Source organism: Opisthocomus hoazin, chromosome 4 (assembly GCF_030867145.1).
Source record: "Opisthocomus hoazin isolate bOpiHoa1 chromosome 4, bOpiHoa1.hap1, whole genome shotgun sequence".
NCBI lineage: Eukaryota > Metazoa > Chordata > Aves > Opisthocomiformes > Opisthocomidae > Opisthocomus > Opisthocomus hoazin.
This window is the reverse complement of record NC_134417.1, coordinates 6,486,506-6,594,603: the sequence shown is the minus strand read 5'-3', so window position 1 is coordinate 6,594,603 and position 108,098 is coordinate 6,486,506. Positions and strand designations below refer to the sequence as shown.

The 108,098-nt window shown below is 55.5% G+C and overlaps 6 protein-coding genes across 16 annotated transcripts; 4 read left to right on the top strand and 2 right to left on the bottom strand.

Moving 5' to 3' along the window:
• Positions 1-12,087: 12,087 nt before the first annotated feature.
• On the top strand, positions 12,088-24,449 carry PTTG1IP (PTTG1 interacting protein). Of its 3 annotated transcripts, none has more exons than XM_075417767.1 (7): positions 12,088-12,186; positions 14,491-14,543; positions 15,437-15,545; positions 18,378-18,480; positions 18,588-18,653; positions 19,074-19,120; positions 21,973-24,449. In XM_075417767.1, exons 1-7 carry the CDS (start codon positions 12,105-12,107, stop codon positions 21,978-21,980), a joined length of 468 nt encoding a protein of 155 aa, XP_075273882.1. In that variant the 5' UTR covers positions 12,088-12,104; the 3' UTR covers positions 21,981-24,449. The 3 variants fall into 3 exon arrangements, with proteins under 3 accessions (XP_075273882.1, XP_075273881.1, XP_075273880.1); XM_075417766.1 differs by lacking the exon at positions 21,973-24,449 and adding an exon at positions 20,609-21,374; XM_075417765.1 differs by lacking the exon at positions 21,973-24,449 and adding an exon at positions 20,440-20,602.
• Positions 24,450-25,004: 555 nt separating this feature from the next.
• On the top strand, positions 25,005-28,581 carry SUMO3 (small ubiquitin like modifier 3). The gene is made up of 4 exons (XM_075417763.1): positions 25,005-25,110; positions 25,395-25,523; positions 27,115-27,186; positions 27,855-28,581. Exons 1-4 carry the CDS (start codon positions 25,090-25,092, stop codon positions 27,915-27,917), a joined length of 285 nt encoding a protein of 94 aa, XP_075273878.1. The 5' UTR covers positions 25,005-25,089; the 3' UTR covers positions 27,918-28,581.
• A 1,244-nt stretch (positions 28,582-29,825) lies between these two features.
• On the top strand, positions 29,826-50,343 carry UBE2G2 (ubiquitin conjugating enzyme E2 G2). 3 transcript variants are annotated; one of them, XM_075417760.1, is made up of 6 exons: positions 29,826-29,957; positions 37,341-37,376; positions 37,464-37,509; positions 43,046-43,164; positions 46,266-46,406; positions 48,321-50,343. In XM_075417760.1, the coding sequence occupies exons 1-6, from the start codon at positions 29,915-29,917 to the stop codon at positions 48,431-48,433; spliced, it is 498 nt and encodes a 165-aa protein (XP_075273875.1). In that variant the 5' UTR covers positions 29,826-29,914; the 3' UTR covers positions 48,434-50,343. The 3 variants fall into 3 exon arrangements, with proteins under 3 accessions (XP_075273875.1, XP_075273876.1, XP_075273877.1); XM_075417761.1 differs by lacking the exon at positions 29,826-29,957 and adding an exon at positions 29,966-30,090; XM_075417762.1 differs by lacking the exon at positions 29,826-29,957 and adding an exon at positions 30,579-30,597.
• Positions 50,344-61,052: 10,709 nt separating this feature from the next.
• TSPEAR (thrombospondin type laminin G domain and EAR repeats) lies at positions 61,053-74,775 on the top strand. Its single transcript, XM_075417759.1, has 12 exons — positions 61,053-61,347; positions 63,512-63,732; positions 63,819-64,057; positions 64,184-64,274; positions 64,796-64,952; positions 65,370-65,501; positions 67,013-67,245; positions 70,135-70,321; positions 72,284-72,513; positions 72,808-72,995; positions 73,356-73,457; positions 73,762-74,775. Exons 1-12 carry the CDS (start codon positions 61,254-61,256, stop codon positions 73,913-73,915), a joined length of 2,028 nt encoding a protein of 675 aa, XP_075273874.1. The 5' UTR covers positions 61,053-61,253; the 3' UTR covers positions 73,916-74,775.
• A 474-nt stretch (positions 74,776-75,249) lies between these two features.
• Positions 75,250-78,530, bottom strand: LOC104327597 (leucine-rich repeat-containing protein 3). Of its 3 annotated transcripts, none has more exons than XM_075417756.1 (2): positions 78,442-78,530; positions 75,250-77,107 (listed from the first exon to the last, which is right to left on the bottom strand). In XM_075417756.1, exon 2 carries the CDS (start codon positions 77,031-77,033, stop codon positions 76,128-76,130), a length of 906 nt encoding a protein of 301 aa, XP_075273871.1. In that variant the 5' UTR covers positions 77,034-77,107; positions 78,442-78,530; the 3' UTR covers positions 75,250-76,127. The 3 variants fall into 3 exon arrangements, with proteins under 3 accessions (XP_075273871.1, XP_075273872.1, XP_075273873.1); XM_075417757.1 differs by having other exon boundaries at positions 78,421-78,516; XM_075417758.1 differs by having other exon boundaries at positions 75,250-77,074; positions 78,442-78,516.
• Positions 78,531-79,349: 819 nt separating this feature from the next.
• On the bottom strand, positions 79,350-99,568 carry TRPM2 (transient receptor potential cation channel subfamily M member 2). 5 transcript variants are annotated; one of them, XM_075417751.1, is made up of 33 exons: positions 99,201-99,568; positions 97,289-97,555; positions 96,860-96,945; positions 96,206-96,374; positions 95,537-95,717; positions 94,981-95,147; positions 94,357-94,537; positions 93,813-93,874; positions 93,382-93,582; positions 92,894-92,996; positions 92,541-92,662; positions 90,828-91,178; positions 90,265-90,402; positions 89,456-89,585; positions 89,009-89,247; positions 88,738-88,850; positions 88,419-88,632; positions 87,731-87,849; positions 87,276-87,408; positions 86,962-87,133; positions 86,134-86,317; positions 85,673-85,854; positions 85,390-85,522; positions 85,184-85,271; positions 83,917-84,004; positions 83,337-83,488; positions 83,052-83,128; positions 82,860-82,961; positions 82,465-82,551; positions 82,181-82,286; positions 81,513-81,614; positions 80,906-81,022; positions 79,350-80,644 (listed from the first exon to the last, which is right to left on the bottom strand). In XM_075417751.1, the coding sequence occupies exons 2-33, from the start codon at positions 97,481-97,483 to the stop codon at positions 80,519-80,521; spliced, it is 4,620 nt and encodes a 1,539-aa protein (XP_075273866.1). In that variant the 5' UTR covers positions 97,484-97,555; positions 99,201-99,568; the 3' UTR covers positions 79,350-80,518. The 5 variants fall into 5 exon arrangements, with proteins under 5 accessions (XP_075273866.1, XP_075273867.1, XP_075273869.1 ...); XM_075417752.1 differs by having other exon boundaries at positions 89,009-89,235; XM_075417754.1 differs by having other exon boundaries at positions 90,933-91,178.
• Positions 99,569-108,098: the final 8,530 nt, after the last annotated feature.

The following is a 108,098-nucleotide window of genomic DNA, read 5'->3' as shown; positions in this document are numbered from 1 at the left end:
CCAGCAGGGATCAGCAGGCAAAAGGGTGAGCAAAGCCATAGACAGAAAGTACGGGTCCCTGCAGTTTCGGGGGCTTAAATCCCTTCCCTGCCTGCTCTTCCCAGCACCCGTGGGACTCGGATGCCCCGGCTCCCGAGGAGATGGTTACTCTGCAAAGCCATCACTGTCCAGGGTGGGCACTGACAGGCATCCCCCCTCAGGCCTTACTTTGGGGCCACCCAAAGGGAAAAGGGAGCAAAGGAGAGGTTAAAAGTGTCTTTTCATCATCTGGGCAGATTTGGGGGACTTTTATCAGCTCTCTTCTTGCTTTAACTCTGCTTAATCTGCTCTTGAAATCTTGACCCAAGGCAACGCTGATGTTTCCTGCTAACTCAGTTGCAGTGCCACCTCCCCTTCCCTGGGCTGTTAGGTAGGGGAGAAGGAATCCCTAGCAATTATAACTTGATTATTTTACTGAATGTGTGATTACAAATGGGAACTGCAGAGCCCTTTAGGGCTCTGGGTAATGAGCACTGCAGCCGAGATATAATTAAAGTGAGCCCAGGTTCCCCCCGCCCCAGCTCTCGCTCTGCAGACAAGCGGGCTGCTCAGAAAGCCGCTCGCTCACCCTTCACCCCCCCACCCCCCAGCAATTTCTCAGAGGAAAGGTCATAAATTTCAAAGGAGAAAAAAAACCAAACTAAAACAAACAAAAAACACTTGAGAAATTTCCAGGCTGATTTTTTTTTTCCCCCAGCTTCCATTCTGCTCGGTGGCAGTGCTCCGGGGACCAGCAAGAAGGACGAGCTCTCCTGCTCCTGCCCGCGGGTGGTCACCAGCGTTATATTAAGTCACGGTGAGCCTGGAGAGCAGCAGATTAGGCTGGAAATTAGAAAACACGGCGGGGATGGGACATCCCCTGAGAGGGACTCGGCCACAGAGCCAGGAGACAGCCAAACTGGCCCCTTCCCAGTTGCCGGTCGTGGTGATGCGGGGTGCCCCAGGGCGTCGTGCTGGGGTTCCTGCACCCAGCAAGCCAAGCCCGCGGCATGGCAGGGCAGCCTGTGTTTTCCCAAAGAACTTGGTGTCACCTCAGCAAGCTTCTCCCAAGCTCTTGCCTGGGGTTGCTGCCCTTTGGTGGGGGAAACAACAGCATCTCTGCTGCTGCCCGCCAGCAGACTCCATCCCTGCCCCCTGCACCTGGAGACCAGACCGCCCAGCTCTCCCCCGGAGCATGGTTTTCAGGCAGGATGACATTTTAGAGGGTGAAATATTTCTGATTTTGGAATCTGTGGGGCTGGCATATCACATGGGGGAGTGCTGGCAGGCAGCAAGCGAGAGCTGCAGCGAGGCAGTCGGAGGGAAGACACACAGCAGTGCCAGCAGCAGCTCTCCAAGGCTGCGCAGCTCTTGCCCAAGCCGGACTCCTGCACAGAGCCAGCCTGCTGTCGGGGAAAGATGGTGAGGGTGAGTCAGGGATTCGGGTGAAGCAGTGAGATCCCCGAGGCTGGAGGAGGACCCCACGCCGAGATGGCGACCAGCAGCACGGAGCCTGTGAGCCACCAGCTCCCTCTGAGCCTAGGCACTCAGCACGGGCTGGGGAAACCCGGGTGCGAGGGAGCTGGGTGACCAAGAGCCACGCTACGGGTTGAGACGGAGCACCCATGGGTGCTCTGCTAAGCATCAGCCCTACCCTGCTTCCCCTTGAGTGACCCTGAGTCTGCGCAAGATGATGACCGCAGTGAGAATGCAGTGGCTCGGAAAGGGATGGCATCATAGCGTCATGGCATCAGAAGCTGTCAGCAGAGAGCACCAAGGATGGCCACGCACTCAAAATGTGGGATGCGACATCACACCTTCCCTCCCGTGTCCCAACCACATTGCTCCCCAAAAATACATCCTGGCGGTGTAAAAGCAGAGCAAAGACACGAAGGATGCTTCTGCCATGCAGGAGGTGCTCAGCCTGTGTCTCCTAATGCTGGTGTGATACTGTGTTATTAAAAGGTGTAGACAAGTGTCCTGCAGGCTGCTGTATCTGTGCTCCCAGCGGTTATTTTAACTCGAGTAAATAGCATGGTGAAAAAATCACACATTCAACAAAACAGACGGAAAAGCCCTCTTGCACGGACACCCATGTACCCTCTGCAACCCCAGGCGGCTGGCGCTGTGGGTGACAGTTCATTGCACTGGGTGCCTCCAGCAGGAAAAGGGAGGTGGGAGGCGGAGGGCAGACGAGGAGCATGAAGCAAACCTGGGGTGCAGGAGCCCAGGCCAAGGCAGAGCCCTGGCTCCGTGCCCTTGGGACAGGCGTGGGAACAGCGGGCTCCTGCCTCCCCTCAGCTCTCGGCTCAGGCTGCTGCCTTGCTCGGAGCAGAGCAGGGAAGGGAGTCAAAGAGCTGTCAGGTGTTGTTAGCGGTGTGACATCTCTTAATAAGGCCCATCTGGTTGGAAGGCAGCGGATCCGGCAGGATTTCTGCAGACCTGATGGCGAATGCTTTTGCCAAGGTTTTACAATCAGCATTAATAAACATGCCGGGGTGGCATTTGGCACCAGGAGCTGAAACTTCCCAGGCTGCGACTGAGAAAAAACAGAATTACAGCAAAAAAATCCTCACTGCACAGCAGAGCTCCCGGGCAACTCATTCCACCTTCCGGGACACGCGGATCCTGCAGAGCCCGCAAACACCCACGCAGCTGGGGGTCACTTCTGGTGGGGTAGCTGGTTCCCACGGAAGCCCCATCCTTCTGAGAGTGCATGCATGGACCCTGCACCCCTAACCAAAGGGCTGGCTGGGCTGCCCAGCCTTTCCACCAGCCTTTCATCCTCGAAGAGCCACCAGATCTTTATCCGAATCTCCCTCCTCCTTGTCCTGCACTGCTGCACCGCAGGGGACACGGGTGGCTGCACAGGGCGATAACCACGGCGTGGAAACCCTTCTCCGCCAGGAAGAGGGACTGTGGGGAGACCATGGGGATCAAACCCGCTGTGGAAAACCTGTGTCTCCCTTAAAGGCAGCATGCATCATGCAGGCAGCGGGCACTTTTAAAGCAGGATGGCACTGTATAGAAAGTGTCTGGGAGGGAACAGCTGGACCCGTAGGTGTGTAATAGCGGCAGCAAAAGCCCATGTGATTTAGGGAAATGCCACGTTCGGGACGATGAAAGAGTAGAGCTGAACGGAGCGGCTGTCGATGAATCACAGTGCTTTAGGGAACATGCCAGCGGGTGTTTAAACTACTCTGTAAAGCTTGGCTCAGCGCCGGCAGACATTTGGGCGTTGCAGGAGTGGGCTCTGCTGCCCATTCCCGGCTTCGCCCACCATGGAACAGGCGCGGGGCAAAGAGGGGACCCGAAGTGCTGGCGTGAGCTTTGCCAGGACAGCCTGCCCCGGGCTACGCGGAGCTGCCGGGGAAGCACAGCCGAGGCTGCTGCTGCTGCGTGATGTTGGGAGGAGCTGGCAGATCGTTGCTTGCCGCTGTCTTTCCTGCTCCTGGCCATGCCCTCCAGACCTCCCGCCCTGGCACGCTGCAGCCGCACTTACGGCACGAGGCAGGTGAGGAGCAGCGAGACTGGGGCGGTGCGAGACACCGGCACACCCAAGGCACCCCAGCACCCCCAAGGCACCCCTCTGCTCCTGCCCATGCCTGGCTGGGGGCTCGGCCACCCCCAGCTCCTGGGCCCTGCAGAGCCCCGAATGGTCCGTCAGGTGCTTTGGCCTCTCTTAAGCGAGTGAGATTAAATTAGCGTCATTAGAAACCCTATCAGGCTGAGCAGTCTGGAGTGCCAGGCTCCAGGGGACACCAAGTCGCCCCGTGGCAGGCTTCGTGGGGCCACCGGCAGCGATAGGGCTTTCCCAAAATTAAATCTCCTCACAGGTACTGATCCCGCACATCCCTGCGGATGCCCTTCGCGTGATTCCCGCAGCTGGTCCGGACTGTGTCCCCGCTGTGGCTCCTCTTCCCCAGGGCCGCGGTGCTCGGTTGTAGGTCTCTCCCCAAAGCCTGCCCCGGTGCCCCCAGGGCTGCCTGGAGTGCTCCTCGCTGTGAGAGGTAAGAAGAATCGCTGTAAGCATATGCTTCCTTAAATCCCTTGAACTGCTGAATTAAAATAAGGATGTGGGATTTAAGTTGGAAGGGTTTGAAGCAGATATTTTTGTTATACATCATCGTGCATGTCAGGAGTCTAAAATATTTGGAAGGGCTGTATAAATAGCCGTTTGATCACCTTTTCTCAGCTGGCTCCTGCTTCCCTCTATCTCACAGCTGCCACGGAGCAGGGAGATGCGTGTGGTGCTCAGGAACCTGCAATTTTACTTTCAGTTACTTTCAGTGTTTCCATGAAAGATGCTGTCACAAGCCTTGTTTCATCCAAAATAGGAGAGGAGAGGAGAGGACCAGGGCACATGAGGATGCTGCTTCCCCAAGCATCACTCAGACACCTGCAGACTGTCAAGATAAAATTCTTGGCACCAAAGTGCTGTCACATTACTGGGAACTTCACCGTGCTCAGGGCAACTGTGTCAATCCCAGAACTCCCAGCATATAAAATAGGGGATTTTTCATGACATTTTCAGTAGAGAGAGGGGCAAAATAAGCCCAAAGCTGTTTCCCACCTTGACAGCTGAACCAGCCAAGGAGGCCTAGGGGCATGGATCGGGGTGCCCCATGCCTCCCTCCCCATCGCCCTGCTCCTAGGCATCAACTCATGTCACTGGCCAATCTGCACCCCAAAAAAGCCTGCCAGGTGCTGGGGGTTGGGGGCAGCTCTGACACTCTGGGTTGTTTTTTTTTTAAAGCTACGTCAAGAAGAGGTTACTATTAAAAGACCTTCTGGGTCTAAGATATGAATCCACAGCCGCAGCCAGCCAACTTGTCTCGGTTTCAGCTTAAAACCCTCCACTGACGGGCTGCCGGGGCCAGTGCTGCAGCCACTGGGAGATGAGAAACATTTGCCATATGCTGAGGGATTACTGTATAAAATCGAGATGCTTGGCTGCACGCCAAGGTGCAGGGTTTCCAAATAGAGTCTGAATCCTGAACAGAAAAGTTCCAACTAAATATAGCCATGACAGCCTCGGAGTTGACTCCTTTTTTTTGGGGGTTGTGTTCCCTTAAAATAGCCTGGGTTGGGGTTTTTTGTGCCCTGTCAAGCGGGCAGGTAGAGGCATGTTTACAAACAGAGGCACAGACCCAAGGAGACGGTGGGAGGCGGAATCTCATTCTTCCGCCCGCTCTGGGATGCTACCGAGGGATGGAGGGGATGCGGGTGTAGAGCCCCATGGCTGCCTCCCACTGCTGAGGAGGAGGAGGAGGAACCAGGGGATGCAGCTCTGGCCTCCTCTTCCTCATGCCCTGACCAGGAAAGGGCTATATACCCCAAAACCATTGCAGGAAACCAAAAAAGCTGGAGGGGGGCCACAACGGCACGGGGGACAAGAGACAAGCTGGTGACCCTGAAGAAGGGCTGGTGCCTGCGGGGCTTACTCACACGTAACTCAGCAAGCAGGAACTTAGCCGGGTGGTTTTGGCAGAGCCGGTCATGCTGCCAGGAGTGATGGGAGGCTGAGAAAAACTCGGCGAGGAGATGGTGCTTTCACTTGGAAAAAGCGATTTGGATCTTCTAGGCTGCCAGTCCTGCTCACACCTTCCTGAGATGTGGGCTGGATTACTCAGCCGTAGACCCACTGGCAAATGCAGAAACAAAACCAAATCTCAGCACTGGGACAGAGCAAGGGGCTGGGATTTCATCGTAGCCGCGCGCTGGCCAAGCCAGCCGTCGGCTTCGGGATGGAGCAGCTCTGGGCACGATAAGTGAAATACTTTTGCAAAAGCCTGGAGAAAAAGCAACAAAGCCTAAATGCCTGAGGTGGGAAAGCAGGTGTTGGCTGTGCTCCTCATGCTGAGCACAGCGCGTTGAGAGGAAGCGTTGGAGAGAAAGAACTCATCCTCGGCAACACAAGCAGCACCGCTCCTGCTCACAAGCCAGCCACACGCGCTCGAGGCAGCAGGATGCTGAAACTTCTTTAAAGAGTTGGAGGAGAAAACTTCCAGAAAGCCATAAATCGTTGGCTATGCAATATGATATATAACAACACATATAACATCACAAGATATTGTTAATAACCTTGATGAGAAAAAGGAGGCGAGACAAGCACCTACAGGTGCGTTGGCTTGCACGGTATCTGCAAGCGATTTCCAACACCTTTGCATTACATGCAGTATTTTATTTAAAGCTTCACAGCTCCTAGGACAGCTGATAGGGATATAAATTAAGCAGATGCCTGAGACAGACCCTATAGGAGGGCGGCCCTAGAAAACGTGGGATATCTGAGATGGGCAAGTATTAAATAACCAGAAGTTGTCCAAAAGACGAAAAAAAATGGGTTTGTAAATTCTTGTGAAAAGGCAAGGAAGTGGCCCGAGGTGTGACCCCGCTGCAGCAGAGGAGCTGCTGGGAGGGAGAAGTCTGGCTCTGCAAAATTCGTGTTCCTAAACAACAGCGTTGGGGAGGTCGGTGACATGGGGGAGGTACGGCTAATAATAACAAATACTGCCGGAGTTATACCTTACATAGATATAACAGCCGTTGGAACCGTCTTTCTGAGAGCCCAGCGAAAAGCTTTTGTTTAATTTATGGGGCTCGGGCTATATTTAGCCGGCAGATCCTTGGGGTTTTATCTGCGATCACTGCTCTGAGCCAGCAGCTGGAACATTTTAATTGTTTGCTCTGGGTTTGGGTTTTTTTTTTTTCCAAAGGGAGAGAAAGCAAAGCAGGTGCTGGGCTCTGACCCCGCCAGCCTGCAACACCCTCAGCAGCACCTCCTGGGGCAGGGAGGGCAAACGGGCCTCGGGACGGCTCTCTCTGCCCTCCCAGGAGACTTTCTGGGGCAGTGCTGGGGGGCTCGCAGGGCAAGCTCCTGGCGAGGGCTGCACCCGCCGGGACCCTGCGTTCACCCCCAGCCTCTGCCAAAGGGCAGCGATCAGCAGGAGAGAGCACGGGGAGGGGATTCACCACGCCGTGTGTCCCCATCCTCGGGTTGCTTCGGCCATTGAAACATAGCCTGGGCGGTCCAGCGAGGCGGGAGCATCTCCTTCTTCCAGGAAAGCGAGAAGGGCTGCTCCAGGCCTGCGGTCGGTGGGGGTTTTACTTGTTAGGAAAGCCCTTCGGTGTCTGCCTGGAGCGCGGATGTGAGAGGATCCATCTGCTCGGGGACAGGCAGTGTTTACGCCTCCGCGCCAGCCCGGGCTCTGCGGATGCCTCGTCCCCAGGTCCCATCGCCCCGCTCGGCCCCGGTGATGAATGCAGCCGTCTCTGTTTGGGAAAACACCCGCTCTCCTGCGCCGGGATCTCCCACGGTGGCTCGGAAATCCCCCCTCGAGAGCCGGCGTGGCGGGGCAGCAGCAGGGACAGCCACGTGCCCGGGGGACAGGGGTCTGCCAGGGCGTCCCTGCCATGTGGGGCACCGGGCACGCCGGCAGCCCCTCCTCGGAGACATGGAGCCAGGGTGGGCAGGGGCTGGAGGGGTCGATGGGCTGGGGCCCAGGGCAGGGCCGTGGCCCTCGCGGGCAGCCCCGGTTCGGGGGACGACGCAGCACAGAGCGTGTTTTGGGGGTTCCTGCTCCACCGCCAGCGCTCGGGGCTGCAGACAGGCACCTCTCCCCAGGTTCAGGCGAAGGTGTTTGTGAGTTGATGAGGCAGAAAGGAGGCAATTAAAAGCAAAAAGGAAGCACCTCGGCCACGCACACGCTTCCGTCTTTGGCCCAGCACTGAGGGTGCTCCAGGACCCCTGTCTGCCTGCGCTGACCAGAGGGGACGTGGAGCTGGGACTAAAGGGAAAATTGAAAAAGTGGCTGGTTTCAATACTTCCCTCCCCCGTTTTCTTTCTTTTTCACCCTGCAGAGTAAATCTTTTTCGTTTGGACCCTGCTGACACAAACAAGCCCAGGTTTTGCACTGAAATGCTGGCAATCACCCCTTTCCATCGCTGGCCGGCGCGGTGAGCTAATTTTATCCTCCCTGGTCCCCCCCCATCTCCTGGAGATTGTCCTGTTGCAGCCAGGGAGTGCTAGAAAATAGCACATCGCCCACTCATCCAGCCTCCTTCAAGGGAAATATTTATATTATGCCAAAGAAAGGGTTTCCATGGCAGTGATGACTTTAGCACTGTCGCCTTGGAAACCACTTGAGGCCATCTTGAAGGGTTTGAAATTACCCTTCAGAGACAAATAAGGAGAGGGAACGGAAAGGCCGGTGGGATTAGAGCAGCGTTTCGGTCTCCCCCGGCTTGCCTGTCAGCACCTTGCCCGCTCCTGCTGCCCCAGTGCCCACCGACGGGTGCTCGCTCCAGGTCCCTGCCTGTGCCGCTGGGATGCTCTGTAGCCTAAGTGTTGCTTCATGAACGAACCTAGGACAAACGAATGAGGCACTTTGCAAACAGAAATAGTTCAGCACACGCTCAGCAAGTGTCAAAGAGCTGCCTGCAGCCCAGGAGGTGGCTTTGGGGAGATTTCCCCGGGCTGGTTACCACTGAAGCGATGCCAGTGCCAACCAGCCTCGAGCGCCAGCTGCTTGCAGAGGAGCAAACGCACAGGTCCCACATCTTTTCAGCAGCCGCTGAGCCCCCCTACATGCAAAAAGCCCCTCATGCCTCCGGAGGAGCTGCCAAAATCTGAACCACTTGCAAGAGGCCACTGCTGGTGTCAGAGTGCTTGCCTGCGGTGGCAAAATCAAGAAATGCCCGCTTCCTCCTCTGCATCACCTGCCTCCCACGGCTCAGCCCCCACATTCCACGGTTCGGCCGACCGAATGCCATCGGCCGTTTACTCTCCCAGGCTGCAGGAGCTCTGTCACCAGCAGCCAGCCCATCTGGCTCTCAAGGACACCAGGAACATGTCAGGGAGAGCGAAGCTTTCAGAGCGGACAGATGATGAGCTCCATGATGAAACCGGTGGCAGCAGGGGCAGCCAGTGATGCTGCCTGCTGAAGCTACGGGATCGCTTTCTTCAGGTCGCATTCTCCATTTTGCTGAAAAATATTAGTCATCTTCCCGATTTAGTTTAAGGCAATCCAAAATACATTTTTATTCCTTCTTCCCGAGTTCCCTCCATGCCGAGGCGTCAGTTACTTGCCAAGCCAGAGCTCCGCCCTTGGCACCCATGCTCAGCTCTGTGCTGCATCCCCCGTGCTGCTCCTGTCTCCCACCCAAAGGCTCCTTGATGCTGCCCCACGCCTGCCCCATGGCAGCAGTCGGCCAGCTGTGACCAACTCGGCCAGCTTTCCCACAGAGAAATGGCCGCACGGTGCTCGGCCCCTCCACGGGATGCCAAGGGCATGCCTGGCTGCGGCGCTGGTGCAGGGGTAACTCGTGTCTCCCCATCCTGCTGCCAGTGCCAGGCTGCCTGCTTCTGCCTGCACCTCCAGGTGCGTTTCAGAGGTGCGATAGGAATGGCCTGACGGTGTCGGGGTGTGATGCCCTCGGGGGATTTGCAGCCGTGTGTCTGCCTGAAAAAGCTTGGTCTTGTTCTGAATCAGCCTGGCCTGAGCGTGCCTTTACGCCGGAGGCCGATGCCCACCCAGCTCCAAGGGACAGTGGCTTCAGCCATCGCTGCAGAGCAGGGAAGCAGCAGCCGGTGGGGACGCAGCACACTGCGGTACCCATGGGTGCCTGGGCGCAGGACTGCAAGCCAGGATGGGCGCACTCATAGGAACAGTGGTTTTGCCCTGCTGCTGCCAAGGACTCCAAGGAGTGATACTCTTACCCCATTCCCAAGCGATCTGGGGTAAAACCAGGTCCTACAGCAGCCCCATGCGGGCAGCCTCACAACCCTCCTCGCAGCGACGGTTGGAAGCCCATTTCTTTCAGGCTGTGTGCATCACTGGGCATGAATTGAGCGGTGCGGAGCACTTTGGCTCTAGCACAGAAAAACACTCAACTGTGTTCTTGACCTGTGAAAATCTCCATTTATATCAATGCAGCTTCTCCCATCTTGAATGTTGAAGATGTGGGCTTGAGTCCAGCAGGCTTCTTGCTTTGCCCAGGAGGACCCCAGACGATGCAAACATTTCCACTGGCCCCTGCTGACCGAGGAGGGAGGCTGGGGTGCAAAGCACAGAATTACAGGGGTAAACATTTATTCACGTGCATGAGGTGTCCCAGCCAAATCAGGGCACCCCACGTGTGGTTCCATGCAGAGTTCTGACACCCTTCAAGCGTTCAGGTATGATAAAGACTTGACTGATCACCAACACCCACACTACCGATTACTAACATCAGTAAAAGCTGGAAAAGCCGCTCTATTTCCTCAGCATTCTTGCTGCTGGTCTATTGATCCAGGCATCCCTGGAGTCGGTCTTGCTCGAGTTACTGCTCCGTGACGCCAGACGATGCTGGGAGGGTTTCACAGACGTGTCAGAGGTGCTGGGATGCCAGTGGTATCTTGGTTTTCCAGACGAAACCTTTATCCTTCATGGACAGCCCTAAGCCTCCCAGGAGCAAATTCGTTCTTTCCAGGGCCGGGCTGTCCAGGGTCTCCAGTAAAACCCCACTGCCTCATTGCACCCGTGCATCGTATGAGCTAATACCCGTGTCAGCAGTTACGGAATCACAGAATCACAGAATGGTCGGCGTTGGAAGGGACCTCTGTGGGTCATCTAGTCCAACCCTCCTGCCGAAGCAGGGTCACCTACAGCAGGCTGCAGAGGACCTTGTCAGGCGGGTCTTGAATATCTCCAGAGAAGGAGACTCCACAACCTCCCTGGGCAGCCTGTTCCAGTGCTCGATCACCCTCAGAGTGAAGAAGTTCTTCCTCATATTCAGACAGAGCTTCCTCTGCTTCAGTTTGTGCCCGTTGCCCCTTGTCCTGTCACTGGGCACTACTGAAAAGAGTCTGGCCCTGTCCTCCTGATGCCCACTCTTAAGATATTCATAAACATTTATTAGGTCCCCTCTCAGTCTTCTTCAGGCTGAACAAGCCCAGCTCCCTCAGCCTCTCCTCGTAGGAGAGATGCTCCAGTCCCCTCACCATCCTCGTAGCCCTCCGCTGGACTCTCTCCAGTAGCTCCTCATCTTTCTTGAACTGGGGAGCCCAGAACTGGATGCAGTACTCCAGATGGGGCCTCACTAGGGCAGTGTAGAGGGGAAGGAGAACCTCCCTCAACCTGCTGGCCACACTCCTCCTAATGCACCCCAGGATGCCATTGGCCTTCTTGGCAACCAGGGCACACTGCTGGCTCATGGTCAACCTGTCCAGCACCAGGACACCCAGGTCCCTCTCCACAGAGCTGCTCTCCAGCAGGTCTGCCCCGAGCCTGTAGTGATGCATGGGGTTGTTCCTCCCCAGGTGCAGGACCTTGCACTTGCCTTTGTTGAACCTCATCAGGTTCCTCTCTGCCCAGCCCTCCAGCCTGTCCAGGTCTCACTGAATGGCAGCACAGCCTGCTGGTGTATCCACCACACCTCCCAGTTTGGTGTCATCAGCAAACTTGCTGAGGGTACACTCTAACTCTTCATGCAGGTCACTGATGAAGAAGTTGAACAAGACTGGGCCCAGTACTGATCCCTGAGGGACACCACTAGTTACCAGCCTCCAACCAGACTCAGCGCCGCTGATGACAGCCCTCTGAGTTCTGCCATTCAGCCAGTTCTCAATCCACCTCGTAAGGCCTGCCGTGACGGGGAGGGAGGGGGACCCTCCGGGGGACCCTCCGGGGCCCCTCCGGGGGCCGGGCCGCGCAGCGGGCAGGCGGAGGGTCTCCGTTCGGGGTGCCGCTGCCCAGACCCGGGGGGTTCCGCTAGACCCCCAGTCCCGAGGGGGGGGGGGGGAGGGGAGGGGGGGTGCCGCCCGCTCCTCCTCCCGCGGGGGTCTGGCCCCCTCCTGCGGCCGGGCCCGGGGCTGCGCGGCGAGCGGCGGCCCGTTCCCCCCGCGATGGGCTCGGCGGGGAGGGAGGGACGGGCGGGCGGGCGGGCGGGCGAGCGAGCGGCCCTCCCGGCCACCCCACCGGCCGGCCGCCGCCCCGCGGCTCTTCCCCCCGCCGGCTCCCCGCGGCCCGGCCCCCGGGGCCGCCCCCGGCCCGCCCCGCGCTCGGCCCTACATAGGCGGCGGCACCCGCCCCCCCCCGGCCTCCGCCATGGCCCCGGCGCTCGGGCTCTGCGCCGCCGTGGCCCTGGCCCTGCTGCCCGCCGCTGCCGCCGCGCCGGACGGGGCGGGAGGTAAGCGGGGTCCCGGCGGGGTGGGCGCCCGGCCCCGCGGCACCCCCGGGGGGGCTGAGCGCTGCGGGCCCGCGGCAGGTGCCGCCCCGGCTGGGAGCTCTGCGGGGCGCGGTCCGGGGGGTGCTGGGAGGGGGGGTGCTGGGAGGGGGGCTTCGCCTGCCGCTGTCCCAGCTGCAGTGCAGCTGTGCGTTGAGTGGTGCTGACGGCTCCGCTGGGTCTCCGGTGGGAGCTGGGGACCTGTCCTGGCCGCCACCGATGGCCCTTCGGAGGAGATCCTCCTTCAGGATGGGGGAGACTGGCCCGGGGAGCCTCAGGCTGGGACTTCGGGAAGAAGATGGGTGCCGAGAGGTCTGGGTGAGGAGGAGCGGGTGGCCAACTGCTGCTCCTTGGTGGGTGATGGAGCATAGCCCCGTGGGTGCTGTGCCAGGTAGAGGAGAAGCTCTAGCAAAGCATGGGGACAGCCCCCTTTGGGGGGGTCCCAAGAAGCCTGCACGCTCTTCTGGGTGAGGAACTGTTCTCCAAGCGACAGCCAAGCCCTCCGATGGCTGCATGGTGGCTGTGTGAGGACGTGTTTTGCTGTCTTCCTTCCAGCCCGAGCCATTCTTTTGTAGCCAAATGGCAAAAGCATTAGCCAGGAGGCTTCTAGCACAGCAAGAGCTGCTCTCCTACCTCTGTCCCTGAGGACTGCGGTGCTCCCCGTGCCATCCTGTGCCAGTGGGCTGGTGCCCTGAGATCAGGCGTTGGGACAAAACCCCAATCCTGAAGGGCTGCAAGGTTCTGTAAACGGCCCCTTCGCGTACAGCTGTATGAGGGTGTCCTTGAGCTCTGAGGGTGAACCCCATGGGTGCCAGAAGAGGAGATGCCCCAGGGGGAAGCAGAGGGTCAATAGGAAGGCCAGTTAAAACCACAGGCTCTCTTTTTGCCTGCCGATGGCCTCCTGCGGTGCAGGAGGGCTGTTTTGGGACTCCTCGTAAAGCAAACAGTCTTGGGAGCAGCACAGGCGCTGTGATGCTTTTCCGGCCTTGGTTAGAGAAATGGGGAAGACGCAGCTTCCTCGAGTGTTTAAAATCTGCAATCTCGGCGTCTCCAGGCGGTGTGTAAACACCCTTATCTGAGCTGTGTTAATAAATCGCCCAGTTGTTTGGAGGGCTGCGCAGAGCATGTGACTGTTGACGGTGGGTCACAGCTGAGGGTTCCTGCCAGCTGGAGAGAGAAAAATGCAGCTTTGCTGCTTGTGAGTGTGGAAAACAAGCACCTCTGGGACTGATGTTTTTCCTGATTAAGGTCCTGCGAAGCAGTGATCCTTTTTCCACCAGTTACTGAGTAGTCAGGCAAATTGGTTTGTGGCTTTTTTTTTTTTAAACCACAGTCAAACAGGCTGATGCTTAGATTCTTTAGGCCGCAGTGAGGTTTAAATGACTGATCCTCAAGGGCTGGCAAACCACCCTTCCTGAGGAGCTGGGGGAGCATACCAGTGAAATGGCAGGTGAATGTCCTGTAGGAAGACTTTCCCGAAGAGCCAGGAGCTGCAGGCAAGCCCAGCAAGGCAGCTGGGCTGGGCCACCTTGTCCTGTGTTCAGACCTGATCCGTTCCCCCCGCCCAGCTGACCTCCATCCCCTGGGGATGCCGTTGTCCACGGCAGCACTGGTGCCAAGAGCTGCCCGTGTCTGTAGAGCAGTGGTCTTCCTCTGCCAAATGGGGGTGGAAACAGGTTCTGAGCATGGGCACAGATTTTGGCTGCGGTGCTGCTCTTGTCATCTGGAGCACTCCCTGAAGGAGGGTTTGGATGAATTGTCTGGGCCAAGGTACGGCCCTCATGTGCAGTAGGAGGGTATGGGCACCCGCACGGACCGTAGCTGCATGTCCCCCTCTTGTGCTCCTCTGCTTCTGCTTTTCCTGGTAGTAACTTCCTTGTCTGGCTCTCGTTCACCTGAGCTGCTCACCCAGCAGTGTGGGACTGCACCACGTGTCCTCCTCCTCGCAGGGTCCCTCCGGACCGACCCCAGCTGTGTCCCCTAGCTGTCCCGCTGCCTGCTGGCCAGAGCAGATGCTCAGGCTTTTAGGGGGCTTTTAGGGAAATAAGACCCCAGCTCAGGGCTTTGGGTCAGCGTGGGCAAGGCAGATGACTGCTGTTTGCATTTGGGCCTCGCACTGTGTGTTTTGAAGCTGGCAGCTCTTGCAGCAGCATTGCTGCTGGTCGGATGGGAGTGACTGCCTCCCAGGAACAGGCTCGGAGGAGCCTGGAGTTTTAAACCACTGAGAAGCTCTTCAAAGTACTGAGGTGTCTTTTTTCCTTCTTGTAGATTGTCACCAGTATACAAACAGGAGCTGTGAGGAGTGTCTGAAAAATGTCACTGTAAGTAGCATCAGTAAAACTCCCAGCCTCTTGCGATGCCTGAAAACGTAGCGTGGGCTTTGCAGGGCTGTTCTGGAGCAGTATCCCTCCTGGAAGGGGGGCTGTTCCCCTGCCCTTGTCCTGAGCAAGCTGCAAATGCCACCCACCCATGACAGTGAGAGGGCAAACACCCCTCGGGGCTCTGGGAAGAGGTTGCTAGAAACTGCTGGAGCTTTGTATGATTTTCAAGTCAAGTAACAGAGTTGCGGAGCTCCTCCTCACAGATGGGAGACACTGTCAGGGGGCCATGCGTGGTGAAGGAGCCAAGTGGGCTGGACTGGGTGGTCAAGCTGCCCCTCCACTGGTCTGTGAGTGTGGTGGCACTGGGTGGATGCGTACTTGTGTCCCACCAACCCCCACTGCCTTATATCCCATATCGCCAAACTTGGAGTCAGATCTCACAGCTGACTTAGCCAGAACTGGTTTGACTAAACCCAACCAAATGCTGGTGTTGAGGGTTGGAGCCACCAGGAGAGGAGGGTGCAAAGCTGCTGCAGGTAGTCTGGCTGGGAAAGGCTAGTGAAGGCACACACAAACCTCTCCTGCTCATCAGCTCTGTGTTGAGTGGCTGTCTCAAAGGCTTTCTTTCTGTCCCCAAAACGCTGCATGGAATAAACACAATGGATTTGGTGATTACTACCATCATGCAAGCCAGGAGAAGGGTTCTAGGAATCTGCACTCTCCTCGCCTGCACCTCCTGGTGCTAACTGAACACAGCTTACTCCCGACCATCACGTTGCTGCTGGGTGGGAGCAGGCGGGACCCTGTTGCTGTGGCTGACAAAGCAGAGTGCGGCTAACTGGCAGCACTGCCATGCACCAGTAAGGCTGTGCTGCCTGGTTCCTGTGTCCTAGTGCCTGTGGTGTGCCAGCAGCGGGAGGTGCGTGGAGTACCCCGTCCGAAGAGTCCTCCCCCCAGCTGACCTCTGTGAGCTCCGCTCTGCGCGCTGGGGAGTCTGCTGGGGTAAGTGGAAGGCACTCGAGTGGTGACTGCCTTTGGTGCTTGCTGCTGAACGGCGTTGAATGCCGCTCACACTAGTGGTAACGGGAGGTTTCCCTTGCCTCCCTTTCTCGCTGCTGGTGTAGCAATGACAGGCTGAAGTCAGTCAGGGTTCTTCAAGCTTCCTGAAGCGTGGATGAGAAAGCAGAGTGTGAGCAGATCTCTGCCTTCTGGCAAGAAGGACTTGTGGGGCGTTAGCTACTCTGGATACGTTTCTCATGCTTTGGTGTGATGGAGGCTTCCAAACGTGGCTAGCGCCCAGGAATAAGAGTGGAAGGCTCTCTGTGGGCAGCTGCCCACACAGCCCTTGCTGGCGCTCACAGTGTGCACACCAGGCTGACTCTTCAGCAGCTCTCTCCTCTGCACCCTGTGCATCGCTCCGTGCACTGCTCCTGGCTCTTTGCTTTTAGCTGCTGTCCCGGGCTCTTGGAACCAGAAGCGAGGTGACTCCTTAGGAGGCCTGTGTGGGCTCCTAGTGCTGAGCGTGCCGTGGTCCTGCTCAGCTCTTACCCGCCTGAGAAAACACCCTCTTCCAAAACTAGCCCTGCATAACCTGTGCTGCAGCTGGCTGCCTGCAGCCAGGTCACCTCCGGGAGCTCTTTATGGCTGGCTGTTGGCTGCCTTTTCTCCTTGAGGCTCTGCTTCCTGGTGGGTTTCTGAAGAAATGAGTGTCTTGTTTAGACCAAGCTTGGTGCATGCTCATGCTCAGACCCAGCTTTGGAGGGCTGGGGCAGCTAGGAAGCAAGCTGGAGCTTGATTTCTCTCATCTATCCCCTTGATGGGGAACTTGGAGTTGAATTGTGGTCGCCTGACATCTATTGAGCTTGAGGCTGGGCTCTTCTCTGCCCACAAGAGAGTTAAAACTGCTCCCATGCCTTGCAGAGGAAGAATCTCCTCTTTGTGAGCACAACAGTATGCTTTTCTGAAACTTGTGTAAGACCTTGAAATACTCGTTTGTGTGTGAGTAGCTTCACAGAAGATTTCCGTATAGAGGAACACATTCCTTGGCTTGCAAAACTCTCTTTAGAGGAGATTAGTCCTGTGGGAGATTAGCTCTTAAATATTTGAGTCTGCATTTTTGGTGTGTGTGACTTAAGGCTTTATCAGGCAGAGGAGTGCCTGCTGCTCTGCCACGGACCTCACTCTGTGGGAATGGGTGATCTGAACCCCAGGGTCAGGGGTTCAGCCAAGGTTTCAGAAGCACCAATACAGACCTGTGCTGGTGGAGAAACTCCCTTCTGAGCCAAGAGCCTGTATGGGTTTGTCTCACCTGCACTGGGCTGACTTCTGGTCCTTAGCTTTGGGCTGTCCCAAGCTCTGTTGCAGTGGGTCAGTTGGGGTGCAGCCAGCGAAAGCTTCACGTTGCTCTGAGGCAGGACAGTGCCATGGACGGTCAGGTCTGCAGCACCATCTTTCTCAAAGCCTTAATGGCAACATGGATCTGCAGACCTCCGTGCTGCTGGGTGGTAGCTGGAGAGGCTGCGTGAGCCCACGTGTGGGGACAAGTGCAAGTGTCTACAAGCTGGTGGCTTGCTGACTTCTGGTGACCTGCTGGGCCATGGCAGCTGTCTGCAGCTGGTATCTGGAACCACATTGCTTGCATTGTGCTTGCCATGGTCATCTGTGTAGGTATGCAGTGTGATTTGGGAGTCAGGTGGCACAGTTGTGGGCAGCGATGAAGCTGTCCACTGGGAACAGGCGCTGGAGGCTTAGAGGTGGAGTCAGCTCAGCCTGGAGCACCACAGTAAGCCTGCTACTGCCACGTCCCTGCAGCGAGGGGACAGGCAGGCATCTTGTGAAGGGCCCTGAAGTGCACCACATGCAGTGCTCAGGCTTTCTGCTGGGCTGGTGGTCTGAGCTGCATGCAGAAGAGGGGGTCAGAAGTGCTCTGAGCAGGCTCAGGTGCACTAGGATCTCTGTAGCTTGGCTGCTGTGCATGAAGAGGCTCCTGTACAAATGTTTCCACAAGCCCAAGTCTCTCCACTGTCTGAATTATACTCAGAAGAAGCCCCTCTCTGTTGCAAAGGATTTCAGGTGATGTCTAGATGTGTCTGGTTTGGCTGGTGTCTCTACTGCTGTTACTGCAGGAGCTGAGCAGGACACCTGCATCCCTGGGACCAGGGCTCAAGGCTGCTGCTTCACCACCACATCCTAGCGGGTTTTGCACTGTGCATGGGCGAGCAGGTCCCCTAAGCCCTTGGGAGACGTGATGGGGGCATGAAGCAGCCCTCCACCTTCAGCTGTTTCAGCAGCACTGCTGTCCCAAGCCAATAAATCCCAAAAGATCTCATCTCTTTCTCTTGCCCAAGGACTCCAGACACATAAGTGCCTCCAGTCCACTGTGGTCTCATCTTAGGTGACCTCTGAGGCTGGCTCCTTTGGGCAGTAACTGCAGTGCCAGCTGTGGCCTCTCTGTCAGAAGTTGCTCCTCAGCATGGAAGCCTCCACTATTTTCCCTTGATGGGTTACTGTTCAGCTGGATTAGTGATTAAGACAGCTCTGCTCCTGTTTCTGCCGGAGGAGTTTGACCTGAGTGCGTTTGTTCTTGCCGTTCTTTGTAGTCCGTAACTGAGCACTGCAGTTAGCAGCTACATGTACTCAGGTGGTGCGTACGTGCTGGTGCCAACACTTGGTACACCTATGGATAACGATGTCTGTTTTGCTTTCCCTGGCTGTTACACATGTCTCCAGCCCCGTGACTGGAGCTGCTGGTGACAGTAGCCGAATGCTTGTAAACACTGTAACTCCAGGCAGCCATGTATTTGTGTGCTAAATGTGTTTTGTCAAACCCTTTAGTGAACTTTGAAGCCCTGATCATTGCGATGTCTGTGGTGGGAGGAACGATCCTCATCATGTTGGGGGTCTGCTGCTGCTGCTGTTGTAAGAAAAAAAGCAAAAAGCAAGTATCGGAGGGGTTCCCTGTTTTCTCGGAGTGGCTCAGATGCAACCACGTGCTGTTGCAGAACTGAGTGCCACGCGCCGCTAACGGGCTCTTCTGTCTGTCAGGCCAGACAAGGATGACGAGAGAGCGGCCAGGGAGCGGGAGAAGAGGCGAGTGCGGCAGGAGGAGAGGTGAGGTTGCCCTGCACCCTCCGCTCCCCTGTGAGCGAGCCACACTGCCTCAGGCTGCAGAACGATTTGGCTCCTGTCTCTGCCGTGGGACGCGATGCTAGGAGGCACGTGGGACTCCATGTGTGCAGTCAGTGGCTGCTTCAGCTCTAGCTCAAATGTAAACCTCACGAGGAATGTCTTTCTGGGGTGACCTGTGAATGCAGCATCGCAACCGTGTTGCATACCCGACTCCCTGAGGGCTGCTGATGTGTGTGGGCTCTGCTGGTCCCCAGTGCCCCAGGAGGTGGGCGGCGGGGGGGCTGAGCAAACCTGGCAGGCTGGAGCTCGCTAGGTTGGGAAGAAGCAAGGAGCTGTAGGTCCTCTTGCTTGGTTTTGTATCGCCAGTCACTGACTTGTGATCTTTCTGCTTGCTTCTTGCAGGAGAGCAGAGATGAAATCACGGCACGATGAAATCCGAAGAAAATATGGTACGGTGCTGATGTGAGCGATTTGAGCAGCCTCAGTAACTGTGTTCCTTGCTATTACAGCTGCGGAGGAGACCTGGCCAGCAGGGAAAACAGTCTCTGCTTACCCCGTCTCAGTGAATTGCTCTCTTGCCCTCTGGGAGCAAGTGTAGAGATGCTCAGGTCGTGGTGTGTGACCCCACACGAGTGCTGCTCCTCTTTGGCAGGGGAAACGGGAGTGTTTAACACTCCCTGGGACCTGTGTCCTCTGGACTCTCCATGTGGGAGAAGCTGCTGGGGATTGACTGGAGGGGAGAAGCAGAAACTGGTGGACACAGCACCGGCTGTAATGCTGCTGTCCTTCAGGCAGCCCTGAGGTCAGTGAGGGGCTGGGCAGCAAGCAGCCTGGTGTGGGGGGCCAGGCAGGAGCCCACAGCTGCAGGAGCACAGAGCAGGCACCAGCCTGACTGCAGAGCTGGTCCTCTGTGCTGGCAGCGGTTCCTCAAGAGGTGGCTTAGTCCCCCAGTGCTGGGAGTGTAGAACCTCCCTTCTGGGGCTGGCTGGTCCTTCAGGTGAGTCCCACAGCCCTGGTGGGGACCTGCCTCTGAAGGGGACAGCAGCCTGGAAGGAAGTGGGGAGCAGCCAGTCGCTCTGAGCTGGTGGAGGGGTCTCTCCTGCCCTCCTGTTGGGGCTGCTGGGGGCTCTCCCAGGGTGGCTGTGGAGCTGGGAGCAGTTGGGCTCGTGCACGCTAGGCGTTGTGGTGTCTGGCTTTGTAGGGGGCTGTAGGGAAAGCTGGAGACCCTTTCTCCACAGGTCCAGGTTGGGCAGGAGATCCAGGGGCCCCTGGCTAGGCTGGCTCCTCTGGGGCAGGAAAAGCAGGCAAACCTGTGCCTGAAGGAGCTCTTGGTGGGGGAAGCACCTGCTCATGGGAGTGGAAGAGCTATGCTCCAGGACTGTCTTGCCATGCCAGGGCTCTCTTGCTGCAGCCTGACTGCAGAGTTTGCAATCTCGTCCCTTCTGGCTGTTGCCCCTTAAAAGTGTTGGGCTGGGGGTGGGAAAGCAGCCAACAGAGTAGCACAGGGGCTTGTCACTGGCCCAGAAGTCAGTCCCATACCCTGCCTTGCTGTCTCCCAGTCGATGTAGTAGCAGGGGAGCAAGTCTAAGAACAGATTTAGTTTAATTTGAATCTGAGCTCTCTGCTTCCAAGTCCGGTCCAACAGAAGGAGTGTGCAGACTGCTCTGGAAGATCAGTCGTGCTGCTTCAGGTGGACTTCATGTGGAGTGCCTGGGAGAGGAGTTTGCCATCAGGTTGGGCTTCTTAATGGATCTCTCCTCTTGTGCAGAGGAGGAGAGTGAACTAGCACAGACGGCACACATGGCTCGAGTAAGAGGACTGCAGGACAGGAGGCTGGATGAAGCACAAATGACGAAGAGTTGTTACCAAGAACTAGGATTCTTGCTGGCCGTGACTGGTGTGGCTGCTGCTGTCTGAATACATCTCTTCTCTTCTAGGCCTTTTCAAGGAAGAGAACCCTTATGCAAAATTTGATAATTAGCATCTCCAGACCTGCCCACCCTGGTGAACAGTGCCTTCCTGCAGAGCCGCAGGACTCCACACTTCCCCCACCACGAGGAGACCACGGTGGTGCCACTTCTTGCTTCAGCTGCCACAGAAGATGAGCAAAACGCTTGATGACACCATTGTCCTCACTCCAGATGCTCTGTTTGAGCATTTGTTTAAAGCTCAAGCTTTGCTCTTGCTCTGCTGGCACAGGAAAACATGGTGGCAATACCGGCGGCTGATGCGTTTTTTCTCACTCACCCCTGGGGTGGTAATGGAGTCCGAAGCAATGCAAGTAACAGTCCTTGTCCCTGGCCAAGGGCAAAAGCAACCTTATGCATCTTTCTTGCTCCCACTTCACCAAATACCCTTCACACACACAGAGCCAGACTCTCCTGTCCACCCACCCCCTTTCTTTTTTTCTCATTTCTTTTAGTATAGGCAAAAGCCAGCAAGACCTTCTTGACTTGTAGATCATCAGGAGGCCTTGGCTGTTACTCCAGATACCTGTACTTGTCCCAGCACATTAGCATTCCTTTCAAAAAGCACAAGTTTCTAGTTATCTTGGGCCCCCAGGAGGGAGGTCCCAACTCTCCTACCTCTCTGTGCCTTTCTAGGAAGGCGGTCTCCTGGGCTTGATGGCCATAGCTGATAGCAATCCGGTAGGATTCAGATGCCTTTACAATATGTTGACTGTATATTAAACTGATTTGATTACTGTCCTAGTCGGAAAGAGTTTAATTCTGCTTCCACACCAGGTATGGGTTGGCAGTGAAGGCTAATGGTTACGTGGCCCTGGCTCATCAGGCCCTGCTGGGGTAGCTGAGGGAGGCCAGAAGCAAGGCTGCCTTGAACTCTTGCTAGGCATGAAAGGAGGAGTCTGGTCATGGAGATGTTCAGTTGTTAGGTAGAGCTGGGTGTTGGGAGTAATGCTGCTATCCAAGAAAGGAGCTGGGTCCTTCTGCAAGAGCTTGCTGTGTCCCCTAGCATCCCTGAGAGCCCTTGTCTAAGTGGGGCAGCCTGGAGGCTCCTGGCAGAGTTGGGCACAGACTAAACCCTGTGCTATGCTATCTGTGCAAGGGACCTGGGGGTGGGGAAAGGAGGATGGGAGCTGACTGCTCTGACATGGCCCTGTACTTGACCAAAATTGACTTTACAATGGGAAGGAGCCTTGCATGCAAGCAATACATCTAGCTGGATAGCTTTGTCTAAAAAAAGCTGACTATGATCTGCTGCGAGGTGGGGCGACTCATTCTGGGTTGCAGTCAACAGCATTTCTGTGGGCTTGCATAAAATGCTCCATTTGTATTGCCAGGCTTCTAGCCCTTGGACACGAACTGCTTGAGCTGAACTTCTGAAGGTGACCCAGCTGTGAAACCTTGCTGCTGCTGCCTGAGCTGTGTGCTGGCTGCCGGAATCTGGCTGGCTTTGCCAGGATGGTCAGAGATGTGAGACTTGCAGGTGACTTTTAATCTAGGCTGTCTTTGGCTGCTGCCAGAAGATACTTGGCTTCAGGTGGCAGGAACGAAGTGAATGACTTTGCCAATGCTGCACAAGCACCTGGACTCCTGTTAGTGCGAACTGGGCTGCAGCGCTGGAGGGAGGGCAAGGAGTGGGGTCAGGTTGCCAAGCTCTCATGGGTGCTCCCCCATCTTCTGTCCCAGTCCGCTGCACTGGCTGGGCAGGGGCTGCATCCTGGTGCTGCCAGTTAGGAGCTGTGGGAGCTGGTGACAGCATCTCCTCTGGCTGCGTGTGGCTGGGAGGTGATGCTTTAAAGAAATTCCCAATGCCCTGTGGTTGGGAGCAGCTTGTGCAAACTGCCCTGTGCGTGTGGAAATTAAAAGTGTGGAGCCCTGTAAGGAATAGTGAAAATGTTGATAAAGATCCTACCCTTTACTGGGTATGCTGGGCTGGAGGGCCGTGGTCCCCCTGCCAACCAAAGATAGCGGGGACCCTCTGGGAGCTTTGTTTAAGAACAAGCAATGTGTGGGGGCAGCTGGTATTGAACAGCAAAGCTGTCAGAGCTGCCTCTACCCCTCCTGGGCTGCGATGGGTTCTGTGTCCCATCCTGTCCTGGAGACTGGGACCAGTATGATCCCTTTGGGCTACCTGAGTGCTTCCACTGGCCCTGCTCCCAGCACTAAGGGCTGGTGCCTCCAAGACCGTCAAGGACCCCACTCCAAAACCTTGCAGGAACCCCACATGTTACAGACTGTGTCTTTCTGCTGAACCAGGGCAGGTTCTCCCCCCCCCACCAGGAGGAACTGGGTTCCTGCCTGGATGGAGCCTAACCATGCCCCGTGGACGAGCAGAGGCCATGACACGCTGCCAGGGCAGCACCAGTTATTGCTGGGCAGAAGTGCTGGGTCCTCTGCTCACGTCCTGGGCTCCAGCATCCCTGGCCCAGGGACTGACTTCCGTAGCCTGTGATGGAGCTTCTGCTAATTTTTCTAATTACTCCTGTGAAGGCTGCTGTGTGCACGTATCGTGCGGCTGATGCTCTGCAAGGCTGGTGATCCCTTTGGCTTGCCTGGCCTGCAGCAGGGAGGTGAAGCTGGGTCCTTGGGTGGCTGAGATGTCTGCCTGGGTCCAGGAGGAAACATGTCTGCACTCTAACCAAGAGCTGAGCCTGGCCTCTCAAAAATTAATCTGAGGGTGAATTAGTCCTTTGTGAGTCTGCCATGCTGGCCTGCTTGGGGAGGAGGGAGGGGATGGGGCAGCCGAGGGGTGGGACAGCACTGAGGGTGCACGAAGAAGCTTGGAAGGAAGCAGGGCGGCCGAAGCCAGCGCCGGGCTGATTCCTAGGGCAGGGCACGGCCGCTCCGCCGGGAAACGGGAAATGCGGGACCAACAGCCAGCGCCCTGCGGGAGATGAAACCCTTGGGTAAAACCTCAGCTGGGAGCACTGAAGGAAGGGGTTAAAAGGAATGTTGGTGGACAGTTGAGCGCTGTCAGCTGAGCTCTTTGGCATGCACAGCGTGGAGCTGGGCTGATGGTGCCTCATGTTTTGCTAACTGTTGTGTGGTCTGAGGGGGGCTGGAAGGGCCTTAAAGAACCGGTTAAGACCGACCCCACAGTTTGGATGGAAGCCAGGAAACAACTGAGCCTGTGCAAGAACAAAAGGTTACCTAGAGGTGAGGAAGCGGAGGCACCTATCTTCATCCCCACCACCACACAAGCGCAGTTGGGAGGAGTCTCTGGAAATGACCCCTTGGAACTAATTTTAATACGAAGCGGGGACAGGTTATGCAGATGTATAGGTGTAGTGGGAAATCTAATGCATATGTAATACTTGATTGTGTAAGTTGAAGAGACGAGTTGCTGCTTGGCGTGCACGACTTTGGTGGGGCTACCGCCGTGCCGAATGAACACCCCAACTGCACAGCCTGAAGGGTTGGGGGGTCTGCCTTTTGCACGGCCAGGACGTGGAAGACGACCATGCTCGGGTGGCCCGCCGTCACCACGGCCGCTTCCGTCGCTGCACGTGGCCGTGTCTGTGGTGGCAGGAGCAGCAGCGGGGCTCCAGATGTCCCCGACGCCGGAGATTCGTCTCTGAGCCTGGGGACCGCAGACCCCCCATGCCCCGCCAGCGTGGCCAGAGCCTGTCCGGGCAGTGGGACAACGACGAGCACAGACGGCTCTACATCCTGATGGCGATCCGCCAAGACCCGTCATGGCTGCGGAGGCTCCGGGAGGCAGAGCCGGGCTCAGGGGACCACGCGCGCCGCCTGCCCTTGCTCCGCTTTCGAGCGGGGCGGCGGGGCCCCCCGGGGCCCCTCTGAAATAAAACCATGGGGGATGCTGAGAGGGGCCACGCCTGGTTTCTTCCATGCCGGTTTGCTGTCCCTGTGGGGATGCACCCCTGGAAGGGGAAGGGGAAGGGAGAGAGGGAGAGGGAGAGAGGCAAGGCAAGAGGCTGAGCTGGAGGTCTGCGAGAAGCCCCTCCTCTCCTCTCCTCTCCCAGTCCCGCTCTGCCCTGTGCTGCGGGGGGCTGCAGGCGCGCGGGGAGGCTCCGGCCTGGGGGAGGCAGCCCTGGCCGGGACGTGCGTCGCCTCCCCGCCCCCCCTCCCCCCGCATCACACACCCCGGGCGTCCGCCGGTGCTCAGGCGGGCGGCGCAGGGCGACCCCATGCGGCTCGGCGGGGACACGGCTGCCCGCGGCCCCGCCCCCAACCGCGGCCTGCGGCGCTTCCGGTTCCCCCTGACGCACTTTCCAGAGCCGCCCGGGGAGGTGTGAGCCGTCTCCTTCCGGCAGCTATCCCCCCGCCCCTCACGTGACCGGTCCGGGGCGGCCAATGGGCTGGCGCGGCGGCGGGGCGAGGGCGGGGCCGAGGCGCGCGCTCTCGCGGGCGGCGGGCGGCAGGCGGCGGCGGGAGCCGAGCGCGCGGGCCGCTCCCTCAGCGCGGGCGCGCTCCGTCGCCTCCCCGGCGCCATGTCGGAGGAGAAGCCCAAGGTGAGGCGCGGCGGGGCCGGGGCAGAGGCCTCTCCGCCGGGTCCCGGGGCAGGGCTGCCGGTGGGGCCCCGCCCCGCCCGGCGGCGTGCGGCGGCCAAGATGGCGGGGTGGGCCGGGCCGGGGCGCGGCGAGGCGGGAGGAGGAGGAGGAGGCGGGGGAGGTGGCGGCTGCCCCGCGGAGCCCCGAGCACCCGCCGCCTCGGGGGAGACCGCCCGGCCCCCGCTGGCGGGCGGCGGCGGCGGGAGCTCCGAACCCGCTTCTCCCTCCCGTTTCTCCTCCTCCAGGAAGGCGTGAAAACGGAGAACGACCACATCAACCTGAAAGTGGCGGGGCAGGACGGCTCCGTGGTGCAGTTCAAGATCAAGCGGCACACCCCGCTCAGCAAGCTGATGAAGGCCTACTGCGAGCGGCAGGTGGGCCGGGGGGGCTGCCCGGGGGCGCTCCGCTGGCCGCCTTCCCAGCTGGGGCCCGAGGGAGCCGGGAGGGCGAGGGCTCGGGGTGCGCCCGGAGTTTCTCTTCAGCCGATGCCAACCGCCTCGTCCTCACCGGGTGCTCCCAGAGCTCCGCAAGCGACCCGCAGCAGCGTCACCCTAACTTCTCCAGTTCTGATCCTGCCTCTGGGGCCAGTTCACTCTGAAATCATAGCCTCATAACCCTCAGCTCCGTCCTCTCTAAAAACTTTCTCACCTTGCTAGAGCGTGTGCTTTCTGTTCAGAAAATGGCACAGAACAAGTTCTCCTTGTGGGTTTTCTTCTCCTCCCGTCACACATCTCTCCTGTTGCCCGCTGCGCAGTTTGAACTGCTGCTCCATGCCGGTGGCTGTTTCTCGGGGCCGCCCTGAGCAAAGCGGGAGCGGGGTCCACCCCCGCAGCCCAGTTCCTCAGCCTGTAGCTCTTGGCGCCTGTGCTTCTGCACTGCGTTCGGTGGTGCGGAGCAGAGGGTGGGGATGCGAATGGCTTTTGGAGCGGGGTCAGGTTTTGTTTGCTGGCGTTTCCCCTTGTCCGTTACCTGCGGGATCCTTTCGTCGCTTGCTTGAACCTCGTGCTGTGCCCTGTCCCGTGCCTGATGTGGCACAACGCCTCTCGGGTCGGGAACGAGAGCTGGATACGTGGGATCTTCGGAGCGGCGCGGCAAGTCTTTGTGTTGGTGTGGCTCTGTGTGTGTCTGGAAGCGTGAATCGCGCGGGGATTTCGAAGGACTTCAGAGGGCAAAGCAAAGGACCCTGATCCCCGAGGCAGGGAATAAAGACTGCCTCGTGTGATTGAACGCTGTCAAAACAGGGTTTAGTCATGAATTCAGCTCGGGTTTTAAGGGCAACGTTGACTTACTAATGTTAGACCCTAGCATTCGTTTAACAAACCTTGCAAGTTTTTAGACGCAGATTTTTATCTGTGTCGAGTCTTGCAAGTTTTTTTTCTTCAAACAGTCTTTTTCATGGTTCCCTTTTTCATCAGAAATACAGAGAACTAGAACTGGGAGCACATGCCTGTCATGAGTGAAAATTTGTCTTAACTATGGGTAGTCGGTGCTGATAGCTAGTTACACAAAAAAGTAGTTTTTTCAGATTTTTTTTCAAATGTTTTGCTTTGAGTCAACTTAATCTACCATTACTTGTCTGATGGTGTGAGAAACAATTGCTGCTCCTTCCCAACACGTCCTGTGAGGCTTTATAGAAGGTGCATTGAATGATCTCTTCTTAAATTACCTTTGTAAATTAACTTTCTGTATTTGTGCCTCGCAGAGCAGGATCAGAACCGGGTGCCAAACCCGCGCTTATGGTTCCACGTAGGGTCCTTGCTGCCACAGCAGCGCAGCAGGACTTCCCTCAAACGGCTCCGCTTCCTTGATTTATGTAGCAAGATAGATGTACTAAGTGTTCCGTCCATTTAAATCTTTGGAGTCTTAATTTTGTTAATATTTGTTCTGACAGTAAATCTGTAAATGTTTTGTTTGGATTTAGAAGCACAAGCGTGGTTTCTCATATTAATTACTTTAAACTTGCAGGGCTTGTCGATGAGGCAGATTAGATTCAGATTTGATGGACAACCAATTAACGAAACAGACACACCTGCACAGGTATGAAAAACACTTTTACTGAAAATTGCTATACGAATATTTTGATGCCTGTATGCAGATCAAAGGGGTTTGAAATCAACGTGATTCTGAAATAGTTGCTGTAAGTTTAGCACGTTCCAGATGGTTTGTCTAGGGTGGGACTTTTTCTCCCCCTCTTGAATGTTCTCACTGTTGGGGGAGGGAAATCTGGAAGAGCGTCAGTGCTGAAGAAGCCGGCACGGGAGTGCTGGTGTGGAAAAGACCCCGGGCAAGTGCTGGCGTTTGCAGCTCTGTCCTCCTTCTGCGTCAGCCTGTTCAGAGCCGGCACTGGAGCTGCCGCAGTTGCTGTTGGCACCGGCAGTGCTGAGAGCGTGGGAAGTTTGTTGGGCCGGCAGGGCAAGGACCGGAGGAGACACCCGACCGGGTGATTGGCTGTGGAAGGCGCTAAGCTGCCGAGTTTGTTCCGACTGACAAGCGTGCCTCTGAAAACCATTCTGGTGTTGGCGATGCTCTGATCGGAGAGACGATGGGGTGTCTGCTCTGGAGTGACTGAGGGAAGGCGTTTCCTGCATCAGTTAATTGGAATTGCACCTTATGTGCTCTGTTACTGGTACCGGTTAGGCGTAGAGAGCTAAGTACTTGTGTAACCAGTGTATTTCAAGCCTTGTGTTTCCCTGTTACTCTAACAGCTGGAGATGGAAGATGAAGACACTATCGATGTGTTCCAACAGCAGACGGGTGGAGTGTGTTAAGATATGCCGTCCTTTTGAGAAGAGGAGTTTAAGGATCCTCATCACACCTCACTCTCTCATCTGTCCTTGGATTTGCTATTAAATAGTAAACAAATGAACATGCCAATCACATGGGATTCTTCTCAACTTTAGAGGACATTTACCAAAATTGCTTGTTGTCTTTGACGTACTGCGTGTGCAAGTCAAAACAGTATCTGCAGGGATTAATCTATATCTTAAATTGGGCCAATTTGATTTAAATTCAGATTAAGTAATATGTGTTGTCTCTCTGCTGTTATCTTTTTTTTCTTTTTTTTTTTTTTTTCTCTTTAAACCTGTGGCCTAAATAGTCATCCATGTGTTAGGACATGGAGTGTTCATTCCTGGCTCTTGTTGGTCTTGCCCCTCTGTTTAATTCTAATCCTGTAAATATCTCAGTATATTTTCATGCCAATCGTGAGTGTAAAAGTTTCCTTTTGAGATACGTGTAAGAGAAGGAAAAGAGATGCCGATTTTAAGTTTTTAGCACGTGTTGCAAACAGTTACTTCAGAAGCGTTAAGCCTATGCCGCAGGCTGGTACATGCAGATACAGTGCTTTGTCAGAGTTTAAAATATTGCAGATTTACATGTGCTTTGTCATATTATGATAAAGTTGTCTGAAAATATACTTTTTTAATGCGGAAATTAGATTTGTCCTGAATTATTGTGAGAAGCGGAGTTAGGAGAGCAGCTGGTCCAAAGGCTAACGCTGGTCACGGAGAGGCAGTAACTTCTGTTGCGCCGGCTGACAAAAAGCGAAACCCATCACTGCAGCTTCAGCCGTTTGCCGAGCGACGGGCGGACCCTGTCACCTCCCTCCTGCTCCCTGCAGTACCTCGCTCTGTTTCTCGGTGCATGCTGGAAGCGTGCAGCCTCAGGTTCCTTTTTAACACTCGGTTTTGGTAGATGAGCTCGATAAATGAGGAAAAATAGCACCTTTTAACGTCACCAAGCTGCGTGCACAGAAGAGTTGTCAAGAACCTAGCGAGCGAGGAGGAGATGGGGATGTGTGTGGGGTGTGTATCTGCTCTGCCACCTCCCAAACCTTACCAGATGTGTTTGTGTCACAGGTCTGAGGTCCACGCCGAGTGCGGCGTCCGTTCCAGGTGCGTTTTTACGCAGGCTGTCCTGTTGTCCCCTCCGGAGGTTGCCTGCTGCCGCTCCGCGGGACCGCTGGCTGCCTCTCACGGTTACCCAACCTGTCTGGCCGTGTTGGATCGCCTCCCGCTTGCTGGAAACTTGCTGGAAAAGGCCCTTGTTGTCCTTTGTCCATGTCTTTGTCGTCCTTTACTCTTGCGTACAGTAAATACAGTTCGGTGCGCTGTCCCTTCCCGGCAGGAAGGCGCGCGCTGCCCGCAGCCGCCTTGGGGACCCAGAATCACAGCATGGTCGGGGTTGGAAGGGACCTCTGGGGGTCATCTAGTCCAACCCTCCTGCCGAAGCAGGGTCACCTACAGCAGGCTGTACAGGACCTTGTCCAGGCGGGTCTTGAATATCTCCAGAGAAGGAGACTCCACAACCTCCCTGGGCAGCCTGTTCCAGTGCTCCGTCACCCTCAGAGGGAAGAAGTTCTTCCTCATGTTCAGACGGAAAGCCCTGAGGCCCGCCCGGCTGTCGGCCCCGGGGTACGCGCTGCACCCCTCTCCCGGCACCAAATCCCCCCCCCCCCCCCCCCCCGGGGATTTGGCCGCACAGTACAACGTTTTCCACTCTTTTTTTTCTCTCTCCTGCCCTCCTCGCGGAGCAGCTGCCGTTGCTCCCTCCGCGCCCGCAGCCTCTTCCCCGCGGGATCCGGCCGGGACAAGGCCGCGGCCCTCACCGCGGGGCTCTGCCCCGGGGGCGCTCGGCGCTGCGCACGGCGGGCGCCGCTCTGCGCATGCGCAGCCCCGCCGCTGGGCGGCCGGGCCGCGCGCCGGGGAGGAGGAGGAGGAGGAGGAGGCCGCTGCAGCCGCCCGCCGGGGAGCGGCGCGGCCGCGTCATGGCGGGGACGGCGCTGAAGCGGCTGATGGCCGAGTACAAGCGTGAGTCGGGGGAGCCCCCCGCGCTGGTCCCCCTGACCGGAGCCTTCTGAAAGCGTGACGGCGGCGGGCAGGCCGCGCTGCTCCGCTCGGCCCGGCCTGCGGCCCCGCAGGGAGCGGCGCTGGGGCCGCTGAGGTGGGGCCCGGGGCGGAGGGAAGGCTGCGGCGGCGGCACCGCTTCCCTCCGCCGGGTGTTCGGCGGGCGAGCGGCCTGCGCCGGCCCCGCTGCGTGCGGTGGTGGGAGCTCGGCCGTGGGGGAGGCCCGGGAATCCCGGGCAAGGGGGTCCGTTCTTGTTACTTTTTCTTCCCCGGTTAAATTTTCCAGGTGGAACAAAACGCAGCCGCGGAAGCCTCTGTCGCAGAGCTCTGTTACCCCGAAGATAATTAGGGGTGTTTGTCAGAACCTTCACGGAAGCGTGGCGCTTAGTAGCAGCGTTTAAGCTCGAATTTTGTCATCAGCGATGTAGACCTGTTGGTTTGTTTAAAAATCTGTGGGAGATGTGACCTGCGTGGGGTTGGTGAGCGCCAGCGGGAGCAGGGACCCGCTGGGTCCCTCTGAGCCATCCCGCTTCTCCCGAGGTGGGTGATCTGCTGCCTGCTGTGCCTGCGAGCTGTCTGAAGGTGCCTTTCTGCGGGGAGAAAGGTTTGTTGTTTGCTTGTTTACTTAATTGCCTTTGGGCTCTGATGCTGTGGCTTTTATTGAAGGCAAGGAGGTAGAACGGAGAAAGGAAGCGTTTCGTAGGGGGAGGATGGCGTTAGCTTGTGGGACCTGGCCTCCTGCTCCAGTGAAGGTCGTTTACAGAGCTCCCGAAGCTGTCCGGGGGTGAAGAGTTGTTTCTCGCTTACCATCGTTTAGTGGAAGACTCCACCCTGTATGAAATAGAGTGTTGATAGGCGCTTTTCTTGCCAACACTGTGTTTATTCTCAGGCCGCTCTGCAGAGCACGGGTCTCCACGCTGAACTGTCGTGCGGGTGTCTGCGAGGGCTGGGGCCGGCCAGGGGCCCTCCACCGCTCGTGCTGCCGCTGTAGCTGCTCGGGGTGGTGAGCGATCCTCGCCGGTGCCGTTGTGTGGGCGAAGCTTGTGCTGATGATGTGCCCTAGAAACCTACATTTTCCTGGTGTAATCCAGAAGCGCTGAGCTGAAAGGCAGCTGCAAAAAGAGTTGACTATGCTTCTCTCTGTTATCTTATGTAAATCCCCTGAGTCCCCAAAAGCATTTCTGATTCGTTGTTGTTGAGGGGCTCTGAGATCTTACCAGAATGTCTTGTATGAATGAATTCTGTAGGAAAAAGTGATATTAAATAGCATAAAAAAGAATTTGACTTAATACTACAGGCAGACATTACGTGAGTCTTCTCCACATGGTTTCCCAGGGTAGCCCTTGCCATGAACTGAGATGGCATCTTATTTGTGATCTTCCCATACAAATACTTTCCAGACTCTGATAAAACATAGTGGTGTGAAAAATGAATATAATCTGCAATGACTACGTGTGCAGTGCTTTAGCTTCTGGAGACCTGAGTTACGGAAGCAGAGTAAGCCAATCTTTTCAGTTTCTGTGGCTGCCTGGCTTACTCCATGCTGTATGTGCATTTCCAGGATTCCTACTAGCCTTTAGTGGGTGCTGTCATCAAACTTTGCTACAAAACCCAGACTCGAGCCTGAATTACAACCCTTCCCTAGTGCTTCACAGAAGACTGGGCAGTTGTAGCTCTTTAGAAGATGTTTTGCCCCGTAGAAATTTTCGGGAAAAGTTATTTTGAGAAGTAAAAATAATTCCTAGTTGTAGGTAGTTCTGCTGCCTCTTTTTGCAGAAGAAGAGAAAGTGCTGTCTGGGAAAAGGGCTGTAGTTGGAGGTTTGGTGTTGCATGGACTTTCAGCTCCCTCCTGACGATGCGTGTTCCCTCCGCTGGCGTAAGCACTGCGTGGCCCTGGGTGAACGGGAGTGGGGAGATGACTTTAAATGATGCCTTCCTCCAGGCTGCCCGCCTTGGATGAAATCTTGCCTCCATCTATGTATATATGTGTGCTCGTGATTGTTTTTTCTTTAATTTTTCTCTTTGTCCTTCTCTATCTCTTCCCTTTAATTACTTCTAGTCATGTCAGAGATGTTTGGCAGTCAGTGTCTTGCTGGTGGGTGTGTTTTGTTTGCCAGACTTTTAATTCTTTCCTCACCTGGCTTTTTTTTTAGTTTCGCTCTTTGATTGTCTCTGTGTGTGTGCAAGCGTGTGTTTAAATCTTTAAATAAAGGTTTATTGTTACCTTATGTGAAAAATGCTTGACGTTATGAGGAGTTTCTACCCGTTGGAGCCCCAGTACATCATTCCATTTTGGAGAGGCTGTGAAACTGCAATGTTTTCCCTTCCTTGTGGAGAAGGAAGGGAAGGTGGCTGTTGGCAGCCAGATAAGATGGATTTATTTTTTGTCCTCATTTAGATCTCTGTTTGCGTATTTGGAGTGTGATGACTTTTTGCTGTTTCATATTTATTCAAGTATTTTTCTACTCTGCCAGAACTAATTTAGATAAAGCTTTTCAAAAAATCGGATATAAAATGTGGCATAATTTCTGCTGGAGCGTGTGTTTGTTGTTAATTCTAGATTTAGAGTAGTATTAAAGCCTGAAATTGGTCTCGCAGACACCTGCACGACAGTTCAGCGTGGAGACCTGTGCTCTGCAGAGCGGCCTGAGAATAAACACAGTGTTGGCAAGAAAAGCGCCTATCAACACTCTATTTCATACAGGCTGGAGTCTTCCACTAAACGATGGTAAGCGAGAAACAGCTCTTCACCCCCGGACAGCTTCGGGAGCTCTGTAAACGACCTTCACTGGAGTAGGAGGCCAGCTCCCACAGACTTATGTAGCAGCTTATGTTTGTGAGAGTTAAGAGATGGAAACCTTCTTTTTCTATGTTTTCTGTTTCCTGGCTGCATGAGCTTGAAGATGTCTTACCACCGGCTGAACTTTTTAAATCTAAAATGGGTTACTTCGAAAGCATTAAGTCAAATCTGCAGAGATGCAAGAATTGTGGTGCCTAGGTGTATGCATCGTATTTCCTTTCTGGTACAAACAGGCAATAAAGCAGTGAATTGTAATGCCAACAGGTATCATTGGGAGTGATGTTAGGTTAAAAATACAAGATTTAAGTAAATTCTGGAATTTCAGAGTTAACAGAAAAAACCCTCCACGTTCATTGTACACAACAAAATCCAGCAGTGCTTCAGTGGATGCTGCCTTGGAGAAGAGAGAAGAAAACAGAATTTCTGGCAGAGTAGAAAGAATAAGATTCTGGTTTGAAGCATCTCGGTCCAGATGCTGTCAGATACTGAAATGAATAAGTGCCCTTGATATTTCCCGAGTCTTGTGAGTTTAATCACCTCAGAGATACGCTAAATTGATACAGTTTTTAGGAATCACACTGTTGAACTTCTAAGAATGTGATCAGTCTTTTTATTAACTTCTTTAACAAGGAGGTGTGTTTTCAGTTCTCCTCCTTTTGGCCAAGGTGTAATTGGCCTATAATGACTCCATAATGAGCAGCGAAGTGAAAAGGGCGGCAGTGATTGCGCACCCACATCTGCCCCAGTTCCTAGCAGCAGCGTTGCACTTCACGAGTGTCAGATCCATTTTGTTTGCTCTTGGCTTACAAGCAAAGCTTTAAAGTAAGGTTTAGCTATGGTGCTGCAAGCTGGGACTTCGTTGCGTTTGGATTTGGAAGCCAATCCCCTGACTGCGTGCAGCAAAACCACCCTGCGAACCGAACAGGATGCCTTGTGGAGGATGCGGAGATGGAAACTGCTCCAAACTCCCTCCAGTGCTGAGGAGAGACATTGCTCTGAATCGACGGGTGGGCTGCACTGCCACGGGCTCCTCCAGTGTGCACCCAGCACATGTGTCTTAAGTAGAGAGCTCTCCACAAACCCCCAGGCCCTGGGGCACCCTGAAGTGGTTGTGGTGATGTAGAAGTGACCCAGTGCCTTATCTGCCTTCCTTTCCAGCAGCAGCTGCCAGCCTCAGCTTCTCCTTGTGACTCTCCTGCTCCTTTGTTTTCCGCAGAGACTTTTCTTGGCCTTCACCTTTACATCTTTAAAAACTGATTCGTTTTCTGGCTTTCCATTGTGTCTTTTTTTCCACTTTGACTGCTCATCCTTCTGCCTCTGGCAGTCCCTTAATAGGATGTTGCTGCTCGTGCATTTGCTCCGGAGGAACCCTGAAGGCTTGCCTGGTAGTAGGGTGCTCCTTGAGCTCATCGGGAGGCTGCTTTATCCCGTGGCTCCTGCTGATGGCAGCTCTGGTAGTCGGCACCGTGTGAAATACCTGCACAGGAAGGTGGTGGTCTGGCTCTGCCTGCCCCCAAGAGGTTACTTGCCCGCTGGTAGCGAGAGGAGATCGTGATGCTGTGCAGAACGGGGGCTGCACTCCAACACGGGCATGGGTCCCACAGCTCCAGGTGAGGGGCACGGAGCTGCGGCGCTAGCACTGCAGGAGGGCCCCTCTGTGTCTGACAGCTCTGCTCCCACCTTGGTTGTCCCATGGATTGCGAAGTTCCGCTCCTCGGAGGTTTTTTGCTGGACTCAAAGTCAGCCGTGGGCAAGGAGCTGCTGCATCAAGGGCTCCTGCAAAGTCTTTCTGCTGATCTTGCCCCTTGGAGAAAGGGCATCGAGGGAGGGGGCTCTCAGTTTGTGCAAGCTGCCTCTCTCAAGTAGCTGGTGTAGCTTCAGGATCAGCTCTTGCCCTGTCACCACCTTGTGTTGGATGCTTGCCACGCTCAGCACAGGCAGAGGGCTCAGCTCCTTGCTGTCGCTGGAAAGCAGCGTGCGCAGGAACGGAGACGACACGTCAGTGTTTGAGGCCATTGTGTGATGGTGCCGGGGGTGTGGGTGTGCGCTGGCACGCTGCTGTCATGGGTGGGCAGGCGAGAGGACAGCATGGCGTGACCCTTACAGAGGGGGAGAGCTTTCCTTGGGAAAGCTTTAAACTGTGCATGCAGGGAGGGTGAGCATCTTGCAGGCCAGGAGGCCAAACTCGGGCTCGCCAGAAGATACCCCCAGGCTGGATGCTGTGGAGAACAGAGGGTGTGCTGTCTCGTCTGCTGATGTGCTCCTGTTGTGGCACGCAGCTTGCTCGAAGTCGTTCTGCAGTGAAAGGTTAAAACAAATGCTCTGATTGCGTGCTTTTTGCTGCTCGCTTAAAAACAATGGGAAAAGATCTCCCCTGCCGTTCCACGAAAGTGCCCCTGTTTTGGAGGCTCTGGTGAGACTGAAGCAGCTGATGCTGTGTCAGCTGCTGGCAGTTCATGCTGTGTAGTTCCCGAAAGCTGTGCTCCCAGTTTCCCTTTGAACAGGTCTGGAGAAATCACAGGGTAGGATGTGACCATCCACGTGAGTAGGGGGTTTTTCCTTTCCCCAGTGACCAGGTATGGTAGCAGCCACTCAAAGCTTATGTGCCCTTGCACTGCTTAGTTACTGCTTTGATCGCTAATGATGGAAAGCTCTCTCGCCTACTTGTGAGGGGAGAGCTGAGCCAGGTGAAGTGGAGGATTGAATCTCCATCCTCATGAAGACCCTTTGCTCGGCAGGGTTTGGTTCTTGCACCCCATCTCCCCGGTTTTCCTTGGGGGTGGGGAGCTGTATGGCACACCTCTGTGTGGCTGCCCAGATGCTGCCACAGGGAGTCGCAAAGGCTGACGGGCTTTTCAAGGGAAATCCTAGGAAATATCAGAGGGATTTTCTTCTTGGAGAGAGCCACAAGGTGGAGCAAAATGATTCCAGGAGCTCCTGGTTTGTAATTTCCCTCTTTCTGTCTAAAAACATCAACAAGAAAAGCTGTTAAAGACCCACTATCAAGCTGGAAAAACCTGCTCCTTAACATCAGGATGTCGTGGGAAACCGTAATGCTGAATTTCAATCCGCTGCTGTGCTTTTGAACTTCAATCGGAGAGGTCTGTGCCAAAGCTGAGGGCAGTCTGAGTGAACCGGAGAGTTTCGCTGTCTTTTCTGTCAGCGTATCTCGGCACCTTTTTGAATCCAGCACTAACTTAGCTGCTGAAGACAAAAATCCGTGCGCTGTGTTACGCAGCACTACCCACCGTTTTCATGGATGGCCTAACAGAAATGAGGTCAAGCGTCTTGTTTATCGGTTTGTGACTTCCCATATTCGCAGGGTCCGTGTTCGTGCTTGTTTTTGTGCGTGGGAATGCGTGTGGCGTTTCCTGCAGCTGTGTTTTGTGTGTTACAGGCCACTGGTAGTCCACAGGCCATCGGTTAGGAAACGGCGTTCTAGATGATCAGCTCGCAGCCCTTACTTAAGTCGACCTAAATACCATCACCTCCTCGGGTATGACACCCTCGGAGGGCTGCCTCCTGCAGCCGGTCCCACCGGCTGCCCCGCGTCTCGCCCGGAGCTGTGGGTTTGGTGTTCAGCCCCCAGGGGCTGCAGGTCCGCTGGGTGCCTGCTGTAGGTGACCCTGCTTTGGCAGGGGGGTTGGACTAGATGACCCACAGAGGTCCCTTCCAACCCCTACTATTCTGTGATTCTGTGATTCTGTGCGTGGCTGAGCTTGGCCTCGCCAGCTGCTGCCACCCCACAGGGCTTTGGAAGCTGACGGTCACTGCAACAGATACTAGAGAGGCTGGTTATTATTTTAGCAGCGCATAGAGTACTGGGCTTCAACAGGCTTGAAATGCGGTACTGATGCTAAAGGTTATTGCAGGAGTTGGGAATTGTACCAGTTTCCTAGAGAAACTGAGGGTGGATGGATCCAAGCTTGCCGTGTGCAGCCATGGCTGCTTTATTGCTGCTTCTCTTTGTGTTTTCCGGGCCACGCAGGGGGAGTGGAACTGAATTCAAGGAACAGAGCCACTTGTCAAATCTCTCTTGCCTCCGCTTCTCCACCTTTTTGCATCGTTTTGGGTTTTGTGTTGAGATGCTGTCAAGTCTGAATTGGTGCAGAGAGATTACAGGAATACAACCCGTTCTCTCTTTAGGCTGTGGAGTTTGCACCCGTGGATACCGCAGTGCTCCAACAGGGGAGTGTTTCCCATGCTTTGTGGAAAAAGTTTCTTTTTCTTCCTTCTCAGTTGTAAATTGTTGCCCCTGGGAAGACTAGTTCTGGGAGCCTGAAAAAGCACAAAATGCCAAATAATTTTGCCTAGAAAACTGTCTTGCATGAAGAAGTTGAATTGTCAGCAGTGAGATACTGGGCCTTCTGGAGGTGGAGTTTTGCTCGGTAAAGCATGGCCAGAAGATTCCTTCCATAGTAGTCTCAAGACTTTCTCCAAGGGTGTTTGCTGGTGGGGCCTCTGTGCTAAGCCGTAGCCACCAACGCTAGCCAAAATACTTGGACTTGCAGGTCGTTTTAACCTTCCTTGTGTTTTTCTTTTTACAGAGCTGACCCTGAACCCACCGGAGGGGATAGTAGCAGGTGAGGAGCTGCGCAGGGTTTGTGCTCTGCGAAATTGTAGCCTTACATTCAGGTACTGCTAAGCATTGTTTTGTTTTTTCTTAACAGGTCCCATGAATGAAGAGAACTTCTTTGAATGGGAAGCTCTGATTATGTGAGTTAATACTGTTTGGTATCTGAAATCAGCACTAGCACGCAGTGGTTAGCCTCTAGGAGAACAAGAATGTAAAAAAAGAGTATCAGTTCTGCATAACGTTTACCTTGGCCTACCTTTGGCTAAGAAGTTCTTTTCTGACCGAAACAGGGAATTATATTTGTAATTTAAACAGTGCGACAGAGGCAGCATTGGGACTGAAGTGATCATTTGTTGTACAGGTGTCATCATATAAGCAACATTCAGCATAAGTAACTTGCAAATTAGACAGGAATCCTCATTTGGGCTTCCTTGGATGTATGTTGCATATACAAAAACTGTGGGAAACAAGGAATTGCTTGTAGGTCACACAAACGTCTTGGGAACTTAACTGCAAATACGGGACAGGTTTTTCTCAGGTTTGAAGCAGAGTAAAATGCACAGATTATCAGGGATTGGGGAAAAAAAAACCCAGTGTCTAAATTTAGCTTACTTACTGTTCAGTTTTTTCCTAGAAATATGGAAGGGGATTGATATGAGAAAGTATTAAAATTTTTAAAAAGTGCTTTTGAAATCCTTTACACTTCATGAGCGAGCTGGTGTTGGGTGCAGTGGTTCCACATTGAAAGCTCTTCTGTTGGTGAATAACTCTGATCACTACCGGTTGTGTTTTGGGGGGTGACAAAGACTTCTTTACAAAGCTGTGTCCTCCCCCTTCCACTCCTGAACTGATGGGCGCGGTTGTTCGTAGCAAAACTTGCCCTGAAAAGACAATCTTCTTGCCCAGCATCTTAGAAGTAGTCTTCTCTCTTGCTTGTACTCTCTTACTGATGCTGTACCCCTCTTTGGGGACTCTCAGTGCACGGAAGAACTGGTGGTTTTTACAAAGTTAAGTTCTAAAGCAGTAGGGGAGAGGAAAAGAGAGCTTTGTCACTGGGGTCTGACAATTTATGCAAACACCATAGAACGAAAAGATGAAGAAGCTTCAAGCAGCAGAGTCTGTCTTGAAGCTGATGGTGTGCTGTTAGGGCAGATCCAAGCTCTGTATTTCAAGATTCCCCGAGTTGGTGATTCCCTTTCCTTCGGCCAGGGCCTGGGGGTCTCGGAGGACACCGAGGGCAGCCGGCGGTGGCCGTGGCTCTGCTCACAGCATGCCTGCCGTGCTCTTGGCAGGCTTTCACTGCAACCACTGGCGCTGACTTGGGAGGTACTCAACTAGCGTGGGTGGCAGAATTTTCCTAGCTCGGTTTGCTTGGAGTGTGGACGGAAAACAAGATTTCTGTCTGCTGGGACCAGGCACACAAGCAATACAAGAGCGTCCCGAGCAGCAGCGTATCGGCTATTCCACAGACGCTGGCTGCGTGGGTGATCCTACTTTATGGCAAGCATGAGCCTCCGAGTTATTTTAGGCCTTGGTAAATGGAGGTTTGGATTACCACTGCTCGTTTGCTGATGGGTATGAAGGGTTGGCAAATGCCTCAGCTTATGTGCAGCAATTTATCCTGTGATGAACAGGTTGTACTTCCTGGTAGCTCAGTCCCCTGAAAATAAACACTTGGCATGGAAATAGGTAGTTGGTTGCCTGACACCAGAGATTTTGACTGCAGCGTCTTACGCTTTCTCTTTCGGCACGTGGGATAGTTGTCACTCTTCTGAAACATGCGCTTTGCAACGTACCAAATTTCAGTTCAGACAGCTGTGCATTGCTTCGAGTGTAGAAATCCTGGAGGATTTACTGCACGTCTTGGAATAGGGAAGGAAATTCCTGCCTGTTGGTACATTGTCCTAGCAGAGGTTGTGTCGTTGAGTTGACTTTCATGGGGGAAACACAGAAGTACTTTTGGATTTGATTCATTACCTAGAAAGTAGTTTTTTGATGTTTCCTGTAAAAATTCTGAAACAACAGAGGAGCTGCTGGCAGACTTGAAAGGCCTTTAAAGTGCTGAGTGTTGAGCTTCAGGTCTTTGTCAGCACAAAATGAGAGGCGGAGTGCTTTAATTTTGGTTTCTGTATTGTGTGTGTGTCATAATAAAATTATATTTTAAGATCTGCTGAATTCTGAAGCTGTGGTACAATAGAAACGTGTTTACCCTAAACATGTTTGGTTACTTTAGTCTCTTTACAAAACTCTGTTAGTAGAAGTGTTTGCATACATTTGGAAAGTAAGCTAAATGACTTGTTTGTATTTGTCATAATCGTCTTGAATGTTTTGGAATCTCAGAACTGCTGTGTGAGATTATGGGAATGAAGTTGAGGAAATTGAAGTTGGCTTCGATTTTTAGACAGATGAAGTGCAGATAGTATTGAAGACAACAGAATACTTTCTTTTTCCTTCACCCAATTTATATGAAGCTAGAGCACACGGAATGGCAAATAAATACAAAAAACGGAAGACACCTAAGAGAGAAAAGGCATCACCCATTTGTCAGTTCAGAGCTGGGCTGGATAATGCTACACAGATTAATGTAAAAGCTTGGCTCGGAGATAAAATAATTCCTTTAAAAATAATCGTAGTAATAATTTGTATTTCCGGTGTTCTCGCCTGCAGCAGCAGCGCTCGCTAAATGTTAAACAGATACATGTTGAGACTGTATCGACATGTCTGAATGATAGAACAGTTCCTATGCTCCCAAAGTGCATGTGATAGCTCCAGAACTGAAAATACAATGCGGTAATCTTTCTGAACAGTGGACGTTTGCAGCCTGGTGTAAAATGCACCGTTTCGATAAGACATGAAACAGTAGCTGATTTATGAAAGCCAAATCTTGGCAACAAGGTGACTTGTTTGTGATGATAAATAGCCCCAGCACGTCAAGAGAGTTTTCCACAACGCCTCTCAGTTCCTTAGCGCTCCATGAGGTCCTGCAGGCTGCATTGTGTTGTGCAAGTTTGTCAGCTTAACCAAGTTTTGCCCTCTTTGGTTGGCCTGTACAAGTGTGTGTTGCTATTAACGTTTATCCCCAAAAGACACAAAACCTCACAATTGTTAAGAATTTTATTAACTTCAAGATGGCTCGAAAACTGAACAGTATAATTTGAAGTCAACTTATCAAAAACCTGTCTAGAAAGGTAATTAGATCTAGAATTAGGCTTTTCACTTTTGTTTAGCATGAAATTCCCCTTTTCAGCATCTGATGACTGTGGATTTTGGTCTTTTTCCAGCATCTTTTTACAAATAAGAAGCCATTTACAAATGTATGTGAAGCTGTGATTATAGAATTAATTGTCCTTGTCAATGTGCTTTTCCCTCTGGTTTTGCAGATACCCACCATTGTTTTCTTCCCCTTGCCCAGGTAATAGCTGGCTCATGGAGTCTGGGGTTTCTTATATTCATGCTACGTCTGACGTCAGCAGAGTTGTTCGTAACATCTCTCTCACAACTAAACAGTCTGGTTGTCTAGCAAGTCATTTAATGCCCTATAATGGCTGGAGGAGAACTGATGTCCGCTCTTAAGTGCTTCAGAGAAGTCTGTGGAGTAGCATTGTGCGTGGAAAAAGATGCAGAGACTGCCTGCTTTGGAGGCTGTAAAGAGTCTGAGAGGGAGCAGGTTTAGGACGAGGCTTTTCTGAGAGTTACATGCCTCAAGCCTGCGCAGAATGAGTGCCTGCTGTGTGCACACGGTTGGTGATGGCACGTGCTTCGTCTTGCGTGGGGTACGGGAGCTGCTGAAGGCAGCTGTCCTGCTAGCTCAGTGCTCTTTGCTCTTTGGGACAGGTGTCACCACTGCACGGTCTGGGTGTTGCTTGGAGGAGCCCTGATCCAGTGCTGGGTAGTCTGGACTTTAGCTGACGTAGCAGCTCGGACGAGATCCGAGCGTAAGGGACGGCTTTGGATGTGGCGTACTCTGAAATGCTTGCAGAGGAGGCGGTGTGATTGCAAAAGGTGCTGTGCTGTTGGTGACTCTGGCCCTGCCGATGTTGTTTTTGAGCTGAAAGTGATGCTGTCAAGTTTGAATGTTGTGGCCTCCTGAGTGTTTTGTAGTTGCAAATGCTGTCTTGGATTAACTTTAATAATTTCTTTGAAGTTAATCCTGGCAGCAATGAATGGCTAAAACAAAAGCATTTTGCTCACATAATACAGGGCCTAAAATGGAGCGTGTTGGGTTAACGTATTTGACAGAAGAGCCCTTAAGGCTGTGTGTTTGCTCTCAAAACAGAACATAAGACACCCACCAGCTTTTCAGTGCCTGTATGTACATACTCTTAGAAGTTCAACAATAAGCCTTTAAAATGCATTTGGAATTAAAATGTTCATGAAAAAATGCATTCAGTTTACTCTCAGATGTAAATTGAATCCCGACTAAATTTAGGGAAAAGGCCGGAAAGGGAATGAAATGGTTGAGATGGTTTAGCTTTCATTCTTGCAGTATGTTGATGCATTTCTTTAATCTTACCTGCCAGTGTCAATATTCAGGTTTAAATCATGTAGTTCTTGTGTTTACCTAGCAGCTAAGTCTTTTGAATCCCAAAGTTAAAGACAGTGAGCCTCTTAGGCCTTTAGGTTTTGCTGGTCTCAGTTTTCTTTTTCTGCAGGTTACCAACTGCAGTCTTAACTGTTCGGTCTCCTTCAACTTTTGTGTTCTCTCTGGCATGGAGAGTGTGGATTGCGAGGAGGAGGTGTGAATATATTCCTAACCCTTATTTCCCAGACATTATTTTCCCAGAGCTTTTTACTAAATACATGAGGTTTCCTTGGCTAAGATTTTCAGTGATGAAGCTTGTTTCATGATCGTTTCCAGTCAAGGGAGATTGTGTTTGTGTTACAACTTCCAGATGGTTCATCTAGTTTGAATAAATCATGTCTTAATAAACGTTTTTGCTCACCTTCCAAAAATCTTTTATGTAGGGAGGGTAGAATAGTTGTCTTTACATTCTCAGCTTGATTGTACTTTGAACTAGATGATGAACACAATAAGGAAATGTTTCTACACGAACCCTGATGAAGCCATTTGTTCTCCGCTTGCACTTGAGGGAGTGCAAACTAAATACCTTAAGCCTGCAAAGAAACATTGTTGTCCTGCGTCTAGCAATTATGGTCCCTGAGCTCTGTTTGTATTTTTACAAAACATTGCTGTGTTTTTTGCATCAGATAGTGATAAGTGTTTATGTGTGGTTATGCTCGATACTGGCAGTTTGAATCTGCATAGGTTTTATAAATTATTTTTGAGCTACAGCATTTGACATCTCTGTCTTGTGCAGCATAACAGTATCTTCAAAGGCACAGGAGTCCCACACCTGCCTCTGCTTTCTCTTGACGTGCAGGCGCTCAAATCCTGGAACATGCCTTGGAGCCAGATACTCCAATTATATCCAGACACACCCTGCTAATTAAGCAGTGTTGTGACCTTCCTAGTAATTTAGTGTGCAAGCTTTGATTTCCCCCTTCCCTCCCAAACCTCGTATTTGGATTTAAGTTTGAGGTGTGGGGTAAGAGTGCGTTAACTCTTTGTTTTCTGGAGAAGATGATATAACCCAAACCTCCGATGTGTCATTAGACAAGAATTGGGGTGAAAGAACTATTTACAACTCTGTTGAATAGTTTTTTATCTGTTTCTAGGGGTCCTGAAGACACCTGTTTCGAGTATGGTGTTTTCCCTGCTATTCTGAGCTTTCCACTCGACTACCCGCTAAGCCCTCCGAAGATGAGGTTCACGTGCGAGATGTTCCATCCGAACAGTGAGTCTGACGCAGCAGGGCGTACAGGGGAGTGGGTTGTTTGTGCACCTTAAAAACAAACTGTTGCAGTAGGAGAGCCAGTATCCCCACCAAGGGTGGTTCTCTCCCTTTCCAACCTTGAGTATGCAGTAGGAGTGTTCAGCTGTCCAGCAATTCTGTCTGTCTTAGGGGCGCTTTCCCTTATCACATGATTTCTCATATAGCTTTTGGTCATGAACAGTCCAATACAGATTCCAACAATTTCACTGCCTTCAAGATCATTCCAGGAATACTTAGAACTATTGCATAAATAGTCTAAAGATAAATCTTCTGTACAAGATGTGAGATTTAGTGAATTAATACAGACTTCTTCCCATCTTGCTCTGTGGCTTGAATTTAAGTAGTTCAGTGTTACTTAAACAAGTGAATATTTGTTCACATTCACCGAAATGCGGATGCAGCTTTGTTAGGCACCATTGGCTTTTTCTCCATCAAGTCACAGGTTTAGTTACATTCCTGATATGATCTTTCTGAAATACAGAGTGTTCTGTTCAAGCAGATGACACATTTGCAGGCATTTAATATTAAGACTTTGCTGGCCTTTTCTCTGCAATTCTTATGGTGACAATATTATCTTAAGACTTTTCAGTGGAAGTAATTGAAGTAACAACAAGTACAGCTAACAAGCTTGAGGGAAGAACCTTAGAGCACCCTTTCGCAGCCTGGAGCACTACTTTCTGGAGTCAGCCTTGGCGTTCTTTGTGAAATTGTTGCTTATGACATTGCTAAATCAACACGGATTGTTAAAGATTGCTTATCACCACCCAGATTCGATGGGCTGGATCTGCATTCTAGGCTGTTAAGTCTCTGCCACTTGAGAGGAAGAAAAAAAAAATGCTGCCTTCCTGCCTAGTGTTTCCTTCCCAGCTGACATTCCTGCACTTGCATAATGCAAATCTTAACCTCAGCTGGGAATTTATTTATTTCATCCTATAGCAAGGAATTTTGCGATTTCTTTAAGTTCTTCTGTTCTTCCCTTCTCGAAGCACCACAGATGCAGATTCTTGCCCATTTAATCCACATCTTTCCATTCTCCCGTGGAAGACACACCTGCATGTCTCAGCACAGAACTGTGTGGACATGCCAATCATAGTGTAGCATCACCTCTGGACTTCTGATGTCTGTGACAGTGCAGCGTTTGGCACCTGGCAGCATCAGCCGCGTCGATGTGTGCCTGCATCAGACCTTGCTGCAGCTGGACTCTGTCACCCAAACTTCTCGGCAGGACTGGTCTTCATGGGCAAATCCGTGCCCATGCAATACTCTGCAGCTCTGATTGTGACCTTGGTGTGAGGTTCACTGCTCGCAGCTGCTTTAGGTGTGCAGCGTAGCCAAGGAGGAGTATGGTACGGAGAAGCACAAACTGACTGATTCTCAGGTTTTACAGAGTGGCTTTACAGATAGGTGCTTCCTCTGTGGGGTTAACTGGAACATACTGGATTGTCAGCTCAGCTCTTTAAAGTTCAGTGACTTTGGGTCATGTTAATTTAAAGTTGAGATCAGCTACAAGAGACACTTGAATCCTTTTCCTGGGTGGGATTGTGATGGTGTGGTTATACCCAGAAAGGTTGTAGAAATGGGTGGCTGTGCTGTGCTTTTTCTGTTCCTTAAGTGCTTATTCCTCCATCTGTGAGGAACTGCAAAGAAAATGTTTAAAAACTCTGCTGTGTTGCCTTGTCTTTGCGGTTTGTGTTATGTAGAGGGGGGAACTGAGACGCCGCAGAACTATCTTCTCTTAAAATAAAAAGACATCCATGGGTGCTCTGGCGAAGATAACTTCGAAGTAGCGACTAATGGCAAGTCTTGCATTAGCACTTAGTGCCAAAGTGGGAAGATGCATACATCTTCCTGGCATCAGCCTTTGCTGTCTTGATTGTGCCACTGTGGTCCAGCTGTTTTAAGTGAGGCACTGCATAAAAACATTAGAATAACTTACAAGTGAAATACCTTCTACCAGTGTGTTCTTAACTTGCAAGGAGAAGTGCTGATTCAGCACGTGCTGTTTTCATCTCTTGCAGCTATGGCTAGACCAGCTCCAGTCCCCAGCCTGGGGCTGCAGGAGGGGATGTAAATAAAAGTCTTCCAAAGCACTTAGTGTTGCAGGCTTGTGCAGACATTAGCTGGGTGAACGGAAGGAGCTGGAAATGAGCACAACTGCTTCCAGCGGTCATTCCCTCTCGTTGTTTTGTCTTGTTTTCCTGGCAATGGCGCAGGTTTGGTCACCCAAGGAACGGGAGCACTGAAAGTACTGGGCTGAAGCTGTCATTCCTTGGGAGGCTGCAGAATTAGGCCTGTTGCTAAAGCAGTGTTTTGAAGTCCATTCTATTTGTGTTGCCTCTTCAGCCTTTCTTTGGCCTCGTTATCAAGTCAGCGGAGTCCATCGTCTGTGAAGATGGCTTTACTGTTGCAGATTCTTTGCTTATGTGAAAGGTGGGAGGGGAAGACAACTGCATCCTTAATTGATAGGTTACCTTGTTCCCACGTGCTTTAATGCAGCTGAGTTTTAAGCAAAATCTGAAAAAGTAGTGTGAACTCTTCTGGCTGCACCTCAGTAATGTTCAAAAAAGATCAATTTTATTGTTTATAACATACCACCTTTCCCTCCTTGCTGCAGCAGAGCAAGTTTTCCTCTTTTTACAGTCGCAGTCCACTGGAGGACTCCCAACGTGCATTCAGTGCTGTGTGACTGTTACCCTTCCATTTAAGTAGTACTGGTTACCTACTTGGAGCTGTGTCTGTGCATAAATACTTGCCTTGCTCCACCAGGCTGCATCTCTTACTTTTTCCGTGGAGCCTGTCACTGGTATTAAATGGCACAAGTGCTCCTGGCAGGCTTCTGTTGGGGAAGGATGACCCAAGTTTGTTGAATTTGCTTAGAGGAAATTTTTGCTGCATTTTTGTCTTTCGGGTTTTGTGTCCTCTTGCCTTTGGAAGAAGAAATTTAAAACTGGGTTTAGCTTCAGTCACACGAAAACCAAGTCCAAACATTCATCTGTGCTAAAGATCTGGAGAGGCCAGTGTTTCTACTGAGTAACAACCAATCCCTTGTACTTTTTGTGCAGTTTACCCAGATGGGAGAGTTTGCATCTCTATTCTTCATGCTCCTGGGGATGATCCCATGGGATATGAGAGCAGTGCTGAGCGGTGGAGTCCCGTGCAGAGTGTGGAAAAGATCCTCTTGTCGGTTGTTAGCATGCTGGCAGGTAAGGACCACTGTTTTATTAGCAGTAGCTCAGATGGCAGTTACTGAGTTAGCTAGAGCTGATTGTTGCTGTTTGATTTGTTAAGTGAACAAAGGACATTTAAAGCTGCTTAGTAGCAACCACAGTTCTTAAAGCCCCGTTCTCTGAAAATAATAGAAAAAAAATAGGACTGAGTTAGCAAACAGGTGTTTTCAGCTTTGCGAGTGACTGCGCTGCTTTCCTTCCGGGTCAGCAGCCGTGGAGAGATGGTGCTGGGCGGGTGGGTCTGGAGGCTCTGCTGGGTCCCTGCTCCTGGACAAAACCTGTGCTCCGCCTTTGTGCTTGCTGTGGTGTCTGTTTGGCTCTTGTGCATTTTAAAGCTATTGATTGCAGCTTGTGTTGGATTTGGCTCTAGCAGCTGAAAGGTTACCAGCCAGATCTAACCAGTACGGTAAACTGGAGTCCACGGCTTCTGTGATTCACAAGCCAACACCCTCTGTTTCTGTTAGTTATTTGCCAGCCTGGGAATGTACCCCATTCTGCCATCTCTGATTTAGAGGAAGACTTCTTGAGAAGAGAGGTAGGGTGAAGAATTTTTTGTGCAGCCTTTTAAATGGCTTTCGCTAGAGCCATCAAGGGCTGTGGATCAGCTCTGTCATGTACAGCTCCCTGAAAGATGGTTCCTTTTCCACATCGTGGACATTCCACTGAACTGCCTGAAATGGCAGAGCCGTGTCTCTTAGAATCAATTTTGAATGATAAAAGGTTTTAGAGGGTTTAGAAGCAGCAAAGTTGATCATAGAGCCAGCAACAGATTCTTACATGGGAGCATTGTAGCTTCGGAATAGTAACCTACTGCTGGGAAGCTGTGCAGACAAACAGTACCTCGCTGGGCTTCCCTTGGCCTCCAAGAACTTGGTTTGTGGTGCAGCTTTACCTCGACTGGTTAATGTAGGAGTCACTGGTCCTGTTCTCTGCCTGTGCATCCTGTTTTCCCATGGCTTTTGGATGAATTAGTCTAATGCATCAATGATCAGCTTCTTTCAGGCTGCTGGCAAACTCGCAGCTATGACTCTGCAGCTAGCATAAGCCCAAGCTTACCAAACTGGGTGACTGGCACATCTGCTGGCTCTTAAGGGTTGGCCATCAGTGTTGTGTTGAGAAAAACGTGAGCCCAAGATGTCTGCCGTGAACTGGGCTGGGGTGGATTTGGACTAGTGTGTGAAGCAAAATGGTTAGAGTATGTTCTGTCCTAGTGACTTGTGTAATCCCATGACAGTTGTCCCCCTGAATGCTGACCACGAACCTGATAAAGCCCATGTTTCAGCTTACCTCTGTACAAAATGAAATGGTGGAATCACAGGGGCATGATGTACTTTGTAAAGCGCTCGGAAATCCTTGGATGAAAGATGTTGCAGAAATGAAAGCATTCTATGGGTTTTCTTGGTTTGTTTTATTGTTTTTTAATAGAACAAGCCATCCCAAAGAGTGACAGAGCCTGTTTGGGTGGCCTGGTCGGGAGCGCTTTGTGTCTGTTAAGCCGCAGAACCAGAAAAAACATTTTGCAGGGAGCAGTGTGCAGTTTTGAAAACCCTTGACAGCACTGGTGGTGCCGCATTGTGTTTTTCCGTGTGCATGCTGGGGCTCAGCTGCTGAAAGCATAAGCAAAAGAAAGTCTTGCTCCTCTGCCACTTGTTTCTTACCTAATCTTACCTAACCTTGCTGTGATATTCTCTTGTGATCGGTTAAATTGGAACCGTTTGGGAATCCAGCAGCGGTCGCTGGATTTTCTTTGGTGGTGTTTCTGTAGTCTCAAGCAGGGGAAGCGTGCCAAAGCCACGGGGAAGTGGCAGTACAGAGGCACTATTGAAAAAGCGAGAGGGTCTTGCTCCGTTGCCTGCCTGCCCACCTATCTTTCAGTCTTTCTCGTTTCAGAGCCAAATGATGAAAGTGGAGCCAATGTAGACGCCTCCAAGATGTGGCGGGAAGACAGAGAACAATTTAATAAAATTGCCAAGCAGATTGTGCAGAAGTCACTTGGACTATAAACTCACAGAGACTGAAGTGTTTTTGTATTTCTCTCCACCTGAAAACTAGCAGGGCGCAGTGCTGGTACCAAAAAGGAAAACTTTTTGCAAAACTATTGGCCTAGTTCTTCTTATCATTCGTTATTTATTTACCATCTCTTTTCTTCTTCCACTGCTCCAGAGAAGCCTCTAGTTTACTCACTAAATTGTGTGGAAAAGGGATTTAATACTAGGGAAAAATACGGAGACAATGGTGTTTCAAAGGCTGCTTGTTGCTACCTCACTTCATGGTATGGAAAGCTTGGAGACTTTGCAATCTGCAGCCTGCCTTCACCAATCTGCTGTCTGAGAACGGAGCTGGTTTGGATCACCTGCTGGAAGTTGTATCTTTTTAGAGGTAGTGTTGCATCTGGAGCACCAGTAGACAGGAAATAGCGAATATCATAAAATTGGTAAGATTAAGTTAGGGATAGAATTTGCAGTCAGAACTGATTTGAAGAGTATAGTCAGCAAGAGAGGCTATAAAACAAGGTTCTAGTCAGGATGCTTTAGCAAAGAAAGCGATCGTGCGGTGTGTAACTTCAGGAGAAGATCTAGGGAGCTGTTGTCAGTGACTGACTGGACGTATAGAATGGGCTGGTGAGTTTGTACTGAGCCTTTGAATCAGTGTTTGCTTGAAAGAAATCCCAAGAGCTGCTTTATTACTCCTTAAAGACAGTTGTAAACTTTACGTTCAATTAGAGGTGCAAAATGTAAAGGCTGGATTCTTAAACACTTTGGTCGGGTTCACCATGGGCGAGGTAGGTCACTGGCAGCCTGAAAGTGCAGTGAGAATGTGTCTGCTCCAATGGGTGTGTAAAACATCTTTGCAGTAGCGTCAGCTCCTCTTCCGTTGACGTGGGTGTTGAGAGGATGAGGCGCTGCTGGCCTGTGCCGTCACAGCCCAGGTCACCCGCTAATTGATGAACGAGCGAAGATTAACGTGATGAATTTTGTAAAATTAACTGTAACGGCTTCTTGCTGATGACTGCTCTTGTGTATTTAAATACGAGTCAGAGAAGACACCTCCTGTGTTTTCTAGAGGATGGTACGACGTGTTTAGAACGACAGAGTATTGTAGCCGACCGCTGGTGTGGAGGGTGTGGGAAATACCTGCTGCAATGATCGGTTTGTAGAACTGCTCAGGGGCCACTGGTGCCCTTTGTGCTTTGCAGGCAAGTCTCTTGTGTAGGTCCAAATCTTCTCCGGTTCACTACAAGCAATAACATGCCCATTGATAGCACATGGAATCAGATTTTGTTGGCAGCTTTAAACGGGCTCAATTTGAGAAGGGCTTTTTTTTTCCCCCTGTGAAAAGCATATGACATTGGCAGGAGTCACAGCGTGGAGAAAGCTGTAGGGAGGTGACTGTGTGCATGCGTGTGCGTACAACTCGTCAGTATTTATGTCTTGCTGTCCGTGCTGCATATTCATGTGCTGCAGATCGCAGTACGCCATCGTTCTGCACCTCTGAAGAGTTTATTGCTACAACTTGCTGATTGTACCTTGTTGTAGAAGTAATTCTTCTTGCCTTGGTGGAAGGGGGGACCTGACATAGTTTGGGAGCAGAGATGATGAAATAGTGTTGTACCTAACTAGTATTTCAAGGCATACAGGAAAATGTAGCACTTACATGCAAGCTGGGGGCGTTTTTTGAATTGTAGTAGATGGAGCGCTGCTCTTGGGAGTACTGCAGCTGCTTTTGGAAACAACGCTGGAGAGCTGTGAGCTCCGCATGGCAAATGATGGATTCAGCAGAAGTGGCAAAAGTGGGCTTTTTTTGAAGTGCGGGGTATTTTATTCATGTGTGCTCACTCACCATCTATATTTTATGGTGCGATTTAGTCTGTATACTGAAAATAAAGTGATTATATTTTCTCCTTTCATAGATGTATGCAAATGTGTTGCAGTGGGTGTTTTATTTGGGTAACCAGCTGGTCAAGAGAGTCCAATTCTGACTTGGTCCAAAGGAATGGAGCCGTTTATTATAACACAGTTAAAACTGGGGATGCTTTAGAGGAGTGGAAGAGTTGTTGTGGTTGCTTGGGCTTTCCAGGTAAGTATCTTGTCTCTGATGATGGCAATGACCTGATAATTCAAAGAAAACCTAAAAAATCTGACAGCTGGCAGATGTGATGCGATTTGCTTCTTTCAAAGGTCTTGTTACAATCCATGCATCTGGCCTAGGAAGGGCTTGCTATGGCAGCAGGTGAATTGTGAGTTTTAATACATCGTTTAATATGTGCTGATATTAGCTCTTGGATTTGAGAAGGACGGGTAGATGTCCAGCTCCTGCTGAGAATTTCCATGGTCCCCAAATCTCGGTTGCATAGAATCGTTTCTTTTTAAGTGACTGGCATGCAGCAGGCTTGCAAACTCAGATGTTTTAAGCCACCCAGTGAACGTACATACCAGGCAGGCATATATATCTTGCAGGTGACAAAATGTGAGCAGAAGTCCTCCTTGGAGGACTACAGCTTGCCTTGATGAGGTGAGAACTGACCTGAACGATGGCTGTTTGTGCAGCTGAAACCAGCAGTGAGAATTTGTGTTCACTGAAAGGCTCAAACATGGCACCATGGTCGGTGTGTTAGATTCCCCGTTTGTTTTACTTGCAGGAAAGAAATAAAACTTCATTGTCATTACTCCAAAACAAGCTGAATCCTTGTGCAGAGCACAAGGGTCCATCTCGCCCAGCTCCGCGCCGGTGCGGTGGCGGGTGAGCTCCTGCCGTGCCCGGCTTGCCCAGGGAGAGGGCTTCACCACGCAGGCAGCGTGTTATGGCTGGGAACACCTGAGAGCTAAAGCTTGAAAAGCTGCCATGTTGATTCTGTGATAGACTTCCCTGAAAGGCTTAATCCTCTCACTTTCTGAAAGAATACTCCTGTTGGCAGCGTGTGTAATACTAGCCAGTAGCAATGTTTTTCTCAGCAGTTGCCTGCTTTCAGTCTCAAATAGTTACTGTAAAACACGTTCCTTGGGGAGTGTCGGAGCTCTACAGGTGTTACACTTGCAAGTAAAGTATTAAAGATTAAAAAACCCCCTTTCTTTGGATTATGTTTACTTTAGGCTTTTATATTAAAAAAAGAACCAACCAAAACCCTTCAACAAAGCTGTAAAAATGCAAGCAATGTCGTCTTTAAAGCCTTTGTATATCCATCCATCCACACACACACACGCTTTTTTTTTTTCCTTGGCAATTGGGGCTGTGTCAGAACACACACAGTGGGATGCGAGACACTCATTAAGTGTGTTTTGTGTGCCTGTGTGCATGCAAGCCGTTCTTTGAAAGTGCGAGCTGCCGGGCGAGAGGCGTTGGAGCCACATGAAACGGCTGCAGCTTCGGGGCAGAGCCAGCCCCAGGCTTCTTTCCAGCTTGTGTTTTGTGTTGGTTTTTTTTTTTTTTGGCTGGAGCTATATCGTGGATGGAAGGTGGTGTGCTGCCCTGGAGGTGAAATGGTGAAGGCTCTGCCTCTCTGGAAGAGCCTTGCTTTCCTCCTGAAGTTTCGTCTTGGTGAGGATGCTGTGTATGTTTTACCCCTATGAGAATCGAAAGGAGAAACGCCCTCTCTGTCAGCACAGACCCAGTGCCAGCCATGCTGCTGATACTGAGGGTGCCTTGCATGTGGAATTGGCGCAGTTTTTAGGAGGTAGCTCCAGAAAGGGGCTCAGAGCAGCAGCCTCCCCTGCCCTGTGGCGTGGGGCGAGGGCTGTGCGTGCCGGCTGAGCAGCAGTGAGCCGGGCGGCAGCAGGGCAAGGAGGTATGGCTGTGGGAGATGCCCGCGCTGCTGGGGCGAGAAGCAGCACTCGTTACCTGCCCCGTGCTGCTTCTCAGATTTCCCTGACTTGGTGGAAGAATGAAATCACTCTGACCTTCAGCAAGCTCAGGGGCTGGGAGGAGTGCGAGGTTAGGGATGCTCAGGGTCTTGCTGCCAGTGGGTGGGACGGTTGAGGGTGGTGGCATGGGGAAGGTACAGGAATCTGGGGAGTTCTTCTGATGCCCGAGGGTCTGGGTGGGATGAGCTGCCGACCCCATGGGCTGCCTGAACAGCAAGGTGGCCGAGCCCCTGCACCAGCCCCAGCGAGGGCTGCCACTGTCGCCTCTCATGCAGCTGAGTCCCACCCAATGTCACAAGCACCAAAAGCACAGTCCGGGTCCCGCAGGCTGTGCAAGGCTCCTTGGTGCCACAGGGATGAAACCCAGCATTGGGGAGGGAGTTGCTTCGAGCCACTTAACACTTGGTGCACAAACTGAGGCACAGGAAGTTCCGTCTGAACATGAGGAAGAACTTCTTCCCTCTGAGGGTGACGGAGCACTGGAACAGGCTGCCCAGGGAGGTTGTGGAGTCTCCTTCTCTGGAGATATTCAAGACCCGCCTGGACAAGGTCCTGTGCAGCCTGCAGTAGGTGACCCTGCTTCGGCAGGGGGGTTGGACTGGATGACCCACAGAGGTCCCTTCCAACCCCTACTATTCTGTGATTCTGTGGTTCTGTGGTGGTCCTGTGTAACGTGTTAGGAGCTCTCGCGTTTCCCCAGGAACATGGGGCGGCTGGGAGAGCGGTGCCTTCCCTGTGACTCCAGCCCTGCTGATCCTCCTGCCCGTCCCAGCCCTGAGCCTTGTAGCCGTCCGCTGGATCCTAGTCCTGCCGTGGCCTCCAGCCCTTCTCCCTGGGCAGGTGGTGTAAGAGCCAGAGGAGAACCAGCCAGGTGGCTTTTGAAAGCCGCTCGCACCCCCTCAAGATGCGACTTAGCAGCAGTTAAGATTATGGGGTATGTTAATATGTAATTAATCGTAATGATATGGACGGTGGGTTATTACAGGGTAGCTTCTGGTGTTAGCAGCGTGTGCGTGAGCTCTCAGGGAGCGATTTGCGAGCGGGTCTGTCTAGTCATGTCATTCCTGAAGGGTGTGGGGGAAGAAGAGCCAAGTCCTGGGCCGAGTCCCCTTCCTCTGTGCATGGGTCGCCAGGGCAGGGCTCTCTGGGGACACTTCGATGTGTTTAACCGGGGGATGCAGGCAGGAGTCAGGCGTCTGCAGCGGAGGGATGGGCTGTGGCTCTGCGCTCCCATCGTGGCTCTGAATGGAGCTGGGTCACCCTGGCCAGAGGGGCTGCGGGGGGTGGCCGGGATGGTGGGTGCCCGCAGGAGGGATGGTGCCATGGGGCAGGGCTGGTGGGCCTGCGGGGTGAAGGCACCTGCTGCGGCCACCCCTCGGGGGGCTGCGGGGCGATGCGGGAGGTGGGTTCAAAGCGGCAGAGATGCAGGATGCAACATGCCGGGGGGACACCCACATGCTTGGGTGCTGGGCCCAGCACGGGGAGGCTCGCCGCCCACAGGTGGGTTGGGAGTTTTGCCCCAAAACAGTTTTTCCCACGTCAAAACAATTTGGCAAATTGAACCCAAATTTGGACTGGCATGATGATGGGAGGTGAATCGGGGTTTCTTCGTTAAGTCTGCCCGCGACGGGTTTGCGCGGGCTCCTCTCCCAGTGTGCTGCTTCGCCGGGATCCGTCTTCCTCTGTCGCTCCAGTCGATGCGTCAATCCCAGCCATTCCTGCAGTGAAGGAGGGATGCCAGGAGGACAGGCTGAAGGGCAGGTGTTTTCAAACCCACTTTGGCTGGAGTGGCCGTTGGAGGTCGAGTTATGTCCTTGGCCAGATCCTGCTTTGACTCAAGATCTGCCTTGGAGCCTAGGCATGGCCTCGGTGGGAGCGCTTGTGTTTGAGGGCGTTATTAATGTCTTAGAGCTCTATATGAAACTTAGTTTTATGGAAACATCAGTATTGTTGCTGAAGCCACTTGTCCGAACTGTCCCCATGCAGCCTCACTTTTAGCATTCAATGCTCTTCAGCATCCGTCGTTTTAACAGAGTCAGCAACCGGGGGGCGTCTGATTGATTTTACCAATTAATTACAATCCCTGTTAAACAAAACTCGTCTTGGGTTGAATTCCTTCTCGTGCGTTAGATACCTCCTCCTTCTGTAGACACCCTTCTGCTCCCCCTGTGAGACCCGTGGAGACAGATCAGCCAAGGGCCATGCCCCAGGCCGAGCACCCCGGCTGTGGGACCCCCGGCCCCTGCTGCCACCCTTGCCTGTCCCCTCCTGGCTCTGATCCCTCTCAGCTCTTGCGAGGTGCAATCAGGAGCAGCCTCGCTGGTTTCTGAAAGCCTGGACTTCAAAGGCAGTGATCACTGGGTGCTGCGGCGCTGGGCCGGGAGAGGACGGGCTGTAATTAGAGCCCTGCTCAGGGGGCAATCACAGAATCACAGAATGGTCGGGGTTGGAAGGGACCTCTGTGGGTCATCTAGTCCAACTCCCCTGCCAAAGCAGGGTCACCCAGAGCAGGCTGCACAGGACCTTGTCCAGGCGGGTCTTGAATATCTCTAGAGAAGGAGACTCCACAACCTCCCTGGGCAGCCTGTGCCAGGGCTCCGTCACCCTCAGAGTGAAGAAGTTCTTCCTCATGTTCAGACGGAACTTCCTGTGCTTCAGTTTGTGCCCATTGCCCTTTGTCGTGTCACTGGGCACCACTGAAAAGAGCTTGGCCAAAGCATCGCACATGAGCATCAAAGGGATGCTCATGCGTGGTTCTGCTGCGTGATCCCCTGCTCCTCAGCGTGAGGCCTCGCCGCCAGCAAAGGCTGCTCTGGCTGCGTGGGACCGGTGAAGGGGAGGGTGAGCCAGATTCCATGGGACGACCTGCTCCATTCCTCTCCTTCCTTACCGCTTCGAGCTGTGGGCTGGGATCACCCCTTCCCCGCCGCTGCGGCAGAGAACCCATCGTGCCTTGGTGGCTTTTGGGAAGCTGGATGTTCCCATGCCTGAGCACGTCGGGGATGCCCAGCGGTGCCGGGGAGCAGGGCAGGAGCTGCGGCGCGTGGGGTAACCCCGCCGAGGATGCTGGCTCCATCTCTCTCATGCTAACCAGGACCAGGCTCTGAGGGTTGGATGGCAGGCACCTGGGGACGGGGACCGCGTCCCCACCGGCATGTCTGCAGCGCCGGGCGCAGCCGGGCCACAGCTGGAGTGGCTGGGCAGCAGCACCGCGCCGGCGGAGCTGGCCCAAAGAAAGTCCTGGAAAACAATAGCAATTGTTCTCCGTCTTTGTTCCCCTCCCTCCCCGGATGTCGGAGGAGATGGAGCCGCGCTCGGCTGCCGGCGGGTGGGCAGAGGGAGCGTGGCTGCCGGCGCTCCTGCCTTGGCACCCCGGGAGCCCGCCTCGCCGCCCTCCCAGTCCTGAGCCTGAACACTGCTAAGGTAATAGCGAACGCTCTACGTGGTTGTACGGGCGAGCAATAAAATTGACGTGTGATAGGCTTTGTCACGGGGCAAGGGGTTTTCTCACAGCCGCAGAGCAAAGCGGTGCTGAAGCTGCCGGGAGCTCTGGCCGACGGAGGGGCTCGCGATGCCCACGACTTTTCCCACTGCTCTGAGCCATCCAAGTGGGCTTCAGCTGGGAGAGAAGGTGCTGGCGAAGCCCGAACAGGGGAGCCATGGGATTGCTGCTGGTCTAAGCAGCGTCACACATCCCATTTTCTGTCCTTGACGGGCCCAGGCGTGTGGGGGCAAGCCCCTGAGCTTCCCTGCCGTGGCGCTTTCTGCCGTTTACCCCCATCCGCCTGCTGCGAGGTGGAGCGTGCGGTCACCACCCGGATCAAAGGGCTACAAGGCAAAGGCGGAGGGTTTCCCGCGGGCCTGCCGAGGGAGATTTCTCTCCCCATGGGGAGCGGCTGTCCCTGTCCCAGAGCCAGCCCTGGGGCTCAGGCGTTACCCGGAGGCAGCCTGCTGAGAGAGAGGTGGCACTTGGCACGGGGTTTGCTTGGCCTCCTGCTTACAGTTCCCCACGCAGAGCCCTCAGGTTTGCATATTCGGCCTGGTGAGCTGCTGCTCCTGCTGGGGGAAGGCTTAGACTTTTGCAAAACCCTTCTCTTTCTCCCCTCTCCACTCGCAAGGTGCACGCTCTGCAAACCCCCGTGGTCTGTGGGCAGCTGCAGAGCTGGGAGCAGGCTGGGGTGGGCACGGGCACCCAGGGGCTTTCCAACAGTGAGCATGAAATGGGAACATTGCTTCCTTCCTCTTGGCCTTAGGAGCTCTGTTTAGTCCCTTTTCAGAGAGATCTTAGCTGATCTCAAAAGCCACGCAGGGCTTTCACATTGCAGACAGAGCAGGGAGTCCAGGTGGAGCTCCTGGGTCTCCTGCACTGCTGCTGAGTGACATGTTAGCCCCCCTGCTACTCGTGCCTCCACATAGACTGAAGACCTACAGAAAATGCCTGGAGCACCATTTCCGTAGCTTGCATGCTCATGGTTGCTTGGGTTTGGTGTTCTCCACCGACATGGAGCCAGATTGCTGGAAAGCGGTGACTGCACAGAAAGGTTGGGGGTCCCGCAGCTGCGGGGAGGTGGCTCGCTCCCTTGCAAGGGGTTTGGGCGTACTGGGGAGAGGTATCAAAAAGAAAAAAGCCGTTGCCATCAAGGGACAGGCAGTGGTAAAGGGCTGTTGGTTGCGTGCAGGGGAGATGCGGCTGCTGGACGCTGCCTAGCCCCGTTCTGAGCAGCTCTGGTGCAGAAGCATGGTCTTAAAGCCTGTCTTTTCTCTCGTACTGGTGAAAGTTAAGTGACTGCTTTTTGGAGCCCTTTCAAAGCCTGCCAGTTCAGCTGCCATGTGTCCTCCAAATGCGGGGCAGGACACTCGGCTCGCTGCTGGGGAAGGGACCTGGGCTGCGGGGTCTCCAGCCCTGCCTGCTGCCCGTGGCCAAAGCCATGGGAGCCCTGCCAGGGCGGCCGCTCCTGGCTCCTTCGTTCCCCAGGGACTGGCGGTGCCCGGGAGGCGTGTGAGTGTGTGGACACAGAATCACAGAATCACACAGAATCACAGAATGTTCGGGGCTGGCAGGGACCTCTGTGGGTCATCTAGTCCAACCCCCCCTGCCGAAGCAGGGTCACCTACAGCAGGCTGCACAGGACCTTGTCCAGGTGGGTCTTGAATATCTCCAGAGAAGGAGACTCCACAACCTCCCTGGGCAGCCTGTTCCAGTGCTCCGTCACCCTCAGAGGGAAGAAGTTCTTCCTTGGGGTGCAGGCGATGGTGGTGGCTTGCTGCCGCCCGGCAGGGATTGCTCCTGAAGGCAGCTCCGCGCCTGGGACGCTGGCAGCAGGACTTGCGGCGTTGGGGTGGCTTAGTGCTTTTTGTGGCTTTCCTAAAAATGGTGCCTTTTGCAATCCTCCCAGTCCTTCGACAAAACTTTCGTGGCAGAACCCCTCCAAAACTCCTGGGAATTAAGTTTCTGAAAGGTGATGGGGTTAAAGACATTCACAGTTCTTGTGCAACGCTGACAGGTTTCCTGGTGCGGAGATTTCTTGCGGGAACTCCAGTTCATGTCAGTGGGTTGGGGTCTGGGAGCTGAAGTAGCTCGAAGAAACACAGGGAAGATTTTCAGCCTAGAAGAAGGGGCAGAAGTGATGAGGGAAGAGCCTTGGAATCTGCTGGGGATGGAGACCCTGCCCCTCTCCATCCCACCATCCTGGGGAGGTGGTATTCCCAGTGTCCAACCTGGACTTGGATCTGGGGAACTGCAGTGTGCGCTGTTGCTCTGAGAACGTTTTTCCCCTATCCCCTTCGTGACTGACCCCGAAGGGCTGATCCTGACCCCGCTGCTCACGCAGGCGAGACTGGCTCCGTGTGCTCGCCGGTCACCTCCAGCTCCATCCTCGTGGACATGCGTGTGGCCACACCTGCGTGGTGGCCGGCCGGGCTGGCCGGCTCCCCTGGCCCTGCCGCGAGACGGGCCGTGCTGCCTTGGTCTGCGTGTTACGTGTAGGGTCCCGCAAAGCTTTGCCACGGTGCCTGCACGCGCGCTGCGTTTTTATGGGAGAAAGCTCTTGCAGATGTCAGGAATTAAAGACTGAAATGAATAGGGCATAACAAGCCCTGAAACATGACTTTGTGTCTGCAAATAATAAGGAATGAGTTACAGTCTTGGAAGAGCAGGAACATTACCCTCTGTGCAGGGTCCAGCCTGTCCCTGATGTTGATTAGGTGCCCTCCTCACACTGTCCTCTGCATGGAAGCTCTGCTTGAAGTGTATTGCCTACAGATGGGTTTCTCAACCTTTTCTAACCCAGGGATGGCCAAACCTTTTTGGTGGGAATCCAAGGATCATTTTGTTCGGAACCGCCACATGGTTTTATTTACAACCCATGCGAATTAGGCAAATGTCTCGCTGTTTGTCTCTTTTATTTCATCCTCTCGCGCTTGCTTGTGTGCATAGGAATGTGCGCGTGTGTGCTTAGGAACAATTTTGCAGACCGCTTCCTACTGTTGTTGGGCTGCAGAGCAGGTCCCGGACCCAGCGCGACAACGGGCAGCAACAGGCCCCTGTCCTTATTTCACATCACAGCTCGGTTCCCCGGGCAGGTCCTCCTGGGGAGGGAGAAAAGCGCTGGGCACTGCCGAAGCTGCTCCACCATCTCCTGTCATGCCAAGGTCAGCACCCTAAGGATGGAGAAAATCCTTGAGGACCATCAACATCCCCATCCTCACCATGAGACCAGCTTCAGCCTCAGGCTTCAGGGCTGTCCCTGTTCATTGACAGCACATGGCTGAAAAGTAGCCTGAGCCCGCAGTGCTGGGCTGAGTACTGCCTAGCTTGTCCGCCAAGCTCATCGACTGGGGCTTCAGCTCCTCCATCTCCTGCCTGGAAGTGCCTGGGTCCCCCTATTTCTGCAGGAGACACCCGCAATGGTGTCCTTGGGTCTGGAGATGTCCCCACTGACCGGCTTCTTGGCTGAGGAAGCACTCAAAGGCGGCTGCACCCCCTTTTGACAAACCAGCTGTCCCACGGTCCCCGGCAGGACTTTTCCTCCCTCCCTGGGGGGAGTCGCGTGGACTGCCCGGACCCTCGCAGAGCCAGGACTGGCCTCGACGGGAGACTTCCCAAAATCCAGCCACTCGCACAAGTCCCCGGCTCGGGGCAGTGCTGCCAGCTCCCAAAGCCACGCTTAACTTGACACATGTGTGCGGCCCTGGGAAACGCGGCGGCTCTGATTCTCATTTGTGCCGCCTTGCCCAGCGCCAGCGTGCCGGGAGGGCCAGCAGCCGCGCTCCACTCCGCTCCACGCCAGCCTCCCTACCAACGCGCCGACCTCTCCGTCGGACAGGCCCGAAACACCGAAGAATCTGCGACGTGGGGTCCTGGGAAGGTGCCTGCTCCCAGCCCCGCGTCCCCGAGGCTGTGGGGAGCAGCATGAGAGGCTGAGCCTGTCCGGGAGATGGGGTGGCTGGCACCTCCCGCATTCCTCGCGGTCGCCGCCGGCAGCTGCCATGCGGGACCCCCGGGTCTGGGCGGTGGCCGTGCCGGTGGGTGCCATCCCCGGCGCAGGGATGAGAAGCCAGAGGTGCCTCACCTCTGCAGCCTCTCTGGAGGGAGATTAAGCTCTGTGCAAGCTCCACTGAAGCGTGATCCAGGTCAAGCCCTAATTTGGGGGATGCCCAAAGAGAGGCGTTGTGGGGAAGCAGAGCTCTGCGCAGCCCTGCTTGGTGCAGAGCATCCCCGGACACACGTGCAGCCGCCCTCTGGGTTTCAGGGGCTGTTTGACTCCGAGACGGAGGCACTGATGGTGTTTGGGTGTCTCCGAGCTCCAGTGGCAGCTCCTCCCAGGGTTGGGGACTGAGGTGCTGGGCGCTCTGTTCCACCACCCGTGGGCTGTGCCCTCCTGGTCCCGGTGAGCTGGCTTTTGGGCCAGCAAGGGTTGCAGACAGAGCAGCAGCGAGGCACGTCCGCGGGTCCAGCTCCGGCTGTTCCTTGCTGACGAAACCCCCGGTTTGCGACACAGTTTTTTGGCGTTTCGTCCTGGCCATCCGCTTTCTATTCCAGCGCTCGCCTTGTGGGAAGGCTTTGGGGAGCGGGGGGGTGGGAGCGCGTTTCAATTGTTCGGGGAATGGAAGCAACTCGCTTTGCGGCTGGAGAAACCCAGCGGAGCTCGCTGTGTGCAGGGAGTTTTTCCACTGCTGGCTCTCCCAGTCGAACAGTGTAACCTCGAGGGTTTCCGAACCAACGCTCTGCACGCTGCCACCGTCCTCGCGGCAGCGCCGGGACTGGTGGCTGGCCTTTGGGCTGGAGCCTTGCCCACGGCACCAGCTGTGCATCACCTGCCCGAGGCCATTTCGGGGGAGAAATGTGCACCTTGTGGGGTCTAGGGTTTTTTTTAAGGCGGGATGGGGTGGACCGAAGGGGACAGAGGATGCCCTCGCTACAGGCTGGGATTGTGCTGCTGAAAGCCCAGGGCTTTTAATGGCAGGAAGGTTCCAACCTTCATCTCTCTAGGCAGGGGCGAATCTCCCACCTACTCCCACATGACCCCAGAAAAAATGAATCACCAAAAATGCAAGGAAGCAATGAAAAAAAAAAAAAAAGAAAAAAAATATATTAAAAACTCCCTCCCTAAAGCCGCCTTCCAGAGGGTTGGGCAAAAGATAAAAGCTCTTCAAGGAGCTGGGACTCCTCCTCTCCCACCACAAAGTTCTCATTTAAATGTCTGCGCGCAGGCTGCAGCCGGCACTGCCTCGGCGGCTGCCCCAGGGGAGCCCCCACCGGCCCCCCAGCCCTGCTGTGGCCCCGGGGGCGATGCCGGGGGCTTAGCACCCCAGAAGCGACGCGGCACATCCCCGTGGAGGTGGTCCCACCAGCAGACTATGTGAGAGCCCCCGGGGGGGCTGAGCCAAGCAGCGCCTGCCTGGGCACGGAGGAGTGGATGGCAAGGGGGTCCCGGTGGATGGACCCCCTGAGGCCAGCCCCCCGATGTCGGCTCCGCTGCTGCTCTGGGTCATCCTCCTCCGCTGGGCCACCAGCGGGGGCTTCGTCCGGGGGGGCAGGACCTGGCAGCACTGCACAGGTAGGAGTGAAGGCCAGCGGGTGGGCTGTGCCAGGAGGGAGGCGTCGAGGCGGGTGTTGGCCATGCCAACGGTTGGGGTGCCCGGGTGCCAGCGGGCCGAGTCTCGGGGTGACAGCACAGCGCGATGCCAGCTGCCAGCACCCCGCCTGCACCTGCGGGCAGTGGGCGGTGGGGTCGTCCCCGTGCCTGCAGCCCGCCGGCATGCCACAGGACCGGGGAGCAACCAGCCCTTCTCGGTGCCGTGGGGAGAGCTGTGGCTCTTCATCCACTGTGACCGCTTCCCCTGCGGCATGAGCTTTGTCCCAAGGTCTGGTGGCTCTGGGGACCAGCTTGAGGAGGGGAAGGGCTGGAAGGAGGAGTGAAAGAGAGCCGTGAAGCCCCCCTGGAAAGTCCCTCCCGCTCCGGAGTCATCGGGGCTCCCTGCACTCTACCAGACACGACCTCCACCCTCCCGCAAGCGAAACTTCCAGGACAGTTTCCGTCCTGCTGCCCCTAGCTGAGGAGCTGGCAGCTCCGACAGCATTTCTCGCAGGGAAGCACTGAGAGCAGCCCGCGCCAGAGAGAGTCCCCGCGCCCCGCGGGGCTCTGCCTTCCTGCCCCCATCCCAGCTCTGCTCGGATCGGGGGCAGCAACTGATGCGGGAGGCAGACTGGGTTGCGCAGCTTTGGTTTTAGGGGTTTGGTTTTGGGTTTAGGACTTGGCCCTTTTCTGGACCCAGCTGAGCTGTCCCCCGGCTCATCCCAGCCTCCCCTGGAGCACTCAAGGGCTCCAAAACCCCTCTGCAAATGCAAGCCTGATTTCAGCTTGTGCTTTTTGCTGAGAAAAACAGGAACTGGTCATTTGCTGAGTCGTGCATTTCTGAAATAAATCGTTTCAGTTAAACCTCCCCCGTCAAGGCTTTGCTTTAGGAGCAGCTTAAACCAGTGGAGGGGTGGCAGGAGGGACGCAGAGGTGGCAGGGTGGGAAGGACCTCGCTGGTCTCCCTGCTCTGGGCTGGATGGAGCCTCGCGAGCAGATCCCTCCTTGCTCTGCCCATCTGGGTTTGGGCTGGCCAGGGGTGCCCGGGGGGTGAAATGCCTCCCCCCTGCAGCTGGTTTGGATTCAGGCACACGCCAGTCCAGCCTTGCTCACAGCTCCCTCCCTCCTAGCTCTCCCGCTGTGCCCCAGCAGCCGAGATTTATTAGTACAAATAGGAGCTAAAAGCTCAGTCTCGCTGGGGTTGGGACAGAGTCAGGGATTTTTTAGTCTAGCCAAGTCCTCCCTCCTCCTCCGGGCATCACCAGCGAGCCCCTCTGCCCCTTGCTGCAGATGCCACAGTCCTGCCAGGGAAGCATTCGAAAATAAACATTGCGAGGGTGCCGAGGTGAGGAAGGAAGGAGAAGCACCCACCGTGGGTGCAGCCCTTCTCGCGGCTGCCGGCACGGGGCTTGCCGGGACGTCAGGCTGACGGCGACCCTGGCACTGTTACCTGGGGACGGCTGTGCAGTGCCGCTGCGCGGGCCGTTCTTCACCTGGGCGATGCCCTGGAGCTGGGCACGCTGTTTCCTCCTCTGGGGAGAGGATAATTATTTAATGAGCGGTTTGGGTGCCTGCCAGGGGAGTACGTATGTGCGTGCGATTAGGGCCGGGTTGGGAGAGCCTGGACTGGGACTGGAGTGGGGAGCGCCGAGCCCCGCTGTCCCGGGGATGGGGAAGCGGCCGCCCTGCAAGCGAGCCTGCGGGCGCCGGATCCCTGCCTGCTCTCCTGGCTCTGGCTGTGGTTGCTGGTGCTGGCGTAGCCCGAGAAAGCTGGTGGCAGCCTGGGGCTGCCAGGCTGCCGGGTCCCAGCTCCGGGGTCAACACTTGGAGCTTCATCCATGGGATGGTTCGCAAGGGTGAGCTGGCATGCTTGGTGCTTGGCATCCCTGATTTGGGGATGGAGAGCTCAGCCTCGACACCTGGAGGGTAGACCTTCCCTGCTCTGGCTTGGCGTAGACCCTGGGCAGGGGACAGCAGCCCCCGGGGGAACGCCAGACCACCACGCTGCTGTGGAGCTCTGCGGCCATCGCTGGAGATGGTCTGGCTGTCTTGAGCACCCCACTGCAAGGCGGGGACCCCATCCCACAGCGGGGCAGGGTGGGATGGCTGCTGCCGCCATGACGCGCTCCGCTGTCTCTTGGCACAGACCTGCGCCCGCTGGACATCCTCTCAGAGGTGGTCCCCGCCAGCGGGCTGGCCCATGGCATGAGGGTGTTTCAAGCGCAGGGGGTGCGCGGTTTCCAGCTCGCTGCCTCGCAGCCCCGTGCCCTGGGCTTCCCCGCCTCCCGGCTCTTCATCCACTGCGACCGCTTCCCTGAGGAGTTCTCCATCATCGTCACGCTGAGGGTCCTCAGCTTCCCGGCCAAGGTAAGCGCCGCCGGCTGGGCACGGAGCTGGCACAGCCCGGCCCTGCAGCTTGCGGCATGCAGATTTGAGTCGGTGCCCTCCCGCAGAGAAACGAGTACATCTTCACGCTGATGGCAGAGGAGAGCCCCGGCGTGCTGGTGGGGCTGCGTTATGCCCCCGACAAGCTCCACTTCCTCTTCTGGAGCCAGGAGCGTGCCGGCGGCTGGCAGACCCGCGTCACCTTCCCCAACGTCTCCCTCTCCGACAGCCAGTGGCACACGCTCGTCCTGGCCGTCTCCGGCCAGTCCTTCTCCCTGACGGTGGACTGCAGCGTCCCCAAGGACGTGTAGGTTGGGGGTGGCAGTGGGCGGCTTGGGAGGGCTGGTAGAGTGATGTTCCTCCACCAGCATCTCCTCCAGCCACCAGCAGATGCCATGAAATTGTCCCCTGCTTCTTCTCTGCCCATCCGCAGGGTGGTGGAGACACCATTTCCAGCCTCTCTGTCAGTGAAGAGAGCCAGCTTCTACCTGGGCAACAGGAGGAGAAGGAAAGGCGTGTTCACGGTAGGTGCCCCACTGGCAGGGCTTGCGCCACAGCGTGGACGGTGGAGGTGGCTGGGGGTCCCGGTGCTGGGCTCAGTCCCTGTCCGGCTGTGGGTGTGCAAGGGGCAGAGCTGGCGACTGGCACTTGGTGGGACAAATCTGTTTTAATTTAAGAGGACACTGCCAGCAGTGAGTGCCGGGACAGTCGATGGCACAATCTCGTTGATATAAATGTTAGGCAGGGCCTGAACCTGACCAGCAGTGAAAAGCGGAGGCGGTGAAAGCCGTCCACAGTGAACGAGCCACTTGCCAACGCTCCCCTCGCACCAGCTGTCGAATTGCCCGGGATGGAGATTTTGGCAGGCTGGGCATGTCATGAGGATCTGATAAATGTGCATGAATCCTGTGGAGGCTTCCACAGCCCAGGAGGGAGGGCAACGAGCAAGAGTCGGGAGGGAAATCCAAGGGCACGAATCACCTGCAGTTTCCATTTCTTGGTCTTGCTGGACTTGCCCTCCATCCTGCTGCTCCCACTTTCCCAGGGCTTGCTGAGACAGCTTGTCCTGCTGCCAGGAGCCGATGCCACCCCTCGGATATGCACCGCCATGAACTTCAAAGTCGCGACACTCTCTGTCCCCACTGTCCTCCAGGATGTCCCTGCAAAGCCAGCGAGCAACGAGGTGCTAAAATACCCCTACGGTCAGTAACTCGCGGCGGCACGGGCTCGGTTGGCCGCCCTCCGCTGCTGTTGAGGAAGGCTCTTTGCCTTTTTGCTGGGCATGGAGCAGGAGCGGAGGGGAAGAGGGTGCCCCCAGCACCCTCTGCTTCTCAGCGCATGTGTGGGGTGGGATGCCTGTCTGAAACCCCCCTGGAGAGCCAGGGTACCCCTGCCCAGGTCCCTTGGCAGCACTGGGCTTGTGTCAGTCGCCCCATGGGTGCCAAGCCCCAGGGTGACTTCCCGGCTCAGTGCCGGGATGCCATTTCCCCCGTTCCCCAGTGCCCGTCATCAGGATGGGAGCAGGACACCCAATCCTGCCTGTGTGCACGGAGACGAGCCTCGCTGCTCCTCCGTCACGTGTGCTAAGAGGCATCTGCCTTGCTCCTCTTGGTGCCCAGAGACCGACACGAAGGTGACCCTGGGGTCCCGTCCACCCTGCACCAAGCAGGAGAAGGCGCAGTTCTGGTTCAACGCCTCCCGGCGAGGGCTGTACCTCTGCAACGGCAGCGCCTGGATTTCCGTGCTGGAAGGTACTGGTGTGCAATGCGCTCTCGGGGATGGAGGGAGGCTCTTGCAGCGGAGGAGGAGCGGCGATTTGCCCTTGACAGCACTTTGGGGTGGGAACCAAGTCAGGCAACAGCAGAATGAGAGAGCTGTGGTGTCCCTCTGCCTCTGCCCTGCTTGGCTGGGCTTTGCTTTGCTCTCGGTGACCACATTGACACTTCCAGTGCAGTGCTGGATTCCCGCTCACTCATACAGTGCCCGTGTTGTCCATCCACCTTATCCATGTTGTCCATCCCTCCTGGGGCTTCTCCGGTTGGGAACGAGTTCCCGGTCTGTCCGAGTGGGACAGCTCACCCCACGGAGAGCCATGCTCGGGGTGCTGGGGTGCTCCCTGCTGCAGGGTCCCAACCACACAGGTGCTCCCGGTGCCGAAGCGCTTGTGGGGTGGACAAGAAGGAGCAGAAAGACCCATCAGCTGCCTGAAGGAGCAATGGCAGGGTGGCGGAGGCAGGTGCCCATGTTGTCCCAGCTCTGGTGGCCTTTGTGCAGAAAATAGTGGGGCAACATTGGAGCAACAGGGTGGCAAAGCAGCCAGAGCCTAGAGGGATGGACGTTATTCGATTATGAAATGAATTTCGCCCACTGGCACTCTCCCACTTGCTCCAGGCAGTCTGCCCAAGATCCCTGGTGAGGACATGGAGGACGGGACATGCCCACAACTGAACCATCCTTCCCCCTTCTCCCAGGGCTTTGCTTACGCTGGTGCCCCCATGGTGGGTTTGGATGAGCTGTTTGCTCCCCACAGGAGCTGGCAGTAGCTGGACTCCCCATCCTTCCGCACCTCTGGAAGTCACTAGGATTGGCACCATGTCCTTGTTTTGCCAAGGAGACCTTGTACTGGGATCTTGCTGATCTGTGTCTGTTGGTACCACCAACACTGGCCCTTCTTGTAGCCCTTGTGCTGCCATTTGTCTCTTCCAGTGCCCACCCATTTGCTGTTGGGACCACTCTTAGCATTTCTGTTCTAATTTCTGGCATTAATTCTGTCTAAGTCTTCTCTAACTTCTTCCAGAACTTATACTGACTCCAGCCAGAGAAAACATCTGGTGCAGGGCTGCTGCAGGTGGGTAGGGGTAAACCCGGCTGGTCTCAGCAGCCCACACCCTTTCACTGTAGTCCCCTCTTCTCCTCCTTGTTCTTTTTAGGATAAATATGTCAACCCACTTCTTAAGCAGCAATCAAAATCCGTGGCATAGGAGAATGCCTGGCAGGGCATTTTGCAGCCCTGCCTTCCGCCGGAGAACAGGCAGGAGTGGATGGGGCTGGACAGGCTGCCCAACGAGATGGAGTCAGGCCTTTTACCACTGTCTCTGGTTTTAGCCCTTCACCACCAGCGACACCAGGACCTTCATTTTCCCCTCATAAAGCTCAATCCAGCAGCAGGCACCGATGAACCAACTCTGCTGTGCGATGTGGGGCACCTCTCCAGGCAGGTCTGGTTTTAACCTCACCCCTCTTTTTTTGTGTGTTCTCCTAGTCAAACAAAGGCTGGACTATGTGGAGGAGTACCAGAACCTGGTGACCAACTCTGAGACGATGGGCATTGAGATCTTCACCATCCCAAAGGTGGGACTCTTCGCAGCCACTGCCAACCGGTACACCCCCCCGGGATCGGCCATCTATAAGTGGACCGATGGGAAGTTTGTGCCCTACCAGAACATCCCCACCTACCAAGCTCAGTCCTGGAAGTATTTCACCATAGGAAAGAAGGTAAGTCTGCCTGGAAGGTTGTTTCAGTGCCTTCATATTTCAGTATATTAAACTGCAGTTGCCCAACACTGGCTTCTTCTCTGAAGCCCTGGGTCTCAGGCATGCTTTAGGGGGGTGAATCTTTCTCTCTTCTGTCTTTGGTGGTGTCACACTGATACACATACTCAGCCGGTAAGGGTCTGTCCTAGGGACTGCCAGCTGATCTGCGGGCTGCCCTCTGGGTTTTACTATTTTTGCCGAGACACAACTACATCCACCCAGGACATTTTCAGCAACGGATGCTGGCAGCATAGGTCTGGAGTGCTCAGATCTCTTCCCCGGAGATCTCCAGGGTGTCTGCGAGGTCAGCCTCCAAAGCCAGCTGCCAGAGCTGGATCCCCTCATGTGCTGGGGTTCGTTTCTGGCAGGCCCTGCTTGTTCCTGTCTCAGATGTAGAGAGTGCCAGTATCAGAATGCCCTCCGTGCAGAGTGCAGAGCTGCAGCCCAGCCTGCCCCGGGTGTGCTCGCAGCGCAGCCTCCACACCGGCGCAGAGCTGACCGCCCCGGGGAGCGGGTTTTGCTGCGGTCCCCATCCGGCACCATGAAGCACGGCAGAGGTCACCCCAGGCAGCGGCTGTGGCACTGCTCTTGGGGACACACGGCTCCTGACATGGGAGCACAAAGCCCTCCTGGAGCTCCGACTGTGGCGGGCGTCCTGCCATGCGTAAGGTCTGCTCTGGTCTCAGAGATCTGCCTGTGGTCTCAGAGCACCGTCGGAGCCTGTAGCTCCCTCCCGAGACCCACTGAGTCCAACCTTCTGTAGCTTTAAGCCCTCTTGATTTTAAGTCATTCCAGGACTTTGGAGCCATCTCTCCTCCCCTGGGCAACCTGCCATGGGACTTCTGGAGAGTTCCTCTCCCTGGGGAGCTACTTACCACTTTCCAAGGAGCCCCAGGCAAGCCAAACAAACATCTGCTGAGGGCCAGCTCTGTGCAGAGCTCCTAGGGTAGTTGGGATCGTTCCCCCTCCGGGATGACCTGTTCTGGCTTTGTCACCAGATGCCGCACAGGGTGGCTGCAGGGCTCCCCATCGTGAGCCACGGGCTCCAGAGTACAGAGGGATGGGCAGAAGTCCTGCCTCCAGGCTTGGTGGCACTGACAGCCCTGCTGCTTGGATACAAGTTGGCCACGTCCCCATTACCTGCCTGACGGCTGGGTCCTGCAGAAAACCTGGTCAAGCCCTGAAAATGCAGCTGTGTTGCAAAGCTTGCTTTGGGCTAGGAATGTGCCTGCCATCCCCAGCCCTGCAAAGCTCTGGCTGAACCCTCATGGGTGGGAGACAGAAACATCCTCAGCTGGGTTTATCTGCTGATGGGAACTACCTTGAGACTCCCCAGTGTTAGTCTGGACCCACAATACCCCCTTGCAGCGATGGCTGTGGGGGCAGAGAATACCACCAGGCTGGGGGGGTCCCAACTCCCGGTAGGTTCTGCAAAGTGAAGCACTTGTGTTGGTGCTCACCAAGGCTCATGTGCTCTGGGTTTGCCTTCAGGGTCTTCACTGGGAAAAACTTAGACTTACTAGGCAGGATGGCCTTTCTTGCACAGCTTGGGGCACATTTTCTAGTTAGGGCTAGCCTTGGTGCTCTGGAATGGCTGGGGACAGAGGCAGGCACCCTGCGTGCAGCTGCGCATGCTTGGCACGTTTCTGCATGGAGATGCTGACCAGGTAGGTGTTGCACTGGCAGTGGTACAGATCTCTCCAGTTAGCCCAGGTTCCTCGCACATGTTGCAGGTGGGATGCACCTCTGTAGGTGTCAGCAGGTTGTTACTGCACCAGGACTTGGTGATGCTCTGCCGGGACAGGGTGAAGAGCCCCAGAGGACAGTGTCCGGGTCTGCTGGTGGCTCCTGTCAATGGAGAGCAAGGGACCGCAGGCTCCTGAGTTGCGGGGTTGGCCTTACTCCTCCCTCTGAAGCTGTGTTTCTGGAGATGCCCCGAAGGGACTCCCCAGCCTGGGTCTCTAAGGGAGAGCTGCCCAGCACTGGGGATGTACCTTCCCTGGAGCAACATGTGGACCCAGGACAGGCCTCTGCTGAGGGTGGAAGGTGTCTTATCCTTGGGAGCGGCTGAGCCTTGGCTGGTGCTGCAGGGTCCTGCACAGGGCAGGAGGCAGGAGAAACCCCCCCCCCACTGACTTTTCTGCTTGTGGGCTGTGTGTCTGTGCTTCTTTGTGGCCCGAACTGGGGCATAACCTCTGCCATTCCATACGGAACACGCCGGAGTGGCAGGGCCAGCACGCCACCCATGTGCTGAGATCGCTCCCCGCCTTGCACAAGGTCATTTCTGCTGCTGCACACTTGTCCCCAATGCTCACAGGGGGGTTTTCTTGGTCTGGAAACTGTTTGGTCTCAGAGAATTGTTACCATCATTATTACCATTATCATATCTGCAGTTTTTCTTCTGATCAGCCTTTCCTTGCGGGGAAGGTTTGGTAGCTCGGATCCCCGCCTTCCCCAGCCTGTTTCACCAGCACGGCCGTGCTCCCCGTCCCCGGGGCTGGCGGGGTGCAAGCGGCCGCAGCACGGCTCTCCCCCCGCTCAGCTCCGAAGCTCTGGCTGTGAGTTTTGTCCCTGCCCCGGCTCTGCAGGCAGTGGGCACTGCTGCCGCCATGCACAAAGACCCACACGGGCCACCGGGTCCCTGTCCCCCTCTTTGGGCACACTGTGCTGCTTGGGGGATGCTTGGGGACCCCTGCCAGCCAGGGCCATCTTGCCCTACGCCGACCACCTCGGTCCCTGGCCCCACATCCCGTGGGCACCCGCCCCCACCCATCCCATCTTCACCCTGCCCGCGCTTGTCCGCGCCCCTTTGAGGAGAAAACCAAGATGTCCTGGCTTGTTATTTTTCAGATCTTCCTAGCAGTGGCTAATTTTGAGCAGAATGACAGGGGTCAGGAGTTCTCTGTAATATACAAGTGGAGCCGCAGGAAAGAGAAATTCATCACGTACCAGAGGATCACCACGCACAGCGCTAGGGACTGGGAGGCATTTGTCATTGAGGGAGAGGCTTTCCTCGCAGTGGTCAACCACAGAGAAGGTACCCAGCCCTTATATCCCCTACCGGCCCGGCTCAGCTGGGGCAGGTGGCCCTGGGGTGACGCCAGGGACCACGGCACCCCGCCGCAGACACCCTGCTCGAGAGCATCCTCCCGTTGCCATGTCAACGCTGCAGCTCTCTGCTCCCTCTGCATCCTCTGCCAGAGCGCGGGGCAAAGCCGGGGAGTCGGTGCACATGGCTCGGAGCACGGTGTCCCTCAGGAAGCCCAAACCCTTGCAGACCCTCTCGCTTTAGGAGAGAAAAGCACTCGGGGAAGTGGCTGACACTGGTGCCCCTCCGGGTTTCTGGCTGCGGGGGACAAGGACGGGAGTGGGGACGGTGTCTTTGCTGAATCTCTCTGCTTTTTTTCATTTGTTTCCCCAATGCTACATAACATGGTGGGGTGGTGAGGGCAGCTGCATGGGTTTGGAGGAGCTGAGCCTTTTGAGAAGCCAGAGCCTTGGCCTTGTGGGCGCGCCGGGAACTGAGGGAAGCCGAGTGAGAGCCTGCTGGCGTCCCTCCCTCCCCGGGCACCCTGCAGATGTGATCCACCCTTGTTCCCCTCCCAGGCCACTAGCTGTTCTGGGTTGGGGCATGCACCCCTCAGCACGAGGAACGAAGGAGTCGCTACCACAGCCCTGGCTCTCCAGGATGCTCCCAGCCGGGCTCAGGCGCTGGGCCGCTGGGCTCCTTCCCTGCCATCAGGGCTGGTTCCTGAGGCATCAGCTACTCCGGCACCAGGCTCAAAGCTGGTGGCAGGTTGCTTGAGCACCAGCTGCCCATGAGCTGGGCTAGAAACTCCCCCTGTCACCTGTTGGACCCCACCACGGCCAGTTTGGATGAGACCTACTCCCGTGGCAGTGGCAGCAGAAAGGTCCCTTTGGCAGCCATGAACATCATGCAGGGGTTAGGACCATCATGGCCAAGCCAAACCGGGTGTGTTCACCTTAGGGGGTGGTGGAATGTCAGTCCCTGAGGAGCTGCCACTTATCCATGTGGCCATTGCCCAAACACCCTGTTCTCAATGCAGCCCTGCTTGCCAAAGTCTCCTCCATTGCAATGAGGAATGAGGATTGCCCATAAACCCGTTAGCACGTGTTCCTGCTGCTACTCAGCCACCAGAAACACCAGCAGGGCCAGGCCGAGCACAGCAGTGCTTAGTGAGCGTGGGGTGGAAGGGGGCTGGGCGTGCCCCCCCTCCTGTCCCCATGAAGCCAGCTCTTTATTAGAAGAACGTGTATGGCTGGAGAGGTTGTGCCAGGCTGGAGGTGCAGAAAGATTTTTAGCTTTAAAGCCACCTGGGTCCCACACAGACATGAGGTCGAGATGCTTGGACAGAGCCCAGGAGCTGGATGGAGCATGTGCTTTGGTGCTGGTGGGCTCTGGAGCTCATACCATCAGAGGGATCAGCACATGGAGGTCCCTGGCCAGCTCCAGAGCTCAGGAGCTGAGCATGGGGACTTAGCAAAGGAGTGCTGGAAAGCATGAGTGCAGTGCCGTTCCAGCTGTGGGCCCCTCCCAGGTGTGCGAACTTGTGTCTGAAGGGTGATGGCAGCCTGTGATGTTGGTAGCTTAGGGACTCGGCTGAGACTGACCCGGTCACAGTCCAGCTGGGACTCAACTGGGCAGAGCTTGGCTGCCCCGGGATGCTGGCACGGTGCCTCCGGTGTGCTTCTCGCGTGGTGCAGACAGCACCCTCCCGTCCCTCCTCTGCCATGAAGCTGTCACCGCGTGCTCAGGAACAAGCTGCCAGCGTGTTCAGTGGGGATGGAGGCTCTAGGTAGGGATGGAGGCTCTAGCGTCTCTTGGCTACTTCCTGGGGAGCGATTGGTCACTAGAAAACAGCCTGGCAACCTGCTGGTAGATACTTGCGTAGCTGAACCTGTTTCTAGGTCTTGTTTCGTACGTGGGCCAGGTATTCCTTTTCCTCATGGTGCATGTCTGTCTGTCTGTCTCCACCAGGGAATAACCACAACATAGACAGTGTGATATACAAGTGGAACCCCAGGACAGGGTTGTTTGAAACCAACCAGACGATCCCTACCTCTGGAGCCTACGACTGGGAATTTTTCACCATCGGGCCATATTCCTTCTTGGCTGTGGCTAACACGTTCAATGGCACATCCACTAAGATCTACTCGCACATCTACATCTGGCTCAGTGGCTCTTTCCAGCTCTTCCAGTCTATCCTGGTAAGGCTTGGCCACTGATCAAACTCTACTCCTTGGTCCCCAGTCTGGGTTTTGACAAGCCAGGGAACAATTACAGAGACAGATGCTCTTCAGTCCTCTGGAAAGGCAGTGATATTTCCCCACTGATTCTTCCAAAGGGATTGACCGAGTGAGGTTTATTTTTTTCCTCGGAGGGTTTTAGGAGTGGGTAACTTCCCCGCTGCACCACCAGCAGGTCCCCACACCCCTCACAGCATCCTTGGCTTGCGAAGGCTTGTCCACATCCAGCTTCTCCTGTGGCTTCCTTCCCCACAGACTTTTGGTGCTGCTGACTGGGAGGTCTTTCGTATCGGGGACAGAGTCTTCCTGGCTGTTGCAAACAGCCACAGCTATGACAGCGGGATGCCAGCACCCTCTAACTTCTACGCCATCAACTCCTCCATCTACGAGCTGAACATCACTGCCCAGATGTTTGTCAAATTCCAGGACCTCCTCACCTACAGGTACCTGTGCAAAGAGTCAGGGTGCTCATCAGTCCACGTCCTTCTCCTCAGCAACCCAGAGGTCTCCTGGAGGGTTCATACAGGCTTGCACGCTGCCGGGGACCGAGGCTGGTGAGGAGGGCAATGAGTGATGGGTCCTTGGCACCAAATCCCAGTGGGAGCTAGGAGAAGGCCCTGGATTTGGGAACAAGGGTGGATTTCCATTTCAGGTATAGCCTGGGAAGAGCAGGGTTTTGGGCATATCATCAGGGTGACAGAGATTGGGGCGGGGTGGGTTCAGCCCCGTGGACACACAGCCCCTTCCTCGGCTGGCCATGGAGGGACCACCTCACCTGCCCCTCTGCTTGCTTCATCCCTCAGTGCCCTGGACTGGGAGTTCTTCTCGGTGGGAGACGACTCTTTCCTGGTGGTAGCAAACTCCTTCGATGGCTTCACCTTCTCCGTTAACAGTATTATCTACAGGTACTGCTGGTTAGGAGGGCAGGGTTGGGTGGTTGGGTGGTTGGTCCCAGCAGGAAAAAGCTTGCCAGAAGCCCAGCACAGGGGCAACCTCTGTGGATGCTGATGCATCTTCCCAGGGAGGACAGACAGGACTGCTGCCTGTTTCTGGAGGGGTTTCTGGGCAGGAATGAGAAGCCCCAGTGAGGGACTTCCCACCCTGAACCACAGCAGGAAGGTGGGAGATGCCAGCCCCATGGCTTGGCTTGCCTGCCCCATTTCAGGTGCCCAGCTTGTGCCCCAAGAGCTAACTGACCTCCTCGTGCAGGTGGCAAGGCTATGAAGGCTTCGTAGCGGCTCACCACCTCCCCACTGTTGGCTGTAGAGACTGGGAGGCATTCCACGCTGCCGAGGGCTCCTACCTCCTCTACTCCAGCGCCAAGGAGCCGCTTTCCAAGGTGCTCAAGCTGAAAACCACCTGAGGTGGCTGAGACGCGCTCAGCTCATCCCCAGGATCAGGGTGAGCTGGGCGCCGAGGTGAAGATGGACCATAGAGCCCAGGGATGGCTGCAGCATCAGCCCTGCAGCTGGCTGGTTGCATGCTCCACAGGATGGGGAGGAGGAGGAGGAGGAGGGGAGCACAGGAGCTCCCTGCAGCCTTGTCCGGGGGCTGGAAAAGGGACTGCAACCCTGCTTTGCTGCTGTTTCTCCTGGGCAAGCTCTCCTGCCATGCTCCAGAGCCATGTACTCTGCAGGGACCCCGGCACTTGGCAGTCTCCAGCCAGGAGGGACCCAGAGCTGCCGTTGGTTGTGGCCAGAGCTCACACAAAGCCAGGGAGGAAAGAGACTGTGCAGAGCGTGTGCTGCTGGGGTGGGTGCGTGGCAGGGGGGAGGAAACAGCATGTGAGAAATTGGGGAAAAAGGTGGCTTTGGGCTTGGCTCCGGCTGCCCAGTGCCTGGGGCTGCAATGCTGCCGAGGAGCCACCTGGTTTCACATTGCACACCACGCTTTGATGTCCATCTTCGGTGGCCTCACCACCCCACCCCATCCCACAGCCACGGGTCCCTGCCCACATCCTGCTGCGCCATGGCTGGTTCCAGCTGTCCTCGCCCAGAGACAGGTGGCTGTTGTACAAATCCATGGACAGGTGCTGCATCTTGCACCCCTTGGCATAAGGTCAGCGACTCCTGAGCAAACCTGCGGTGCGTTGGGACCAACCCAGCTGCCACGGGCATGGGAAAGACCCCAAACTGCTCCAGGTGAAACTGTGGCCTCTTTCCTTTTCCTTGCCTTTGTCTGGGGGACTCTTTTGCTTAACCAGAGCTCTAATAAACTGTGTGCACCCGGCCTTCGTCCCGCGTGCAAGCTGCGGGTACCTGAGCTGCTCTGCCCATGGCGGAGGCTTCCCTCCGCTCAACAAGCCACCCCCAGGTGAGATGGGGCCGTGCCCGTGGCCATAGGTGGCCTGTGAGGACGAGGTGGCCCTGAGCACAGCGGGGTACTGGGGGGAGGGTGCCCCTCTGCCTCCCCCCACTCAGGACCCTCTGCCTCTCCCGACTGGCCCAGAGCATCTCTCAGCCTTCCCCAGCCCCAGGCACCCCACTGGGGCTGGGCCACCCACCCTGGTGCTGGGGAGCCCACAGGAGGAAGGGGCTGGGGGGGTCACGGCTCCCCTGCGGTTTGAGCCCAGGAAAGCCACCACGGGCAGCCCCTGCAGACCTCCCTGCTCCCCCAGCCCCGCTGTGGCTGCAGCTAGCTCTGCTGGTAAGAACGATTCCTTGCTTGTGAAACAAGGCAGAACTCAGTTTGCTTCCGTGGTGCTGAGCCGTGAGCAGCGTCTCTAGTTTGGCCCCAGGAAAAGGCAGGATGAAACAAGACGTACCAGCCGGGATGCAGAGGCACCGCTGGGCCGGCTGGCTCCTGCTCGAGGCAGGCTGAGGTGAGGGTGGAGGGGATGTAACCTAATGGAGTCCAGCTGGCGCGTTGAATTTAGGCTCGTCTGCTTTGGCAGAGATTGAATTAGGACAAGTGCAAACCCCTCGAGTGCCACTGCCTTCCCCAGACGCCCGGCTCCAGTGCAGCGCAAACCCTGCGGGCTCTTCCTGCGTGCGGAGCTTTATTGAGAAATCGAGGGTTTGGGAGATCACCCCCGGGGGGCCGGTGGCAGGCAGAGGCTGCCGAGATGCCACGCGGGGGGCTGGGGCTGATGTCCTGCTCTCTGCAAGGCTGGTCCCTCCCTGGGGGCAGGACAGGGTGACCCCACTGCACAGAGCGACCCATCCCTCCACACCCCAGGTTCCGGGGACCTCCTGGCCCCACAAGAGCCCCCACCCTCATCTGTGTCATCCCCTCCTAGGGGCTTGTTCTCACCAGACCACGTGGGCTGCGAGCATGTGGCTGGAGCTGCTTTCTCTGCGAGCCCAGCTCTGGCAGGGGAGAAGGGGTCTGTGCGGGGGGGCTCTCCCCAGGAACCTGGGCTCCACAGGCAGGTCTGCGTGGGGTGTTCCTGCCATCCCTCCCCTACGTCGTTTGCTCACGCTCAGTCCAGCATCACTGGCGAGGGGCGAAGTCAGTGGCACGCGTTTGCAGAACCACAGCAAGCACTGGAAAAGCCCGTAGAGAAGCTTTGAAGCCCTTCTGGTTGCCACTGGCTCCCTGCAAAGGAGCTGGGAACAGGGCACCCCAATCCTGCACTACAGGGCAGTGCTGGTGGTCTCTGCATGGCCCTGGGTGCTCGGCAGTGACTTCAGGTAATCCACATGCTTGCAGGTGTCCTCTCGATTGTGCCGGACGTAGCAGATCACGTAGACAATGACCATGGCGAACCAGCCGAACATGGTGATGAACATGGCCACGTCCGTGGTTCTCTGACGCACGCTGCAGAAGTTGACGCCGGCGTCCAGGACCTGGAGCAGCGGCTTGCCCACGTACTCCTCCCGTGGGGCCGTGTGGCAGGTGATGTCCTGGACAGAGTCGGGGTCCAGCCGAGCCTCCCACAGCACCTCCTGCAAGGCACACTCGCAGTGCCAGGGGTTGTTGGCCAGCCGGAGCTTGGCGTTGAGCGCCAGCAAGGCCTCCTTGGGGATGCTGCGGATGCGGTTGCTGGAGAGGTCGAGGGTACGCAGCCCAGCAGCCACCCCTTTGAAAGCCGCCCTGTCGATCTTCTCAATGGCGTTCCTGGAGAGATCGAGTTCCTCCAGGTGGGAGAGGTGCCTGAAGGCATTGCTGGGGATCCTGGTGATGCTGTTAGTGTCCAGCTTGAGGAACACCGCGTCTTTGGGGATGTCCTTGGGGATCTCCTCCAAGTGCCGGGAGCTGCAGAGGACGGCCTTCGCCCCTGCCCGCTCCGTGCACTGGCAGCTCGGGGGGCAGGAGCTGCCCCAGGGGATGCACAGCAGCAGACAAAAGAAAGCCTGGGCAACGCTGGCCGCCGGCGTGGTGGTGACGGCCATCTTGCACCCGGCCAGCTTGACATGGCTGCTGGCGATTCCCCGGTGGCTGCAGCAGCTCCTGGGCAGCAGGGCGGCTCCTCTGCGCTCCTGCGAAGCCTCTCCCATTGCTGGAGGAAAGCGGTGGGCGGAGGGGATGCGACACGGCATTATTTCCTGGAACGCCGCCGACGTCTCGGGTGTGATGTGCCCTGGCAAAGCGGTGAGAGGCTGGGCTCAGGAGCCTGGAAAATAAGGGTGGGATGATACTGCCTACCATGTGTTCCAGGACAGCTCAGTTTGGCTTAAGATTAATTCTACTCGGACATAGAGCTGCAGAGATAAAAACCTTCCCCCCCGTCTCCCTCCATCCCCATCTCGGCACAGACCACCCAGGCAGGCAAAGGGTGCTGCAGGACGGGGGTGTCGAGACGGGCACGGCCCAGGAGCCTCTGCCCCAGCCTGCTGCCAGTTTCCACACGGGACATGGTGATGTGCTGCTGAAGAGCAGCAGCAAATTCCTATCTCACCATCCCCGAGTGTTAAAAAAAAATGATGAGTCAGACTCCCCGAATCATCAGGCTGGCTTAATCACCACCGAGTTTTTAAATAACAAGATGTGGAGCTCTTTTGCTTTCCCCATCTGGTCCATGAGCTGGTACAAGTCACGTTTCCAAGGGTTTTGCCAAACCAGTGGTTTGGAGGCGAATTTGTTTTTTGAAATAAAGTGTGAGGTTTAACAGCCTGACTGGGAGCTGGAGCTGAGGACCAGAGCCACTGACTACCACAGTGAAGGGGGTGATCTGGGAGCCCTGCTGGGGCTGAGGCAGGAGGTGAAGCAGGGGGGCCCTCTCTCCTCTGCCCCTTGGTGCTACCCACACCTCTCCTGCTGCCTTGGCCAGGCTGGGGGGAAGAGATCCCCATGGAGGGGCAAGCTGGGGTGGGGTGGGGAGCCTGGCAGGCCCAGGTAGCCTTTCATCCCAGAATGAAATTCTCCGTGGTGCTCTCACTGGGAGAGCAGCAGCCGTTATCCCTCGGGTACCAGCAATTCTTCTGATAATGGCATCCCCCTGGTAACAGCATCCTCTAAGTCGCAGCATCTCCCAGGCGTGAGCATCCTCAGCGTAGCAGCCGGGGGGATGCTCGAACCTGGGGGACGCTGCTCGGGGGCCTGCCCAGGGCTGTGCGGCTGGGTGGTGGGCTCTTCCAGGGGAGACGAAGTCACGCTGCCCGGGCTTTCCTCCGGCTCTGCCGGGGTCTGCCAGCCCGGTCTGTCCGGGGGAAGCAAGGATGCGGTGCCAGCTCCCGGCGCCTGCCTGCTCCCGTCCCTGGAGGGCCCGCAGACGCCCCCGCCCCGCCGCCCCGGCCGGACCCCGCCGTGTGCGGGGCTGATGCCCGGCCCCGACCCCCGCACACGCCCTGCCCGGGGGGGGCCGGGGAGCCGCACCCGACCGGGCGAGGGGCTTGGGGAGCAGGGACCCCCGCCGGGCTCCGCGCACCAGAACCGGCCCCCCCGCCCCGCCGCCGAGTCCCTTACCGGCTGCCGGGGGTCCCTTACCGGCTGCCGGGGGTCCCTTACCGTCTCCGCGTCGGTTCGGCTCCGGCCGCGGCTGCGGTGCTCGGCGCCCACCCCACCTGTTGCTGCGGCTGCTCCCGCCGCGGCCCCCGGGGCGGGCGGTCCCCGCCTCGACGGCACCGGGGGGGGCCGGGGGGGGGGCACCGGGGGGGGCCCTGTGGCTGCGCGGGGCTGGGCGGGCGGGGAGACCGCCGGGCCGGGGCGGGGGGATCGGGGCTGCGCGGCCGCGGGGGCTGCGGGCGAGCGGCAGCGCGGAGCCCTCCGTGCGGTAACTGAGCCGCGGTGATTAGGTTTCAGCGACGCTTCCTAGGCTGCGGCTGCCGCCCACCGGTTCGGGGCTGCGGGTCGAGGAGAGCTGTGAGCTGCGGGTCTAGGAGAGCTGTGAGCTGCGGGTCGGGGAGAGCTGTGAGCTGCGGGTCGAGGAACAAAGTGAGCTGCGGGTCTAGGAACTCGATGAGCTGCTGTAAGGCGCAATCGCCTCTGCCCTCCCCAGCCGTGCCCCCAGCCTGGCCCTCCCTGCGCCTGAGCTGGCTCTCAGCGGACCACCGTGACAAGCAGACATCAAGGAGGCCAAGAGCGATGGCAGACGGTGCTGTGCCACTGCCTTGGCACGCAGCTTGCTGTTCAGCAGCTCCTCACATTGACCCCAAATGCATCAAGTCATCTCTGCAGCCAGTGTTGGGGGGTGAATCTGCAAGCGAAGTGGGTTTGTGCAGCGAGAATGGGGGTAGGAACACTCAGACTGGGCTCATCCTGGAAGTGTGCTCCACGCATGGCCTCTGAGAATGCCTCCTGGTTAAACAGCCATAATGGACTACCAGCCTTTAGTTATTTAACACACAGTTTATTGAGCTGGGTTGACTAAACTGCCAGTCTGACCCCTCCCCGCCCCCCTCCCCCCTCCCCCCACCTTGCCAAGCCCCAGTGCATCACTGATGAAACTGCTGTTGTGCTGTGGTGGCCAGCGGCATGGGAAGAGCAGCCCGGGCCGGCCAGTGTCAGGTCCATCGGAAGAGGCTGGGGGAACTGAATGCCCTCCCTGAGCAGCCCCAGGCATAATATGCCACCGTGGGGCTGTTCTGGGCTGTCGAGAAATGTCTCCATAGTGCCTTGTTCTCCCCATGGCAGGAAACACAAAAGGTGAGTGAAACACAGCTTAAGAGCAGAGATGTCTGGGATGGACACACTGATGTCCTCTCTCCTGTTGCTACTTGCCCAAGGGACCACAGAGCATGGATCACCCGGGTCCCAGCGAGCTGCCCCTTTCCGTCCATGTACGCAAGGGGATGGGGGCAGGCAGGTGGCATTTAGCTGGTGCCCTGGCTCAGAGGGAAGGAGGTCAGCTACAAGATGGTGCTCAGCATACACACGCAGGATCACATAACAGTATGGGACATGGGCAGTGGACCTCTGTGGAGCTAAGAAACCATAGGTATATAAGCCAAAAGCTGCTCACACCTGCAGAGGTGCTGGATCACAGCTCGGGACCATGTTGTTGGGTCTGAGGTAACCAGAGGTATGGAGACAGCTGCCACAGGAGCGACTTGCAGGGCAGTCAGGAGCTCTAGGTTTCAAAGACCCCAAGCCTTCTCCAGAGGAATCCTCTGGGAGCTGTGGCAGTGGAGCTGCCAGGACTCGGAGCAGGAGCTGTGGAGCAGAGACGCCTGATGGATACCCTGGGTGGAGGGGTAGCTGGGGCTGGCAAGTCCCCACTGCCCACACAGTAGGTGGGAGCTGAGAGAAGGAACACCTTGCAGGAACAGCCCTGTGGCTCTGCTTGGCCCAAGCCCTGGGCTAGTGCTGTGGCTGATGTGGAAACACCGAGAGACAAGCTGGGGCTGAGCTTGGTGGCTCAGGTGACCAGGATGCTGTGTAGGCACTGCCCAGGCAGCCCCTGCCCACGGCTGCTGGGGAGGGTACAGTTTTCCTCCCAGAAACCTGCAATGTACATTCACAGAGGCAACCAAAGCACCTAGTCTCCCGTAGCTGCCACGGTCTCACAGGTGAGCTATGGTAGAGCTCCAGGTCCCAGCCAGAACCTGGTTGGGGACAGCAGGAGCCCTGGCCTCTGCTAGAGGACTCAGTAGTAGGCGCCGAGCAGGGTTGAGACCTTGTGCAGGAGCTCCTTGTGGTTGGCGTGCAGGGGGATCCTCTTGTCCAGCACCTGCCAGCGGATGCACAGCTCCGGATCGCAGCCCTGGAGGAACTGGAAGGGGACCAGAGACATCACGTACGCGCTGCCAGCGAGGGGCTCAGCAGCCATGCTCAGCAGCACTTCCATTCCCCAGCCTCCTGCCCTTTCTTTTTGGGGCCCCGGGGGCAGTGACCCCGTGTTCACCCCCCTGTTCTTCCTCCACTGCACGCAGCTGGAGAAGTGCACTCCTGCTGAGGGTGAGGTGGGTCTGGAGATCTGGCTCCCGTGCCCACCGAGAGCCGGGAGGGGAGCTGCAGAGGTGAGGGGCCGTACCGAATTCAGCCGCTTCATCTCCACGTCGTTCTGGCTGTCGAAGTGCACGCTGACAGTGACTGTCTCGACCCAGGCATTATCTGTGTTGCGGGGATCGTCAAGGTACCCCTTGTGTATCTGTGCACAGTGAAGAAGCGCCATTAGCAGAGCCCTCAGCCCCTCTCTGAGGGCTCCGAGAGGCCCCGGGGGTGGTGGGGTATCGGCCCACAGCTCCTCTGACCCACTGGAGACCAGCGCCCTGTTCCCACTGCAGCTGGAGCCATCGAGAGCGACGGCAGCAGGCACAGGCACCAATGTCTGCAGCCCACCCCGAGACCCCTGCCCGGCGCCAGGCCCTGACGGCATGTCTCCACCTCCCGCTGCCATTCCTCCTGGTGGGAGCAGTGGCCAGGGGGTGAAGCACCCTGCCCCTGTACCCTGGGGACACCCCCGTGCCCCTGTGCCACCATGACGTCCACATGTCTCCGTACCGTGGTGATGCCCCCACGTGCCTATACCGCCGTGACACCCGTGTGTCCCTGTACTGGGGTGATGTCTGCGTGCCCCCGTACCGCTGCAACACCCGCCTGCCCCTGCACCACCGGGACACCTGCGTGCCCCCCCCCACCTCAGTGCCTTGTTTCAGCAAGTTCTGGAACTGGGGCCAGAACTCCCGACGCAGGATCCACTTGAGCTTCAGTGGCAGTGTCTCGCCTGGCTCCAGTGACCCCTGTGCCAAAGCAGATGTCAGCCATGGGGCCTGCCACCAGCCCAGCCACCCCCACCGCCACCAGCTTGGCTATCAGGTAGTTGCCACCACTGCAGAAGATGCCATAAGGTCTGGTGGGAGCAGCAAGAAGCGATGGTGCCTTCCTCCCTCCGTCCCTCCCTCCCTCCCTCCCTCCCTCCCTCCCTCTCTCTCCTGCCAGAAGTTCTCAGCTGTGCCTAAGCACGTATCTGATGCCTCATTCAACGTCTGGACTTCTCTGTCAAAGGACGCTCTGCCAATGGCTTATGTCATGGAGGACATGTGAGAACTGAAGATGCGGAGGAGGAGGAGGGAGAAGCAGGAGACATGGGGTCAGGGTGGGTGGGGGTATGTAACCTCACCGCTGCTCCCCCAGCCCTCTCGGCAGCACAGCCCCACACTTGGCTGCTCTGCGGGAGGGGCAGAGGTACCTCCTCGGACAAGGCCGTGACACCCGGCAGTGTTCCTCCCTTGTCCGTGGGGCATCCAGCCGTCGGGCTGGGCCAGCCCCAGATCCTCTGCGCCAGCTGGTTTCCACCAGCTCTTACCCCAGGCAGAGCCCAGACATCTGACAGTGGGTACTGGGCTACTAGGACTTCCAGCATCTTCTTCAGGCTCTTCCTGATGATGGATCCATCCAAATTCCTCCTCCAGCTGTGAGAGAGGCCCCTGTTATGCTGCAGCTGGATTCAGCTGCCCCTGCCCAGCAGTGGCTGAATGGGCAGCAGTGGGTTTTCCCAGTCTCTATGAGGTGCCTTTGGGCCCCCTTTTCCATTCCATCTCCCCAGCCCCGTCCTGGAGCAAGGACACCTCTCCGTCCCCACGCACTCACCGGGTCACAACGGGGTGCAGGGCATGGTTGGGCCCAAAGCAGTGCAGCCTCCCACGGCCTCGCAGTCCCGTCCTGCCCATGGGGTTCCTGGCCAGGAGAGACCGAGTGGGCTGGGATGGTGCCAGGGTCTCTCTGCACACCCCATCATGTTGATCAAAGCTCTAAAGTGCGTCCCCAGGTTTCTCACCATGGCACTGCACCTCTTCTGGGGTGCTGGCTTTTTTGGGGGTGGGGACAGCTCTGAGGACATTATCCCTGCCCCACCATTAGCCACAGGGTAAGGGGATGGATGCACTCAGGCTCCCACCAGATTCTCCATCTCCCCTGTGCTTTGCCCACAGCCGGGCACCCCAGCTCCCACCGATCCCATCTTTCCCCATAACGGAGGCACTCACAGTGGCAGCCCGTCCTCCACAGCATAGAGGCCGTGGAAGCTCTGCCGGTCGATCAGCCCGTCCATGGTGTTGTAGTTGATCTTCAGGAGAGACTCCAAGGAGCTGGGAGGCAGGAGGCAGCCCGGCAGGGAGGGCTGGCTGTGCCACCTAGGGAAGGGGCAGAGGAGTAGGGAGCCATGGGGGGACACTCACGGGCTGAACGGGTCCTGCACAGCCATGTCCTTGTGGTCGGCTGAGTAGATGGGAGGGTCGTAAAGTGGGAAGTCCACCTGCAGAGCATGTGGCTGTGTCAGGCCCCCCTTGCATCCCTGCTCCGGCGGCAGGCAGAGACTGGGACCCCTGGGGACAATTTCTGCCCCAGTCCCTTCCTCTGCCCAACTCATGGCATCATTCCCCAGGCACACAAGGCTCTGAGCACTGCTCGGGGGCTGAGCTCAGGGTCTTGGCTGGAGGGCTGGTGCCTCTACCAGCTCCTACCTCCCAGGGCACTTTCTCGTCCGGCACAGGGAAGCGAAGCGTGTGAGACCCTGGGTACAGGAGGTTTCGGGCAAGCACATGGTACAGCGGCTGGGTCTCCTCGGGTTTCCCCTCCAGGTCAACCTTCTTCATCTCCGAGGCTTTGCTGGACCCTGTGAGGCAGACACAGACAGCAAGGTCCCACAAAGCAGGGTGCTGAGTCCGCTGCTGTGGACCACGGCTCTGCTGAGGGAGTTGACTGGGTCTCTCCATGGGGAAGCTGATGTTCCCTGGGGGCCTGGCCCCAGGTATCCCTTCCAGCAGGCCCTGGAGGAACTTCCCCAAGGATGCTGCAGCAGAAAGCCTCAGCCACCAGCTCCAGGGAGGGCTCTGGTGCTGGGGGTAGGAATGGCTGCAGGAGGGGCTGGGTGGCCTCGCAGAGCCCCCAGACCTCCCTGTACCAAAGGAACCTCTGCCTGTGCCTTGCTGCTTAACAGAGGGGTGCGAGGAGCTGCTGAGCCATGGTCCACAGCCTTGTAGGTGCCAGCGCGGGGCTCCGGGTGTCCCCTGTGCTGCTGGGGTGGAGACGGGCTCTACTTACCCACGGGTGGCACGTCCTCGCCTGAGCCAAAGCCTTTGCCCTGCAGAGCCTGCATTATCCACCTCAGGGCCTGGGCACTCTGATGGACCTGCGTGGGACAGGAGAGGGTCAGCTCCCCCAGCCCCCAGCTCCATTGCTTGAGTACTGCGGGGTGCAGCCCTGGCAGGCAGCACTGCTGCCCTTGGCTCCTGGCTGCTCGTCCCCTACAGCAGCAGCAATACTCGCTGTGCCCTGATGCTCGGCTTGGAACACCCTATCAAGGGAAACTTTTTTTTTTTGAAGCAGGTGGAAATGCAATTGGAAACAGCAGCCGTGCTGCAGTCATCATCATGAATAGAATTATAGAGTCGTAGGACAGGATAGAATAGAATCATTCCCCCTGTACTCGGCACTGGTGAGGCTGCACCTCGAGTATTGTGTTCAGTTTTGGGCCCCTCACTGCAAGGACATTGAGGGGCTGGAGCGTGTCCAGAGAAGAGCAATGAGGCTGGTGAAGGGTCTAGAGAACAAGTCTTATGAGGAGCGGCTTCTTCTAGAGAAGAGCAGGCTGAGGGGAGATCTTATTGCTCTCTACAGCTACCTGAAAGGAGGTTGTAGTGAGGTGGGTGTTGGTCTCTTCTCCCAAGTAACTAGCAATAGGACGAGAGGCAATGGCCTCACGTTGGGTCAGGGGAGGTTTAGATTAGATATTAGGAAAAATTTCTTTACTGAAAGAGTGGTCAGGCATTGGAACAGGCTGCCCAGGGAGGTGGTTGAGTCACCATCCCTGGAGGTGCTTAAAAAACGTGTAGATATGGCACTTCAGGACATGGTTTAGCAGGCATGGTGGTGTTGGACTTGATGATCTTAGAGGTCTTTTCCAGCCTTAATGATTCTATGATTCTATCTCAGAGATCCTGGGCTCCCCACTGCTTGTGCAGAGTGTGGAACAGATTCACAGCGAGGGGGCAGAGAGTCGCCCATCTCCAGAATGTCTGGGGGGTCCTCTCGGGCCAAGGAGAAGAGCTGGGTCAGATCTAAGTGCTTGGGTGACCAGTGGAGGCAGGGGCTCAGCCCACCACTTCCCGCCTTCATCCTGTTCTCTTTGGAGTCAAACAGAACATATCCCACAAACCTTTTCCTCTCAGATGCTATTGTTTTGGCAAGGAAACTCAGACTGTGTGAAAGGGGATTGATTCAGAGGGGGTTTCTCTTGTGCCCTGATTCAGTTGACTCAGGCCCTAGAAAACCCCACTTTTCTTAGGTAGTTACTCATCTTTTGCCTCACCTGGTCTTCCAGAGAGACCAGTCTCTGCTCCACCAGCCCTGTCCTCTTCACCCGGTCCAAGTCCAGCAGCTCTGCCAGTACATCAACCCTGGAGGGACAGTGCAGAGTGGAATACCCTCAGCAGCCCCCCCTGCACTAACCAAAACCCTTACCTGGCCAGGACACCAGAGGACAGAAGGGTGTGCCTGTCTCAGGAGTGCTGGTACCTCTGCGCAATGTCTCGGATCTTCTGCTCCGTGTTCTGCTTCTCCTGGCACTGCTGGTGCTGCAAGTAGTTCTCCTTCAGGTACATCTCCCAAGAGAGAAGGGCAGCTTCTTCGTTCTTCTCCAGCTTCTCTTCTGCCAGAGGAAGAGAATGGCAGTGTAGTCAGATACCTGGGCATCACAAACCATGGTACTGCAGCCAAGACACCAAGCCTCATGCCTCAGTGCATGGTGCCATGCCCTGGGGAGGGGACAAAGGGCAGGAGGGGAGGTGCTGGTCCTCACTGAGCTGTTTGTGGCGTGTGGCTGGCCTGCGCAGCAAGCCTCGCTGGACCAGGATCTGCAGGTGGTTGAGGAGGATGAAGGGTGGAGGTGCAGGTGGGCGACCATGGTATTCCTCGATCAGGTCGTGCCGCTGGAACTTCCAGATCTGGTCCGTGTGCTCCTGGACCTGCTGGAAGGTATAGCTGGGCCAGAGCCCAGGCATCAGCCGTGCCGTGGGGATGAGGGTGTACTTCATGTCTATATGGTGCCCTAGCTCCTACCCGTCTCCCTGATCAGCCCTGGCCTTCACCTGCTACTTCCACTGAATATACAACCCCCCAAAGCACCCATATGCTCTGGTCAGGATGTGCCCCAGGACCCTCCTTGAGCTTTTTCAGTGCGTGGTGCCCTGCCTACGGCCAAGCCTGCAAGCAAAGCCAGCTTGATTCACTGTCAGAACCATGGGACAAGGCCAAACTCACTTGAACATGGCGATGAGGAGGTTGAGGAGGAGGATGTTGGTGAAGAGCAGGTACAGGCACAGTAAGATGACTGTCAGCCACTCTGGGAAGATGGGTTTCTTGTTGTCCTCATTTGTCTCTGGGCACTTGGGCTTGTAGGGGTCGGTCCCATTGGGGCTGCACTGGTCAATGTTGAAGTTGACCCCTGCAAGAGAGTACGGCATGGGGCTTATAGGGGTCAGTTCCATTGGGGCTGCTCTGGTCAATGCTGAAGATGATCCCTGCAAGAGAGTATGGCATGACTCCACTGCAGCCAGACCTCATAGTGTCTCTAAAAGCGGACAACATTGAGGGAGCTTAGCAGCAGGCAGGGATTTGACCTCAAACTGCATCATCCCAGATGCTCGGAGCAACATGATCTAGTTGAAGAGAAGATGACCCTGCTCACCACAGGGGAGCCGGGCTAGCTGACCTCTAAAGGTCCCTTCCAACCCAAAGCATTCTATGATTCTCTGCTCACTGCCACCAGCTTTGCAGCTGTGGCGCTGAGCTGGGTCATCTCATGCTCTTGTGCCTTTGCTAGTCTGCTCTCTTGATCACTTGGGCAGGTGCAGTCCCTGGTTTGCATTGGTGGCAATGCTCCCAACAAGCCAGAGCAGAACTCCATCTCCACACCCTGTCATCACTGCTTCCTGGCCCTGTGCTGTGCTTGGAGAGGAGCCCTGTGCAGCACTTCCGTGGGTCAACACGGCAGGAGCTAGGCAGACTGCAGCATGAACTTGGTACCCCTCAGCCTTGTCGCAGCCACCCTGCTCTCGCCATGCGCTGTCACAGGTCGGTGTCTCTTACCATCAATGTAGGAGGGAATCTGACCAAAGATGGTCAGGTAAGAGTGATAGACCACACCACGGAAAAGCCACTCCACGCGTTCCTCATTGTGGATCAGGATGGCCTGCTTGGCAACCCCAAAGGACACCACCCACACTGCTAGCAGGAAAAGGAAGAAGAAGACATCCTTCATCTGCAAAGACAGAAGGGAAGCAAAATTTTGTCCTGGAGCAAACCCCGCTCCAGGATAGGAGAACACGGGTGGCACATCCAGCCCGTGCAGGCATGCGGCTGCTCTAGGTGATCAGTCTGGCAGGATGGAGGGGAGCTCTCACCATGCGCTTCACAATGATGATCTTGGGCCCCAGGGTTTTACTGACAGTGAAAATGTGCATCAGACGCAGGCAGAAAATGATAAAAGCCAGTGACAGTATGATGCGCCCAGGATACAGAGTGGATGGGATCAGCCTGAGCACAGAAGAGAGGAAAGGAAACATCTCAATGCCACCAGTGTGGGATTTTTTCTGATCTCGCAGCATTACATTGCTGCAATATCAGCGAGCTTTCCCAGAGTGCTGGGTGAGAGTTGTGGCATGAAAAACATCTCTCCTAAAAGCAGCTGAAAGCAGAGACAAATTAGTCAGGATGAATCACGTGACCGCAATAATCTTCATTGGCCTTTGGAAGAAGAAAATGCAATTAAAAACCTGCACAATTCTCACACTAGTTTTGTGGCCTACAGCTGTAGCTTGAGCCTGTGCACTGCCAGGCAAGCGGGTCTGCAACTCACCTGCAAGTCAGCCCGGTGATAAAGACTAGGATGGCGCAGATATCCAACTTGTTCCAGAAGTCCTTGAAGTACAGAGAAGCCATTTTCACAACCCCAAACCCATCTGGATCATACAACAGCTGTTGGGAAGAGAAGAGGGATTGGTGTTTCAGTGAAAACCTTATAAGATACTCACGTGCCTTGTAGAGGGGAGGGACTGTGCAGATCTGCTGGCTATCACTGGGCTTTTGCTCACCCGAAGTTAATCTGAGCCTGCAGGATTTTCTATAGGGGCATGGAAGGAGCATGGGGAGATACCTGAGGCATGGGGCTCTATAGTCTGGTGAAGGAAGGCACTGAGATGTTGAAGCAAAAGTGGAAAAAAATTAAATGTCAAGCAAAGCCTGGAAATGTTTCTGGGAATAAATGCCCAAGGAAGGAGGTAGGCCCTCCATCTCCTGATGTTTTCAGCTCAAAACAGCATGTCTTTCTGCAAGTACACAGAGCTAGCCGAGACACAGCCAAGGAGATCCTCCGGCCCCAGAGACAGGAGGATCTGGCAGTCCCTCGCGCTGGGACCTCTCCAAATGGATGGTGACATGAGAAGCAGCCTGGGAAAGTGAGCTATGCAGAACCTTCCAGGAGCACTCAGAAGGGGGGTGTCTCCCTCCTCCCTCCTCCTCCCAGCCTCTGCTCTGCCTGCCCGTACCTGGCGGGTCTCCTCGCACACCAGGGAGAAGAGCCAGAAGTAGATGAGGTACTCCCGCCAGGACGGAAACGGCTGGAAGTCAACCATCAGGACATAGGCGAAGAGCAAGAGGAAGGTGAAGTAAGAGAGGATGTTCATGTGGAAGATGACGACAGGTGCCGTGAAGAAGGCTCGGAGGCGCGTCAGGCAGCCCACAGGCTGCAGCCTCTTCTCCCTGTGGGGAACAAGGGTGGAAGTGGGGCTCAGCCACCCTGGGAGATGCCACAGCATCTTCTCCCAGCCAGCCTTGTTGCACGCATGGCCCAGCTGCAAGAAGTACCTGAAGGTGATGAGGCTGGTGTAGAGAAGTGGGAAGAACAGCATGCACACTATCACCCGCCAAAGCCCATTGTCCACGCACATCTTCCCCCACCAGACTTTGGTCAGAAAGGCCTGTGAGGAGGGAGGAAGAGGAGCAGTGATTACAGAAGATCCCCTCTGTCAGAGTGGGGCTGCAGGGCAGAGTCCCACCACTGCCAACAAGGAACCCTGGATCTGGGGTGGGAGACACTTGGGCACTTCCCCTCCAAGCACCACTGCTGGGAACCCACCTGAACACCCCCATGGGACACAAAATTCATGTTCTTGGCCTCCAATGCCAACTGCAGACAGGTTGTCTTCCCCCAGGCCTCAGAGACACGGGTGAGGAGCTTCTGGGCTCTCTCTTCATCCTTGCGGTAGCAGTCTGTAAACACGCCTGGCCAGGCACGGACCAGGGAGATGATGCTGAGCTCTGGGGCCAGCTTGGTGCTCCACAAGGCGCCCACAGAGTCACGTTCTGCAGCAGGATCTGGACATTGCACCATGCAGTGACACCCTCTAGGCTACCACCACCACCTAGGCACAGCCCTCACAATACCACAACCCTAACCGTGACGAGGGGAACGCTGCTTGGCACCACCCACCCCACCCATCACCCTGAGACACCTCCAGGGCAAAGCTATCCAGTCCTTCAGGGTGTGAGAGCAGTGCTGGGTTGCTGGTCCCCTCCCGCTCACCGATCGCCTTGTGCTCATACTCCTCGGCCAGGGCCAGCATGTCATCAGTGGTGTCGGTGTCTTCCTCCTCCTTGGCAAGCTCCTTCAGGATTTTGCTGCACGCCAGTGCAGCCACCATGCAGTCCTGGCTCTGGAGTAGAAGACGACAGAGGGAGTGTGGGGCTCTGCGCCCTGTCCTGCAAGTGCTGGAAGTCCTGCCAAGCCCTCCACGGCTCGCATGGGAGGGAAAGAGGGTGTCCCAAGCAGACTGCTGCTCAGGATGGACAGCTTGCTGTGACAGGGGCTGAGCTGTGCTCCCCTTCCCACTGTCACAGGGAAGCCAGGGACACCCCTGCTCTCCTGGTGGGAAGCCTTGAGTGACGGGACAGTGTGACTCCATGGCTCTGCACGGCATGCTCACCATGCCACCAGCCACACTGCTTCTTGCCCTCGGGATGCTGTTTATGGGTGGAAGACTTCTCCACCACAGCTGCTGTGCCCCTGTGTCCTGCCTGTGGTGTGCTGAGCCCTCTCTGCCTTTGCAAGGAAAAGCACTCTTCCAGCCTAGCATATCCCCTCTGCCCACAGCGTATGTTTTGGCTGGGAAGGGGGGGGATCTGGCATCATGGTGTGTGCCTGGGGATGAACATCAAGTGTCCACAGGCTCACTAGCTGGCTCACATTTGGTTGGGGTTCAGGCTTGGGCACTGCCATGGGCCAGCTCGCCTGCCATCCCAAATGCCAGCCGGTGCAATCTTTCCTCTTGGGGCTGGGAGGTTTGGCACCAACTGAGCCTCTTAGCTGGGACTGACAGCTCTGGGCTGTGATACCTGGGCCCAGATGATTTCTGCCAGCTCCTTGCGGTTCTGGACCACAGCCCAGATCAGCAGGTCACGGACTGGGTCCATGGTGAAGGTGACTCGGCCAGCAGAGCGCTTGTAGAGTGACCGGAGACTTGACCCCTGAACCTGCAAGGCATGCGATGATCAGACCTGCTCCCTTGCCAAAAGGCTGCAGAAAGCAGACAGCCCTGCAGCACAAAGCCACCCCTGAACCCTGGGTGCCTGCCTCCACCACCCATGGAAAGATCTTTGCTGCAGATAGCGGGGTGGCCCAGACTGGACTCGTCCTGGAAATGCCACTTTTTCTAGGGTCAGGATCATGTGGGGATGTGCCCATCCTGCCCAGTGCCCCCACCCCGTTACATGGTGCTGCAGGCGTAGGAGTGCAGGAGTAGCACCTTGAATGCACAGCAGATGACTTGGACAGGGCTTTAAGGGACTTCAAGTGAGATTCTTGAGCAGGCAAGAGGACAGAGACCCAGGACGGTTTCTTGAGCCAGCGTCCCCCTCCCTAATGCAACCCTGCCACCACGTAACCTGGAGATGCGTACGTTCAGCTTGATGTGTGGGACAGGGATGGAGAGCCGGGGCCGCTCCGTGTGCTTGGGCTTGGGGTAGAGAGGCTGTGTGGAGGGTCCCAGGAGCTCCCGCAGCACCTGGGAGACATGGTGCAGCTGGATCCTTGGCATTTTGGAGCCAGCTGTGTGCTCTCTCTCCTCCAGCAGGACCTTCTGCAGCTTGCTGTGGAAGAGGCAGGATGGTGCCATGTTGTCGTAGAGGTAGACCAGTGTGTCCCAGGTGACAAACTCCTTGAGACGCACTCCTTGCTCCAGGAACAGCTTCACAAACTCTGGCTTGTTGGAGATCAGGGCAGCTGCCATCACAGGGTGAAGATCTGTGGGCTGGCAGGCCAGAGGTAGAGGTGAGGATCTCCATGGCCCCAGAGCAGGGCCCTACCATGCTCCTCACTCAATCAGGGGGAAGATTTTATCCCTGAGCACACAAGGAGTTTCTGGGTGTGAGACAGCAGCTGGGAGGTACTGGGAATTGTGGGACATCCCCCAGAGACACACTTGTGGATTAGTATGTACTCTTCTCTGGCAGTGAAGCCCTCTGCTCCCTTGGCTGCGGAGTGGAGGGATGGGGCAGGGTACAGGGTAGACCCTCTTTGCTCAGATCATGGGGATGCGCCATGCAAATGGTGCCTCACAGGCTTGTCCCCTGTGCACAACTCTTCAACTGAACGATCACGGTGCTGCCGGCTGGATCTCAGCCGTGGGGAGACTGGCTGCTCCCGATGGTCACCCAGTTCAGCCTTTGTGGGGTTTTCCTTTCCAAAGCAAACTTCATATGTGCTCAGAAGTGAAAACAAACCCCACAGATAAGGGGGTACATGTCTGTCCTGGCAGGAAGGTGCCTGCTGACTTTCTGCCACAGCTTGGTTTCAGCCTCAGCTTTTCATACCAGCCACATCGGTCCAGGGCTGCAGCACCCACCCAGCACTGGCCTGCATCGGCTAATCTGAGAGCCTGCCTCATCCTCCCTTCCCAGCAAAGGTGTAGATCTTGTTCAGGCCATGCATTTTCACACCATCAAAGATTTCCTCTTCAGGATCCTGGTTCCCACAAGCCCTTCCAAGTCCCATGAAAGGTATGTGAGCTGGGGGAATCCAAGCTGTCGAACGAAATGGGAAAATCCCTTCCAAGTCCCACAACCCCAGCAGGAAGGCCAGAAAACCCTGCTCAGCTTTGACTCAACAGCTGGATCAGGCGTGGGACAGCACAGCTGGCTTGTGCTGCTCCCTGCCCCACTCCGTAGCAAAGTCTGAGCAGGGAACTGCCAGGCTGGCTGAGTTTAGAGACGAGTTGCCATTTGACAATGTGGCAGGAACAGCAACAACAAGGCAGAGCTGGCAGAGGTATTTTTGCCTCTAGGTTGGTGGATTATCTTTAAAATACACCGGTTTTGAACAAAATACTGATCAATCACCTTTGTAAACAATTCTAAGTCAAACAGGACCTTTACAAGCAATGAACTGCAGGGTGTGTTCACCTCTGCTTTGGGGGTTTGAGTGCACTTTTGAAAGACAAGACAGATTAAGAGCCCCTGGCAATGTGGTGGGAGTTCAGGGTCCAAAAGACCTGCCCTCAGAAACCCTCCCTAGGCACAGCCGAGGTGAACAGTGCCCTCAATATCCACGGTCCTCAAGTGGGACCTTACAAGCTGTAAGCCTGACTGGACAAGCAGCACAGGTACTCTCTTACCTTCCACTCGTGGTCATCTGTGAAGATCTCACTCCGAGCAATGTCCACCCTGTTCCAGGCCACAGCTAACTTCAGCTGGTGGTCCCAGTTCTCATGACCAAAGTGGTCCTGGTTTCGGGATGCTGCATGCAAACTGCATGTGTTAGAACAGAGGATCATTTACATGGCAAGAAGATACCACCTGTAAGACCCCTTGGAGGCCTGGCCCTTTGGGAGAAACATCTCTGCCTGATCATCACAAGGTTTGGGGACCCCTTTGGTGACCCCATAAGTCGAGCAGCTGCAGGAGGTGACTTGTGACCCCCACCCCGTTCACCTTGCCCTTTCCTCGCAAGCAGCTCCCTGCTTCTCACCTTTGAACAGGGCCTGGAGGATGGCCACATCCACGTCCTGCTGGCCATATTTACCGTCTCTGAAAATGGTCAGGAGCTGCCGGCTCCGCACTATGTCTTGGATCTACAAGAAGAGCCATGGGCAAGAAATTAGCAGCAGCATCTCCTCCCTGCTGCTTCCCACAGCTCCCTATCCTGTGTGGGGCAATTCCTTGCTTCCCTTGGGTTGCCTGCAGACCCCTTGTTCTGTGTCTCCCCTTCTGGCTAGGGCTGGTCAAAAATGGTACCTCTCTACCCAAAAGGAGCAGGCAGTGGAGGAGCAGAGCTCGAGCCCTTGGGGTGCCCACCAGAACAATGCTGAGCATGGCTGGGGGGAGATGGATGGTTGGTGGAAGATGAGCCTTAGACTTCATGTTGGGAGCCTAGCTGCTCATGGGCAAGGAACCCTGCAGACCTCTTTGATCTCCACAAGCTCAGTGAGAGGAGCTGTCTGCCTAAAAGAGGCTCACCTTCTTGGTCCACTCCACCAGCCTGCCCTCAGTGAAAAGCTCATAGGTGTCGTGGAAGAACACGCTCAGTTTCTTCTGGATCAAGGCTATGGTTATCTTGGGCACAGGCAGGCTGGCTACCTGTGCGATGACATCGGCCACACGCCCAGACCCTTCCACAATCACACAGGGGGTCCCATTGGTGATGGCATTGTAGATGGTCTGCAACAGAGCGGGGAGGCTGGTCCTAATCCCACCCAGAGGCCAGCGGACCCTCTCTGAGTCAGAGACCCACACCGTTGCTCCGCAGCACTCCTGTCCAGCTGTATTTCAGCTAGCGTGGCACCATGCTTGCGCCGACACCGGGAGAGCAGCATCCCGGGCAAGGAGCTGCCTCCTCCCACCACCACCCCTCTCAGCTCTGCTGGGAGCAGGCAGGAGCAGTTCCTTACATCGAGAGTCCCAGGGCCTCCTTCCACCACCACGCACACGATGGGGATCTTGATGGCGACACCTGCAAGGAAGCAGAGCCCAGGGTCACTTCCCCGTGGGGCAGTCCCCTGCCATGCAACTGAATGCGGTCCCCTCTGAGCGGTGGAATGTGAAAGGCAAGGTGGGAGCACTGCTCCAGACCTGCGTGCATGTGTCAGGATAGAGGATCGTTTGCACAGTGAGAAGATGCTACCTGGAAGCCCACTTGGAGGCCTAGCCTTTTGGGAGAAACAACAATGTTCAGCTCAGCACTGGAAGATTTGGGGGACCTTTGGTGACCCCATAAGTCAAGCATCTGGCAGAGAAAGGCGCTTTGATTTGTGTCACTGAGGAACTGTTTCCGCATTTGTCACTTTAGTCCTCTCAAATCCCTTGCCTGGATCCTCCAGGGAAGCCACAGCTGCCTGTCTCACCAGAGGCCAGGATGGGCACCCCTTACCGGTGGATGGCCCATCCTGCATCGTGCCCTCCCCTGCCTCAGGCCTGGCTGTGTATTGCCGTTACCTCCTTTCACCTTGGTCTGCTCTGAAATGAACTTCTCCAGTCTGGTCCTCAGGGGGATTTCCACCCCATACCTCCCGTGGGTCCCATCGTCCACCAGGATGAAGTGGGAGTGGTTGCTGTCCAGGCATGACAGGCTGCCTTGGTTCTCCTCATCCAGTACGTACTCAGCTGGAAAGCCACCCTGCAAGGTGCGGGAGGAGAGACTCTGGGAAAAGCCTTTCAGGGCTGCAGGGGAGCACCAGATGCCCAAAGCAACCAGCACATGGCATGGGAACAGGCCAGCATGCAGTGACAGTCTGGCCAAACAGCTGTCCCTGCCCGCCTTGCAGTCCTCACATCAGACTTGCCCCATGCTCTTCTGCCTCTGCTCCACCTGCCCTCACACCCACAAGGTTCCTTCCAGTAGAAGCACAGCACCTATGCAAGACGCTGGGTAGGACAGAGCAGCTTCTCAGCTAACATCAGCCCGTGACCATCACTCCTTCTGGCACAGCTGGGTATTACCAGGGCTGCCAGCAACAGGCACGTCTTGAAGCACCCGTTCCCACCATGGTGCTTGGCAGGACTCCCCCGGCAGTCCCAGCGTATGCAAAGCAAACGCATCTCCAACTCTGCCTGGCTCACCATGGGGCAGATGAGGCTCTCCCGGTTGTACACGGTCCCCCAGGTGGCTATGCCAATGGTGACAATCTCTCCCTCCTTGTGGCTGCAGCTCAGGATGAAGTCTCGCACTGCCTCTCCCACCTGTTTCATCACACCAGCGTGGGACCCCCCTGTGATGATCCAGGCCCCTGCGGGTCAGAGAGGGGCTTGGGAAGGGAGAGGCTTTGTTCACAGCAATCTCCTAGCATCTCCCTGTATGGCTGCAGGAACACCTGGTCCTCAGAGATGCTCCATCCCCCAGAAGGTGTCTTCCCTGTCCACTACACCAAGCCCTGGCAGTACAAGAGATGCCTTATTCAGCACAGTGTTCCATCTCTCAGCCCAGCTCCCTATGAGACTGTTTGCAGCGACTGAGCAAGAACAGTCCTTCCCTGGTGGTGGCAGTCCCGACAGGGACCTACAGACCTCCTGGGCCAACTCAGCGTCTCCACTGCAGCCCAGCTCACTGAACCTGGCATGGCCAGATGACACGTCCCTCTCCCGCTGCAATTGCGGGGAGAGCCTCTGCATCTCTTACCAGTGGTCTGGGCTACTTTGGCTAGCCCTTGCCGGAAGATGTTCTTCAGCCTTGGCTTCATGATGAAGTTTTTGGCTCCTCCAGTGACTGAGATGAGCAGGTTGGGTGCATCGAGGCCCCAGTGCTGTGTCATGAGGTGGTAGATGACCCGTGGAGGGGTATCCGAAGAGACACGTACATACTGGGAAAAAAGGGAGTATACATGTGTTTTGGGTAAAAAAAATAGGGTCAGGGTAACAGGGCATCTCCATGCCACAATTTCTCCTGTCCCAGCAAAGAACTGGGGGCTTCTCACGCCATTTCCCATCAGAGTCCTTTTGCTGCTGCCCTAGGTCTTTGTGCATGATCCTGTTCCCTTTCACTTCCCTGGGACCAAGCATTCCCAAGACAAACCAAAGGATGAGGACAGGGAACAGCCACTCCTTGAAGCATGGGCCTCACAGCATGAAGACCAGTCTCGTGGTTTCAGAAGGACACTAGGTACATGACTGGGAGAGAGGAAGGATCCTGTCCCACCCCCCTTCCTCTGCTGTGTCAGTGTTTCCTTTGGGGCATTGCCACGCTTTCCTAACCTCCTCTCATTCAGGAGGGAAATACTCGCATTTCATCTGCCATGGCAAGACCTGAACACTGGCTCCCCATGCACCCCAGAGGGGCAAAATAGATCACCTTCCCCATCTTCTGTCCCAGGCCCGTGAAGTGGATATCACCGAAGGCATCTGTTGGCATTTCCTGGATGTGCCTGCTGGGGTCCCATTCCTTCCCCAGGAAGACGGGAGTTTTGGCAGCATCTTCCAGGTGCTGTTCCCTGAGATAGCCGCACTCGCACACAGTCCTCCTGAAACACACACCGCCAACTTTCCCAAAAACAGTCAACCCAAAAGGCAAAGCCCACCTGGCCCACCTGCCTCAGCCAAGGTAGGAGGTGTTGGCATTCTCACTAACAGGCACCAGTATCTCCCACCCAGCTTGTGCTCTGGCTCAGGTCTTGTGCAGAAACAAAGGCATTGTTTGGGGGAAAATTTAGCAAAAAATCATTACTTCTGCCTGTAGAGGTTTGGGATAGAAATATTAAGGTTGCTCTGGATGAAGCATGGATGGAAACGACTGCATGCGAAAGCATGGGAAAGACTCCTCACTGGGACACAGGATATCAGCCACATGGTGACACACAGCAAGGTGAAGGACCAGTCAAAAAGGAATTTGTGAAGGCCCTTGACACCCTTGACAGAAAGGTGGGATTTTCTGGTGCTGTGTCTTTGTCACCAAACACCCCTTCTTCTTTCCTGGCAGGAGAGGGAAATGAGGGACTGTCTGACTTACCCGGAATCTGATGTCTGGGAGCTTTCAAAAAAGTAGGTGCACTCTTTCTTCCGGATGTTTTCAGGAATCCACGAGATGAGATTTTCCTGAGGGAGTATGAAAAGCAGAAGGGGGTCAGGGTTTCTGCAAAGGGCCAGAAGTTGTGCCAGGGGCCAGACACCCTGGTGCTTGGGGCATATCTGGGTGCTTCTTTTGATATGAAGGAAGAAAGCTCCATTGCTATCTGCAAGGACAAAGCCAGGTCTATTCTAAGGACAGGAGATGTGAATGCTGGACATGTACCCTAGATGTCTGGAGTTTTTCTGTCTGTCTCTCACACTAAAGTGATCTGTTATTAATACTGCCATTAATGAGTCACCAGATAACTCATTAACGCTCTTCCGTCGTGTGTGGCCAATTGCCCCCTCTTCCAGCACCTCCTGAACTTGCCTTTTCATTGCTGCCGGTGGGGAAATGTGCCTTTCGTCTGCTCTTCGAGACACTGCTAGTGCTCTGCTGGAGGTTGGGGACCACCTCGAAGTCACTCATCTTCCTGGGCTGTGTGGCGGGGTCGTCTCCTCTCTCAGGGCACACCTTGTTCAGTTCAGAGGGGAGCACCTTGCTGCGCCGGCCACGCGCGGCCATGGCTGCAGTGTCTTGCTCCGCTTGGCCTCCTCTCTCCTGTTCCTAGGCTGGGAGGTCCCGAACATCTGCATCCTGAGTGCAGCAGAAAAGGACAGCCATGGACTTAAAGCACTGGGGCATCCAGTCCATCGTTCACCAGGTGAAGAGATGTCCCCGGGAAATGTGCTGGACCTTCACCACGGTCCTGACACAGTGGCCACGCGGGTGGTGAACCAGCCTCAGCATGCACCACGCTGCCCCCGGGCAGCCTGTCAGCCTCTGAAAATCATAGAATCATGGAATCGTTAAGGTTGGAAGAGACCTCTAAGATCATCGAGTCCAATCGTCAACCCAACACCACCATGCCTGCTAAACCATGTCCTGAAGTTCCCTATCTACACGTTTTTTGAACACCTCCAGCGACGGTGACTCCACCACTTCCCTGGGCAGCCTGTTCCAATACTTGACCACTCTTTCAATAAAGAAATTTTTCCTAATATCCGATCTAAACCTCCCTTGATGCAACTTGAGGCCATTAATGATTCTGTTGCCCCTGCGCACTCTGCCTGCCGGCACAGCTGCTGGCTGCCTGCTCCGCTCTCCCACAGCTCTCCTCACTTGCTCTCCACTGCAGCCAGCTGGGATATTTCTGGCAGCAGGGAGAGCAGAAACCAGGTCTCTTGTGTGAGCAGCCCAAGTGTGGCCCTGCATGGAAAATCTATGCCAACACGCTGGCTGCAGAGACAGGGCACTCCTCCATAGGGGGAATTCTCATGCTCCCTGCAAAGGTCCCTGGAGACCCCAGAGCTAAAACTGAGGTGCATGCTGTATAGCAGGGGCTACAAAACTCCTGAGCCCTCCCAAATGCTCACAGCCCCCATTGGTGAGCTCCTGAGCTGCTGAGACTGGAAAACTGCTGGAGCAAGGATGGAAAAGCCCCTGGGAGTCTCTGGGGCCCGAAGGGGAATGGCATCCTCTCAGGGAAGCTGTGATTAGGCAGTGGAGGAAGCACAGCACCCAGGTAAAGCACTGGCAAAGCTGTGGGGTCAGCAGGAATGTATTTAAGGAGGATTTTGGCTACCTTTCTGCAAGCCAAACTCTGCATCACACCCAAGAGTGGAGCCCCCTTAGTGGGGGACAGGAGTGGTGGAGTAAAATCATGGCTACCACTGCATTTCCTTCGCGTCACCTTCCCCCAGGCTCAGCACTGCTGCAGGCAGAGTGCAGCGAGGAGAAGCCTCTTGCCAGCCTCCCTCCGACAGCCCCACCGGCCTTAGCAGCCAGATTTTGGCAGACCGGCTTTCTTCATCAGCACAACCCGCGGGAGTTCTAATTGCTTGAGAAAGAGCTGTCTAAATAAGGTCAAACACACCCGTAATTCTTGTTCCTGGCCCCCCGGAGCCGGCAGGCTGCTGGGGTTTTGGGGCACGGCCACAGGCAAGCCCATGCAGTAAAGGGTCTCACACTGGGTCCTCCGCAGGCACCCAGGGCTGAGCAACGGTGCTGAGAAAACAGCCAGCATACCTGTCCTCCAGGGCTCCGGGGCCAAGGACAGAACATCTCCGGCAGCACTGCCCCGGCTCGCGGAGCACCGCGGGAGGGGTCTGCACCCCGAGGGGCCTGGCAGCCCTGGGCTGCGCAGGGTGGTCACAGCACCCATGGGGACAGGGGTGCGAAGCCACGTAGGAGCCATGCCCACCCTCCCCGCCGGCACCACCGCCAGCGAGGCTGCCTGTACCTTCCCCGCAGCATCCTCCGGCCGCATCCCCCGCTCCTCTGCTCTGTGCCTCTCGCAGGGATTCAGCCCCGTGTCCCTCTGCTCCGGCGAGTCATTTTGTCGCTGCAGACACAGACGATGACTGGAGAGCAGCGCAGAGCTGCCTGCAGAGAGGAGGAGATGGCAGGGTGGCTGGCAGCCTCCCAGCAAATCGCACTGCAGAAGCGGTCCCTGCCGAGAAGCTGCAGCGCCCAGGGGAGCCCCGAGTTTGCTCCAGCAGCTGAGTCACGCTCCCCACGGCAGCGATGTCCACCCATCGCCCAGCCTCCCGCTGCCGTCAGCCCACATGCGGCGAGACGCTTGCGCCTGAGCCCCTCGCAGCAGATGTCACGAGCAGGGGCTGCGCGGGGGATGGCGGGACCCCAGCACACGGATGCTGCCAGCAAGGAGCTGCAGCTCTGACAGATGCTTTGGTGCATCACAGGCTTGGCAAGCGTGCTGAAAAATCCCTTCCCTAACTACCAGTTTCAATCAGTCTTTACAGTATGAAAGTGTATGAACTTTTTTTATATATACATAATATATATTTTATATATACATAATATATATTATATATATATAATATTATCTATATTATATATTATATATTATGTATTTTAATATATTATATATTATATATTTTTTTATATGTGTGTATATATGTATGTTATACAGTAAAATATGACGAGGTAGTGGAATTTTACTGGACTCTCTGGTATTATTCGTGCTGAAGTAAAACAAGCGAAAGGACAGCCCAGCCCTAGAAAGAAAGACTTTGCCTCTGGGAAGCTTAGAGCAGTCCATGAAGGACAAAGGACAGCTTTATCTCTGGGACAACCACAAGAATGCCAGCATCCCAGCCCCTCTGGCACATCTGCAAAACCCTCCCAGCATCATCTGGAGTCACAGATCAGTAACTCAAGCAAGGCTGACCTCAGGGATGCCTGGATCAATAGACAAGCACCAAGAATGCTGCAGAAATAGAGCAGCTTTGCAAAGTTTTAATATTATTAGTAATCGGTAGTGTGGGGGTTAGTGACCAATCCAATTGTGTTGTACCCGAACACTCAAAAGGTATAAGAACCCCATGTAAAACCGCATTCAGGTGCCCCAATTTGGCTGGGACACCTCATGCCTATGAATAAATATTTACCCTTGTAATTCTGTGCATTGCATCCCAGCCTCTCACCTCGGTTGACATCGGCCAGCTGCAAAGGTCTGTCCCACAAGCCTCTGTCGAGGAGCCTTTTGGCTGGTGCTTCCCACCTCCCCGTTTCAGATGCTCTCCACCTCTGGTTATGCTCTGTGCCCTAACTGAACTGGCTTCTCTGCGGGATTTGCAGCCACTTAAATCACATTTGCCACAACATTCACTTAACAAACCCAGCATTCACTTCCTCAGGAAATGTGGTGGGGAGCAAAACCAGGCCAGGAAGCCAGCCGAGGCAGCGGATGCTGCAGCAGCGAGCGATTTGGCTGGCTGTGGCTCAGTGGCAGGTACGCCAGGCAGTCCAGGTGACTGCAGCTTGGAGTGAGCCGAGGGCCCTGCAGCAGCTCTTGCTGGGAGACTGTAAAAGCTCAAGGGCCAGTGCCGGGAGACAGCTGTGAGGAGAGATGGTGCTGGTTCTTCAATGCAAGCACGTCCTCCAGGTCTGGGGCTGGAGCTCTGTGCCCCCTTCCATGTCGTGATGGGCTCAGGCGCTGGGGTGATGCGTTAAACAAGCAAGCAGAGTCTAAAGGAAAACGTGGTGGGGCGATCATGGCCTTAAGCTCGCTCTCCAGCCAAAGCATGTAAGTTAGCATGGGCCATCTACACAATGAGTTCTTCTGGTTTCCTTGAACAAGAGCAAACAGCTGAGACATTTCACAGGGAGAACAGATGCCACTTATTAGTGGTAAATAAAACCCATGTGCAACGCTTTACAGTTCAGTTGTAATTACCTCTGCACTGCCAAAAGAACTGAAGCCAGAACTGCACATTAATTACACATTAATGTGAACGTTCATCCGCTCTTGGCTGGCTAGCTCTCTGGAGACCGTGGCTTTTATTTCACTTTTGTATATGCCAAAACCACCATGGTGCAGTGGGATCCGTCTGGAGCCAGCGCACTGGGGCGTCTCCTGCTGCTCCTCCTGAAAGCCCAGCTGAAACCCAGCAAGTCTGAGAGCGAACCCTGGCAAGTTAATGCCAGTTTGGGACAGCGGGAGGAACGAGGTAAGAGCGTGAAGGACTCCAGCCACTCTGCAGGGGCTGTGCCCGCACACACGCCCCAAGCCCCAGGTCAAATTCAGCCAGATAGGTGTTTGTGAATCAGAATGCTTTTTGCTGTCAAAGAGCAGCAAACACCTCGCCAGCAGAATCACAGAATCACATAATGGTAGGGGTTGGAAGGGACCTCTGTGGGTCATCTAGTCCAACCCTCCTGCTGAAGCAGGGTCACCTACAGTAGGATGCACAGGACCTTGTCCAGGCGGGTCTTGAATATCTCCAGAGAAGGAGACTCCACAACATCCCTGGGCAGCCTGTTCCAGTGCTCCGTCACCCTCAGAGGGAAGAAGTTCTTCCTCATGTTCAGACGGAACTTCCTGTGCCTCAGTTTGTGCCCATTGCCCCTTGTCCTGTCACTGGGCACTACTGAAAAGAGCTTGGCCCCATCCTCCTGACAGCCGCCCTTCAGATATTTGTAAGCATTTATAAGGTCCCCTCTCAGCCTTCTCTTCTTCAGGCTGAACAAGCCCAGCTCCCTCAGCCTCTCCTCGTAGGGGAGATGTTCCAGCCCCCTCATCATCCTTGTAGCCCTCTGCTGGACTCTCTCCAGTAGCTCTTCATCTTTCTTGAACTGGGGAACCCAGAATTGGACACAGTACTCCAGATGAGGCCTCACCAGGGCAGTGTAGAGGGGAAGGAGAACCTCCCTCGACCTGCTGGCCACACTCCTCTTGATGCATCCCAGAATGCCATTGGCCTTCTTGGCAACCAGGGCACACTTCTGGCTCATGGTCAACCTGTCGTCCACCAGCACTCCCAGGTCCCTCTCCGCAGAGCTGCTCTCCAGCAGGTCTGCCCCAAGCCTGTACTGATGCATGGGGTTGTTCCTTCCCAGGTGCAGGACCCTGCATTTGCCTTTGTTGAACCTCATCAGGTTCCTCTCTGCCCAGCTCTCCAGCCTGTCCAGGTCACGCTGAATGGCAGCACAGCCTGCTGGTGTATCCACCACACCTCCCAGTTTGGTGTCGTCAGCAAACTTGCTGAGGGTACACTCTAACTCTTCATCCAGGTCGTTGATGAAGAAGTTGAACAAGGCTGGGCCCAGGACTGACCCCTGGGGGACACCACTAGTTACCGGCCTCCAACTAGACTCAGCGCCACTGATGACAGCCCCCTGAGTTCTGCCATTCAGCCAGTTCTCTATCCATCTCACCGACCACTCATCCAGCCCATACTTCCTCAGCTTCCCTAGGAGGATATCATGGGAGACTGTGTCGAAAGCCTTGCTGAAGTCGAGGTAGACAACATCTACGGCTCTCCCTTCATCTACCCAGCCAGTCATGTCATCGTAGAAAGCTATCAGATTGGTCAGGCATGATTTCCCCTTGGTGAATCCATGCTGACTACTCCTGATAACCTTCTTTTCTTCCACTTGCTTCATGATGACCTCCAGGATAAGCTGCTCCATCACCTTTCCTGGGATGGAGGTGAGGCTGACCGGCCTGTAGTTCCCTGGGTCCTCCTTCTTGCCCTTTTTGAAGACTGGCGTGACATTGGCCTTTCTCCAGTCCTCGGGCACCTCTCCTGTCCTCCAGGACCTCTCAAAGATGATGGAGAGTGGCTCAGCAATGACATCCGCCAGCTCCCTCAGCACTCGTGGGTGCATTCCATCGGGGCCCATGGATTTGTGGGCGTCCAGATCGCTTAAGCGATCCCTCACACAGTCCTCCTTGACCAAGGGAAAGTCGTCCTCTTTGTAGGCTTCTTCTCTTACCTCCGGGGCCTGAGATTCCTGAGGGCCAGTCTTAGCACTGAAGACTGAAGCAAAGAAGGCATTCAGTAGCTCTGCCTTCTCTGCATCCTCCGTCACCAGGACACTCGCCTCATTCAGCAGCGGCCCCACATTGCCCCTAGCCTTCCTTTTGCTGCTGATGTAGTTGAAGAAGCCCTTCTTGTTGTTTTTGACATCCCTTGCCAGCTTCAATTCCAGGTGGGCCTTGGCCTTCCTCGTCGCATCCCTGCACGCTCTGACCACATTCCTGTACTCTTCCCAAGTGGCCTGTCCCTCCTTCCACATTCCATGGACCTTTCTCTTCCGCCTGATCTCCGCTAGAATCTCCTTGTTCAACCATGCAGGTCTCCTGCTTCCTTTGCTCAATTTCTTTCTCAGGGGGATGCACCGCTCTGAGCATGGAGGAAGTGACGTTTAAAAAGTGACCAGCACTCTTGGACCCCCCTGCCTTCGAGAGCCCTTGCCCACAGGATTTCTGCCAGTAGCTCCTTGAAGAGGCCAGAGTTAGCCCTCCTGAGGTCCAAGGTTTTGATCCTGCTTATCGCCCTGCTTCCTCCACTCAGGATCCTGAACTCGACCATTTCATGGTCACTGCAGCCGAGTCTACCTCCGACCTTCACATCCTCCACCAGTCCCTCCTTGTTTGTTAATACAAGGTCCAGCAGAGCGCCTTTCCTTGTTGGTTCCTCCACCACTTGCATCAGAAAGTTATCATCGATGTTCTGTAGGAACCTCCTGGATTGCGCCTGCCTAGCTGTGTGGTCTTCCCAGCTGATGTCAAGGTGGTTGAAGTCCCCCGTGAGAACCAGGGCCTGTGATGGTGAGGCTGCTTGTAGCTGCCTGTAGAAGGCCTCATCAACCTCCTCCTCCTGGTCAGGTGGCCTGTAGTACACACCCACCGTAATGTCACTCGTGTGAGCCTGTCCCTTAATTCTAACCCACAAGCTTTCAACTTGTCCCTCATTTGCCCCCAGGCCAAGCTCAATGCATTCCAGTTGCTCCCTCACATATAGAGCAACTCCACCACCTCTCCTTGTTAGCCTGTCTTTCCTAAAGAGTCTGTAGCCATCCATGACAGCATGCCAGTCATGCGAGTTGTCCCACCACGTTTCTGTGATGGTGACCAAGTCGTAGCCATCCTGCTGTATAATGGCTTCCAGCTTCTCCTGTTTATTGCCCATGCTACGTGCGTTGGTATAGACACACTTGAGCTGGGCTGTCGATCTCACCCCTGGCCTTGGCACGCCAGGCCTATGCTCATCCCTAGTGAGCAGGGCGATGTCCCCTTCCCCCTTTGAACCTAGTTTAAAGCCCTCTCAATGAGCCCCGCCAGCTCGTGGCCAAGAATCCTTTTTCCCCATGAGATAGCTGTCATCCACCTGTTGCCAGCAGGCCTGGTGCTGTGTACACCTCCCCGTGATCAAAGAAGCAAAAACTGGACCGATGGCACCAGTCCCTGAGCCACCTGTTAACCAGGTGAGTTTTCCTGCCCCTTTCAGTGCTGTTCCCTGCCACTGATGGGATGGAGGAAAACACCACCTGCGCCCCTGATCCCTCAACCAATCGCCCCAGTGCCCTGAAGTCCCTTTTGATGGCCTTGGGACTTCTCTCTGCTATCTCGTCCCCGCCAACCTGCATTACCAAGAGGGGTTAATAATCAGAAGGCCGCACCAGACCAGGGAGTTTCTTCGCAACATCCCTAACCCGGGCCCCAGGGAGGCAGCAGACTTCCCTGTGGGATGGGTCCGGTCGGCAGATCGGGCCCTCTGTTCCCCTCAGAAGGGAATCGCCTATGACAATGACCCTCCTTTTTTTCTTAGCCAAGGCAGTCGTAATACGTGGGGCTGTCTGACTCGTCCTGGGCAACCCCCCGGATGGAGCTTCACCTTCACCACTTCCTCTGTGGCTGGTCCCTCACATTCCAGAGCCCCATATCTGTTGCTTAAGGGCAACTGGGCAGGTGAATCACAGAATCACATAATAGTAGGGGTTGGAAGGGACCTCTGTGGGTCATCTAGTCCAACACCCCTGCCAAAGCAGGGTCACCTACAGTAGGCTGCACAGGATCTTGTCCAGGCGGGTCTTGAATATCTCCAGAGAACGAGACTCCACAACATCCCTGGGCAGCCTGTTCCAGTGCTCCGTCACCCTCAGAGGGAAGAAGTTCTTCCTCATGTTCAGACGGAACTTCCTGTGCCTCAGTTTGTGCCCATTGCCCCTTGTCCTGTCACTGGGCACCACTGAAAAGAGCTTGGCCCCATCCTCCTGACAGCCACCCTTCAGATATTTTTGTAGGCAATTATAAGGTCCCCTCGCAGCCTTCTCTTCTTCAGGCTGAACAAGCCCAGTTCCCTCAGCCTCTCCTTGTAGGGGAGATGCTCCAGTCCCCTCACCATCCTTGTAGCCCTCCGCTGGACTCTCTCCAGTAGCTCTTCATCTTTCTTGAACTGGGGAGCCCAGAACTGGACACAGTACTCCAGATGAGGCCTCACCAGGGCAGTGTAGAGGGGAAGGAGAACCTCCCTTGTTCTGCTGGCCACACTCTTCTTGATGCACCCCTAGGATCCCATTGGCTTTCTTGGCAGCCAGGGCACACTGCTGGCTCATGGTCAACCTGTCGTCCACCAGCACTCCCAGGTCCCTCTCCGCAGAGCTGCTCTCCAGCAGGTCCACCCCAAGCCTGTACTGGTGCATGAGGTTGTTCCTCCCCAGGTGCAGGACCCTGCATTTGCCCTTGTTGAACCTCATCAGGTTCCTCTCTGCCCAGCTTTCCAGCCTATCCAGGTCACACTGAATGGCAGCACAGCCTTCTGGTGTATCTACCACACCTCCCAGTTTGGTGTCGTCAGCAAACTTGCTGAGGGTACACTCTGGCTCTTCATCCAGGTCATTGATGAAGAAGTTGAACAAGGCTGGGCCCAGGACTGACCCCTGGGGGACACCACTTGTCACCAGCCTCCAACTAGACTCAGTGCCGCTGATGACAACCCTCTGAGTTCTGCCATTCAGCCAGTTCTCTATCCACTTCACCGACCACTCATCCAGCCCACACTTCCTCAGCTTCCCTAGGAGGATATCATGGGAGACTGTGTCGAAAGCCTTGCTGAAGTCAAGGTAGATAACATCCATGGCTCTCCCTTCGTCTACCCAGCCAGTCATGTCATCGTAGAAAGCTATCAGATTGATCAGGCATGATTTCCCCTTGGTGAATCCATGCTGACTACTCCTGATAACCTTCTTTTCTTCCACTTGCTTCATGACGGCCTCCAGGATAAGCTGCTCCATCACCTTTCCTAGGATGGAGGTGAGGCTGACCGGCCTGTAGTTCCCTGGGTCCTCCTTCTTGCCCTTTTTGAAGATTGGAGTGACATTGGCCTTTCTCCAGTCCTCGGGCACCTCTCCTGTCCTCCAGGACCTCTCAAAGATGATGGAGAGTGGCTCAGCAATGACATCCGCCAGCTCCCTCAGCACTCGTGGGTGCATTCCATCGGGGCCCATGGATTTGTGGGCGTCCAGATCGCTTAAGCGATCCCTCACACAGTCCTCCTCGACCAAGGGAAAGTCGTCCTCTTTGTAGGCTTCTTCTCTTACCTCCGGGGCCTGAGATTCCTGAGGGCCAGTCTTAGCACTGAAGACTGAAGCAAAGAAGGCATTCAGTAGCTCTGCCTTCTCCGCATCCTCCGTCACCAGGACACCCGGTGACGGTGGTGAGGGAGGCCGGGGGGAGATTCGCTTCCCGCCCTGAGCAGGGACTCGTTTCCATTCCCCCCCATCTCTTAGGCCCCCTCTTTCTGCTCGGTGGCAAGAGGGTAGGGGGTTCTCTGCTTTTCGTGGAGCCGCCTCCTGCTGCCTCTGCCTCAGGGAGGGCAGGGAGCGGCTCCAGCAGTCGATCTCCCTCTCACACTCCCGAATGCTCCTCAACCTCTCCACTTCCTCCTTCCCCAGGAGGGCTGGGGTCTCCTCTCTCTCTCCGCGCTTTTTGCCACCTCGCCGCTGCAGTTTTGCCACTGGAGAAAGGGTCCCTCGGCGCGAGCCTCTGCTCCAGAGCCCTTCACCTTCAGTAGCTTCAGCACCGTGGGGATCAGCCCCTTGCGCTGGGTGTCTCCCAAAGGTGACCACGGCTCTGTGAGAGTCCCCTCTCCTGCCGGGCTCAGTCCTATGCACCACCATCACGGTGCTGCCCTGGCATGGCTGCTGCTGCTGCGGGTGCCGGAGGTTGGAGGAGGAACTACGCTGCGGAGCGGGGAAGACGCGTCCCTCCTGGGGGGGAAATGACCTGGCAAGGGAGGACACATACCCTGTGTGCTAGGGGAAGGGGGTCCCTCCTGCGTCTTCCCCCCATGCCCCAAACACATTGTTTGAGCTGTTTCCCCAGGGAGTTCCCATCAAGGATGTCTCTTTCCAAGGAACTTTGTTGAAGCACTACCTCTTCCCAGCAGAGACAGAGGCCAGCACCGGCTGGGAGGAAGGTGGCGGAGGCACTGAGGCCACCAGCCCTTCCCCGGGCAGGGCCGGGTGCACATCCCTGCAGGGGCCAGCAACCCAGCGCGGAAGGTACCAGGCACAGCTCCTCTCAGCATCCCGGTGCTGGCCCTGGAAACAGCGGCTCAGCGGCTTGGCTCCGAGCCCCGTCCCGCTCCAAAGGCCAGCGGAGAATGGCCGCGTTCTCTGTCGATGCTGGTCACAGCGCCTGGCCGGGATGGATTAGTGGGGCTCGGTTACACGTGAGAAATTCAGTCGAGGGGCTGGAATAAAATCAAGAAGCAGCAGATCAAAGCCTTTAAACACCGGTCGCCCAGTGAGGCTCCATCGCAGATTCAGCCTCTTCATCCCTCCCCAGCCCCAGCGCGGGCTGAGGGCCGGCTCTGGTGGGGGCACG

What these genes read in the sequence shown, in the direction of transcription:
- TSPEAR (XM_075417759.1), top strand. Translation starts at nt 61,254, where the DNA reads ATGTCGGCTCCGCTGCTGCTCTGGGTCATCCTCCTCCGCTGGGCCACC. An exon ending in TGCAGCGTCCCCAAGGACGT is followed by an intron (nt 64,058 to 64,183) that starts GTAGGTTGGGGG and finishes GCCCATCCGCAG; the next exon opens with GGTGGTGGAGACACCATTTC. An exon ending in GAAGGAAAGGCGTGTTCACG is followed by an intron (nt 64,275 to 64,795) that starts GTAGGTGCCCCA and finishes CCACTTTCCCAG; the next exon opens with GGCTTGCTGAGACAGCTTGT.
- SUMO3 (XM_075417763.1), top strand. Translation starts at nt 25,090, where the DNA reads ATGTCGGAGGAGAAGCCCAAG. An exon ending in TGTCGGAGGAGAAGCCCAAG is followed by an intron (nt 25,111 to 25,394) that starts GTGAGGCGCGGC and finishes CTCCTCCTCCAG; the next exon opens with GAAGGCGTGAAAACGGAGAA. An exon ending in AGGCCTACTGCGAGCGGCAG is followed by an intron (nt 25,524 to 27,114) that starts GTGGGCCGGGGG and finishes TTAAACTTGCAG; the next exon opens with GGCTTGTCGATGAGGCAGAT.
- UBE2G2 (XM_075417760.1), top strand. Translation starts at nt 29,915, where the DNA reads ATGGCGGGGACGGCGCTGAAGCGGCTGATGGCCGAGTACAAGC. An exon ending in GCTGATGGCCGAGTACAAGC is followed by an intron (nt 29,958 to 37,340) that starts GTGAGTCGGGGG and finishes TTCTTTTTACAG; the next exon opens with AGCTGACCCTGAACCCACCG. An exon ending in CGAGATGTTCCATCCGAACA is followed by an intron (nt 43,165 to 46,265) that starts GTGAGTCTGACG and finishes CTTTTTGTGCAG; the next exon opens with TTTACCCAGATGGGAGAGTT.
- TRPM2 (XM_075417750.1), bottom strand. Translation starts at nt 97,483, where the DNA reads ATGGCCGCGCGTGGCCGGCGCAGCAAGGTGCTCCCCTCTGAACTGAAC. An exon ending in TCATCATTGTGAAGCGCATG is followed by an intron (nt 87,134 to 87,275) that starts GTGAGAGCTCCC and finishes CTGTCTTTGCAG; the next exon opens with ATGAAGGATGTCTTCTTCTT. An exon ending in TGCTGAAACAAGGCACTGAG is followed by an intron (nt 81,023 to 81,512) that starts GTGGGGGGGGGC and finishes CACTGTGCACAG; the next exon opens with ATACACAAGGGGTACCTTGA.
- PTTG1IP (XM_075417765.1), top strand. Translation starts at nt 12,105, where the DNA reads ATGGCCCCGGCGCTCGGGCTCTGCGCCGCCGTGGCCCTGGCCCTGCTG. An exon ending in TGTAAGAAAAAAAGCAAAAA is followed by an intron (nt 18,481 to 18,587) that starts GCAAGTATCGGA and finishes TCTGTCTGTCAG; the next exon opens with GCCAGACAAGGATGACGAGA. An exon ending in TGAAATCCGAAGAAAATATG is followed by an intron (nt 19,121 to 20,439) that starts GTACGGTGCTGA and finishes CCTCTTGTGCAG; the next exon opens with AGGAGGAGAGTGAACTAGCA.
- LOC104327597 (XM_075417756.1), bottom strand. Translation starts at nt 77,033, where the DNA reads ATGCCGTGTCGCATCCCCTCCGCCCACCGCTTTCCTCCAGCAATGGGA.